Source organism: Prinia subflava, chromosome 4, assembly GCF_021018805.1.
Source record: "Prinia subflava isolate CZ2003 ecotype Zambia chromosome 4, Cam_Psub_1.2, whole genome shotgun sequence".
NCBI classification, from domain to species: Eukaryota; Metazoa; Chordata; class Aves; order Passeriformes; family Cisticolidae; genus Prinia; species Prinia subflava.
In genome coordinates this window covers 26175355-26304526 of record NC_086250.1, presented here as the reverse complement: position 1 = coordinate 26304526, position 129172 = coordinate 26175355, and the positions used below count along the sequence as shown (strand labels likewise).

Genomic DNA, 129172 nt, shown 5'->3' with positions numbered 1-129172 from the left:
TCCATCTTGAGCTGTACATTGGCAAAGTGCTATGCTGAAGGTGATTACTTAGTAAAAGTCAAAACCAGCTTGAGGATTAAAAATTACCCTGTTTTTTCATGGAAGGTAGAATAATTTTCCTTCCTGCCCAGCCTCTTCTGGCACTTATCCACAGCTGGATAAGCTGGAAGTGGTCTTTGCTGCAAGTCTGGGTTCAGCTCAAGGTGCTCTGACCTGCCTCTATCTGACCATTTTGAGACATGATTTTCAGCAGCCTTCTGTATCTTAGACAGAAATGACCAGACACCGACAGCCAAGCACAGATGATGGAACACTTCTCTCTCCTTGGGAGCTGTGGAATTGCAGGCCTTTTGGAGTTATTTCTGAGTGCATTTTGGAAGGAGGGGTAGCAGGTGGAAGTCTGGTCTGGCAGGATTATTAAATTGAGCTGTGAAGTCATGTCTGTGTTGGTCTGATGTCTAGATGCCTATCTGGGAGTATAATTGTCCCTGAAGAGACAGAAGTTGGCCACGGTGTGCAAGTGGCACATCCTAATCTCACCACAGCAGGTTAAGGCATCAATCTCTCTAGCCCAATTACTCTCTAATTACTTATACCATGAGTAAGAACTTCCAGATGTCCTGTTGAGGAAGAGCGAGAAAGAAACTTATGCTCTACACTTACCAATTAGGCTATTGATTTATTCATCATCTGAAATCGTTGCCCTAAATCAGCTTTTGACAACATGAAAGGTGAGAAACCTTCTATGCAAAGCTTCAATCAAAACCAGCACATCTCCACTCAGTGCAATGAACTGATGTTGTCAAAAAAAGTATTTGTTGCCAAAATGCATGGCCCCTTATTCCCAGGAAGAATATAAACGGGCTCTGGCCCAGATCCGCAGCTTGTGCTGCTCAGAACTTCATGCTGTGTCCCTCGTTTGCACTTCTGCAGGAATGATAAGGCTCAAACCATTCAAAGCATTTAAGGTATTAATTACACACAATTAATACAATTTTGATTATGCTTCTTTATAATTTTTGACATAATGTAAACCCAGCAAGTGATAACGTGTACTGGAAAACAAAGCATGTTTCTTAACTGAAACACAAGCAGCTTTGAGGAAATGCATATCACTCTGGTTTCACGTGGCTGCCTTGGTTCTTTCACCAGTAGCATTAATCAAATTGTCTTTAAAATGTCATCATGACCAATACAGGAAAGCTGGATCCTCCCATGTGGATGCTTCCATTTTTGGAACCAGCAGCAGATCTGTAAATCACAGCAAGTGAACCTGGAGAACAGGACTAAATGTTTTTCTGGATTTTTCACCAAATTAGCTCCATTGGTTTGTGCTATGTAACAGAGACAAAACTGCAGGTATTTGCTTTTTCTCATTGCTACAATAGGTATGTAAATGTATTCCAAATTCAATGAGTGTATTTCATTGTCTTCTTATAACACTTTGCTGCATCTCCACTGGGCCTTATGTGGTGTCTCATCTCCCTGCTGTTGTGACTCTGTTTTTGTAAAATCTACTGACATCAGTGAGATTCAGTGTTTAATAGAGGGGTAAGATTCACATCTCTCCAGCACCCTCATATTAAAAAGGCCATGGATCTGACCAAACAAACTCCAGACTGCCCTATGGGTTCCAAACGGCTCCTTCCTTGTGATTGTAATGGGCTCATTTCCACTATGGGACAGCTCTGTGAGGTGTTACTGGAAGTCTGTAGGGGAAGGACATTCCCTTCCTGTTATTTTTCATGGGGATGGGCCCCTGCATTGGGAGACAGTGGGATGGATTTTGTCCTGTAAATGAAACAAATATATATTGAGCCCTGAACTTGGAGAGATGCTGCCCATCTCTCTGAACTAAGTTGTGAAAATAGACTTTGAGGGATTATCCTGCTTGTAGGCAAATGTGGGGATGGGTAAAAGCAACTGTGAGGGAGGAGAGCACTGGAGGCCTGGTGAGCTTTGTTCAGTGGTGATGCAAGACCCTTTTCATTTTGCTTTGGCAGCCTGGGAGCTCTCCAACTTCCAGTAATTCCTCTTTTGAGCATGAAGTTTCAGACTCTGTGGGGTTCTGCTGTACCTACACCAGCTGAGCTGAGGTTGGAGATGAAGAAAAGTTCATGCTCAATTTTACTCCTGTGTAGTGCCAGGACTGGCCACTATTCTCTGCTGCTTACACAGGAATCAGTTTGGAAACATTGCCAGAAAATGGCTCGCTGTTGGTAAAAATAAACAAAGAAAATCATTTCAAAACAAAATGATGATTTGTTAGGAAATCAGGGATGTAGGATCATGCCCTGTATGTATATATACATGTATGCATGTGGAAGGTGTTTGCACTCCATGCAATGACCACAATCTAGAGAGATTGGGGCCTCAGAAAGATTAAGGAGCTACTAGTTGCAATAAAGTAGATGGGAAAAAATGCAGGATCCCATAAATATTCCTGTAGAAAGGAAGACTGCTGCAGGAGCTGAACCTCTGTTAGGTAATGGTTAAACCATTTGAGAGAAAGAGCTTAAAAACACAAAACTGCAGGCAAAGCTTTTCATCTTCTTAAGTTCACAAGCCAACCAACACTAAGACATGTGATGTGATATCATCAAGTGATATGAGGGTCTAGGTTCCATTTACTCCTCTGTTCACAGAGCTACCTGTTAAATTTCCTTTACATCATAGTTATTGTTAGGAACAACATGTCAAAATTAATCACTGACTCCTAATTAGACAGTCTGATTTTTCTCACAATGCAGTACTTCAAATAGAAATGCACTTCTTTTATTTTTGGAAGATTTTGATTGCAGCAACTGCTTCCTATACAGCATCACCTTTGTGATCACCTTTAGAAGCCTGTTGCATTTTGGTGTAAAGAAAGCTCATTACTGATGGTGTTTCATATTTTTGAACATCAGCTAGCACGTGTGGATACACCCTAATCTCTTCTACTTGCTGTGCTTTTCCACACACTGTTGTTTTGAATTGCTGGGCGTAATATAGCTAATTACCTGACTACCACCATTATTGGCTTTTAAGCACCACACAGCCACTCAATCACAGCCAGCCCCTCACCTTGCTGTGAAGGGGAGAAGTGGAAAAAAAAAGAAAAGTAAAACTCGTGGGTTGGGATAAGAGCAGTTTAGTAAGTGAAACAAAATCAAATCTAATATTTATAAAAATGACAATAGTAATATTTTTAATTAAAGGAGGTGGCAGGAACCCAAAACAAACAAGCAATGCACAATACAATTGCTCACCACCCACTGACTGATGCCCAGCTCACACCCGAGCAGCGATTAGCACCTCCTGGCCAACTCCTCTCAGTTTATATACTGGAAATGATGTTCTATGGTATGGAATATACCTTTGGCTAGTTCAGATCAGCTGTCCTGGCCATGCTCCCTCCCAGTTTCTTGTGCATCTGCTCACTGGCATAGCATGGGAAATTGAAAATTTTTGGCTTAGGGTAAGCACAACTTAACAACAATAAAAACATCACTGTGTTATCAACACTCATCTCATACTACATGCAAAATGCAGCACTGTACCAGCTACTAAAAAGAAAATTAACTATCCCAGTCAAAACCAGAGCAGATATCTTAAAGAAATCTCCCACAGTCTTGTTTAGTGATTTTCATAACTTTCTCTTTAGCTGTTTTTTTGTCAGCCCTTTTCCTGTTAATAGCGTTTGGACATGACAGAATTATCCTGACAGGGTATTCAGAAGAGCATCATCATCATCAGTATTCCTTCTGAAATTTTGATGAGTTTCTTAGAAATAGTCACCTGGCACATGTATTTTGAGCATAAGAATTTTCTTTTACAGAAATGTCCCATAACTGTTACCTCTTATTTCCAATAATATTACTAGGGTACACTTCCAAGCATCCTTTTAGAAACCTTTTCTCCAGCAGTCATTTTATAGAAGTGGCTCTTGCACAGACTGTGTTCTGTTTGTGGGCCATAACGAGGATGCAATGATACTTGCAAGTGTGTTATGTCTTAAAAAAACACCCTAAACATAACAAGTTAAATATTTCAAGAAGCACGGTTCCCTAATTACCCATCTGTAGCATTTCCAATCTTCATCCTATCCAAATCCTATATTTGAAGAGGTCTTTGCTTCAGACCCTAATCATCAGGAAGTCTTTCAGGGTAACAATTTGTTTGGTTGAAGTGCTTGTCCTCTCATGCTTAGTGTGTCTGAGACACAAGGACAGAAAGGCTTCCAAAGAAAGAGATCAACAAGGAGAAAAGAGCCAAAGAGTCATGAAAGTCGTGGTTTATGTTGACATTTTGAATGACACCTTCTTAGTTGTTTGTTTTTCCTATTTTTGCATTCCACTGAAATTCAAATGAATGCAGTTTGCAAGAAAAATAATTTAAATGTGAGTACTTAATGGTCTTGAGAAAGAAACTTCAGATTGTGTAACCCACTAATACCAACACACCTTTTAAAATCAATAGTGAGTGCTCCAGGACTGAAGGAAGTACTTAAGATAGCCTTGACTACTGAGCATTTAAATCTGAATAATTTTGTCTATAATGCATTTGCTGGAGAATTTTCCTCTTCTGTCTAAAAGAACAAATTTCAAAAATTATTTATGGACTGTCCATATGGTGAGATGTAGCATACGTAACTACTTGCTCAAGAGAACAAAAGTATGGGAATTAAATTGTGGCACAGATTTTACTTCTTTAACTCAAATGGATAAATAAGTTACATGTTTGAACTTTATTCCCATGGCTTTGGGATCTTTTGTTTATTTAAGGTGTCCAATTCGGCATCAACAGAATTACAATTCAACTAGTTTGCTTACTTACAGTTAATGTATGAGAAAGGGCTGTCAAATGTTCACTAGAATGATGAACATAAAATTGATTTTTTTCTGAGCAAATGTTTCTGAATTTCTGTATTTTGTTTCTGTTGTTTCCCTTTTTTTCACTACCTGGTATCCAAACTATCTTGGTTCACATCTTCTGGTTGGTGTTATTTTGCTATTTGTTTGCTTTAGGTGTACTGTGTAGGTACTTTGGTTATGCAGCTTGGCTCCTTACTGAAGGAGAGAGACAGGCTCTTCAGAAAGAAACTATTGCTTTGATATGCTCCCTGGAGGAGCCCATCTCTTTGCATTTTCTACAGAGGAAGCCTCTGGAAATACGCCTGCTAACTCTGCTGCTTCAAAATGCTCTGAAAAATTGTTGCCTGCCACTGCCCCAGTGACCTAACTAGCTTTTTCATTATTTTGATTTATTTTTTCATTCATAATCCAGAGTGTCTATCATCAGTTCTGACAACTTCCTTATTATCTGCCTCCCATTGTTCTTTGTAATTACTACTGCTAAATCCCCTATGCTCCCTCAATCCTTTCATCTCCACCCCCACCTCTTCCCATTAAGAAACCTTCTCCTCCCTCTCACACTTCTGCAAGAATCCCCTTCTTTTTGGACCCACAGTCCCATAAGGCATTTTCCCCAAAAATTGCTGTTTCCTATCCACTTCGTTCTTCCAATTTTTGAATGTCTCTAGGAACTGACTGCCTTTGCCTCTCTTTTAAACCCCTTTTTGATCATCTTCAGTTCTTCTTCTACTCTCTATCAAGGCTGCCCATGCTGAGATCACAGATGCTTACATTGCTTGGCAATGTTTGAAGGCGGTTATGCTCTATGTGTTTAATTGGTTTGTTTGTCAGACATCCTCAAAGCAACATCCATCACCAAAAGTAGATAAGGAAGGAAGTTTTTCCCTCAGATCCAACCATCTGCATCTGTTGACTTTGGCTTGGTTTATTTCTTCTGTTTTCCTCTATAACGTGAGATTTGTTGCACCTATTTCTGAAGCTATCTGGACATTCCAAATAGCAAATCCCTGGTTTTTCTGGAGAGTGGAAACACTGCCAGCATCCTTGGTCTCTCCCAACATGCTGCTGGGACACACTGTAGGTTTTTTTTGTCTCTTGTACTGCTGTCTTATGGCTGTTGCAGGATGCTAAGGTGGGTGGGGGGCAGTGGACATGTGTCATGTGGATGTTCATGACCAAACTCCATGGCAGGGGGACTTTATTAATCCAGGCACACTAAGACTTTTAAAAATATTGTCTGTTGCTTTAGTGTATTGCTATCCAGTGTTAGCACGTGCTCAAATAGACTACTGAGTGGTGTTTGATGAAAATGAGGATTTGGGGCTAAGGCAATGGGGAAGAAATAAAAACTTTAACATGCTTTTTTAAATAGGCAAAAAAAAAGTATTGACCCAGCATCATAAAGCCTCCACAGCTTCTGCACAGTCAGGTTAATACCACGTGATAGTGTTAGCAGTTTGCAAACGGTGAATAATGTGATGCACAAGGAAGCACAGCAGTAAAGGGCAGTCGAGGAGAAGCACTTTGGCTGCAGCTGGATTTAAGGGACTCTATCTCTTGGTCCAGCAGATGCTCTGTATCGGTACAGTACCATTAGCTGATCATCTTTTTAAAGGGGCTCATTTCATCTCACATCAAAAGAGGTGCTGGTGGGCACTCTGCAGGTGATCTTCCACTGGCTATGAACACCTGGTGAAATATAGGCCTCTGTGCATCCAGTAGCTACAGTCAGAGAGGTGAACTGCTCTCCTGTGACAAGTGCTTGCCCAGTTCAAGCAACCAGGACTTCAGCTGCTTCAGAGACTTTTGGGTTTTCTCTCTTATTTGGAGGTTGAGGCTCATTTCTTTTTCCTTTATTACTGAAGTGTCAGCCTCCACCTAGGTATCTATTATATAGGAATCTATTACTTCAGTATGTTTATCAGTTCTTTCAATAGTTCCTATTTGATCTGATCATAAATTAAGACCCACTAATTGCTATTAAAAGCAGTAGCAGTGTCCAAAAATTTGCTTAAATTTATGGTAAGAAGGGACAGCCCTTTTTTTTTTCTTAGTGTTAGCAACATCTCTACAGTTACAGCATCAATAAAATTTTTTGGTGGTTTTTTGGTTGGTTGGTAGGTTGGTTGGTATGGTTTGATTTTTTGGTATTTCATTAGGGGTTTTTTATATAGACCAATATTGGAAATTTCTCATGAATATCTATAAATTAGCAGCTGGTACCAGCAGCTTATGACACACTGGAAGTGCCAAGAAGGGCTGTTTTGTCTCTTGATGTTGTGTAAGTTCTTCCACTTTTCTAAGGTACCCACAAATATTTCATTCAACAGTACACATCAAAATTAGACTGTTTCCTAGCAGTCTCAGCTTAAGGGTATGTATGTTTAAATGTTTTTTCCTTCCAGTACACTGCAGAGCTGAGCTTATTAGAAACCTTAAGAGTTTCAGCTTTTGTACACTATGTCTCCTGGATCTGTGCGATCAGGAATGGATAACTGAAGTACTGACTCTATTGGAGAGCAAAGTGAGAGCTGCATGAATACTATGACAGTTCAAGCTTCAAATAAGAAAAAACAAAATAAAAGCAGCAAATTAATTAGCCAAAACATTGTCTACATACCAAACTTTTGTTCCATGAATGAGATGGATGCAGAGATATAGAACAGTACCACTTACTTTGTTCATTACCTTCTATTCCAAGCCAGGGACATACCATTCCTTTCAGTGAGCCTGGCCTTATTTTCCCCTGAATGGCATGCTGTAAACAGACTGTTAGTAGTCCCAGACACACGACACACAGCCTGAAATCCAGATGGCTTCGGTCAAATCAAAATGCCCTTCATTTTAATGGTGAATGTGAAATGCGGGAGAGCATTCACATCTCTTTTGGGGAACAAGACTCCATCCTGCCTTTTAATTTTTCTTTCCATATGCTATGATTCCTCTATGAATCCTCCTCCTGCTGCTTCTATTTCTGTTGCTTTCAACAAGGCTGTAGCCAGTTCTGCTGCTGCTGCTGCTGTGGCAGTGCAGTGGATGAGGAACAACAGCAGTAGCCACCACTTCACACCTCTCCTGTCCTGGGGCTATCTGTATACATGTGGTCTGTGCAGAAATCAGGCCCTTTTTCTTTCTAACAAATAAATTCTAAAACTTGCTTCATCACCCCCAAAAAAACACAAAAAACAAAAACAACCCCCAAACAACAAACAGAAGACCAAAGCCTAAAAAAAACCCCAGATGTGGGTTCCTACTGGGCAAAAAGGTGGTTTGAATCAAAATTGTACAAGGGATTGTGTTAATGATTTATTGGTGTGCACAGTCCCTGTGCTCTGGCTCTGTTTACTTCAAGAGATGGAGCTAGTGCAGCCCATCTATTTCAGCTCTGCAGCAGGACCCTGACTTGAAATAGATGAGTCACTGGCGTAGGTGTGTCAAGGGTTGAACCAGGTTGTCAGTGCCCCTTTTTTTGAGAAAAGTCCCTAAATTCAGGATATTTCAGACAGAAAATCTGGGATCTATATTCCAGATTTCAACTGGTTTCAGACTCCTTTGTTCCAGCTCTCTTTGAACAGCAAACCTAAGGATAGATGAAATTCTCCCCATGACTCAGCTAGCATTGACCTGGAGTTGCATTATTTGCAGAATCTCTATGCTTCAGGCATATTAGAAAAAATGTGGCCAAACAGTTCCACCAGATTGCAGAACAGGATTCCAGTATCTTGTCTGCTTTGATTTTGAAGTGCTCTCAACAACATCCTACATAATCTTGTGGGGTTTTCTTCCACAAGGTAAGGCAAAATGCCAGCTAGAAGCTGAGGAGGAAACTGGCAGTGAAAATATGCCATTGTGTTGCAAAGGGCTCATTTACTTTGCAGAAAAACTTTAAAAATATAGATCTGTATGCTTCAGTTGAAAGAATACAGCAAACTGCATGATACCCTTGTATAACCTCCTTTCAGCTCATGCCAGCTTCCCCCTACAGGGGGATTTTAAAGAGCTCCTGTGATGCAGTAGGTTTACAACCACATCCACCCCAGACCCTGCACCCCACTTGTGTTGTGACTCAAGACAGGCAAAGAGAAAGGCTTCTGGGTTCACAACCAGCTCAGATAACTCTTTAGTGACTTTAATACTGATTGAGCAACCTAGCTTTGGACAGCCAAGATTGGAAGTTGTTTGGTCTAATTCACAGTTGTTTCTGTTCATCCATCAGCCAGTTATATTTCATTTTGAAAGGGAAAATCCTCTCACAATATAATTACCTAGGCAAACTCCACCATGCATCTATGAATATGGTAGGAAAATGAAAATTTGATCTTACACCTGTGCACCTATGCAACCTACAACATCCTCTAGTTAAAAATAGGCTGAGCTGGCTGCTCATTGTCTTGTGTCAGGTAACATGTCCTTTAAGTCAGAAACTCAGTGTCATATGGGCTTCAGGAGTATGTACTGTGCTTGTGATTAATGCACATAAATATGACAGAAGTAGGGCAACACTAACCGCTTGGGTAAGGTGTATTTATGTAGTTATTGAGCCATGTCATGTGTGAGGCATCTACAGGGGCACTTGTAGATATGTATAAATGTAGATATATATGTAGATGTATATATGTAGATATAATGGGGCCATCCAGACTTTCAGAGACTACTAATTCTAGGATTAATTCTATTCTAACACAGATGTTTTGAGTATAAGAATGTGCCTAGATCTTCAGTGAATATAAAAGGAGCCTGAGCTTGATGTTTAAAGGCAGACACACGCATTGTAAACATGTAGGTTATCTGAGATGAATTCTACCCTGTGAGACCGTTTTGGGTTAAATATTGAGATATTTCACCCCAATTACTATTATTAGGCTAAACTACACATTACCAGAAGGTAAGCCTGCTTTGCTTCTACATAAAGTGGCTCTGACTCTTGCTGAATCCAGCAAGTAGATTTTGAACTTCGGGACTAAAAAGCTCAGAAATGGAGGAGACTCAGGAATCTTAGGCCTGTTTCAGAAGGGCGGATGGATTAAAGTCAGGGACTGGTGTCTATAGCCCACACCGGGTGTCTGAAGAAGTCAGATCTGCATTGGTGACTACTTTGGTAGAAATGCAGGCACTATTTTACAAAGGTTTCCTCTGTGTGCCTCTACAAGTATTACTACCAATAAGCCATTGCTCTTCAGAAGGCCTTCTTCTTTTAATTTTTAATTATGCCTTTAGCATAGATTTCTGAAGGAGAAATGCTGACAGGGACCATCAGATAATCACAAGGTCCTAGAGGTGGGGCCTGCCCAGAGATGGAAAAACCACATCTCTTTCTGGAAAAGCAAAAGAATAAGGCCTGAGGCTTGAGGCATTGTAGTCAGAGAGGAGTGTATGTAGTAAACATATTGTTAACATAGCTGCAGCTCATACACAAGTGGGGAAGGGCTCTTCTGGGTCACTGAACCTTGCCATCTGAGGCACTAGACCTACTGTCCTGGCCATACTGGTATTGATTCCTGGGCTACTAGCCTGAGGCTCATTCAGATGTACCTCCAAGAGCAGTATTCAGTGCTGGCTGAAATGCAGTCCATGAGTAGCTCCTGCAACCAGAAACTCTCAGGAACATCAGCAACTGCAGGTCTACGCTGTCTCAATCTTCTGAGAAATTTCCAGTTTACAAACAAAAAAAAAGCATTTTTAGCCTTTTAAAAACTTCCTCTAATGTCTTGTATTTTTGCTGATGATGACTTCTGCAACAGGCAGAGCACACCTGAGCTCTTCTCCCCATTACTTTACATGTTAGATTTTGCTCATTTCCTTGGATGATTTTGTAGTGCACAAAGTTCTATAGCTCTGCTATAGATGCTATTCATAATGAAAAAAAAAGATCTTTTTTGTACACTATTATTCAATATGTAGGAGACACAGATACTAATCACTTCTAGAGGGTCATTTGTGCTCTTAAACAGTTGCATATTGGTGCCTAAGCTCTTGTTGATCTAGACCTCTCAACAGGCATTCAGCTGCACTTTCTGTGGAGATACTTGGCCTTGAAATCATTCAAGCCAACCATTTTTCAAATGCCTAACTAGGGATTCCCTTCCCACCTAACGCAAACGCCAGAAGTCCTTTCTATTCCTACAGCAGGAGAGCAAGGTTTAAAGCTAACAGCTGTCTCAGTAGCTCTGCTCCACAGGTGCTGAAGCAAGCACGTTCCCCTACCTGTCCAGATGACTATCAACTAATGGCTTACCGCCTGGTCTGCCTGTGGGCAGCCTTTCTGGATGCACCTGGCAGTGTTTAACCTGTTGGGTCTGTTCGAAGTTGTGGGTCCCTACGTGCTCCTAATCGTGAACTTCAGCCGTGCTCAAATCTACCTTTATGTCCCGCCATCTGAAAAACCTGCAAGCCTGGTTTCTGAAAGTGGCCTTGAGCTGCCTGTAGCAGGCAGGACAGGCAGCCTCGGCAGCCGAATTCTCAAGCTGTGCAAGACGCAACCTCGGACGGTGGCGTGGTTCTGAGCTGTTTGTTCCACACCAAAGCTCCTTCCAGCCTCAAGTTCATCTCCCACCTCACTCACACGTCCTTCCTTCTCGTCCCGCAACGGCAGCCGCAGGCAGAAAGCTCCCGCAAGCCGTGGGATTGCTGGGGACGACCAGTCCGGAAACATTTGCTCTTGTGCGAGGACTTGGTTTGCACGTACTTTGTCTGCGATGAATGTTTTTGCGTAAGTTGTTGAGGTCCGAACAAAAATCACTACTAAGATCAGGGAGCTGGGCAGAGGCCGTTTCGGGACGAGCCATCAATGCCGCGCTGTGGGCTCCGCGCCGCCACATCATTCTTTCGCCACAGCATGGTCTTCCCTGGGCACCGCCGCAGCCTCCCCCGGTACCGAGGGGGCCCGGCCGCCCTACACCAGAGCGCACAGAAAACAGCGAAGCGGAGCTGCTCTGCCCAAAGCTCTCAGCGAACCGCCGCTGGCGGCCGAGGTGAGATGGGCCGGGCGCTCCCCCCGCTCCGGGCGCAGCTGCCGCCCAGCGCCGCCCGCCCCTTCCGCCGGCGGTCCCGCCCCGCTCCCGGCAGACCGTGCCCGGCATGGCGGCGCCCGCCGTATAGGGCCACACGTGCGGGACTCGCTGTGGGGCCCAGCCGCCGCCACCATGAAGAGCAAGCCCTCGGCCCACAAGTCGGGGAACACGCACCGGGTGAGCGCCCGCCCGGGCGCGGCTGCTGGCCGCGGGAAGGGAGCTGAGGCTTCCGCTGTCGGTGTTAGTTCAGTGGTCGTGCCCGCCTGCCGAAGCGGCACCGCGGCCGGAGACGTGAGGGCGGGCGGCGTGGCAGGATCTGCTCAGGGTCCCGGCCGAGCTGGCGGGGCCGGAGGGCGGCTGTGCCCCGGAGCCGGCACTCCGTCAGCCGGGTCACCGTCCTTGGCAGGCAGCAGCGCACCGCCGCCCTCGTGTAGGAAGCGGACATAATTCAATGGAATTAGCCGGAGCGTTGTTTCAGGAAGGCTGAGAACGGGGCAGTTTGCCGAAATCTGGGTAGATTTCTCTGCGTCGCTTTCATCGTGTTGCGCAGACGTGTGGGCTAGGCGCCTCGGTTTTGCAGGTTGAGGGGGATCAGTCAGAGGGTGAATCCTGCTCCTGGATGTTTTGCCTTGATCTTCTTGTACGGCTGATGTTGGGCAGTATTATCTGGCAGCCTGTCTTTAGAAGTGGGGTTTCAGTTTGCAGTGTGTGCGCGCTATCGAGAGAGCTTTAGAGGGGCTGTGCTCAGAATTGAGCAAGAAATATGTCCTTTTTTTTTCAGTTTCTTACCTTTTCAGAGCGCCTCAGCAACATTAATATTGATATTATTCATCGGATTGACAGAACTGGAAGCTATGCTGAGGTGAGAGCAGCAATTATGATTATTTTCTGAAATCACATCATAAGTAGATACACTGCATGAAGGAGTCACTTAAGAAATTTATTTAGAAGGAAATTGGAAGAAGATCTTGCAAGAACTGCTTTTCCTGGAGCCTTTCATGCTTTGTTCCCTTTTACTTTTTTGCCTAGTTTGCAGTATTGCCATAGAGGCATTTTGACAGTACCACCCTCATGTCTTCCATGTGGCTGCTGGGTCTGTTTCTGAATATGAAAGATGCTGCTGTGTCATTTAGCAGTCCTAAGACCAGACTAAGAAAGACTTGCAGGCGCTGAGTAGTTTCAATAGAATCAGAAATTTGAAAATCATAAATTGGAAGAGACCTCTAAGATTCTAGAGTCCAACTGTTAACCTAACACAGTAAAGTTCATTGTTAAACCATGTCCCTAAGTGCCACATCTACACATCTTGTAAATGTTTCTAGGGATGGTTACTCAGCCACTTCTCTGGGCAGCCTCTTCTAATGCCTGACCACTCTCAGTAAAGAAATTTTCCTTAATATCTAGTCTAAACCTCCTCTAGCACAACTTCGGGCCATTTCCTCTTGTTCTCTTACCTGGGAGAAGAGATTGACACCCACATATTGGCACCATGTGTGTAAAGCATGTGCCTTTATGGATCACAGGGACCATTTCTATGTGTCATATACATCATCATTATGATTACTGCGCTTTGCAGGTTATTTGCACCTGGCCTACTGGACTTTTCTAAACTTCCCACTCGATAGCTGTGAGGATGACAAAAGAAATCTCAGGGCATTGTGCTGGGTGAACTCTGGCTCAGCATCTTAGATTGTCAAGGCCAGTCAAAAGAGGTATAAAAAGCAATTAAGTAATTAAGTAAACAAGACATGTTACCAGAAAATATTTTCAAATATGTTTTGAATTTTGAAAGAAAGACTTATTTTCAGGGAAACTCCATAGCACCTGTTGAAATTAGTCACTGAGATTTCTTAGAATATTCTTGAAATGTTTAAGGTAGTTGATGGTTGTCTTTATTGGAACCTCTGATCTTTACAAGACACATTCATTAGGGTTGGTAGCTATTCTTCATCTTTGTTTTGGCAGGAGGTCGAAACCTACTTTTTCGAAGGACTGCGGAAATGGAAGGAACTGAACCTCACTCAGCATTTTGGTACGTCATTTATATTCATGTTTTCTGCTTTCCTTAGACTGCTGAAATATTTTTTTTCTTCATCCAGAGCCCAATGGGAAATTATTGACTGGTTTTTGGACTGGGCTCTAGAGCACTGTTATTCTAACACCCTAAACATATATGTTCACCAGGGACTGGTAGAAAACTGGTAGTTTTCAGGACTTCTCTTCTGTCATTTGAACAGTGCAATTCTACAATGAAGTGGCCAACAAATGCCAGTCCTTCAACCAGCTGGTTTATTACCAAAGTGCTGTTGTGCAGAGCTTGAAGACACATTTGCAAGTCCAAGGCAGTCTTGCTTACCAACCCCTATTAAAGTAAGTATATGATCACAAAAAGTAGTTGTAAGCTTCGATGGTATTACAAGTAAACCTGAGTCCTGTTGTAAGTGTTCTTTATCTTTACTGTGACTGAAGAAAATAAGCAATGAGGTGTCTAAAGTGGTCATATTACCCTGGTAGAACTTCGTGACTCTTAAGTCTTCAAAAAAATATAGTTGAGACAAGGCAAACAAATTAGCTGGAGTGCTTACTGAATGTCACACAGTATATTAATGTGCTTTGTTTGATGTTAATCATTTGTTGTTTACTGCTTGATTTTTTGAAAATCTTAAGATTCTTGCCATCCAAAGCTGCCTAATAGGTGATACTTTTTTAAAAGCGAGAAGTAAAAGTGATGCTGCCTTTCTTTCCAAAGAGATTGTGCTGGATTATGCAATGTTTGGCTGGATTTTTGTTGATTTGTTTTTGAAATGCTCTAACACTGGTGTATTTTCTGAAACACAGTCTAGTGGTGCAGCTGGCTCGAGATCTTCAGGCTGACTTCTATCCTCACTTTCATGACTTTTTCCTGGCCATCACTAAGTTATTGGATACGCAGGACACAGAGCTGCTAGAATGGGCTTTTACCTCTCTTTCCTATCTCTACAAGTATTTGTGGAGATTGATGGTAAAGGACATACACAACATATACAGGTAAAAACCATATTTAATGTCTGTCTTGATCAACAGTTGCAAAATGCTGTAGAAATGTAAATGAATACATGGTTTAATGCTTCAGTCAGCTTTTCTCAGAGAGAAATTTGCCAAGCTCCAGGGAGTTACCAAATGAAGGGACTTCTGGGCCTGGGGAGTTGCTGAGTTGCAGGTGCTTGAAGGCTGATTTCATATGTGCTTGCTGTGTTTTTAAACCTTTCCCAGGTGTCTGCTTTTGGCAGCTCCTGTAGACTGACTGAGCATGTGGCCTGACCCAGTGTGACCACTTGTTCAATCTTAATTGCTGATGTAGCTGGGCTCTTTCTTTTGACATAGACAGTAGTTCCATGTTTCTTCTTCCTAATTTCAGTTTGGAACAGATGGAGCAAAAAACTGGTTACAGATTTCCTCCCCAGCCCCGGCTAAGCTGTCAAACATATTGAAAAATGATCTGCTCAATTTGAGAGAATCTGAGGCACCACTGCCTCTGCAATGAATCTGTGATGAGCCACCTGCCACAGTTACTGATACTAGCAAACTGCAAATATTTATCAGCCTTGCAAGCTGAGTATTTCAAAACCTTTAAGTGTACAGGAGAGCCTGTTGGTTCAACTGAAATACAAATCTGCCATATAAATCAACTTTCATTTTACTTATTGCTGCTAAACATATATGTTGAAAATCTTGATGCTGCAGTGTATCTGTGTGGATCTGCAGATTTGAAAGGTATTTCTGGTTGTGATTTAATTTGCCTGTCACTGTCATTTGACCTTCTTTGCAAAATTATTGTTCTTTATTCAGGGACATTGGAAAAGAATCTAGATGAGGGAAGGTATTGGCCATCTCTAGAAGGACAGGTTCTTAGTATTTGTAAAAAGTAACATAAACTGGAAACAATTTTTTAACCAGCTGATGTCAATTCTTGCATTGCTCCTAAGACAATGGATTATTTTGTGTCTTTGTAGCCTGTACAGCCCACTGCTGGCTCACCACAAACTCCACATCAGAAACTTTGCTGCTGAAAGTTTTGTCTTTCTCATGAGAAAGGTGAGTGGGATGTTTGTACTTTGGTGCTATCTTCATTTTGAGGTGATTTTTATATTCAATGTGCAATATTAGGTTTTCTCCAGAGAAGGGTTAACAAAGCCTGAACTGGCATACAGCATGTCCTGAGTTGTCATTTTTTTGTCATTTTGTTGGGATTTTTTTTGTCATCCTGAGAATGTCATGCATTCTATGTCAGTAGTGTCAAATAGAGGCTTTAACACTCTCTGTTTAGAGACATTAAACTAAATTTGTGTGGTTGCTTTATCTAAAATGACTAGAAATAGTAATCCTGCAGAAGGGAAGTTTGAATTTGTATATGCATATTTGCCCACTGGCTTTTTCACGAATACTTAAATGCCTTTGTAGAACTGAAATTCTTGTGACGTTTTTGTGCTCCTGAAGATCACTGTATGTTACATTCCCAGACAGATCAGCCAAGATCAGACAGCAGCCTTTCACGGAGCAAGGAAAGGAAGTGGTTGTTGGGTTTTCTTTAGTCAAAACATACAAAAGCCAAGATTCTTTAGACTGGTTAGCAAGTTTGAGTATCCTGATTTTTGTCCTAAGTTGAGAGGCCTTGATACAGCATGCTCATTTGATTGTTTGTTTTTGGAAATTTCTGAACTTTAATTCAAATCCTCAGAAACTGAGGTGTTTAAAATATTGGACCAGAAGACCCTGCAGTATTCTCAAGTGTGGTTCTAATTTCAGATGACTAGGTTCTGTGTTCAGCTGATCCACATCTCTTTCTCGTCAGGACAGGGACTTCTTTTGTTTCAGTTGTGACCAGTTTAACAGTGCACTTATGCACGTGTTTAAAATCATGAGAAGAATCAAACCCATATATATCAGCTGCAGTGTGTACATTCTGGGAATGTAGGAGCTGTAGTGACTAAGTAGCTGATCAAATTTCTTCTTTGAATTTCCTTGTGTGGTCACAGAAGTAATGAGTTTGAGGCAGGACTAGGAGAACAACATGGTGCTGTGGAGCCTTTTGATTGCCTCTATCCATCTGGCAGCTATGAAGAGAGGATAACGTTTGTTTTCTCCTTATGTTTTGTAGGTTCCTGATAAAAATGATCTCTTTAATTTAATGCTCCATGACCTGGGAGAGCACCCCGAAAAGGTGGAAGGTGTGGGACAGCTGCTTTTTGAGATGTGCAAGGGTGTTCGGAACATGTTCCACTCTTGTGCAGAGATGGTAAAGACAAGATTGCTGCTTTAACTGTTACTGTAACAGGCCTTAGGCAGTGCTCACTGAAACCATCGAGTGTTTCCTCATTCACCTCAGTGGATCCTTGGTGATAAGAATATTGGTGATTACTTAGTAGGATCTGAAAGCCTTTTAAGAATATTCTTTGAGACAGGAAGTTTGTTTTAAATAATTCCTTTGCAATATTACTGTATGCTGAAATTATACTTCTTAATGATATTTCAGATGTTAGAAGATAACCTTTTTTTTCCCCCCCGTAGTCATTCTAGAAAGAATTTAAATCACTGGAGTATTTTAACAATACATTGCGCTAATTAGTTTTAGGATTGTTAGATTTATTTTCTAAGTGTAAGAATGTGATATGCTCTTTTCCTGTGCAGGCTATGAAGTTAATTCTGTTGAAGCTTGGGCCTATGACTGAAGAAGAAATTGAACTACCATGGCTGGCTGTTGGAGAAGCCTTCAAGCAAATGATCAGATCAGCTGCAGTGCATATCCATAAGGAGCATTTTGACATAGTCTTCAAGTGCCTGGAGGTACACTTATTATTTTTCTTCTTACTGTTATTTTTTTATTCATGAATGACTGAGAAAAATTCTGCACTTACTGAAGAAAGTATTGGTGTTTTATTGGACCAGAACTGGGTTTTTTTCCTGCTTTGGGAACATAAAATACAGAGTCATGGGAAAAGTTCCACCTTTCTTTTCTAAGTTCAGAGTTATCCTGGTGGCTGTTTTGTGAGTGAGAAAGGAGCTACTGTCAGTGAGACTCAGAACTCAATCCTATGGCTGGGCAAGGATGGTTTGTACAGTCTGCCATTTCACACACTGCAGAACCCTTGCTGGAATGTAGTGCTTGTTTTATGTTGCTGAACTATTGGTGGTTCAAAACCACTTTATACCAGTAAAAGGATAGCTTTTTGCCCTGCAGATCTTTTTAAAGCAAAGAGTTGGGTTAAACCTGAAAATCCAAGTTTGAACCTTGCAGCCAAGTACTGAAAATCAGAATGTTTTCCATCTGGATGTTCCTGTGTTGCTGCTTGGGAGTTACAGTCTGGTTTGAAGGAGGACAGCTGAGTGCTGTGGGCTGAGCTGTGATGGATTAGGGTGATGTAGAACAACCTCCAGTGGCACAGCCTGGCAGTGTGTTTTACTTACCTGACCAATATTTAAAAATTTGCAAACATCTGGTATAGGGGGATTTGCTAAGGGGGATTGAAGCCTCTTGCAGCTGACAACAGACTGTCCTCAGGGGGATGAAATGGGAAACTCCATGAAATGGTTCGCATGAGCTTTTTTGGGGTAGTCCTTCCAATATGGGTAAATAATTCCTCTTGGTTCCTTCTTAAGACTGTTTTCCTGTAACTAACCAGTTTCCTAGGAAATCACATCCTGTTCCTCTGGCTTCACTCAATATGATAAGCAATTTTTACCTGACTGTCATTAGCTACAGATTTGTTTATCACTGAATGTTGTGTATCCCTGAGGTTTCTTTCACTCAGCATCTACAGTTGTTATGAAATCTTGGAAATTTGTGACACATTTACTTTTATTTTTAGTGGGGCTTTTTCTTTTACCCTGGAAACTGGTAGATGCATGGGGATATCTTGCTCAGAGGGAAATACTCATGTAGTCTATGATAGCTGTCTAAATTGGGTTCAATTTGTTGGATCAAGGATAGGCATTTATATCTTCTGAACAGAAAGAGACGCTAATGTCAAATGTACATTATATGAGAAATCTTTCAGCATCCACATTAGCAAAATGACACATAAAGTGTGAAAGTACCTAAATTCTGATAACTCCAGCGAAAGCTGGTTGCTTCCAAGCCACTGTGAGTGTGGAGCCCAATATTTCTCTTTTTTATTTTGTAAGTCAAGTGTCGGCCTCTCTGAAGACCCTAATTTTAGGAGTTCCTTGTGTTTCTGTACAAGGAATCTGGGATGTGTTTTTACCTAGGGGAAATTTCACAGTGTTACTGCACAGTTTAATTTGTGGAATATGTATGAGAGAGCCAACAATAGTTTGTTGGGCAGGTGATTCTTTAGAAGGTCCTTCAAATAGCAGTAAATGAAACAGAGTCTGTTCATTTATCTGAAGCATTTCATTTCCCTATTTTATTTAAACAGGAGTCACTCTTAGATTTGCAGAGGAAAATAACTAAGGTCAACTGCTCTTTGGCTTCAGAGCAGACGGAAAGGATTCTACAAGCTTATCTGATCTTAGTGGAACATGCAAATGGATCTAAAATCTCACTGCCTGAAGATGTCTGTCAGGTAGGTCAGACTGTCACTTAGATGTGTCGGAGAAGGATTGCTTGAATATGGAAGAGGTGTGGTCAGCTGAAGCGTTTGTACACATTTCTGATGCATCATTGGCCTTAGGATTTGAGTTGAATGAACAGAGATATGTATTTTGAGTACTGCTACCTCTCTGATCCTGTGAGATTTTACCTCTGTATCATAATGCTAGTGTAGCCCAATTTTAAGTGATCAATGAATGGGGAAAATGGGCTACTGCTTCCAAACTCTGTTCCTGCCACTGTGGAGGAGACCCCCCCATATCAGTGGTATAGAGCAATTCTGCTGGATTCACATACATTTTGACCCCACTGGGATAGATTTAGGGCCTTCAAACTTCAGTGGGACTATTAGGATTCACTTCTGTGGGCTGAAGCTTAGAACTCTGCACCCTCCTGGTCCAAGGACTGTCCAGGCCATTCAGATGATAAGCATTATCTTCATGGACAAGTATGAATTCTCTCTTTTTCATTTCAGGTTTTAATAAAAATGTTACAAACACCATATCTCTCAACATCTTGCTGTAATATGCTGCTAAAGACCATTTCTGCATTCCTGCTGGCTGAAAATGTTTTGTTGCCAGATTCTTTGACCAAGGAAGCTATTCAGAAGGTAACAAGGATTGCTGCCTGTGCCAAAAATCCCAGACTTCGAATTCCCTAGAGCAGGGTGATTTCTGGACATTCTATTTCAGTCTAGGAAATACGCTATAAGGTTCCCTTTAGCCTTTTTGCACAGATAATGAAGAAGCTGCCCAATGCCTTAAATAAAGTCTGATGGTGTCTTGGGATTACCTGACCATCTTGCTGATACAGGTACAGGTATCAGCAAGATGGTCAGGTACAGGCTGTCAGTATAGCAATGCCACCATGGCAGACATCATTGCAATGAAATCCAGGCTCTGATTCAAGTACCTACAGCCTCTTTTGAGAAAGAAAGGAGAACAGTGAAGGAATATGTCCTGCCTATGGTGATAAAGCAGATAATTGAGTCAAACTTAGTGAAAAAGATACATTTTTCATTAAGTTTCCACGCATTTAATGAGTATGCCTTAACCTTGTGAACAAGGTTCACACAAGTGCAGTTTTGATTTAGAAAGTACATGGGTAAGCATATTTCAGTACTACCTTTGTTCCTGGTGTATTGACATGATTAGCTGCATACATTCTTATCAAATGTAGTGTTGCAAAGATTAACAGGAGATTATACTATGGAATCTGATTCTTTAGTTTTCTTGTTACAGTACATCATAATTTTGCAATTAACAATGTGGACCATAGTTTTAGTGTGTGTATGTGAAAAAATATTTGAGAGGCCATGTGATTTACAATGGGAAAGCAAGTCTTGCAATTGTTTAAAAAAGATCAAATTTCATCTGGTTTTCAGTGTTGACTTGTGCTGAAGTAAGATTAGTTCTGCCTGTGGCATGAGGCCAGTTTTGCTCAGGAGACTTCTTCAAATATTTGAGGTTATGTGTGTGGGCTTGTGTTAAACTGGAGGAGGCTTAAAGCTCTCCTTGTGTTCTGAAGGGTCTGGGAAAGAGATCTGGGTGTGTATTTTATCTTGGCATTGAGGAGTACTGATCCTGGGTATCTCAAAGGATTATTCCTGTTTTGAATCCTTCAAAAGCACAGAAGTTTGCTCTGCCCAAGAGGTAGTAAAGTTTCTGCAACCTGCTACACAGAAAAAATGCTGAGTTGAAATATGTTTTGGACCTAAGCTTTTTCCTAACAGTTAGTGTGTCTGTGCTGCAGTCCTAGAGCTTTCAAGTTATATTTTCCATAACACACTGAAGAGATAGCTCAATTGTCTTTGCACAGAGACAGTAGCATCCAGCAGTGTTTGTCAAATGGGTTGTGTTAGTAGGGTTTGTTAAAAAGGACTGTGCATTTCTGTACCTGAATTGTCACTTGGAAACAATGTTACTCTGTGCTGGAATTAGCAAGAGAGCCAGAGTATCTAAGAGTTCAAAGCATCCTTGATTTGTGTACCAGAAAAAATGTCCCTTGGGTAGTGAAGAGCTGACTATGAAATGTCTCTCTGCAATCTTTCACTTACATCTTGCAGGTATTTGCAAGTGGATTTGAATGGCATTTTCTTTTGGACTTCTCTGAAGCAATGTTCACAATGAAGCAATTTGAGAGGGTAGGTGGAAGTTATTGTGCATTATGTTTATTTTTGTTGCTAAAGGGAACAAATGGAGAATCCACAGTATATTTACTTGCCTTGTATGCTGAAGGATTGTTGTGTACTGACATGATGTTTATTTAAACTTCTGGCATGATCTGATAAGAAGGAAAGAGGTTACTTTTGCCTTTGTATTAAAGTTATGTAAGGGTTCTCAGGGTTGGAGAAGGTGGTGTAGGTATCTGTTCACAAAAAGAAGCTTGTCTGTGGGGACTTAAGAGGCTGAGTGTGTTATGGATGGGAGGAAGAGAAGGAGTTCTGGAGAAACTAAGTGGAAATTAAGAATAAGCCCTATAACTGGTTATCTGGGAGCAGTCAAATTAATTAAAGAGAGTGGGACGTGAAAGCCAAGTCAAGGATCTGGAATGTCCTGATAAAACTAGATTTGGTTCAAAATGACTTTTTGCATTAAAATACTGTCCCTGCTGGGATAGGAAAATGTCTGTGTGCTGGTGTCTAGGAGCACCAGAGCTGATAAGTCCGATGCTTTGGTGGCTTATTTGTGAGAATTTGGATTTCCCTGTGATTGATGTTGTGGGTCTTTTTTGTGGATTTGATGTTGATTAAACAGCAATCTTCTTTTCTTGCTAATCTTTTCTTTTTTTGTTTTGTCTCTTCAGCATTTTCTCCCATGCTTTCTAGAATACATTGAACATTGCTTCTCTGGCACAGATGCCATCACAAAGGATGAGGCCGTGGCAATTCTGGCTAAACTTATTTTGGTGAAAGCAGAGCCTCCTACCATTGGTTCAATGGCATTTGAAAAGTATCCTCTTGTTTTCACTGAAGTATCTGTCAGGTGAGACTTCTCAAGCTTAGTTAGTACTAGATGTGTTTGTGTGGCTCTAGGCCTGAGGGCAGTGCAGAGCACATAAAAGTTGCCTTCCAGTATTTGCAGGAGCTGCGTAAATGGCAGCATTGCTGGCAGATTTGCAAACCAAGTGATACAGTAGGCTATCACTTTCCTTTTTGAAATTACATGAGAAGAGATGTCGCTTTGTAAAGGTGGTCACTGATACAAACAGCATTGCATGTATGACAAGGATCTGTTACACCATCCTGCAAACTGCATCTCTTGGCAGTTAATCTTTGTAGTGAGTGCAGCAGTTCAGCTTGTCGTCATTACTAACCTCCTGCCTGTGCTCCAGCTTTTTTCCCTGTGTGCATATATCTTGTCCAGGAGCTTTCTTGGCAGCAGCACTAAAGTCTTGCCATAAAGCACAGCTGGATATCAAAGGACATGTAATTAATGCAGAAGCAGCACTGTGCTGGCACAGCTTGACTGCTTTTAGTTGCAAACCTAGCTTGATTGCAGTGAAGTAGTTGCTTTCCCCAGAGCCTCTTTGGAGGAATTAGGGCTAACCACTGAAGAATGACCATTGCTAATCTAATAATAGCAATTTTTCTAGTAGTTCTAACTCAGCCAATTCAAAACTTTTTGTTGCCATGAGTTTTTCCCGGTTTTGCTGAGCGCTCATATTAAAGGAGAAGTTTGTACCTTCTCACGCTCTTTTAATGTAAACATCAGCTATGTTCTATAAACATAGCCATTGTTTTTACATTCCCTGCCGGGACAAACAAGACTGTGTGACAGTCCCCTTCACCAATGTGATGTGGAGGTGGGAATTCCTTCCTCCAATCCACAGGCCTCATAGTAAAAGTATAAGAGTAGGTTTTTGTAAATAAACCGGGTCTTCTGGCCTGCTGCTGTTGTTGCACCCAGATCTGTGTCCCCAGCCTGTTTTTCCTGGTTAGGCCTCCACGGTGATAACTTTTGACTTTGTATTGCCTTTTATATAAGGTTTTATTTTTCCTTAAAGCAGTCTACTCCGTATGGCTTTTTCCTGTTTTTATTTAGTGGTAGTGGAAGCATTGAGGTTTTGGGAACAGAAGGTTCAGTAAAAACAAATTTGGTTTTCTGCCTTTGTTTTCTCTGTTTCTTGATCTCTCTATTTTTTCAGTGGTTTGGAGTACAAATCTGCAAGGACCTTGGTCCTCCTTGGAGGTTTTTTTGTGCTCTTGCAATGTCAGTGGTATAAATTATGGCCAGGAGACATCTCAAGAGTTGCATAGCCTGTCTCCTACCTAGTTTTTAAATACTCCAATTCTAGAGATTTCTGAACTGCCTCTGGAAGTCTGTGCCAGTACTTTGATATCTTTATACGTACACAGGTGGTTTTTTATTTATTTGGGCTTTTTGGCTTTTGGTTGGGGTTTTTGTGTGTTGTTGTTGGTTTTTATTGGGGGGGTTCGTTGTTTTGTTTGTTTGTTTGTTTTTGTTTTGTTTTTGTTTGTTGGTTTGGGTTTTTTTGTGGTTTTTTGTTGTTGATGTTGGGTTCTGTGGCGTTTTTTCCCCAGCCCTCAGTGTATAACTAAAACCTACTTTACGGCAGTTTAAATCCCTTGCTGCTTATCTGCTGGAAACATAAAGAGCAGAATATTTCTTACTCTTCGCATCAAGCTTTTACAAATTGTAGGCTTTCATCATCAGACATGTCTGTCGTCTTCTTTCTCTGGATCAACAATCCTAGTTCTTTGAAGTTTACCTCATAAATGTTCTTTCTTAAGCCTCTAATGATTCTTACTGTTGGCTTTTTGTGAGCTTCTTGAAGGATGAAGCCTATGCAGCCTTTTGACTGTGATCTTGCAAGCACTGGGTAGAATGGAAATACTGCTGTGCATGGAGTGTGAAGGACTCTTGTTGATATGTTCCAGTATGGTGTCAGCCCTTTCTGCCTGCAAGTAGGCTTGTTGATTTGGAGTCACCTTGTGATTCCACTTAACTCCCAAAACTTCTACCTCACTGATTGTTTTCTGTCATCCATCTGTGTCAATATTATCATGGTTTATTAACAGCCCTCATAGATATGACTCTCAGGTATTCCTAGAGTCTATATATCCCAGTTGTGAGGGTGTCCAACTGAGAACCAGTTTCTTTTCTTCTAGAAATATTATTTGAACTTGAAATAAAGTGCTGACATTTCTTGTGGGCCATGTTTGTGCCTTTCAGCATGACTAGATGATTTGTGCAGTAGAGGACATTGAGAAGAAAAAATTCCTTGTGTTGTGCAAGTCCTTTTTGCTAGTAGTAGACAACATAATTTTGAATATCATAGGAGCAAAAGGAACAATCTCTGATATGCAGTGGTGGATTACTAAAAAGTTTGGGGTTTTTTTTAGCTCTAATACAAGGCAACAAACAAGTAAAAGACAAGGAGAAAAGGCAGAAGTTCCAGTGCTGGATCATGTACTGTCTTTAATGCATTTACCAGAGAAGGAAGACATCACTGACCTTTCACAGTCTTGGGTTGCCTTGGTTGTACTGCCACATATTAGGTAAGGGATATTCTAAGGTACTATTGTCATGTATTTCAGTAATATTATCTGCTTTCTTACTGCCTATTAGCTCTCTTTCTGTAAGAAATCGCTTTACTAAGGAAAAGACAATAGTTGCTAGTGCTAGGCTCAGGAAACGGGGGTTAGAAGACAAAAACAAGTGCAGCAGGGAAATACCATGAGTCAACAGTAAAGACTGGAATAGAATATCAGCTTCTTGATTGCCTACTCACTAAATTTAGTGCTTTAGTATATAGAGATGTTCTTGACACATTTCAGTTTCTGTCTTGCAACAGAAACTATCCTCTCTCAACACTATTTTTTCAGTAATTATTGAAGGTCTAGTTAGAAAGAAGATGCAGTGAATGCTACAACTTAAACTGTGAAGTCAAAATAGCAAAAATGTTTTGGTTCTGGTTTCAAACTTGGAATAAGCTACCTGTAATTTAATAGAGATAAATGTGATAGAAAGCTTTTATATGTAGGTGTCAGTGTAACAGAAATAAAAGTCTTCCCATTTATTTTGAACAGACCAATGAACAAAGACTACATTCTGCCTCATATGACAAGTTTTATAGACTCACTCTTCACAGCCATTGAAAAGGGAAGCCTATGCAAAGGTCAGTTACTTCCAGTTTATTTGTTTTTTGTTGATATTAAAAAAATAAAATCATTTTTTTTCTGGTTGCATAAAATATGAATAGTGGTAGCATTGTATCCAAAATTACTTACTAGCTTGACTCAAACTAGAAGAGCGAAACTTGGGTGGAAACAACCTCAAAGAAACAATTATGCATTTGTTTTTCATAATAATGATGGAGTGACAGATGTCCTACATAATGGAAGACAGAGGTAGTTGGGAAGGAAAAGAAGAAAGTGAGAAAAAAAGAGGAAGGAAATCTATCTAAATCAAATCCAGGCTGAAGCTATCGAGTGAAGGAGAGACTATTGACTCATAAGCTCATTCAAACCTATAGTGCAAAGTTTAGGACATTACCATCTGTGAGTTAATAGCTACACATCAGTAACAGCTATAATCTCAATCTAGCACACTCCAATTAAATGTCATTATCTCAAACTCTTTGAGCTCTGTGTTGGGTGCCAAAAAAATGGTTGTGGTTTAACCCCAGCTGGCAACTAAGCCCCACAGAGCTGCTCTCCTGCTCATACTTGCCCAGTGGTGTGGGGCAGAGAATCAGAAGAGTGAAAGTGGGAAAGTTTGTGGACTGAGGTGAAGGCAGGTTAATAGATAAAGCAAAAGCCACACACCGAAGTGAAGCAAAACAAGGAATTCATTTACCACTTCCCGTGAGTGGGGAGGAAACCACCAGGAAAGCAGGGCTCTGCCATGCATAATGGTGACTGGGGAAGACAAACACCATCACTCTGAACATTCCCCACTTTAACTGGTGAACATGACCACATGGTCTGAAATATCCCTTTGGTCAGTTTGGGTTCATTGTCCTGGATGTGTTCCCTCCCAACTCCTTGTGCACCCACAGCCCACTCACTAGTGGGCTGGTGTGAAAAGCAGAAAAGGCCTTGATGCTTTGTGGGCACTGTACACTGATAACAAAAACATCACTGTGTTGTCAACACTATTTTCAGCACAAATTCAAGCCAGAGCCTCATACCAGCTATTATGCAGAAACTCAGCTCTATCTCAGCCTGTTATTCAGTACAATTTATGTCATGCTCAGGTACCACACTACCCAATACAACCTCATGATCTACTCCTTCCCCTCCCATCCTTTGATATGTCATTCCCTTAGTCTGTGGACCACACCTGTAAAATGTTCACAGAATATCTGTTGCTGGCCATGCGGCACAAACCGGACCAGCCAGGGTGGCAATTGAAATAGGGATGGCAATGATCGAGTGAGCCTGGAAAATAACTTTAATAATAGTTTGAGCCAACAAAAGAACATAAGCCAAACACAGTATGGGGCAACCTCAAAAGACCCCACAATGGGGCAAGCATAACAATATATAAACTCTATCCTAGATAGCAAACCAATGAACAATTACATTACCTTATTTGTAAAATGTTAACCATTCATATACAAGAACTCAGTACATAACCTTGGTGCAACTTCATTATGGTGCAACATAAAAATACCCATAGTCCCATTCTTCTCGCCATAACCTAAAAAGGTGTTTCCCTTCCTAGCATCTTGTTTCCCATGGCCTCAGATTGATGCCGACTTCACTGTCAACTAGGGCCAACTCACTGTCAGTCCCCGCCAGTCCAACCTCCGCAAATATTCACCGAGTTTCATTTAGTCCATGAGTCTGAGCTCCAACTGTTACAATGGTCACTCAAGACAGGAGAATTGGTGTCTTGTCATATTAGAGTCTGGTCATGTTAATTCAGTGCTGGACTTGCACTGCTTCTTGTAAAGCTTGTCCTCCACTGGTTTGGGTGGTTCCTGCTATAGTAATTCCTAAAACATGCAACTGAAATGGGTTACAATTTAAAGTTATATCTTTTACACCCTTGTCTCCACCCCAGTTCCTTTGGGTCAGGCCCCACGGTTTAACATTGTAATGAATTTAACATTGCTCTTTCTCCTGCTTGGGTTTGGACTTACGTACAGTCTTGTTAGGGGAGTACTTGCTCCAAGTGGAGTCTTACCTATGAGTGCCAGTTTCTCCTGGGGTATACCTGCTGGAGTGTAGACCTACATCACCACAGGTGCTTTGGGGTGCTCCTGTTCCAGGGCAGCCTTACCCATGGGCCACAGTGCCTTCAGAGATGTACCTGCTCCAAATGTGGCCACACCCTGAGGTGCTCCAGCATGTCCTCATGCATAACAGGTGATGCTTCACAGTGTAGCTGCTGCAGCATGGACTTGCCCACAGGCACAGATGCTTCAAGTGTACTTTCTCCATCATGGACTTACCCTTGGGTCACAATTCCTTCAGTCCTGCTGGAGCATAGACATAACTAAAGCCACAGTTGCTTTGAGATGTACCTGCTTTGTCATGGACTTAACCACAGCCACAGATGCTTTGGAGTGATCTGCTCCTGTGACAAGGACAAGTCCACAGGTCACAATCCAGTTGACTCAAGTTCACTCCGGAGTTCCAGCCTGGCTGGTACAGTAGGACAAAAAGAGCAGCACTGTCCTTGCCACCTGCCCACCTGGGTGCATTGCCATGGCTGTTATCAAAATGTTCCCAGGTACAGCAGAGAGGGGTGATAAGCAGTACTGCACGACAGCTGTGAAAGCAAATAGCAGTCATTAATGATCAGTGACTGCTAATACACAGTAAGACAAGCAAGCCCTATGGCAGGGACAGAAACTTCCCAACTATTAGCTTAACAGCAATAACAGCTATCAATCCGGGTTCAATCCAGCACGTTGCAATCAAATCCATCATTATCTCTAACCTTGCAATCCATATGTTGGGTGTCATGGACTGTTGTATCTTAACCTCAGCCAGCAACTAAGCCCCTCACAGCTGCTTGCTTACTCAGCAGGGATGAGGGGAGAGCATCAGAACGGTAAAAGGGAGAAAACTCATGGGTTGAGATAGTTTAACAGGTAAAGCAAAAGCTATGCATGCAAGTGAAGCAAAAGAAGGAATTAATTCACCACTTCCCAAGGGCAGGCACATGTTCAGCTATCCCCACGAAAGCAGGGCTCCATCACTCGTAACAGTTACTTGGGAAGACAAATGCCATGCCTTCTTTTCCCTCCTGTTTTAAATGCTCAGCATGGTGCCATATAATAGGAGATATCTCTTTGGTCAATGGAGTCAGCTGTCCCAGCTGTGTTCCACTGGTTTTGGCTGGGGTAGAGTTGGTTTCATCACGGTGGATGGTAGGGGGCTGTGTTCTGGATTTGTGCTGAATACAGGGTTGATAATACAGAGATATTTTTGTTACTGCTGAGGCCACTGCTGCTGCCGAGGCCTTTTCTGCTTTTCGTGCTGCCACACTGTCAGGGAGGCTAAGGGTATGTGGCAGGCTGGGAGGAGGCACAGTCAGTAACCTTCTGTTACCAACACTTTCCAGCACAAATCCAAAACAGAGCTCCATACTACTATGAAGAAAATTCTCTCTATCCCAGCCAAAATCAGCACACCATCTCTGACCCAAATGACACTACCAATTCTAAATGCTGCATCTTTTCTCCAGGAATAGATGGTTGCTGATTGTCTTCCCTCTCTGGCCAGAAAAAAAAAAATTAACTGAGCCTGCATAGAGCAGGACAGTTGTTTCTCAGAGAGCTAGAAAATATTTGGCCTTGTGACAAACTATAAACAAGTTTTAGAATGCCCCAGGCTGAGTGTTTATTGTTCCTTTGTTTGTAAGAGCTGTCTGTAATTTTTCATTTTCCATACTTTTGTTAATACTGCTAAACATATCCACCAATCAGCTTTGTTTTTGCTTCTTTAAAGAAGCTTTGTCAAGCATGGCCCTTTTTGATTTAGGTCTTCCTTTTATCATATTTGCGGGTTTTTCATGCTGTCATGATTGTTTTATTGGTAATGTACTTAGCCTAAGAAAGGAATATCTAAAATTTCTTTTCTTGGGTCTCATCTTTACTGGTAGTAGTATCAGCACTGCTCAGGATCTGTGTGCATGCCAGAGGCACATTGCTACTTCTTCCTTTGTTGGTAAGGGAAAAGAAAATAAAGGCATCCTCAGTCCTATACTCATGCCTCCTATTGTCCCATATTACAATTGCTTGCTTGGTTTTCTTCACCCTTCTCCCAAACTAGGGTTCCTGGATGCTTTTTTTCATCCCCTGGCATTCTTTCTACCTCTGTGATTCCTGCAATTCCTCCACCTTCTACTAGGACTCCAGTGTCCTCTCACTGCCTGTGCAAGGCTCCCAGCCCTGTGCTCCATTTGATTTTCCTGGCCCAGCCCTGAGGCTAAGTGCAAGTTCCAGAACTGGATGTTTTTGGTGTTCTGGTTGCTGTGGAGTGCAAGGAAACGGGCTTGAAAACTGAGTCAGAGCAACAGCAAGTTATTGCTGGCAGCTTTTCAGGGCCAGTATGGAGGTGCTTCACTTAGTGATCACACATGTGTGTCTGTACTGGTGTAGAGGTGGAAGCTGCTATCTTTGTCCAGCATTGGCACACTGCTACCAAAGGGCATGCAGATTGCAGTTTGGGAACTGTCCTTACACTATAGATGCAGAAAGTTTCCTCCTGGCATCACTGGATGTTTCTTCTCTCTTTGAGGAGCTCGTTATGGAGGTTAATGATTAGTAGGATCTGGCACATACCTGGGGAATTAAGCAACTTAGAATAGAGGAATGTTTTCAGAGGAATAAATAGGATATGAATGCTCACTTCCCTTTCTTTTCCTTTGGCAGCATGTAGGACAGTTATATCTTTTAAAAACTTCCTCTAATTTGCCTGGTTTAGGAACAGTATTTCTTCAGCCTGGGAAGAGACAAAGGAGGGGATTTTTTTTTATTATTTTTAAGCAACGTTTTAAGCTAACTTAGGAGTGTGAGGGAAAAGGAATTGCCCTTTCTTACCTGGCAGGGCATTGGCTATCATGTACTTCTGGGAAACCCTCCATCCCTAAAGGAGTCTGAGAGGTTTAGGAAGGAGACAAAATTCAGCAAACCCACTTGCCGTTTACTAATACATACTCAGCCTTTGGGTGCATGGGATAGCTTTGAAGATCTTATGCAGCAGTGCATTGCCAAAGTTCCAGAGTTTATAGGCACCTATGTGTTGGTAGCATCAGTATGTATTTTTGCCTTGTTTTTTCTACATTCATATCAATTTGGCAGCATTTCTTCCTTTTTAGCAGAGTGCTGTCTGCAACTCCTGCCACAGTGCTTAGCTCCAGATCCCTGATTTCTGCACATGTGGATGTGATGGAAACATGCAAACTGGGAGCTGTCACAGCTTTCAGTGCTGGCTTGCTGGAGGAGGCACTTACTTTCATAGCCAGGGAAGCACTTCTTTTATATGATACAATTATGTGTTAAGGTTAGAAAATACACATGCCAGTTCAGGGATCCATATGCTACCTTATTTCTTTGACTCCAGCGTTTTCAGGATGGGCAAGCACCAAACAAGCACAAGTCACTGAGAACTGAGTGAATTTACAAGATGTTCTTGTTCTTTCTTTGCTCCAGGAAACCTATTTGTGGCCTGCCAAGCTGTAAGTACTCTACTTAGTTTGGTAGAGTCTACTGAAGTACTGCATTTGTTACCTGTGGAGCGTGTCAAGAGCTTGGTGACGTAAGTAAACTCTGCCTGTTTTGTGGTACTTCATGGTTTTCCTTGGTAGGGCAAAAATTTGACTTTGCCTTTATGTAGGAGCTGGTTAAATTCTTTTTTGTGTGCTGCCCATTCTGTTATGCTGGTACATTGCTTCAGTAATGTGGTTATGTAATGGAGCAAAGTTGTAGGCACTTCTTTTTGAAGAACCAGGTAGATGTAGTTCATGTTCAATGACATTTTTTTGCAAACTGATGTTTTCTTAGCTGCAGGCTGGTGTGTCAAATTGGTTCTAGTTTTACATTGCTACAGTGGTTCTGGTTTTACTTTGGAATGCTACACTTAGCAATTCTGTGTTATGTTATCATGATAAGAGAGACACGAACAGCACTTTCTGAGCTGCATTAAAAGCCTGAGTTTGCTTCTGGTGTTGGGATTCCACTATGTCCTTACATGTCCATGTTTGTTCTTGCTCCACAACGGAAGGAGATTTTGTATACTCCATTTGATTTATTTTGACTCTATTTAACTTATAATTAGCAAAAAAAAGTGTCTGGTTGGAAGGATTTAGGAAGACCATTAATCTCTCTCTAGCATCTCTAAGTCTTTAGTGGCTTGAGCTTCAAAACATGCTGTTCATTTAGGAAGTTGTGGTGTTCATGTCTGAGGCACAGCGGAGATAAAACAACTTGCCCAGATCAGGCAGGAGTTACTGGCAGCAAGCTTTAGCCTAGTACTTTCGTGCCAGCTCTGGGCAGGAGATGTGAAACCTGCGTGGAGCAAGGGATGTAAGGTAGCAGAAGGAAGTTTCTCTGTGAGCAGACAGGATTCCTGGGGTCTCACGTAAAGCCTAGATTATTTCTCTTCTATTGATCACTGACTGAGCACCTGGGCAGGAGCAGAAGCCCCCATGTGAGGTATGCAGGTTTATTTTCTGCAGCTTTGTGTCCAGCATGCAAGTCTCAGTTTGACAAGCCTGATTAACACAAAGGAGGAATCTCATGCCCCTTGGGCTGTCATGGGTTTTGCAGCTGCAAGTCATTGTGCTGGTGAAATCTGACTTTGCTGGCCTGCTGGTGCAAGCAGAGTCTGAAATCGAGGAATTTTCCCTTCATGCAGTTTATCACTAGTGCCTTATTTTTAAATACCAGTATTGTTGCAGTGCTTTCTGTATGCTAATAAAATCATCCATTGTTTTAGCACATTCCCTTCAGACCCCTCTGCGTTGCTGTTGGCTGATCTCTATTACACAAGGCTGGCATTATGTGGCTGCCAGGAACCCCTTTCCCAAAGCAACCTAATGGACTTGTTTGAGAAGCTGCATCCTAATATTTCCACTGGTGTTTCCAAGGTAATCTGCTGTTTTGAGCACATGCAAAGTAATTTGTATTTTAAGAATAAAACATAAGTAAATTTAGTTAAATTATAAAGTCTGAAAGGAGAAGCATGAGACTGTGTAAAGCTGTTACTTCCATAGTATCTGCTTAGACCTGGGTCAATGGGGCATGAGTTAACAGAGGTAACTGTTAGCCTTGTCAGCCTTGCCTCTTCCCTAGAGTTAAATCAGGGCAGGAATGTAATGCGTTCACTTTAAAGCCTTCTAGACTACAGGACTTCATCTGTTTCTCAGTTCCAAGATGAACCTTGTGAAATCAGCATGCTCTACCAGACATTAACCTCTCTGTAGGTGTGTATGTGTCAGTTTATATTGCCTGACATATGCTTCTGCTTGGAATAGGTCCGGCTATTGACTGTTCGAATTCTAAACCATTTTGATAATCCACCTTCTGCACAGGTTGAGGTAAGACTAAAAGGTTTCATTTAACATTTCAAAGCTATCTGTGTTTCTTGTTTTGTGTGAAAGGTTGTTCACTTTGCAGAAACAAAATGTATCTGGTAGAGATGGTCTCCTCTGCTTTTGTGCGTTCACATTCCAGTTTTATTTCTTTGTCCCCACATCCTGGTGTTTTCAGATGTGTGCCTAAATGGTAGAAACCAGAGCAAATCTTTTGACTTTGTCCTTTTGTCCAGAATGGCTGTGAGTCTGTATAGTCTTTTTGAAGTACTTTTCAACGAGATAAAGATAGTCTAACAGAATTCATGTCACTTGTTTGTTCAGGGTGATGGCACAGAGGAATTCCAGCCAGTATTTGCCATATTGCTCCAAGCAGAACTTGTGCCAGCAACAGTGAATGATTACAGAGAGAAACTTCTCCATTTGAGGAAACTAAGATGCGACATAGTGCAGCCTGCAATACCAAGTGGATCTTTGCAGGAGGTAAGGATTTATTGTCAAAAAGCAGTTGTCACATTCCTTCATTCCAAGAGAATGTTCTTATTCCATCACATGGATTGTAGAGTTTTTAATGAGAGTGCATCAAAATATCAATTAACTCCCAGATTAGGTTTTAGGAAACTTACTTGTTAGTACGGATCATAGCTCCTGTTGTCCTGAGGAGTACTGTGTTTAGTTGAACAAGTGATATCTAGGTAAATGGCCCACAGTCAGGTTAATCTGGGTTTGATGTCATGGAAAGGAAGGCAAATGATTCTAGGCAGAAGCGAGTTTTGAGCAAATTTAAACTCATGACCTTGCTATGTCCTCAATGTGGTTGAACATTGGTAGGATTCCCACAGGTCACTGGTGACCTCACTTCTGGATCTTGCTTCAGCAGGAAAATCTTTTATGCCTGTGACTGTTGAATCTCCTCTGCTGCTGGGCTAAAGGAGGCCTCACATCCATGAGGAAGGATTTTAGGTCACTCCTCCATGCAGCTCAGCAAGGACCCAGTCTAGAGGACATGCTGTTAGGCCTAGTGTAGTGAATACTCCTCTGGGCAAACTTCCATCTTTCTGAGGTCCCTCATTTTGCTGTGGCAGCACTGAAGTTGGAGAGAGAGACAGTCAAGATCATCTGTCCTGAACTGGTTTTTTCATACTCATGTTATTTTGGTGTAGTTATGAGGTCTCAATGTAGCTTACAGTTACAGTTACAGGTTCTAGATTATCACATGAAGCTATGAGACAAGGAATGATTATGTGTGTGACTTCCTTCATTGTAGCACTCCTGAGAACTTCTTTGAAAGTTTCTGCTTTAGAAGTTTCCACTTTGAGGGGATGAAAGGTTAGAGGAGCTTGGTTGATCTTTACTGTTTTTTGCATCTCAACAAGGTGTTGTATGTCATTCTAGGTGCCTCTTCGGTATTTACTGGGAATGCTTTATATTAACTTCAGCCCTCTCTGGGATCCTGTAATTGAACTTATAACGTGAGTATATGCAGTTGGGTGTTGCAATCTGTAGTTGTCTCACGGGACATTCCTTTTATTCTTCTGTGAACAGAAGCTGAGGGAAAAAGTGTCCAATTTAGAGAGATTTGTGCATGAGAACCTTCATGTGAGATCTTCTGAAATTAATTTGATCTCTCAAATCTCAACCTGTGTAGACTCTTCAACTTACTTCCTGATTTTTCTTACTTTAAAGGGAACTTGCAACAATAACAGTCAAATACCATCAGTTTTTAGTCAGAGGTAGCAGGTTCTGATTTATGTTTCACAAATGTTTAAAGGAACAAGAAATCTCTCTCAGTTTCCTCATCTACCAACTTTTCTGTCCTTACTGGAAAACCTCTAAATCCTACTAAAGAGTAGGGAAGTCTGACCATGGTGAAAAAATTAATGGCTGGTTCCAGCATGACTTTATCCCTTTTTTTTCTCCTCGCTCTGTTGTACAATTAAAAAAGATGGGATTTTCCTCTTTAAACCAGTGAATTAATTTTAAAAAAATTAAACCAACTCTTCAAAAGATACGTCCATTGTAATTCTTCCTTTGACTCTATATGACTTGCTGTACAGAAGTCAGTAGAAAGCTTGAGAACATTTTTACTCAATTTGAGTTCATTTGAAGTCATGGGATACAACCAGATTCTTTTAATAACAGTTGACATTTGGTGATCCATGAGAAAAGGCAAGGAAGTGCTACAGCTGCATTGTGCGGATGTCTTATCTCCCAATGGCCACATTAAAGCAGTGATCAAAGCCTTCAATTGTAGTAGTTGTTAACTAGCTGAGTGACGCTTGCCTCTTCTTATCTTCCTTCTAATTTCATGCTGTATTCTTCATTGTTAGTTCTTATGCAAAGGAAATGGAGAATAAACAGTTCTGGAAGGTCCTGTATGAACATTTGGAGAGGGCTGCTACCTATGCTGGTAAGTCACCTTTCCTAAGCGTGGTTATCATAGTAACCCAGCCAGTAGTGAATTATGTGGCTGTTTTTCATGTGCCCCAAATTCATGTGATGGGGGAATTCAGAACCAGTACCATGTCATGTCCAGGGCAGGAGTGGAGAAGCTTGGGAGGAAGCTGTGTCTCCTGTCCTAAACACCAAGCAGTAGATGGAAAAGGCCCCCTTTGTTTCAGGAGGGAGTTGCAGGTTGTGGGAAACCATGCAGCAGTTTCATCTTTGCCTAAGGCTGGCACTGCTCAGACTGGTCAGGAACAGTGACAAAACCTGTGTAATGATGCAGACCATCTTTCTGCTCTGTAGAATTTCTGCAGACACTTCTTGTGTGTGCTCTTGAGGTTTACCCTTGGGCGTATGCATTCTAGTATTTCAATACAGAGTCAGAAGTATGCAGCCATTTGTGAACTTCCCTGTTATTCAAGGGAACTGAGCCCAATTAAAAAGTGCCAGCATTGCAAGGCATTTTAGAATGCTTCCTAAGCAATGTGTGTCTTACAGGTCAGTGTTAAATATAGTTGCGTCTAAACAGGTACACGTCACCAAATGTATTACTTCTGTAATGGGGGATGGATTCCTTGCTACTGGTGATTATGAAGTAACCTTAAAAGATTTTCTTATCTCCTCTGTAGAAATGGAGCTACAAAATGAAATAGATGAACAGGAGGAGAGCTTTGCTGAAACAGAAAGTGAGAAGATGCCAGAAGGAGGGGTGGGGACTGTCTTTCTGGAGCAGCTGAGGAGTAGAACAGATTGCAGTGAACGGCTGGATCACACTAATTACCGTTTTCTGCTGTGGAAAGCACTGGATAAGTTTCCAGACAGAGTGGAGCCTCGATCAAGGGAACTTTCTCCACTTCTTTTGAGATTCATTCGGTAAGTAAGATTTATTTTTCAGTTGAGTGGACACATGGCTTTCAATGTGTTGCTGAGCTTTAAGATTGGCTATCCCATTACAGACTTTATTTCTTGAATGCTTGGCTGATGACATGTCTGTTTCCAGTTTAGATACCTTTTAATTGGAATGTGGATTCTGTTAGAAATGAAGCAGGCTGAAATGAAACTTCCAGTAGATCTCTGCTGCTCAGTCTGTCATTCATTGACTTGCCATTGTCACAGTCTCACTACTCAGTTATCGAGCGATTTCAGTGGAAATAAAGTTTCTCTTTAATGAAAACATGCTTTAATTTGAAATCAGAGGATATCAAAGTGTTTTCCCCCGGGATGGGGAAAATACTGATTTTGTTAGAGACTGATTCAAATTTCTGCCCCTGGAGGGAAAGCAGTGGTGTGCTTGCATATGTGTGCACATATCAGACAGTATGATGGACAGTAAGACATTATAATAAGAATGGTGAGGTTTTTAGTTGTTGTTGTTGCCCTGAAACCTTGAAAAATGTTATGATTCTTAATTCCTTCCTCCTTTTTTATAAACACAGAAATGAGTACTATCCAGCAGATTCCTTAGTGGCTCCATCTCAGGATCTCAGAAGGAAAATTAGTGGTACCATAGCAGCAAAACAAATGCCTGCTGAAGAAGTGAATGATGTTGCTATGGAGGGGGAGGAGGAGGAGGAGGAGGAAGAAGCAGAAAAGGAAGAAGGAGAACCAGTTAGTGTAGGAGTACCGAAAAAGAAATCAAGAAGAGCTGCTGCTAAGTAAGTATTTTTAGTTTCCCCTTTCACTAGTGCTTTCGTGGAAAGGCAGATTCAGCAGCTCACATTGAGATACAAGCTGTGTTTTTGTATATATTATTTTTTCTTCTTTTGCTTGTGCTTCATCATTTCTTAGTGGATTACAAATCAGAAATTCTGCCTGTACAGTACTAAAAATCCAAATACATTCCTCAGGTTTTATCATTATCTTGTAGCAGCAGGTATGCTGACCAGTCTGTGGTGTGTTTTACTTTAAGCAAAAAATCTGTAGTATTTTGAAGCTATTCTGAAGTTTTCAGAGACTCTTGTGCCTATATTCCCTGCTTCTCTGTGTATATCTGTTAGTCATTGAAAATTGTGGGCATTGCCAAACACTTCGAAAAATTAGGCTATTCGTTTAGGTATTCTAATACTGGGATCTTGCCTTTTCCTGCCCATTATAAATCTTGTCTTCTTAGGGACAAATGTTTTCATTTGGTAGGCTGAATATGCATGTCATTTTTGCAGTGCTGAGTACATGGAGAAAGTTGCTTTTTGTATGAATTCGCCCCAGTGATGACCTCCGTCAAATATCCCTTACAACTACAGCCCAAAGATTTATATTCTGACACTTCTTTTGCAAAAGATGGCCCTTGTAATGACAGAGAACTTCAAAATGTCACCTTATATGTTGGAACAAGCCAAGTATTTCATATGTGACCTAAAGTGTAATTTCATTCCAGGTGTCCTGTGGGTGTTTCATTTTTTTCCCAGATTCTGGCTTGTATCTGCAAGTTATCAACAATTAAAGCACAGTGACAGTCCAAGATATTTTGTTATTTTCCCAGCCTCCATCTCAAAACATCCACGTACTGAAGTGGAAACGTTAGCTTCCCATAGCTGTAACAAAGGCATAAAAGATTTACCAGGGGTGTGTTAATGAGTTGTGGAGTGACCTCTCTTCCCGGGTCAGGTCTGTGCCAGGGAGGATCCCCTGGCAGCGCTGCACCCTGTGTCCCAGGAAGCCTGGCTGAAACAGGGAGGGTGCACACCTGCCCCAGGCTCCCTGTGGGTTCCTGGAACACATCCTACTCATCTCTTGTCTGTGCCCAGCCACAGAGGAGGGTGGGCCAGCTCAAGTGTCTGGAGAGTTCAGTGTAAATTAGCAGGGGGAGCAGCTGAATCAGGACAGCATCTATCAGTGCCACAGCACACATGGTAGAGAAGATGTCACACCTTCCTTATCTTTGTCTTCTCTGTCCCTTTCCATGAAGAGGAGGTGGGGCAGATGTGAGGTGACCCTGCCAGTGCTAGAGGAACTGACTCCCATCTGTCCTTGCAGCCCAGTGTTAAGTCCAGTACAGGCTGGCTGAAAGCAGCCCATCACATTGGTAGGATCAACATGGGTACCAGTTATGGACAAGTGAATAAACAAGGAGATAAGTACAGAATTTTGGTGTTTTAGGCTGGGCTGGCGGAGAGAAGTAAGCTGCATCCTGATGGTACCCCTTTCTCATGAAAAAACTGAGCTCACCCAGTGCTGCTGAAGTAAAGGCATTCTGTGTGCAGTGAAATGACAGCTGGAAGGAGCTGCTTAGGGAACAGAACACCTCTTGCTATGTCTGAAATAGTGCTGAAGACTTGGGATCCTCTTGTGTTGTTTTTCGTTTTCTTTCTTATTAATGAATTTTAATTAAAGCTACCTGTTTGTCTCCTGGATATTTTAAAAAATAATTGTGTTGTTTTGCAGGCAACTAATAGCCCACTTAGAAGTTTTCTCAAAATTCTCAAATCCTCGTGCATTGTATCTGGAGCAGAAGCTGAATGCCTTGTATACCCAGGTGACGCTATTTGCTTACTTCTAGGATTGCTACTCATAAATTAACTCTTTCTTATTTGAGTGCAGTGTCTAATACTGAGGAAACCTGTCATTTTCTGAACTCAGCTGTGATAGCTGAAAAAGGAGCTGTCCTCGAGAGGACTTCCTAACAGGCGTCACTTAAAATGAGCCTCTTAGGCGAAGACCTGCTAAAGATACCTGGCTTAGTTTACTTGGAATGGCAGTCACAAACTTGCAAACAGCAGACAAGTAGTAGTCTTTGGCAAGGTGGAAGAGTGGCTGCAGAGGATATCTGTTTTACTTACACTTCCTGTAGGATCTGGAAGAAGATTTAGAATCCAAAGCCTGGGGAAGATCTAAGGAGATTTGTGTTTGTCCTATAATGTTTTGTGTTCTAAGAGTATGGCCAGTATGTACAAGAGATCATCAAGCATCATAAAAGGAATTTCTTCTTGCAGAATATTCAGTTTGTTTGATTCTTTTCTTAGGGATTTCCCTGAAAGAACTGTTGAAAGTATGACTTCAAAGAGGGATTCTAAGTCTTTATTTTACAGTCCTTAAAACAGTTTTATTTTTTAATTTTACAGGGTTGTGTTGGTTCCCAGTTTGTGGATTTGTTCAGGCCATTGGGGTTTGCTCTCTTTGTTCCCAATTTGTGTTTTCTGAGGCTGTACGTCTTGAAAGCTCCATTCCTTAGTCCCTTGACTAATTTGAGAATCTCTAGTAGACATCCGCTCTGTTTGTCCATCTCAAAGTACTGCTTAGAAAAACAGTTGATCCATGTGTTTGTTTGCCTATGTTCTTAGCAAAATATAGGACAGTTGTGTAAAGGTCAAATTAGTCTGGGAAGCCCGGCACAAGAAGAAAGATTACTTCATCACTTACTGTTTGCATTTCTGTGTCTTAGTATATGCATTGTCACAGTTGGTGTGTCCATCTGGCATAGGGACGTTATGGCAAAGCAGTCTTTGATGACACATGCCTGTACTGTTTGGTATGAGACTGAAGAACTGATAAAGAATGCTGCCTGGGGAAATGATCTGTATTTCTCAACTTCTTTTCCCTGCCCTAATGAATCTCAGAATCACAGAAAATGCTGAGTTGGAAGGGACCCATCAGGATCATTGAGTCCAGTTCCTGGCCTTGCACAGGACACCCCAAGAATCAAACTGTATGCCTGAGTGCATTGTGCAAACACTTCTTTAACTCCAGTAGTCTTGGTGCTGTGACCACTACTTGTTGTTTAGTGCCTAGGTTAGGAAGAGCCATCTTCAAGAGAGAGCAAAGTTTAGAGAGACTTTGCATACCAAGTCTTCCGAGTAGTTTGTGTGTGTCACAAGAAAGAAGTACAGGTACTTTGGGTACTCTGCTTTTTAATCCAGTCTTCTTAGATACACAGCTGATAACTGGTTTTGATGATAAATGCAAACTCATAGTGGTCCAAAAGACAGCTATGAAAAAAGAAATATTTTAACTGTCCTACATAGATAGGAAGAAAAAGTATATATGAACTATCAGCAACTATTTTATGAGTGGTAGTTGTGCATGTACGTCTTGACTTTATACTAGCAACACATACATTCTGCTTCTGTTTGAATAAATTAGTCCAAAACCTGCTTGAGCTTGTAGCCTTTGGGTTTGACTATTTTCAGTAAGCACTTTTGCCTCCTAGATAGGGACTCATTTTCTTTCTTTTGTTATGTGCAGTTACTCTCTCATCAAGACCAGAATGTACAGAGAATAGCTCTTGACTGTATAATGACGTACAAGCATCCTCATCTACTGCCATACAGGTAAAAGATTTTATATTTTAGCATTAGTGAATGAGCCTGCTGTCATATCAGAAGCCCGCCTTGGGGTCAGTTTTATTTGGAGTCCTGTATTTGTTGAAGACATATATGTAAAGTTTAATTTTAACCAACTCTATGTATCATATCTAAGAGAGGAAATCAGATGTTGAGGTTGATCAGTGTCTCTTTTTTGTTTAGAGAAAAACAGCAGCACTTCATTCTGTCCCAGAATAGTGTCAGTAGTGTTAGTTCCATGATTTTCAAAGATGTCTTTTATACTGATGATTTATGACCACCCAAAGAAAGTGATAGTATAAAACTAGTTTGTGGTTAAATAATTTCTTTTGAATATGTTCAGGACTTACTTGTCTACATAATTAGCTTGAACTTGCTGGCTTTTAAAACATTTTTTTTATAAAAGAGTGAGAAAATAGTACTTTAATATTTTGTATACAGCAAGGGATAGCTAGGTAGGTAATTAGATATAGATGCATCTGTGTGTCTATCTGTCTGTTTTTATAACCCTACCTGCCCTCAAATAATGTTTATTACTCTCAGGGAGAACTTGCAAAGGCTACTGGAGGACAAGAGCTTTAAAGAAGAGATAGTCCATTTCAGTATTTCTGAGGAGACCACAGTAGTGAAAACAGAGCACCGACCAGATCTCATCCCTGTTCTTATGAGGTGTGTTCTGAATTGTGAGTTCAAAAGCTTCATGGCCAAGTACCATGAACAGAGAGGTGTAATGCTGCTTCTCATTTTGAGCAGTTGAGCTAAACCCATGGTTAATGGTATAGTTTGATGAGTTAGTTTGTGATATTCTGTATGGTTTCCTTATTAACACTTTTGTGTAATGTGTTATGGAAACTGTTTTCTTTTAAAAACATTTTGATAATACTGCTTCTATTAAAGGATTACAGACCTGTAAGGACGTTTCAGTTTACTTAGTATTGGCAGCTCTTTGCAGTGATGCGAACTGTCCTGAAAGGTAACCAGTTTTACGCCTGAAGTTTCCAGCAGAGCTTCCATGGCAGTAGCAGAAGCTGGTCTTTCACTAAGATGTTTTTGGACAATATGTGTTCAGTGGAGCCCTGAAGGGAGAACTTTCACTAGGAATATTTTTAAACTGAGTTGCTCCTGCAGAATAAGAGGCTGGAAAACAGGTGGCTTGCTGAAAGCTAATGCAACCTCTTTTTGGTTCTTGAAGAATTCTCTATGGCAGAATGAGAAACAAAACAGGGAGCAAAACACAGGGCAAGTCTTCAGCAAGCACTCGCATGTCAATTGTTCTGCGATTTCTGGCTGGCTCACTGCCAGAAGAGATACGGATGTTCTTGGATCTACTCTTTGAAGCTGTGAAGCAGTTCAGTAACGGTAGGTAGGCTGTAGAAACAGAGGTATGGTATTTCCTGACCTGTAGAGATGTGGGAGGGTAAATATGCTTAGTACTGTTATGTGCTTCAGTTTGCCTCTTAACCATGCCTTGGAAGGATGACAGTAAACCCTTGGTAAGGCCTAGTTTCCCCTGAATTTCTCCTTGCAAAGCACGATTGCTCTGTTTTACATGTCTAAGGTCAGAAAAACTGAACAACTTGCCACAGCTGCAGCAGGCCAGGAGTGGGTAGTGGCTGGCATCATAGGCTAGCCTGAGTATCATGGCAGTAAAGAGAGCTTGTAAGGTGCTCTGATTCTGTAGCAGTGGGAGACAGCTGAGTGTCAGAGAGATAGAGACGCAGAGCTCTTCTTATTTAAAAACTGACTATAAGGATCTGTAATTTAGGGTCAAATTCCACTGTTTTTCACTGAAAAGTTATTCTTGGTAGTGAGTGTCTTCATGATGCCTCCCTAGATAATTTGCTATCCTTTGTCTGTCACAGGGCCTTGCCAGACTGCAGTCCTTCAAAGTATGTCAGAGCTGGATTTAGCTAAAGTCCTGCCTCTTGGGCGTCAGCATAGCCTCTTCAATGGCCTTGAAGTTGTGTTGAAAAACATGGGACATCTGATCCAGCATTACCTGCCTGAAATTCTACAGATTCTGCTCTGCATGACTGCTGTGGTATCCTGCATCCTCCAGCAAAGAGAGAAGGTACAGCATATGCCAACAATATACAAACATGTAAATTAAGTTTCTTTCTCTGCTCCTCCTTTGTGCTTACACATATAAGCAGAGCTTTACTGATTCAGGTAAAGATAAGTTGAATGCCATTGTGGAGTGAAGCTTAGCAGTTAGAAGTCTCTCAAAATAGAGGCCAGTGATGCTTGTCTGAAGGTGGCTCAAGCAGTGCAGGCAGAGTTAATGTATTTAGAAAACTCATTTGAGCTGTGTTTTTGTTTGAGTTACTGAAGAGATAGTTGGAGGTGATCTCTGTGCATTGTTCCTACCTGTTTTGTGGCGAGATAGGCATGAGAGAGAGGTAAATGTTCTGTTGTAAACATGTAGCAAGATTTTATAGTTAGATGTTGAAATTTGCCTTAATGATGGAGCTTCTTGGCTGCAAGGATAAAACATTTGAGCAGGGGAGGGAGAGGTTTAAAGTTCCTTGCCTGAAGACATTAGACCAAACCTCATCCATGAGGTGTTTTGTTGCAGTGCTAGACCTCAGGGGAGCTCAGCACTGTGGGTGATCACAGTGATTGTCTACCTGGGTGTCTCCTGTCATGGGACACAGGAGGGACATGGCTACCAGCCATGCTTCCTGCACACTTAGAAGCACCTTCAGCTCTGTATCAGGAGTAGCCATACTAATCCAGTGTTACCATTTGGGTCTTAGCCACATATCTGCAGAGCACTGCAAATGTTTTTTCCCTTGCTGAGCAATGGCTGTACATGCAGAAGGGATCAGGTGAGGAAAACATCCTGTTAAAGATTGGTTGCACCTAAAAGTGGGGCATGTTGGCTTATTGCTGCCCTGTACACGGTGGGGGCAGCACAGACATCCCTGAGCTGTAGTCCAGCAACATGGGGTCTGTTGCCAGCTGCTCAGAAACTGTAACACTGAGCCAGGCTTTTCTGTCTTCCTAGTGCAGAACCTGCTCATGTATTAGGTGGGAAGCAGGCAAATGGCACAGTCGTCATCATCATCTCTGTGGTATTGAAAGGAATTATGAGATGATGGACTGAGCAAGTGGGAATGAATGTTTTGTCACCATGAGCATGTTCTTGCCAAGACCCACCTATGAGCATTTGAGGTTAGAACTTTGAAAAAAATCCATCAAAACAAAGTAAGTCCTTGCAACATGTAGTATCCAAGGTTTCATAGTTGCCTGTGGGCAGCACAGAACCTTGTAACTGTCTTAATTTATGAAGAAGATGAGCAAATTTGAGGACAACAACATCCCGCAGTCTGACTTCAGCAGTGCATTTCATATGCATACATGTCTTCAATGAGGACAGGAGAGGGGAGTTCTAAAAGCTGCTTCATTAACTGCAAGGAGAGCCACATTTTGCCAGTTGCTACAGTAATCCTGTCATGGTTGTGTAATGTCAGGAGTGACAGTCTGTTGTTTGTCTGAACTTAATTTAGCACTTCATTAGCCCAGGGACTGTTAAAAGCTCAAGGGAGAGTGTGAGAAATCTGTTTATCTTGACTAATAATTAGAAGACATTCTTGGAGTTTGAGAGTAATTTATTGCAGAGTGATACTGCCTGGAAAGTTAAACATAAACTTTGAAGACTTTAATACAAGTTATTAATTTACCATTTCCTACTGATTGTGTTCACTATTGAGTTTTTTTGTCCTCTCAAAGGCTTGATCTCAGAGAACTCTTATGGTGATTGAACAGTGGGAAACACAAAATTACTTTACTTGGAGGTCACCATTAGCAATAGTATCCTGGTTTGTGCTTTCTGTGGGCTTTCAAACAGTTCATTTGCCACCTGGAAGCTAATTGCACTCCATTAGTACACATTCAGCATAGCTTGGGAGATCCTGTTACAAGAGCTTGGTTGGTTCCTTTTCCACCATCTCCTCTTCATCTTTTTTACCTGTGATTTTGAATTCTTTGTGGTGGATCATGATATGAACTGGAGACCCAAAAGAGCTCCAGTATCAGACAGTGGCTTTTATTCTGATGTGACACTGTTTTTTCTGAGACTGAAGTTCATTACCTCTGTACTGTGGAGCTACTTCATGTGCTTGTGCTGTGAGCTGCATTGCACAGTATGGAAATAATTTAGGTTACTCAGGTCGAGGCTCCTCTCAGGGAGTAGAGTCAGAATGCAGCAGTGCATGAATTTCCTTATTGAAATGTTTTTCCCAAGCAAAGCTATGGAACATAGCCACTAAATGGGTACAGGAAGCACCTTCCTGTAACCAAATTCTATAGCCCCACCCTACTCTGCTGGAAGACATAATTCACATTCTTCCCTTCTCTGTTCCTCCCTCCTCTTCATCTTCATCTGTTGATTTTTTTTTCCCAGATGATCTCAGTGTGCAACTTCACTTGGGAGAGCTGATTTGGTCCTTTCAAGTGTAAAACAGAATTAGTTAAGTGTCAAAGTTGGAAATCTAATTAATTGTGGTGTAGCTTTCTGCATTGTGTCCAAAAGGGGCAGATGCTGCTGAGTTAAACCTATCAGCATGGATATTTTATGAGCTGAAGGAGTCCTGTGTAACTGACTCAATGCAGGAACAGGCAGGCCCCTTGTAGAAAACTTTAGGTCAATTCTGAGGTGTTGATTGCTACCTTGAGCAAGTTACAAGAGAAAACCGAAGTTTCTGCAAAGGATGTAACTGGATGCGGTCAGTCAATTGCTGGATTTAATTTCAGAGCAAGCAGTCAGTAGTTGTTCTGCTAAGGTCTTACTGGGGTGGATTTTTTGTTGTGAGTTTTTTTTTTTACAGGTCCAACCTAGGTTGATTAATCCACTGAAGAATTTGAGACGTCTTGGTCTCAAGCTTGTGGCAGAGTTTTTTTCTGATTATGAGACCTACAGCTTTAGTGTGGAAGAGATAGATGCAGTTTTCCATGCTGTGGTGTGGCCTCAGGTAAGTATTTCTTGTTTTTTCAAATAACTTGTTTGAAACATTTACGGTGCAGAAAGCTTCAGCTGTACTGGAGTCCATCATGTCAGCTATGTCCATTGGTAGTTTGGATGTGGCCTTGGACAGATTCTGGCATCCCAGTCTGTATGTGCAAGGCCAGTTTCTTGGCTCATATCTGATTAGTACTGGAATAATCAAGTCACAGAATAAAGTACAAGTTAATTCATCTGAATAAAATGCATGCCCTTTCTTTGTTTTTTAACCACAGAAGCAGACTTCTTCCTTAGATGCTTCAGGGAAGCTAAATAATATGAGTCATGTCTAAGTGTACTTTACTACTTTTCTGTATGACACTTTTTGGGTAGGGGACTGCAGAAACAAATGCTGCTGCAGGAAAGGAAGGACCGAGCAGGGTCTGTCAGTGGGCTATGTGGGTCTCGTGCCTGCTTGCTAAGAGTTCCATGTGAACACAGTGACAAAGCATAGGCTTGTGGCTTTTATCAGAGAAATTCAGATCACCTCTGAGCTTGGAAAATGCACTGCTGTGAGATGGAGAGAGAACACAGAATTTAAAATTAAATTGTGCTGTCTTTGTTAGTGCAGTGGCTCTGGAGTTGTCAGGGAGTGCCTGTACCAGCTGCTGGGTTGTCTCGGCTCTAAAAGCAGTTGTGTCCATGAGAAGGTTAACTGAGTAAGAGGGGCTGACTTCAAGACTGCTCTTCCACAACAGCTTTTGAGGTATCCAAATGTCCAACTTCTGAGCAGAAAAAAAGCCTGTTAAAGAGCGCTGGTACAGTCTGTGAAAACACAGAGCTTCTCTAGATGCTGTGTTTGTTTACTCCTACACTGTTTCTCTGCTCTACCAGTAAGAATAGTGTAGTATAAGTAGTATGGTTATGTGGACAAACATTAGTTAAAATAGTACCAGGCAGTGCATATAGCTCTGTATTGCTGGGCTGAGCAACAGGGAAGTACATGTTCCTGGTTTGTCCATGGAATCTTCTTACAGCCAGGGTGCTACATGGTAAAAGCAGTGAATATTTATTGTCATTCCAGAGCAGTTCAGGCTTTAAGTCAGCAAAGCACTTCAGACTTTCAGGGAGCACGGTGTTTGCAAATTCAGAGTAGCTCTGAACAAGATGTACTATTGCTACTAAATAGTTAGAATGCCTCTCGTCCTTACATATGTCAGGAAGATAGACGGTTTTGAAGCCTGGATAATAGTTCGATCCAGAAGCTCCCTCTGGAGTCTTTTCTGGTGAACTTCATGAAGGTTTGGTTTTGGCAAAAGAATAGTTTTGACTTGTGTGCTTTCCATTTTTGAAGCTATAGAACAAGTGCAAGTGCAAAAACTTGTGGAGAGGGCAAATTGTTTTAAGCCTGTCAAACCTGCAGTTGGAGTTTGCTGTTGTTCACAGCCCAGGATTTTGCTGCAGAGACTTGTTAGCCTGCACAGCAGCATTCCTGCAGGATTGGATTAATGATTTACTCTCCATTGTATATCATTCAGGAAACGTCTGTTTTATGCAGGGCAATAATATTACCAGCCTTTGGGACAGGAGAAGAAGATTCCTAAGATTCCTATGATGGTCAGACCTGCCTTCTTTTCTGTTATGCTCAGGTCTTGGGCAAACTGAGCTAGTCCAAACCCCACATGCACCATTCTGCCTGCTGCCCCTGAATGCACTGCAGCCTGCTCCGCCTGTGTGTTCACTAGTGGTGCCCTGCCAACCACCCGTCCAGCAGTGGTCGTGGTGGAAACCCACCTGTGTGACTTGGGTGGAGCCTGTTGGGTTATGGAGTGGCAGAGAGGAGGGTGCACTGCATCACCTTAGCCACTCTCCAGTCATGGAGGAGCAGCAGCTCTTCTGTGTGGCCCAGGCTGGGCACCTCTGAGGTGGGGTTGTTTTGGACACAGAGCCCTGTTAGGAGGTCCCATTCATGGGATGCAGTACAATGTTCCAGCCTCTCCAGTGAGGCCATGAAGATACGTGAAGATACAGGTGCTGTAGTCAGGGTGTAGGAAGTGTGAGAGGAGTGAGTTTTGGGTCCTGTGCTTGAGATTTCATAGGTGTGTCTTAGAGAGGTTGCTAAGTCTGTGTGGCAAGTGGGAGGCGCCATGGGAATCTAATTTCAAGGGGAGGGCAAAAATGGTAGCTGGAATACTGTATAACCAGGAGTGAGATGATCTAAGGAGTCATTTGACAAATATTGAGGAAGTTGGGAAATCACTTGATAAAAGGTTGAAATTACTTAATAAAAAAGGTAAACTATAGAATGTGAGGTCTTCATTAGAGATGAGGTTTTTAAATGGCTTTACTTATTTATGTTGCGTTGGTGTCTGTTTTTTCTCTCCTTTAGGTCTGCAGGTTGGCTTCAGAGAGTCAGTATTCTCCAACTTTTCTGCTCAAACTCATTCACACCTGGAGTAAGAACCCCAGGTAAGTGTTCTTCTGGCAAAGAAGCCAAAGTACTTCTGAATACATAAAACACAAAAAATAGCACACTAACAGGCTGCAAATAATTGTGTCCAGAACCAAATTTTCTTTTTCCGTTAGACTCTCATTCTTTTGATAGCAGTCAAAGCAACTGGGAAGCTTTCCAGTTTATGCACAAACTCCCTTTTTAATAGGCTGCTTTTCCATGTATTAATAACTAAGCACATATGCAGCCCAAACCTAACTCACAGGTGAGGAGGAGGTCTGACTTCTTAAGATATGTCTGTCTTGACTGATGACTTCTTAGTCTTGCGAGGTTGAAAGTCAGTTTTACAATATATAATTTCATTCATGTTTTTGTGAGTCTCCTTTTCTTTATATGTTATGAAAGAGTATGGGCAAGTTCAGCGTAGAGTCTGTGAGTGAGAGTCTTTTACTGAAGGTTGTAAAAGAGCTTTATTTGGTTCAGACACTGTAAGAACTTCCAGCTCAACTGTTTGGAGTAGGTTTTGCCTCGTCCACAGACTCACTGTTTTTCCTTTGCTGAAGTATCTGGTTCTTTTGAGACATCTCATTGGTAGGCATGAAGACATTATAAACAACCTTCTGTTAAAAATGGTGTTGAATGACTAGGTTAGGAGCAGACTAAGAGGAGACTCAGGCTGTGGAGAAAGGATTAGAAAAGGGACTTGATAACCTCTCAACTTGCATTCACTGTATTTGTCCTTACACTGTTCTGGTTTTTGTGCACCTTTTTCTTGGTTGAAGTGGAAGACAGTCATTATTTTTTGTGTGACTTCTCGCACAAAAGAATTGTAAGCTGAAAATTGAAATTGAAATTGAAAAATTGAAAATCTGAATCTGATTTTCAGTGAATCTTTTTATAACCTTTCTCTCAGGTATTTCCCTTTGCTGGCCAAGCAGCAGCCAGATCATCCAGAGAATGATATATTGACAAATGTGTTTGCTGTGCTGTCAGCCAAGAATCTGTCTGAGGCCACATCCAGCCTTGTGATGGACATCGCTGATAGCCTTCTCAACAGCCCAGATTTTGAACCCACGGAGCAGGTTTCCAGTTTGAGCGTGACTGGCTGTGTTGTCACAGCCACTGGAGACATGACAGAAGGTATGCCTGCCTGAGAGTTCTGAGAGACCTGTTGGGTGGTTTAGATGGAGGTGTTAGATTGTGGTGAAGTTGTCCACACTGGCTAAGAATACTGGGGAAGAGGACCTCCCGGCAGAGATGGAAACATCAATGTACAAATTTGTCTTGTTCTGCTCAGGACTGTAAAGTCCTGCTTGCTTGATGACTGATGAGATCGACATTTGAGTGTCAGGGTCCTGAGTGTGGAAGGATTCCTTATGAAGAGAGAAATGCTGGCCTGTTCTGTGAAGCTTTGACTGATACAAGTTCAAGAACTACATTGCTGACTTGGCTCTGCGCCTAACACGACGTTTTATATAAAGGCCCCCTTCCTGTGTGCACATGATCCTGTGTCACTTTGATGTTTTGTCTGTGCTCCCTGATATGAAAGACCTGGCATCTCTGAGAGTTAGTAGACAGAACAGTAGTGTGCTGTGTTTGATGCTGTGGAGACATCTTTAACCTGCAACACTCACGAAAACCTCATCTACAAATGCTCCAGTCATTTTAGGAGATGTTACTACTTTTGAAGAGTGTCCTTGGTACCTTCCAATAAGCCAACACTTAAAAGGGCTGTTACTGAAATCTGTGAGGAAAATGGTGTGTGCTTTCTTTGATCCCATCTCAGACATGTTAGACTTGGTCTCAGCAAGTGCTGTTGCTTCTTTTCAGCCACCAGCTGCCCTGCATGTTCATAGCTCCCATTTACTTATTCTTCCACTAATGAAGCCTCTTTTATCCTAATTTCTTATTTGTATAGGGTTAGATCTCCCTCATATTTCTTGCAACAGAGTTTCTTGGGTGTTGCTAACTGTTGTATCTCTTACAGAACCCCTCAGCCTAGGTTGCCGGTTGGTCCTGCCTCACGTTCCTGCCATACTTCAGTACTTCAGCAAAACAATGTTAAATGTGGAGAAGGTGAAAAAGAAGAAGTACAGAGCTCAAGTCAGCAAAGAGCTGAGTATACTTTCCAAGTAAGTGATTCTTAGAGCCTGAAACAGTTAACAAGCTGGAAGGAGAGAAAAAGAAAGAGGCTTATTATAATAGTTTCCACAATAAAAAACACCATGCCTCAAACTTTTTAAATTTACAACAGTTGTAAATACCTAGATCTGTCATTGACCTTGCAAGTTGCTGAGGTGATAAGTTTTCAGAAGTTGACTCTAGGTGGTTTTGTTGCTGGTACTCAAACCTAATGTCTCTTGAGGGTAGAAAAAGGTGCAGAAATGCCTGCAGTCATGTGAAACTGAATGTTTAGGGTGGGACTGTGAATTTGGTAGGTATGCTCTATAAGCGTGGATAGGCTCACAAAGCCTTGTGAAATGACACTATTGCTAACAGACTTCTTTGCTCTGTACTGGTGATTGAAATGATATAAAAGAGTAAATTACCTTGTCCAATTTTGCAGGATCAGCAAATTTATACAAGAAAAGAGCCAGAATTCAGTGCTTGTGAGCCTTCTCCTCCCTTTCCTTTATCAGAGTAATATGGAGCAGGTAGGTAAAAATTACTTCCTCCCCCCTACTGGACTTATGTTTTTCTTTTAATAAAGTATATTTGTTTGTTTAAGATACAGTTAAAAGTCTTGTTGATTGCATGCCATTTCTCATTATTAGCATGCAGTCAAGTCTTCACGTGTTTGCAGTCTACTCAGAACGTGGTGCCCACTGTGTGTTGATGTGCACTGCTCACCCAGAGGTGCCAGTGTCCAGACTGATTCTGTTCCCCCTTTTCATGGGGAAGTTCTGCAGAAGTTATAATGGAGTCTTTACTTTCTTTGTCACTGTTGTCAATCCACCAAATTCCTTGCAGTGTTTGAAATAATTGCTCTTCTTCACTGTGGATTTTGTGCACCCCAAAGCCAGAGCCGCAGCATCTGGACAGCAATGTGAATACATATGGTTGAGTATGTAGTACATGTGGTGTACTGGGCAGTGCTGCGTTAGTCTGCTGCAGGATGAAGGGCAAAGACAAATGGTATACAGTACTATTGTGGGGTTTTAAATCTGTAAATCATTAGGTGACCACATGTAATTTCTGTTGAGAGAGATCATACAAGAGCTTTTTTACTGTGCAGTGACCGGGCACTGGAACACATTGCCCAGAGAGTCTGTGGAGTCTCCCTCACTGGAGATACTCAAGAACTGTCTGGATGCAATCCTGTGCCATGTGCTCTGGGATGACCCTGCCTGAGCAGGGATGTTGGACCAAATTTACCCCTGCGTGGTCCTTTCCAACCTGACCTATTCTGTGATTCCGTGAAGTGAATGGTGCTGTTAATGTTCATCTCATACATTCAAGAGGGACTACTTTTTAAAGCTCTATTAGTTCTCCTGACCTTTGAGTTGTGGGGAAAGACACATAAAAGAAGTTGTTATTGTGCTGACAGTCATGCCTTAACACTGTATTGTTTCTAATTGAAAGGTTGCAAGTACTTCTGAGAAATTTGATGATTACATTGTGTCCTTCTAATTCTTTGATGTTGTTCAGTATCTCTAATCTGAATAAAGGACAGCAGTGTTACTTTGTGTCTTGAAATATATCCCAAGGAAATGAAATAGTCTTGTGAGGTTTCAATACTTACTGAGAGTTATGTGTCTCTTTCAGGGTACACAAATTGACATTCTGGAGACAGTGCAGAACTTGCTGAGGCATTGCTCAAACCCTACAAGCTTTCTCAAACCACTGGCAAAGCTTTTTTCTGTCATCCAGAACAAGCTGTCTCGAAATAAGTTGTGCTTGGTATTTCAGGTATTGCATTTCTACATCTTTCTATGCTTTTTAAAAAATTTTTTCTAAGAGATCAAGAACAAAGTAATAACATTCTTTATCTTTGTACATGACTTTAAAAACCTTTTCAATATAGTTCTTGTGTGAAGTGAAAATAACAGAATTCTATATGATAGAAATTAATGAGCTGCACAAAGATTTGTAAGTTTTGGCTTACAGCCTGGTTGATGTGAGCCTCACCAAGGATCTTTAGTATAAGAGAAGCCAAGTAAAGCACTTTATCTGCAACAAATCCTGCATGTTGGTAAAATAAGAATGGATTTCAGTATCCTGAAGATGATTTTTATTTGTATTCTTCTCTCACAGTTTATAGTAGGCTGTTCTGTATTACTTTGAAGTGTTTCTCAACTTCTTAGCAGTAAAACACATGAAACATTCAGTGCAGATATTTAGAAACTTAGGAACTTAAAACACATATCCTCCAACTTACATAAGAAAGGCTCTTATGGAGGTTCTAACAGGAGAAAGACTAATGCTGCTGCTTTATTTATTTTTTGTCTCAAATGGTAGGTCTTGAGTTACCCAAATTTTTTACAACTATAAGAGTTAACTGGGTTTTTTGTTTCTTTTTAGACTTTATCTGACTTGGACTCTAAGTTGAAGTATATTACTGATGTTATTAAGGTATGCACAGTTTCTTTGCTCCCTTTTTCCCCCCAATAGGTATGATCACGTTTGTCATTTTCCATTAACCAATTGTTGCTCTGTCTTAGGTGAATGCCTTTGATCAGCGACATCTGGATGATATCGACTTCGATGTACGTCTGTCAGCATTTCAGTCAATCACAGGCCACATCAAGGAAATGGAAACAGTGGATACTGACTTCCTCATCCCTGTTATGCACAACTGCTTCTATACAATCCAGGTTGGCTGAATATTCCTTCTCTTGCTATATACTCCATGCATCCCTGATGAATCTAGCTTTCAACTTACTTCCATTGGCTAGTTTTTTGTACCACGTAACATTCAGAAGGTGTCTTTAGGTATTCATACAAATGAATATGTAGTTTGAAGTTTTGTCTGTTTACCTTTTCATCTGTGTGTCCCAAAAGGAAAATACAGTGCAGCACAACTTTCTGTCAGTGAGCTCTGAACTGGATAAAAGGCACATTACAGGCTCAAAAGGTTGATTTTCTGTTTGTTGTAGCATGTTCTGGTTGTGTGCGCCTGCTGGTAAATGTAAAAGGTTTTTGCCTGATGGGTGAGGTGGCCACTAATTTGGGACTAGAACTTCTATAGGAAAGCTCTTAAGAGTTTCTGGGTCTGTACAGGACTCGTATTGTGTCCAGTGGTACTGTTCTGTGCAGGCTTTGGGGAACAAAAAGGTCTCATAGGCAGACTCATGTGGTGCCATTTCTTCATCCACTCAGCTCGGGGATATGGCTCTCAGTGACAACGCAAGCCTTTGCTTGACCACTTTCATCCACCGACTGGCAGAAATCAGCCACACAGAAGATGAGTACAAGGAGCTAATCCATCACACTCTCCTGGAGTCTGTGAGAAGGGGCCTGAAGAGTAAGACTGAGGTAAGGCAGTGGTATCTGATCACACATTTCCTGCTATCTTCAGGGTAATGAGGCATTTTTTGGGTGAGTTCTCAAAGTTCCCTACTGGGATAAGACATGCAGGCACCCACTATAAACCTACCCTTAATTTAAAACCTTATAAAACTCTAAAAAATTATAGAAAATAATTGCGTTTCTCTACTGCTGTTCAGCTTTTCTTAGTTGTCATTTGTTCCTTGGAGGTGAGGCTTTAATTTATGTGCAGTCCATTATAGGTGCATTTGTTGTTACCAAGAATTAGGACGTTTGACTGAAACACTTCTAAATGACAGCACTGCTGTTCTCAAGAGTGTGTAGCAGCCTATCCAAGGGATACTTAACATTCACTACTTGCTATCTGTAGAGCATCCAGCAGGACTACACATCACTGCTTTCCTGCCTCATTCAGACGTTCCCAACAAATCCCGAATTCCAGGATTTGGTCCAGCTGACCAACCGCCATGATCCTGACATGGACTTCTTTGAGAACATGAAACACATGCAGGTAAAAGACAGCAGGCATTTCGTAGTGCCTCTTTCCCTTTGCCAAGCAAAAGCATCTTGTTGTGAGGGTATGTTTTGCAAAGCATCTGTGTGTCGTCTGCAGAGAAATTGAACCTGTGTCATTAGATACTGTTACAAAAAAGCTGCATGTGGACATGATCAGGAGTGACTGAGAATCAAAGTCATGTTTCTGTCCAGAAATGTCTTGGGTTTATGATACCCACAGTCAGCAGTATCCTGAAGATCCATCTGACATAGGCACGGAATGGGTCTCTGTTTTTTCTGGCCTACTGGCCTGCTGCTCTCAGTCTGGAGGCTCTGCAGCCCCTTCGCGTTCACAAACTTTTACAATATAAATTTTACACAAAGCCTGGTCTCCTGGTTTTTCTTGCAGTATGAAAATACATTTCTTCTGCTTTCAGAGATGTAATCTGAGAGAGTCTTTGCTGTATTTGTAGTTATATGCAAAGTTGTAAGTCTTTAACTTGTAATTTTCTCTGGTCTTTGCATCTCATTGCAGCAACTGCTGTTTGCAGTTGCCTCCCCTGTAACACCTGAAGATAGCACAGTCATACGACTCTGAATCCACAGTGCCATTGACTTGGAGTATCTATTGAGGCAAAAGGCTAGTGAAAGCCCAGAGATCTGAGGAAAAAGGCATGCCTTGGAAATTACTGATATATGTTTATGCCATTACCTAAAGCTGGGACATTTTCAGAACTGCTAGATGTAGGTGCTCTATTGTGCTAGCTGTGACTCAAGCACCATCTCATTCACTGTCTCCCATATCTGACTCAGATCCACAGGAGGGCTCGAGCTCTGAGGAAACTGGCAAAGCAGCTCACTGAAGAAAAGCTTGTACTGTCTTCCAAATCCCTCCAGAACTACATCATGCCTTATGCTACAACTGCCATTTTCAGTGAAAAAATGCTTAAGGTAGGCTCTTTTAATTGAAGGCATCTACTTGAATATTTTCACCTTTCTTGTATGACATTTGCCTTAAAAACCTAACCTTTTTAGATGGCTGATATGTTTGTGAAATGAGTGTCTTCATTGTAGACAAAAGTGCTGTTCTGGTTTTTGTGGCAGAAAGAGCGTTTGGAAAGTGCAGATGCAGTCTGGGCCTGATCTTATATCTGCTAAACTTACCCTGCTTCTCAAAGGTTGATCTCTTAACTGTTTGGGTTAGGGTTTTTTGTTTGTTTTAGTTTTTTACTTGGTGTTTTATCTGTCTTTATGTTTTGTAATCAGCTTCTTATTTTTTCCCTTCCGTCTTCCTGTTTAGTTGTGAGATTAGTTACTCTTTGGCAGTAGTCTGTGAGAATATAGTCTGTGCCTAGTAACAGAGATGGGAATAAATACAGTTTGCCCTGGATTTAGAGGGAAACTGCAGGAATTGGCTGAAAACATCTGCAATCAATAGCAGCTTTGTAATTAAAATCTGAAGGGTGACTTTTTGTTCATCACTTTCAGTGAAATTACTTGTAATGTCCATGTGGATAGACTTTACACCTGTGGCTTTGAAAAGCAAGGTTTCACACTTCTGTAGTTCCCTGCATACTACCAGGAGAACGGCAGACCTGCTTCTGTCAAGCCAAGTAAATGTCAAATTTGCTTACTGTCAGAAATAGTCTTCTGAAGCTGAAACAATTAGAGCTCAGGCACAGGACCCAGCCCCTGCAGCAGTGCAGGCTGTGCCCCTCAGTAGAGTGACTGAGTAGCTCTTCAACCAGAGGGCACTAAATTAGTTGATTGAAACTTTGGTGAAGAAACAGACATATTTTATTTCACATCTGAGACGGGTTTATAGTTGATCAGCATAGCCCAGCAATGTGCCTTGTGTTTGTGGCTGGATGCCTTGACTGGTTCGTGTTCTTAGTTTTTAACACAAGTGAGCCCATAGGTTTAAGTATGTGAGAAAAGTTAAATGTGTGCAGAAAAATTTGGAGGGAGTGGATCTGGAGATCTGCTTGATAGACTGATTAAATTTTTTTTTTCTAATTTAGTGTTCAGGAGGAGATTAATAATGCTAAATCCCAAGCATTCCCACCAGATAGTTGTTACTTCTGTCTCTTGTTGCTTTGAGTAAAGGATGCTTTAGACACGTGACCATTGTGAATGCTAACAGCAACTGAATTTCTCTTTTGAGCAGCACGAAAATATGGTAACAGCCTCAGTTGAAGTTGTTGGAGCTGTCTGCCGACATCTTTCATGGTCAGCATATTTGTACCACTTAAAGCACTTCATCCATGTCTTGCAAACAGGACAGATCGGTACAAAGCTGGGAGTCAGGTGGGTACCATGAGCAATGCTGCTCTGGGCTTCTCCAAAGACTGCTTAGGCACAATTCACTGTTTTTAGGAGCATCGCTTGGATTTTAACCTTTTCCCTGAGACGAGACATTGCTGAATTTGAGGTGGACTTAAGCAAGTGAAGGTGGGCATGGCTTGCTGCCTGCAACTATGAAGTTTTAACAGGTCATTACTTTCTTACACCATGTCTCACTGAATGCATGGCAGCGGTTTTGTCAGGCTGTCCTTGCTCCTGTACCACTCTCTGTGAGGTTTCACAGTGAGCTAGGTCACAGAATGCATGTAGCTGAGAAGTAACCAGATCTTATTTTCTGGGATTTTCCAAGATAAACCTCCTTACAGTGCAATGTCACTACATCTGATGTTTTCCAAAAAGTGCTTGTAGTATTTTTCTGTTGTGTTTGTATAAGCATCCTCTTCTTTTTGTGCAGAGGGTTGATCTTTCTTCATGTTTTCCTTCTGCAGCTTGTTAGAGACAGTGCTGGAAGCCTTTCACTTCGATCATAAAACACTTGAAAAGCAGCTTATGACCATTGACAACCAGGGTGAGCTTTTTGTGTCTGCTGTAAAAACCTCAAACTGCTCATACAGAGCTAATCAAAGTTTTATGTCTTACTCTTGACATCAGCTACTCCTGTCTTTTTAAAATGGGCATACTAGAAGCTAGCGTTGACTTGTCTCCTCAGGAGCAGTGCAGATTTTCCTCCTGTGTGTTGACAAAGTCAGGAGAGGTGTAGGGAATTATCTTCACCTTACCACTCCATTCCAGGCATCTGTAAGCCAGAACAGCCGAGAACCTCTGTGGTTCTCAAGGTCTGCCCCAGACACGTGGCTGCTGACACACCTGAGTTTTTTATCTTTGATGTTGGCTGCTCTCATGGTTATCTGCAGCCAAGATGTCCTCACCTTTTTTCCCTCGCCATTTCACGGGACGAAGTCGTATCTTCAGCTTCTTCACTATTGTGGTTACCTGTGTTTGGACCTTTGAGTGAAAGAGGAAGATATCTCACAGCTGTCCTTGTTGGTACCTCTTGCCTTGTGAAATACTCAGTTCTAAGTGAATGGCAGTTCAAGCACATTGACCTTTGCTAAGCTGACTATGGGGTACAGACACAGAGTAATGTAGTTTTTGCTTTAAACCTGGCTCTGAGGGGTGGTTATCAGAAACCAGCAAGCCAAAGCTTCTTTACCCAGTAGAAGAAGCCTGATGCTTATTTCTGATCTGCTGTCACTGGTGATAGGTTGGAGCTTTATCTAGAACCAGACTGTCTACAAGAGTCTTAATTAAGGGAACAAGTTTTGTGTTCTCCTGTATTTACCTGTACTTTTGGCAATTACTTGATAGAAGCTGCTGCCATGGACCTTGAGCCTGTGGTGGAGACTGAAGAAGCCATGGAGTTGGAGCAGAGTGAAGGGGAAGAGGAGGAAGTTGAAGAAAAGAACGGGAAAAATCTCTCTGAGAAGGCAGTAGAACCTGAGCAAGCAGCTGAACCATCTGAAAATGCTGAACAAGTGCCCAAACCTGTTTCATTCTTACCGCGAAATAAAGAGGAGCTTCAGTGTCTGATCAAACACATTCAAGAAACAGTTACAGTCAACATCTTGCCCAAATTGCACAGGTGTATTGTTGCAAAGGTGAGAAGTTGACATTTGCAAGGCCTTTGTAGGCTGCTACATCAAGGATTGGGATACTACTGCAGAGCCAGTGAAAATGTAACACATAAAAAAAAAATAGATGCACTAGAGACAGACCATCTGAAAGCACAAAAAAGGCTTCATGCCCTTTGCTGAGTCATGGAGATTACTGACAGACCTTCTGGTCAGTGTTGATGTGGTCCACACTGTAGCAGTCTTAACTTCCCTGCTGAGAATTGCCTCAAACTACACAAGGAAAATGATTAATTTTGCCCAACCTCTTGAAGAGTTCTCAGCCACTTACTAGCACCAGCCTAGTTTCTGTGTTGAAAACACAGGGATTTGTCTCAACTGTCCTTTAGCTGTCTGGGTTTTTCCTGCAGTCACCAGAGGATAGCAACCTGCTGTACTGGCCTCTTCTAGTGTTTGCTGAGAAGAAGCAGGATTTGTTTCTGTATATTGAAAGTGCATTGTGTCTTGCTCTCTTAAAAAGGTTAAAAGAGACGAGGAGCACAAGCTTGTGAAATCCAATGTTGTGAATGATGATGAGGTAGTTCGTGTTCCATTAGCTTTTGCAATGGTCAGAATGATGCAGTGTCTTCCCCAGGAAGTGATGGAAGCTAACCTACCAAGGTAAATCCCAGAGGGGCTCCTTAAATCCCAGGGGGGCTGTTCACTGTGCAGGCACCTTTCTCAAGCTGTGGTTACATACACAGCTGAAGTTAAGAAGGGACATCCTAACAGATCTTAAATGCTTCATTTGGAAATTCCTAGTGACATGCACCTCTGCACCTCAGTATTTGACTTCTGTAAATCCTTACTTAAGAGCAGAGCTGTGGATCAAGGTGCAGAGGCAGGGCTGGTTGTGCTGGGGAAAGAATAATGTACAGAAAGAAAGGCTAATCAGTAAAACGTCCTGAGGAACAGTAGGTGTGTGTAGCCTATGAAACCTCTCAGTGAGGCTGCCTGTGAGCACAGCTTTGGTTGTCAAACAGACCTAAAAAGCAGCCTCCTTGGCAATGTAATCAGTTCTGTTCTGCTTGGAGATGAACAAAGCTGTCTCTCTTTGTTTCCAGCATCCTACTGAAAGTCTGCACATTTCTGAGAAACAGATTTCAGGAAATACGGGACATTGCCCGTAACACCCTCATTAAAATCACAGAAGTATTGGGAGTGCACTACCTTCTGTATATCTTAAAGGAGATGCAGTCTGCGCTCATCCATGGGTACCAGGTAACGCTGAAATTCTTCCTCTTATGCGCTCGGTAGGCTTTTTTTTAATGTATTGGGAGGAGACTCCAAAGGGAAGTTGCTATCGAAATTGTTTTCACTAGTAGAATAGCTTGGTATAATGCAAGTAAATACGGTTGCTAATGCCTACATCAGTCTTTGTTATGCCATGCCAAGTGTCAAACAAGGGTCTGTACCCTCAAGGAACTGAGAGTCTAAGCCATTTTCCTAGTGAAGAGTTGAGGTGTGAAGGGGAAGGATGAATTCCTGGTTCCAGTAAGATTAGAGGAAATCTTTCAGTAAGGTCATGAGAGCTAGGCAGTATCTGAGGGGAGTTGCCACGGAGACTGCACAGACAGAATGTGGTGGTGCTAATTGAAGGCTTGCTTCCTAGATCCAGATCAAGGCTATTGATTCGTCTTTCCTCTTTCCATGTTTTGAGTTAAAAATCCATTTTTCAGGTGAATCATTTTTCATGTGGATTATCACAGTGGAGTAGCATGAGCTTTTAGCTGCTGTACCAGTGAAAGCACCAATTAGAGCAGCCTCAATATTATCAGTAAGAGCACTGGGGAGAGAGTAGATTTCAGCCCTCTTGTCAGTACATGATGGGACAGGGAGCCTTTTCCTGTTGCCACTACATGGATTCTCATCCTCCCAGTGTTGGTTTTTTTTTTCCTATAATGAGAGCTCAAGTGCAGTGTGTGACTTATGATGTCTCTGGTGTGGGAGTGTCCCCATCCAGTATGATTAAAGAGGTCAGTGCAGAAGTTTGGAAGCATGAATCTGTTCTCTTTTTCTCTAGCTCCATGTGCTGACTTTCACTGTGAACCTGTTACTGAAGGGCCTTGCTACTAGGCTCAGTGCTGGTGATTTGGACCCCTGCATAGATATCCTGATTGAGGTAAAAGCTATTCAAGACTGAAAGAGAAAGCATCATGAAGTGTTTGGACATATTCTGGGAGGGGAAGGGTTTGTGTAGGTTGTCTCTGACTTGGTGGCAAACCAGGCTGTTGTGTGTATACTGTCAAGGAAGGAGGCATCAGTAGACCCCCTTGTAGAGAGGAATCAAGAGAAGTCAGGTGTCTCTGGGGCTGTATCCTCAGCCCTGCATCCTGAGAGGGAGTGGATTCAAGATTGAGACACCTAATTGTGTTTTCCTGTATTCTAAATGGCTGAGCAAGTCAGCAGACATCTACTCAGTGCAGTCCGCAGAGCCCAGGAACTCAGCTGGCCACAGAGATGGGGTACATTGGGATGTACTGATCTCACTGCAGTCCCATTCCTTGTGTCACAACACAACAGAGGGGTGTGAGAACACTGTTCTCATCTGGTGTGCTTAAACTAGGATGTTCTGTGTTGACAAAGAAAAGATAGACATGATTTATAGGCAGCCTGGAGAACTGTTTTTTCTGTGAGTGGGGAAAAATAGTGTTGTTCTGTTGCTACCAGAGGAACCTGCTTTTTTCTCTCGCTCATTTCTCTTGCCTGTTTTCCAAAGATTTTCAACCAAGAGTTGTTTGGGAATGTTGCTGAAGAGAAAGAAGTGAAGGGAATTGTCTCGAAGATCATGGAAGCGCGCAAAAACAAGAGTTACGATTCCTATGAAATTCTTGGAAAGTTCATAGGAAGGGGCCAGGTGACAAAACTTATTCTGCCACTGAAAGAGGTAAGAAAAGTCAGCCAGAGTCTCTCTTACTGACTTGGAGCACTCTCGATTCTGTAAGGTGATTCTACAGCCTCTGGGTGGCTACTTCGAAATCACCTGTGGAATCTTGCTTTGGCTTCCCATTTTCCTCTGGGAAAGCAATGTGCGACCAGCTCATAAAGTGAGCCTTTAGTGTTGATGTCCAGGGCAGGGAGTGGCATTCTGGGAAGCTTTTAACTGCTGCTGGAGTGGAAACATCCCACTCTGAGTTCTCCATGCACTCTCCCTCTGCCCATTCTTGTTTGCTCTGGAGCTTAGAAATTCTGCAAGGCTGCTCTGTGGTTTAATCTCTTGTGCATGAAAGAAATATCAACAAAATGTATCCAGGGTCTATCCATGTGCAATAATTGCCTTTTCAAAGATGCAGATTTTTAGTAGGGTGCAAGCTCACACAGGAGTGGAACCCTGGTTTGCTCATTAGCTCTTGTGTCCTGGTGGCAACAGGTGAATTGGCTGGAGGCTGACAAGAAGCTGGAGAGGGAAGGGAGGGATGTTGGTGCAGAGCTGAGGCAATGGGATGTTGCTCACATAAGGAGCTGGAGACTATGACAACATGATGAGAGAAAAATTGCTCTAGTTTTTCCCATGATTACTGAATACAGATAACAGATAATTGCCATCAGACTGTCCTCTTAAATTCTCATGGTTTTACCTTTGCAGACTCTGGAGAGCACTACAAGCTTGAAGATAGTCCGGAAGGTGCATGAAGCACTGAATCACATCATGGCAGGGCTGATCTTCAACTCAGACATGAAAGCAGAATCCCTCCTCCTCCTCAGTCATGGTCTCATCAGTGAAAATTTGCCTCTGCTCACAGAGAAGGCCAAGTGAGTTCCAGGATGTTGTTCAGATGGTCTGGTATTGGTTTGCTTGCAGAAATGGCAGTTGTCAAATCCAACTGATCAAATACACGAGAGTTTCCTTGCTTTCATTCCCCTTTTGTTTTCAGTGTTGCTGAATCATTTGGGCAGTCAGAAGGCAAGGAGTAAGCTTAGTAATGGGAGTTAGCATTTGTTGAACTCATGGGAGTCTGTATTCTTGCAAATGGTCAGGACCTTCAGCAAGGCTTTTCCACTGTCTGATGAGTTGATAACATGCATTTGGATGTTAGGATGAAGGGACAAGGCACAGTGTTTAGAAGCAGGCTGCAAACATTTCCATGGGGCCAGGAACAAGGAAGAACATGGGCTTTCACTTTATCGCTTTGCTGCTGGGGCAGAAGATGAGGAGAAGCATCAGTTTTTCTGTCTGTCTGATGGTGTCACTGCTCAGAGCTGGGTTTGAGTGTCTTGCATTTGCTATTACGTAGGCTGGCTTTCCCTAAGATCTGACAGCTGTTTGCAGACTTCATAGAGCAGTGTTTGTAAGCCATCAGTAACTGAAATAACTATCAGTAAAGAAGAGCAGTGGGCAGTGGGAGGAAGTGTATTTGTCTGAAGGAACTTCCAAAGTTGATCTGTCCACTAAGAAAAAAAGTGAGGATGTTATACAAACGATTGTGTGTTAACTCCTGAATAGTGGCATTGTTCTCAAGTCTGAGCCCTATCTGTCATGGTGCTTTTAAATTGTTTTTTTTTTTAATTGTTGTCCATCTGTGACCTGCTTTTGCTTGCTGTGTGGGAAGCAGCTGAGCACAGTCCAGCTCTTTTTACTCCCAACAGCAGGATTGTTGTGGAGAGGGTTCATATCTGAATATTTTCCTTTGCTATACATACACTACTTTTCAGGAAAAAAGCTACCCCTCCTCCAGATCCTCGGCTGCAACCAGAGAGCTGCCTGCTGCTCCAGCCCACTCCCACAAGAGGAGGGCAGAAAGCACGTGTCAGCAGCAGGACTAACACGTATATCCTGGTTGAATCAGGACTTCGGGTAAGATCTCCTCAGATAAAAAACTTTGCATTCAAAATTTTGTTAAGAGTATGCAAAGTATTCTGCATATATTGTTTTAATAGTGCAGCCATTAGCCTTCACTTTATATATTGCAACTGCAGTGGGGCCTCTTAGAGAGCTATAAAAAGTGCTTAGCCTGTTGAAATATTTGAGTGGGATATGGCATAAATTCTGCTATAGCCTGAAACAGTGGTGGGACCCTACTTGACTCTGTGTTCTATCTGAATGTGAGATGTATGTCCTGATTTTTCTATGACAGCTACTGCACATGAGCCTGAAGAGATCCAAAGTAAATTCTTCTGAGGAACATGCTTTGGAAATGTTAGACCCTTTTGTTCAGCTGCTTATAGACTGCCTGAAATCTATGGATGTCAAGGTACAGTTCTGAGCTGAAGTCTGTCTGTTCTGTCTGCTGTACTAAAAAGAGTCCTGCCCACAAATGTCATTTTGCAGTTGACTTGCAAGAGAAGAGAAAGCCTGCTTTTTCAAACCTGCTTTAACAGGTGTGCAGATTAAATTGTTTGAGGATGTGTAATCCCAAGGGAAGCTTGTGGCTGATGGAGGACTGAATGCTCTACTCCGTGTTGCAGGTTTAACTGTGGGCAAGTTCTCCTAGAGAATGTTCATACAAGGAATTTACAGGCTGTCTGTGAGGATGTTCATGAGATCCTGTAGCTTCTGGGAGCTGTGTTGTCTCAACTGTGGTTTCTTTTGATCCAACTCCGAAATCTTTATTCCTGGCACTGTGGGCAGCCACTTTTTAGGACAGCTTTTGGTTTGAGTGAACCTGGAGAATCTGTTAACTTTGAGTTTCCCAAGAGTGGAAGGTATACCTCATATCCTGTTCATGTACTTGGAGTGGGGCTTTCCATGTCTTGAGGGTAGCTCTGCTTCAGAAAGCATTCTTGCCATCTACTAAAACAATGCAATGTTAATATCTTTACCCAGTAAAATCAAAATTACAGAATATTGGAGTCGCAGATAGTGCTTTTAGAATTGAGAAACCCTTTGTGTTACCTATGAATGGTTTCAGAGAGGTTTGGTTTGTTAGCTAATTGCCTTTTACCACAGTTGTAGATAGCCTGACCATGTCCGTAAAAGAGTGAGAAGATTTCTTTTAGTGTCACTGTACCCACGTGCTGTCTTTTGGCTCTTTCTTCCAGGTGATAACTGGTGCTCTGCAGTCCTTGGTATGGATTTTAAAGTTCCCTTTGCCTTCTGTCAGTACGAATATGGAGTCACTGATCAAGCAGCTCTTCCTCTTGCTGAAAGAGTTTGCCAAGACAGGAATAGCCAAAGGCCAGAATTTCCACCTGGTTGTGAGCTGTTTCAAAGTAAGTCAGACGCAGCTCTGCTCATTTCTGCTTTAGGATTAACTTTCTAGAATGAGACTCTTCCAGCTACAGATCCCTCCTGCAGCTGTCCCTGGAGAGGTGGTCTGGAGATCACAAGCTAGTGAGGAATATGTGGCCTTGCTGATTCTTTCCCAAGTACAGATTTAAAGATAGTTGCTCCCTAACAGCTTGGATCTGAATATATGTCTTTGTAGAAACATGTTTGCCTTCTCTCTTCATTGTAGTAGTATGTTGTAGAAGTGAGACATGGGAAGGGGGCAATTCACTAGTTTACTTTTGTCTCAGAATTGCCATCTGAAAGCAAAATGTGATGAGAATAGTGTTGGCCACATGTTCTAGAGCAGCAGTTTTTCTTTTCAAGCTGAAGTGGTATAAATCAAGTTAGACTTTGGCGTGGACCATTATTTTGTGGCACTGCATGTGTATTGACAATGTGCAATTTGATTTTGTAGTGCGTAACAATACTCGTGAAGAATGCGAAGAGTCAGATAACAAGCAAACAGCTCCAAGTGTTGCTTGGCTTTGCTGAAGAAGACATTTATGATTCATCACGCCAAGCCACTGCCTTTGGCCTTCTCAAGGTATTTTTGTGCAGCAGTCAAGGGTGTTCTGTGAGCCACTGGAACAGCAGTGATTCTGTGTCCTGGTAAAAGGCTGTACATTCTCACATCAGGAACAGGCTACAGAATGCTGTTAAAGCTCTCTGTAATAAGAGAGGAAAAATCAACAAAGCTTTATTGTTTGACTTGTTTAAAATTGTTTGGAAGGCTGTTTTATAGACAGTGCATATGAGGATGTATTTAGATCTGAGTATGTTTTTGTTAAAGAATCAACTTCTCTGAATAGGTATTCTGTGTTGCCCAAAAGAAACAGATATGGATATGTAAGCCTTTTTTTTTTTTTTCTTAGAGTTACTCTGTCTGTGTGTGAAAAAATCAGTGTTAAGGTATTACCAGTGTAGTCCGGGTTGCAGTACTGCGTCTCACACTGGAAGCAAAAGGATGTGACTCCAGCTGTGCTTTCACATTTTCAGGCTATTTTGTCCAGGAAGCTGATTGTCCCTGAAATTGATGATGTGCTGCAGAAGGTTGCCCAGCTGGCCATCACGGGTCAGAGTGAGCCAGTGCGAGTCCAGTGCAGGCAGGTTGGTGGAGTGAAGAGTCTCTCACTTTATTTACAGCTGTATAACAGGCTAGAGGGCTTAGTGTGGCCATCCTAGCTCTCACAGACATGTGCCTTGGCCCTGCTGAACCCTGAACTCCATTTCCCCTTCTTTACTGATCTTTATTCCTCTTGTTCTCTGGCTTCAGTTCTTGAGACTGGTGCATAGCAGAATCCCAGACTCCTTGCCTATAGTGAGACTGTGATTTGCCTTCACAGAACTGTGAAATTGTTTAGGTTGGAAAGTTCCTTTAAAGTCATTGAGTCTAACCCTTAACCCAGCACTTCCCCATCCACACTAAGCCCTGTCCCTGAGTGGTGCATCTATACTTCTTTTAAATATCCCCAGCCTGTTTTAAATAGTCCACCACTTCCAAGGGCAGCCAGTTCCAGTTCCAGCTTGACCACCCTTTCAGTGCCAGGTTTTTTCCTAATATCCAATCTAAACATCCCGTGGCACAACTTGAGGCCTTTTCCTCTTGTCCTGTCACTTGTCATGTAGGAAAAAGAGACCAACCCCCACCTGGCTACAGCCTCTTTTCAGGCAGATGTACAGAGTGATAAGGTCTGCCCGGAGCCTCCTCCTCTCCAGGCTAAACAACCCCAGCTCTCTCAGCTACTCTTCATAAGACTTGTGCTCCAGCCCCTTCTTTGCTGCTCAGCACCTCAGTGTCTTTTTTGCTGTGAGAAGCCCAAAACTGGACACAGTACTTGAGGTGCAACCTCACCAGTGCCAAGTGCAGGAGAACTGCTTAGCAGCAGTGACATGACCCCTCATCTGGAGGCTTTTAAATCTATGTAACTAAGCTTTGCTCTTTTTTAAACCCCAGGATAAGCAAATTTGCTACAAATCCATGATTGCTTCCCTCTACTTCCTGCTTTTTTCCAAGGTAAATCCAACCAAAAGACAGAACCAGTTACTTTGTCTCAAGCATTGGGATAAAGCTGCAGTAGGAGCACGAAATGCAGTTTTCATAGTTACAGGATGGATTTTGAAGGATGCAGAATCTCTTCATAGATGCCTGTGCAAATCACAGTAGCACTTTAAAAACTGATCCTGTGCCAGGCACAGAGCTTGGCAGCAGTTGTTAACCATTTGTGTAATAGGAATGGGATGAAAGGGATTATTCTCATAAGCTTGCTGCTCCATCACTAAATTTTCTTCATAACCTTTTTACAAGCTTACCTGAGTGTTTATTTTAACTCTTCTCTGTATTGTTGTTTTTTCTTTCCAGATTTACTTAAAATACATTCTGGATTATCCCCTTGGTGACAAACTGAAACCCAATCTGGATTTTATGCTCGCACAGCTGGAGTGAGTTTATATTCCTGACATCTCTGTGAGAACAGAACTTTGTTTTTAAATATTACTCTAGTGTGCCAAAAAGCTCTTTTAAATGAGCAGAAGGCATGGCTGAAGTCTTCGTTTTCCCACTTCTGTAACACTTCCCTTTTCCCAAGACAGGCTTTTTGAGGAAGCAAATCCTTTATTCTTATCCCTGTTTCACAGCTGATTCCATTCTTTGTCTGTTTGTAAACAAAGGGTCTGTTATTTGCTTAGTGGTTAACCATCTCCACTAGTTGTGAATCATCATAAAGTCACCCTCGTACACAGGTGAAGTGAAAAATGCAGGGGAAATAAGGGAAGGTGCATTTATAGGGGACTGCTGTCCCATGGGAGTGTCTCAAGTGCAATTGCAGGCACAGTTGAAACAACTGTACCAATTCCACAGGAGTGTTGTGCCTCCAACCTCCTCCTGAGCTTCACCCTCCCTTGCTCAAGGTGACAGCAGTTTACCAGGTTCCCAGCATGGTGTGGCTGTGCTGACTCAGGTGGGCTGGAACCCTTCATGGCTTGTTTATGTCTCTGTGCTCATTCTCTGACAGACAGAGCTGATGGGCCTGCTGCTTCTCATGTCCACAGTATCAGGGCAGGTCTGTTAGCTGTTGTAGAAAGATCCCTATCAGTGTGTGGTTCTGGAATTGGTTGTTCTTGTAAATTGCTGGGAACTTCATAGGAGGATTAACTCATCCCTAGCAGTTAATCCTTTATTTCATCACAGGTACGAGTATGAAACTGGGAGGGAATCTGCACTGGAGATGATTGCCTACCTCCTCGACATGTTCCCACAGGTAACGAGCACCCCCTGGTGTTCCAAGAATCAAGCAGTTACTGTGGTTTGCAGTAACAGCATTTTCTGAGCAGTTTGGAGGCACTTGCTAGTTCCTATTATCTCTTATGATGAGCAGAACATACACTTATCTGCAAAGAACCTGGCTTTGTTTCAAAAGAGAAATGACACGCTGGAAAGTCTGGAGTACTTCTTTGCCCAATGTACTCTGTTTGCAAATAAAATAAAGCTGTGTCAGCTGGAGTTTGGATAAACTCAGTTGTGATTTATGCCAGGAAGAAACACAACCAGTTCAGGAAATGGGGTAGGAATAGAAGTCTAGAGTTTTTTCACTGTAAGGGTTTTTCAGTATTCACAGGAGATTGTTGACTGAACTGGTGTGTTGACTGTACCTGATGATTTAATATTTCAGATTGGTTCCTGGGAACTTTTAATGTGGAAAAGAGCTGCAATCTCTGAGAGAAGGGCATTTGGGTGATTACTGCTATGCTGAGGACTTAAGCCTATTTCAGTGAGAGTCGGGCGTGAAAATGCCCTTAAAGGTTTCACACTCACTTTGCTGACCCAGGGATATGGTAGGAACTCAGAGCCAGAGCAGGGCTCGGGCTGCTGTACAATCCCTGTATGCTCCAACAACAAGGTCATCCCATTTTATCAGTTCAGCTGCCTTGACATGAAGCCCACTCAGGGCTAACACTGCTCCTGAATATAGTGCAGAAAATACACCTCTTTTTCTATTGAAATGCTGGAAGCTCCTTGGGTATTTGGGGTTGATAATGGTTGTTTCTTTCTAGGATCTCCTGCACAAATACTGTGGGCTGTTCTTTCTTTCTCTTTGTATGATGATGATAAATGATGACTCAGCCAAATGCAAAAAGATGGCAGCTTTGACGTGTAAATCTCTTCTCCGTAAGATCAGCAATGAAAAACAAGACCTGATGTTTTCACTGGTCACAGAGTGGTTTCACAGCAAAAAGGTACTCTTTGATCTTTCCACTGACCAGGTCTGACCTCTGTTGGAGGGCTAAGACTAAGGCAAGTGAGAGATTGCTAGTACCAGAGGTGGTGGGTTGGTGGATTAGTTGTTCCTGACTTAGAGAGCAAGAAATGGTACAGCTTCATAAAGCTGCACAAATATAGGGACCTACCTGCTGATGTTGTAGGTCAGCCCACAGACTCTACTCAGCTGCATTTTGTGGCTTTCTAACAGTTCCACTTTTGGCTCAGGTATTTCACAGTGTAGTCTTTGCTCCAGTTAGAGGTTCGAGCAAATTCCTTAAAGCTCTTCTGATCATTTTGTGCTGACTTTATCTCAGACATGCTTCATTCTGTTGCTGGCAACCGGGAGGTAGCACCTGGTCTTCCAGATCTACTGTTTTGATCTGAGTGCTTGAGTGATAAGCTGTCGTCTAGCTGAACCCAGGTTCTGTCCCTATACACTAGTAGAGTTAGCATTCTTCAACACTTCATCGTTTCCATCCTAATATGTTCAGTTTTGGTTTGTAACTGTAAGCTGTTTGATTGTGAAGAGTTGCGAAGTAGCTCCCACATCTCTGCAGTTGGGAACTGGGCTGGAAAAGGCCTTCTGGCATTCAGTTTTAGGGTGCATTCCCAGGGATAACTTGTGCTGCTAGGCACTTTTATACCTCGCTGGCAGCATCTCCTTTTTCAGTATACTCTGAAAACCAGATTCTCTTAATAGCAGCTATTGCTACAGGCAGAAGGTAAGGATTGCTACCAGCTCCGGCACTGCAGGGTTTGATTCTGAGAGTTAACAAGGGCATTATTTTTGTGTGTCAGAGCTCACACAGGAGGTTGGCTGCCCAGGCATGTGGTTTGTTTGTTGAAGTGAATGGAGTCATGTTTGAACGGCGGCTTGCAGCAGTCCTCACTTTCATTGAAAAAGAAATCAACCCAAGTAAATTTGAAAATGTAAGTAATTTTTCTCCATGCATGAAGCTTAAGGAAAGAGAATTTAGAAAATGGAAAAAGGGAAGAAGTGTAACAGTTGAACTTAACTATTCAGGACTGAGGAAAGACACAAAACAAACATGTTTGTTCTGAAGAGGACCTCGCTGACCTGGAACCATATTTTTTTTGTCTGTAAGCCCAAAATTGATGTCATATGTCACAGCACAAGGGGAAAAGAAACTTTGCAAAGCCACCTGGCCTGAGCCTGCAGGCATACAGTGTAAACAGCAGATACATTGCTCCTTGCAATGTGGGAAATGTGTCTGCTAGCCACAGAGATTTGTGCAAGCGTTGCATGTCAGGAGTGTATGGCTTGTGACTGTCCGCTGATGTTATCTACAGCTTTAACTTTCAAAGGGGTTCCCTTCCTGCACTTCAGACCATGGTTTTGTTGTATGGAAAATCTTTTTAGTGCACATGATTAACTCAGAATAACAAGACTGCCTCAGATTTTGTTTGGCATGTGATAATCCCAAAGGGATTCCAATCACTGTGCCTGGGAAGTGGCCATGAATGTTACTAATGTTCAGCATGCTGCCCTTGCACAAGAGAGAAAAGAACCTGAGATGAAAATAAAATACCTGCAGTGAGGAGAAATTTGGTGTATTCACACCCAGTGCTGTGACATGTACTGACAACTTACATCAAGACAGCTGGTGGTTGCAGGCCAGGTGGGGCCCACAGGCAGCACACTCAGTGTTGTCATAACAACTTGGGGCTTCCCAGGTGATACAGGCAAACCTGCACTCAGCTGGGCTCTAATGATGAGAATCAAATCCACATAAATACATGCACAGACGTAATGTGTGTAATTGCTTGCATTTAGAAACCCAGCAGTTTGTTACAGTAATGTCTGTATGAAAAACAAGAAGAATGATTCTGATACAATCTCCTGCAGAGATTGTCTCCAGGGGAACTGCTGCAGTGGAGATGCTTCTGTTCTGTTTATATTGGGAATTGGGTACAAGTCAGTCTTCTGGTTTTTTGAACAGTTGATCTGAAATTTATGTAGCGAGGATTAATCAGCACTGTCCTCTTGTTCTAATAAGTATCTTTCTTGACTTCCTGATTTTATCAGATAACTGAAGAGGAAGAGGAGAAGGCTGCAGATAGGCTGCTATTCAGCTTTCTTGTGCTGGTAAAAAAGCTAATCACAGAGTGCAACTTGATTCAATTAACCAAGAACAATGATGTTGTGAGCAGTATCTGGAGTAAGTATCATTAAGGAATTATTACAGCTGTGTTACAAGAAAGATTCTTTGTGTGCCTTGTAGTTTTTTACACGCTAATATAAATGACTGAACTTTATTATACAAGGTTTTCATTCTGCAAAATGATAACACACACCAGTTCCTGGGCAATGAAAGAGAAGTTGCTAATGGAAAAGGTTACATGGTTGATGAAAACAACACACCCTCTGTCTTAGCAGCTGGGGAGTACTTTCTATTACCCCCAGAGTAAATAGTTGGAAATTATTGCATGTTTCACCATAATTACATCTCTTGGATGAAAACATTGAGCTCTCCTGAGAAGATGAGATAGCCTTGATCATACATACCAGACAGGAAATGATGACACATGGTACTAGTGCTCTGAATACTGTGTGTCTGTCAGGATGTGAAGACCTGGAGGTTACTTGATTCAAGCAATTTCCCTGTGTTTGAGATTATATGATATCAGGCTGGTTTATTGGCATTTTGTTGTCCTTATTTTAACTGCTTCATTTGCTGCAGTCAGAAGACCTGGTGTGGCTGGTTAGTGACTTCAAAGAGTCCAGCCTGCCAGGTGCCTTGATGAGATAGCAGATAACCATTGTTATCCTGGATTTTGGTGATGGGCAGCTTGGACAGAGGTGAGACGGGAGGGCAGCTCTATTTCTTCTCTGAAGCATCCTTGGCCTCTCTCCAGGGGTTTGGTTTGACCATCAGCAGCAGGCCAGCTGACACAGTTCTCACAACAGCCAGTCCCCAGACATCACGAGCAGATGAGCTGTGGCACCAAGTCCCTGAGGGGACCATAGTTGTTGCAGAAACATGACTTGCCTGATGACTGTGGGGACATTTGGCTACCTGTAGGTTTTTGCTGCTCTTCGCTTTTGCTGGATTGAGTTGCTAGAAAGTCGTTTATTATGTTCTGAGCAGATGAGCACAGTTCATTTCATTCACCTTTTTATTGCAGTATATGCTGTGGCAATTGTTGGGAGTGTTTATTGCTGGTTCTATTTCTGTTCTCAGTGGACCATCTCCTTTGCTGAAAGAGGTTTGTTTTTTTCCCAGATCATGTCCAGTCTCACCTGTGGTATCCTCATAGCTGGGTCTGGCTGACAGCCACTGAGATATTTGGCTTGTTGTTTGCATCTTATAAGCCAGAAGATCTTGTCAACAAATGGAAGGAAAGAAGGTCAGGGAAGAGAAAAAAGACACCAGCAGAGCTGTCAGCCTCCATAGTCTTCTTGATTGCTGAACTGGACAAAAAGGTAATGATGTCTGTATCACTCCTTCATTCTGCTCATGCCCATTCTCTGACTGACATAAAAATAGCTCATAGTTTGGCACACACATGTCTCTTTTAGTCACTTGTCTGCTGTCTAATCCTTCTCACTTAAAGCATTTGAGGAAGTCTCTGCAGCTGAAAGGGGGCTTTTCTGGGGTCTTATTATCAGAAGCACAAAAATACCCTTCTAGATTGTAAGATGCAGGCAGAAATTGTGTTGAGCTGATCCTTTGGTCTCCCTTGGGAACTGCCTTTGGTGACTGCAAAATACTGCTTTGAGTCTGCTACCAGCTCCCTTCAGTGGAGTTATTCCTTTCTCCTTTTTCTTTTCCCCAGATGAAGGAACTCGCATTTGCATTCTGCCATCAGCTGCAGTCCAAGTTCCTGGACATATCTCTGAGTGAGCAGGTAAGGGCAGGAGCCTGTCTGGGACTGCACAAGGGCACAGAGCAGGCCCTGGCACTTGAGGGATACTACGCCCCAGTCAGGACAGAACTGCTGTTGTCTGGTGATGGTGACTCAGGGCAGATGAGATGGTCTGGCAGGGGGCTCAGGTGGTTCAGGGTTAGCTGCTCTGCTCAGGCCATCTGAGTAGCTGTGAGCCTTTGGGGGCCCAGGAAGTCCCCACTGCGGTGTCACAGTGCCTACTCAGGAGTGGCAGGGACAGAACAGGGGAGCACTATGCAGGGCAGGACTGGGGGCTCTGCCATTACAGACTCCTGAGTTGCCAAGTTCCTCTGGTGGACCAGTTCTTGGCTCTTAACATGCCCTGGTGCTTACAGAGGTAACCCACGGTGACTGACTCCTCTGTTTCCACACTTCAGGTTATAAAGAATTTACTTTTTGTGGCCAAAGTCGTTTACTTGCTAGCCCCTGCCTCAGAAGAAGGTAAAGAGACAGATGGAGAACTTAAATGTGAAGTGGAAGAGCAGGAGGTCTCAGAGGATGAGAAAGATACTTCTGCTCAAGGAGAGGAAGAAGGAGACGACATACAAGAGAAAGGCCAGCCAGCCACACTGCTGTGGTTAATGAAGAAGCTCTCTGTCATGGCCAAGAGAGAAGCAGCATATTCCCCTAAGGTTCCTTTAAAGGTAAGGACAGTGTTAGTCTCACTGCTTTTGATTAGGTTTGCACTTCTGCAGGATAGTGTTGCTCTGCCTCTTTGCTTTCAGGGGACAAGATGCAGAGGATGCTGTGAGCTGGCACTGAAGTGAGGATTAGTAGATACTGAAGAAACAAGCCTTTCACTTTGGGGTTCTCAGGAAAGGCTTGTGCCAGTCTGGTTCTTGCTGATGCTTCCAGCCTCCTGGGGGCTGGTGGAAGAGTGGTAAACCCCAAGGCACCAAGCTGAAGGGGACAGCAGTGCCCAAGAGTGCTAGGCTCATGCAGTATGGAGTAACTTGCTAGAAGGGGAGGGGATGTGTGGGAGAGCATCATGAAAAGCACTGTAATTCCCCATGGTGCAGTCAGATTGAACTTTCGTGTCTTCAGCTGCCTCAGTTGAAGACAGTGAGAACAAGCCTGTTGTTCAGGTGTCAGCTGCCAACCCAGTCCCAGCTTATACAACAGGGGTTTTGTCTCTAAAGGCTGTACTTGGATGCAGTAAGACCTTGAAACAGCAGTGAGTTTGTGACTCAGGTGTCTAAAACAACACCTGCTGTGTTGAACAGTGATGCATGGCCCTCTGGTAGCAGTTCAGTTAGGAAGTTTCCTTCCAGCTTTCCTTACTTCATGTCCCACGCACTTTTTTTCAGAGAAGCTGCATCTTTAAGTTCCTGGGAGCAATCTCAGTGGATCTGGGGCAAGACAGGATCAAGCCCTACCTTCTAACAATTCTCACCCCTCTGTACAGGGAGCTGAACAGCAACTATGCAGAGCAAGGTAAGGGATTTCCCTCACAAAGAGGAATGTGCATCACAGCTATGCCCCAGTACAAACACTACCTGCCATTCCTTTTATCTGTTGAGGCATTGATAGTATAATCAGTGAATTTCACCTGCTTGCTGTCTAACCAAAATACCAGGAAGAGAGGAGAGTGTATGTCAGCTGAAATAGAAACCTGCATATTCAAAGACTGGAATGAAGTTAGGCATGCTCCTGTGTCCAAGGGGGTAAAGCTTGAGCATGTGGTGTAGTGGGAAAGTGTAGTATTCAAGGGTGGGCGCATGGTGGCAAGACTTACAGAGTCTTGGCTGAGAGGATCTTGGAAGGACTGTTTGAGAGACCAAGGGAAGTATCTGCCCTCAGTTTTCCCTTAGCACCTCTTTGTAGCATTTTTTCACCCCCAGTATCTTTTTTTTTCCCCCAGTGATTGTAGTTAATGTATTGCCATTAACTAGTGATCCCAACACTTAAGCCACACCTTATTTTGCTTACTAAGGATGCTGACTGACAAGGCTGGAATCATCTTCATTTCTAACAAAGCCTATTTCACTAGAAGCCTAGTGGCTGTGTATAGAAAGCCACTTGTAATTACCTTTGGGGTGACTTTACCCTTCTAAAAAATTTCTGCCTCTCAGAGGCATCTTTTTTGTCTGCTGGTTGAAGTGCCACACTCTGGGAAAGCTGGTGAAGCACCAGCAGATTTCACAGGCGCCAGTTCGGGCAAGGTTTATCAGTGAAGCCATCCTTTATTAAAGAAAGAGGAATCCATACTGTGCTCTTGGGTTTCATTCCATACACTGAAAAGATTAAGTAAGTCCCATTTTGTTTTAATAGATCCAACGCTAAAGAGCCTTTCCCAAGAAATCATAGAACTTCTCAAGAAGTTAGTGGGGCTGGAGGCCTTTTCGCTGGCCTTTTCTTCTGTGCAGAAACAGGCCAACCAGAAAAGAGCAATGAGGAAAAAGCAGAGGGCTTTGCAGGTAAGAGTCCACTTTGTATTGAGAGAAAAAGAAATAGCGCTTCTCTAAAGGCTTGAGAGCTGCCCAGAAGGGGAGTTTGCAGAAGAACTTTATCCTTAATTAGGACAATTTCATCAGTTCTTTTACAAAACTTTGAAAAAGCTGTGTATGATGAGCCTCTTGTGCAGGCTCTGGCTGACAGGGACATTTTCCTGCTTACCTGAAGGGCAAAGCAGCCTGAATACCCTCCGTTTTGAGGAACCCAACAACACCCACGTGGTGTCTTGGCAGCCACCAGTTTCTTAGGAAGTTCATGGTGTTTACAGGGACTGCTGTTAGTTGTCAATGAACTAACAATGTACTGTTTTTTCTTAGACTGTAGCAAATCCTGACATTGCTGCAAGGAGGAAGCTGAAGAGACACAAGAATAAAGCAGAAACCAGGAAGAGAAAAATAGAATCCCTGCGCCCTATGTACAAGGCCAAACGACATCGAAGTCATGCACTGAAAGATCTGGCAATGGTGGAATGAAAAGGCTTTTCCTTCCTGGAGGATTAATTTATGAAAAATAATATCAAGCTAAAGAACTAATTACTGTTCTAAAAAGTACTTGCATATTTCAATTGTATTTATTAGTATTTTTTAACTGAGGATCTTAAATAAAAACTTCTAGATATTTCCAAACTTGTACATTTACCAGAGCATGTACAGCTGAATGGGCAAGAACTATGATTTTTATATTAAATTTTACTTCATTTTTGAGAAATGGGTTCTGTGATGACTGCATTCCTGCCTGTGAACACACTGGTCCTGGAGAGAAAAGTCTGCCTCCTGACTTTGATTTGGCCTTCAGTGTCTGCAGCTATACTGAGCTACTTACCTGTCACTTCTGGCTAAGGTAAGAGTGCAGGAACAACAGCTCATGAAGGTGGAAGTTAAATTCAAGTTACTGCCCTGGCACATCAGTGTGTGCTGAAGACCCTGGTTTTCCTTTCAGACACCCACTGAATGCCATGTTGGCAGCCACAGGTGCACTGCTTTGTGCTCTCTTGCTGTACTTCCCTGTAACAGCGTATCTGCACTGAAGGGTTACCAAGTGGAACAATATCAGCTTAAGGGAACCTCTGCAGGTGTTCAGCTGTGTGGCTGCTGGAACTGGCAGCACTTGGACTTGTTTCTGTAAAGCAAGCAGCAAGCAAGCAGCCTCTAGTAAGCAACACACCCCTGGGTATAGCTGACAGTTCCAGATTTTATTAGTGTTCTATCTACACCAATATGCTGGCCACAAAAACCACCAAAGGAAGGGGGGATGACATAAAAACCACCAACTTTCTCAGCCAGTAAGACTTTCATACAAATTAACATAAGCACATTCTTAAGAAAGAAATGGAGTATCATAATGTACACATTCACTTATTTCAGTTTTACAGCTGAAGAGAGGCATCCACATTACAGAAGTCAAATTCAAGTCTGTCCTATTTACAAGTATCTGTGGCCTGAAAATACTTAACTGCAGAAGGAAGGATGCTGGCTATAGCTGACATTTCCTTGCACTGGTCAGTTTTGTATCACTGCCTGCTCTTCAAGGCCTCCACCAACCTACAAAAAAGATTAAATAAGTTCACTGAAAAGTCATTTCCATTCTGCTGAAATACTTCCAGCAGAAAACCAGTCATTCTTCTAACATGGACTCTTTTTATGTCAGGCTATCCACAACTCTAGTCTTATAAAAATCCCCCGCAAATGTGTAAAATTAAGTATATGAGTGAAGCATAACTAGACGCGTACTCACCATTCCATTGCTTCATCAAGCCCTGTGCCTTTAGTTGCAGAGGTTTTGAATATCTGCCATTTTCGGTCCTTCAAAGCTGGTAAGCCAAGGGCATTTGCCATTTCTGTGGGAGTCATGGCCTGTTCCATGTCCTGTTTATTTGCAAACACCACCAAAATGGCTTTCTTCAGCTCTTCTTCCTAAAAAAAGGGGAAATTGTGGAAGTTGTTACAGAGACTTCTACAGAATTTAAGGAGAGAAAACCTATATAACAAAAACTTCAGCAGCCCTCAATTATTTTGTTTGCTGATTTCTGTTCTGTAGAAAATTCTTCAGTGAAAGAATAGTGTTTATTTTCAATTCCATTATGATACCCTATAGGAGCAGTTTCAAAACATGGCCAGTCCAAGTTATAAAACCAGCTGGTAGTTGGATTTAGGCACATTAAATGAACTTGCAGGTATTTTGGGTGACAAGGCAAGAGAGAAAAAGGAAGTGTTGCTCAACTCATCTTAGTTATATTAATTACCTTGTTCTACATTTCTTCTTCAGCTTCAAAACATAGCAGGATACTAATTACTGTCAATCCTTCAGGGCTTGATTTTGCCACACTGCAGTACTGAGCAGCTGGCAGGCAGGTAAATTTTCATATGAGAGCAAGGCTACATGAAATTAGCTGTCCAGATAATGCTGCACAAAGCCATGAAACAACTGCAGAGTATTCAGTCCTTTTTCAGTCGAAAGTGCTGCCTGGGCTATGCTGAGGGCTGAAGTTTCACAAGTGAAGTTCAGCTTCACTTGGTTCACTGAATCAAATTTCATATTTACTCCAAAAAACAGTTTTAATTTCTCAATGTTTTACTGATAACGACTGTTATCCTTGTTTTCTCACCTCTAACATAGCAACGAGCTCTGATTTTGAAGTGCCAATTCTGTCTCGATCACAGCTGTCCACTACATAAATGACAGCATCTGTGTTAGAATAGTAACACCGCCAGTAGGGCCTGCAGAGGAGAGAGAAGTTCCAGTCATGTCATTTGCACGTCAGCAGTTCTTTTTAGCTAGATAATAAAAACAGATCACCCAGAGGAAGTAAAACTGTCTCTGGGGTGAAAGGCCCCAGGAGGCAAGTAGAAAATTTCTTCAACAGGCTACAAAAATGAACAGATGGTACAAATACTCTCCAAGGCAGAAGAAAAAAATACCCCGAAACAACAACAAACCTAACAAAAAAGAAAGAACCCCCAACTCAACAACAAAGCAAATAAAGAAGCAACATGAACAGCGGAAAAGAGCAGAAATCCTGGGGACAGATTTGTTTGGGAATCAGACTGTCCCTCAGTTATGGACCTGATGTCCATAACTGAGGGACGGGAAAGCAAAGAAAGTTTAGACATAACCATCCTCATTACAGTCACCAAATAAGGATCACCAGAGAAATCTTGAATGACTAATTAATACAGGCAAGTAATTAACAAGGATCAAAACGAACCACCTTTTCAGAATTATTGTACTGAAACTAAAAGGGAAGGAACCTTTATCTCACTAACTGTACCTTCCTTACTAGCTAACTATGCTGCACCTTGCTACTGAGCACTGAAAAAGGAATCATGAGAGGATCATACAGGGGTATGTTAATAACTCATTACAAAACTTGGGAACCTTGCTAAAAAATTACTGTCGATACTTAAATCCAATTTCATTATTCTTAATAATGCAAAGCTGGGAAGTATCTTTTTGGGTTTTATCAGCCCCTCCACTCTTTCTCAGACTGCTACTCAATTGCCTACTACACTAATAAATTTGTTTTTCAAAGCAAAACCGGAAACAAATGAAAATACCAGCTTGTTTTTTTCCAATCTGTAGTGGATCACAGGTTTTACAAACCGAATTCCATCAGATGAAAATGCTCTCCTGAGAATGGACTCTTTTTAAAATTTAAACAATTTTCATTAGTGCATGCTATGCGCATTCCAAGAACTTGACACTTTTTAAAGAAAGTAAATTGACTTTAAGAAATCAATTACCTTATGCTTGTCTGTCCTCCTAAGTCCCAGACTTGAAATTTCAGATTCTTGTAGGTGACCGTCTCCACATTGAAGCCAATGGCTGAAACAAAGTTAAAACTATTTCACTTGGTGAAATGGTTGGTGATTTTCCTGTTTTTCTAAAGAATATCACAGCACTCAGTTTCTATTTTCAGACCTGAAAATGCTCAGTAGCTGCATAATGAAGTTCATGCCCTTTGAAAAGCTACCCCAACAAACATGACTCAAAATAATGCAGAAATATTTCTTTTGAACTAATCAAACCACATTGTACACATATTGTAGAGTTTGGTAACAAATGCTAAGGTTGTTAAAGATCAATAGTAGTGGGTCTGAAATCACCAAAAGAAACAGAGCAAGGGTTAAAGAACTGCCCTGCTGTGATAACCAAGTACACAACTGACAGCAACTCTTGCACTAAGGAATGTGTCCTTCTGTCCACACATGGGCTGCACTCTTAAGAGAGCCACAGCAGAACCGGCTTCTCAGGAGAGGACTGATACCGATGTCTGGAAGATGGCAACAAGGCTGCAGTGACATGTATGTCATTCCTTTTCCTGCCAGCCCAGAGAAACACAGCCCAGCGAAGTGAACAGGGGGCACAGGCTGCTTAAAACTTATGGAGGCTGAAATAAGCAAAACCCTCGGGCAAAAAGATTATGGCCCAGCAAAGCTGGCTTCCAAAAGGTAATAGAGGCCCGAGCAAAGCCAGATTCCAGTGGAACACAACAGACATGACAGGGACATAAAAGAAGTCAAGCATCCCTTGTCCTTCATGTTACACAGAGCAATCATGGCCAGAACACCTGGGCACACACACTGGGTGGGTGTGGCTGCACGAATGCCAAGGCAAATGGTAAAATCAGTTGCATTTTTTTAAATAAGCATCATGTTCTCTCTTGAAACACCACACTGAGTTTTGTTACATTTTCTACAGAATGTAAAGTTAAATCACCTGATTTCTCCGTGTTAAACAAAAATATTTATATAACCCTTGTGAAAAAAGAAAAGGTACACCATCCTATGTACAGCAACCATGACCTCTGGAATTCACGTAATAGCTGTATTTGGAAACAACAGAATTATACAGTCCACAGTTACCATCTATTGAATGTTGACCTATCACGAATAGCCTCCAAAATCATGTTAATAATCTCGAGGTCAAATGGGTCAAATGCTTTTTGCATTTTGAAGGGCAGCATAAAATATTCTTTTGTAATACTTTTATCCAAGAAAAGTTCTTAGATACAACAGTGCAAGGCTCCCACAGTATAAGCTCCTTTTGTTTGTGAAGGAAGCACGTAGTAAGTTTAGCTGGCAAAGTTCAGCTGCAGCTACAGGCAAATACTCTCCCGATGGGCAGATCACTTACTTGGAATGGTGGTAACAACTTCTCCAACTTGTAACCTGTAGAGAATGGTTGTTTTTCCTGCTCCATCCAGCCCCAGGATGAGAATCCTCATCTCTCGAGTTCCAAACAAACTGGAAAAGATGGTGGAGAAGAAGCCCCCTACAAAAGCAGGAGAGAAAGACATTTCAGTGTCAGCCAGCTCTATGATACGCAAAAGCAGACGGACTGACCTCAGTTCCTACTGGCCTACAAGATGTGTCTTTCCTCCAGTGAAAAAAGACAAGTCCAGGCTATTTCCAAGATGGCCATGTGCCCAACAACATTATGTCCTCCTGGTTTGTTGCCATTTTATGATTTTATGATAGCTCACTCCAGCAAATCACATTGCAGCAGCATCAAGCTTTCTCACTGCAATTACAATTTTATTTTTTCCTTTTCTCTCATTTGCCAAAATCTGAGTCATCTTCTTTTTAGCTTGTATCAGACTCTACCTTTTCAGTGCCAGAGACTATACAGGGACCAACAGAAGCCTGAAAGAAATCAGCATCAGATGTTTATGGTCTTCCACAGGACCACCCACTTCTTTTTTTCTTAAAATTAGGTATAAATCACTAGATACATGTAAAATCAGTTCATTACAAACAGCAAAGCCGTACCAAATCAAGTACACTAATGCTACAGAGAAGTCTAGGAGCTGATTTTAAATGTCCTTCTCATTCTTTTTTTAAAAACTGGCTTGCCCTAGCATGTCGTTTATTCTCTAAATGCATGCAAGAGTACTTGTGGCCAGGCTAATATCCGATTTATGCCTACTAGATTTTTAATCATAGAAAGAATACTAGTTTTCTAAACCAGTAACAATTACATATTACCAAAAATTTTTATAATGAATATATCTAATGTTAAATCATAACTTTGTAAATACATTTAAAGCCTGCAAAAGGTAATGAAATATCCAACAAGCCAGAATCATTGACAACACTGATAAATACATCACAGACAAATTAAGGAAGATTTGTAACCAAAATCTTACTGAAAGATGTTTTGATAAAAATGTTTTCCTATGTTTGCCTGTCTAGGCATCTGCCTTTCCAGGGAAAGGAAAGAGCAACAAGCTTATACTTCAGAAGGAACTCAGATCGAACACAGGTAGCAACATGTTATCATTTCATCCAAGCCCCTCCCATCACAGAAGCCATACAAGCTACAGACCTGGAAAACAAGGGGAAGGTATACAGCTGCCAGTGTGCATAATGCTGTGCATGGCACCTCTTATTGCCAGACAGGCAAATGACCTTAAGAGAAATGAGCTGGAAAGAGGTATTTCAATAGAAACATCAAAGTAGAAGGTTACCACTAGTTGCATGGAGGCCTAAGATTTTAAAATTCTTTCAGTCAGTAACTTTGCTTGCCGCCAGACACCTCTCACTCCCACTTTTTATATCCTAGGGTGCATGCTTTTCCTACACGAAAACACTGCTCCAATACCATCTGCAATAGGACAGGTTCACCTCAATCACTCAACCCTCAGATTCAGGGCCTCTCTTTAAGATTCCCTCTACTTTATTTACTAGTCTGCAAGACCTCCTCTCCTTATGTGCAGCCCATTACAGACTCGATTCAGAGTTTCATTTTGCCAGGTGTCAGGCGTACACAAGCCTGAGGATGTTACCGAACACACCCTCCCCTACCGCCGCTCAGACCATTCGCCATCGCAGGGCAGCTCCATCGCGGCCTCGGGCGCTCCAGCGGCTGCTGCCCGGGAAGCGGCCCGCGGCCAGGGCCTGGCCTGAGGGCAGGTGGGCATCGCCCAGGCGCGGCCCTCAGCCTCGGCCTCCCACCGCCGGCGGGCAGGAGACCGTCCCTCCCCGCAGGAGGCTCAACACCGACCCGCCCGCCCTCGTCTCCGCGGCCGCGGGGAAGGGTCGTGATGGACGGGTCCCCTCGGGCGGCCGCTTCTCGCCCGCTCCTCACCCATGTCGAGCTGCTCCGCCGGCGCTCCGGCCCGCCCCGCTCCGCTGCCCCCGCCGCGCTGGCCCTGCCGCCGCCCGGCTCCACGTCGAACGCAGCGCCGAGTAAACAAAGCGCTCGGCGGCCGCACCTGCCGCCGTTTCGACACACGGGGCCCGGCAGCGCCCCCGGCACGGAGAGAGCGGTCTGAGAGCGGGACCCTCCCCGCGCCCTCCCTGGAGCCCCCCGGGCGGGAAGCAGAGCGGGGGGAAAGGTTCGGAGAACAAAAACCGCGGCGCCGGGGCCAGCGCGTGGCGAATCGGCGGCGGCGGGAGCGCGCGGCGGGCGGGGCCCGGCGGTGTCGGCGGCCCGGGGCCTCCCCGCAGGCACCGGGAGCCCGGCAGCGGACCGAGCCCGCTGGCCACGCACCGGACAGCGCGGAAACACGGCTGCTTTCCAGAGTGCCGGGGGTTCCTCGAAGCCAGAACACTCCTGGGATTAGGGCCTGGCTTTCTCCGAGTAGTGGAGAAACAAGAACCCCGGCGGAAGTCAAGAGTCAAAGTCCAGCTGTGTAAAACATTGGGACCAAGCTGCTCCTACAGATTAGCTGGCAGGCCTCACCTGACAGCAGCACTGTCATCATCATCCCTGCATAAAAATGATGTCATCCGTGTAATTAGGGTGTGCAGAGAAGTAAATTAAAAAACCATAAAAATGCAAACTATTATGTAACAAAAACTTAGAGGAAACAACGTACAAGGCACACATGAGCTGGGGCATGAGCTCAGACTGAGCTAAAGAAGTGCAACAGTTCTCATGTCAATGATCAATGATCATGCTTTTTTTAATAGCTTTTTTTACAGAAGATACAATTATCATATATAAATGTCTAATAGGAGGACACCGTAACTACAGAACCAACCTACCATTCATGATTACTGGCTTCCTCCTCATGCACTTTATTCTGTCCTTGTAATTGTGTTGCAGGAAGAAAAGCACAGAAACCTTTACTCCTCCAGGTATAAGAACCAAACTTACAGCAATTACCTTCCATGACTTTTATCACTTTTCTCATTTAAACTTGTTCAAAGAGAAGCAGCTTGTATTTCTTTCAGATGATAAAAAGACAGGATGAGGGGGACAGAAATTAGCAGTTCACAGTGCAAATGAATATAAAATCCACACCACAGTAGTCAGTCTGCAAGTGATGAAATGTGAACTCTATGGTTTCATTAAATCTGTGTGTGAAACAGGAACAACACAGACAAAGATGTTTTAGTTTTCTCTGAAAGCATCAACAAATGTTGTATCATCACAACTGCAGAACTTCCCCAGTTTCCTTGAGGTCCTCCATTAGAATTCTTTCTTTCTTGAAATTTGACATTATTCATAACTCAGTTGAAAACAATTCTTTATTTTTTATGTCAAGTTGGGAGCAGTAGGAAAGAATACACAAAACATCCACAGGGATAAAAAAAAGTAACAAAATAATTTTGATAGTATTTAGAAAATGTTTGATCTATAAAATGCAATGATCCAGAAGGCCTGCCCTAGTACACTGCTTCCCTGGGCAAGCAGCATGTACCAAGTGTCTTTTAGGTCCTTGCTATCCTTAGGAGACCACGGATACGTCTGACGAGAGCTTGAATAAAGGTGTACCGTGAGCGCACCTTGGAATATAAACCTTCGATGTCCAGGAGCTTCTTCTGCAGAGATTCACCAAAGCTGTTTGTGGCTTCAACCTGAAGCTGAGAAACAGAGATGTGATGCAGTCATCAATACAAAATCTTTTCTTCCTGAAAGCTTATCATCCATTACCTGTCAACCCCTTCACGAGGAGTTATTCTCTGACCTGCTTTCCAAAGAATGGATTTTTCTGATTTCTCTAATAAGTACTACTTATTCTGTTTTAGGAATTATTGGTTAATATTCAGTTTCTTCACTCAGAGTCATACAAACACATCTTCCAATTAAAATTTTCCTAGTCCTTTAAGGACTCTTTAGAGAGTCCATGTGCACCAACAACATTTTCATTAATGCACAGGTAAAGAGTCACTGAATTAACTACATTTTAAGTATTTTACCAAGATGATACTATACACTTTATTTTTGAACAAGAAAAATAAATGACAGATGGCTCATCACAAAACACACAGCAAATTTTCTTACAATTCGAGATCTTACAAAGGTACTTGAGACTGTAGTTGTGAAGAATATGTATTTTTCTGCAGTCATAGAAATATCAGTGGGATTTACTAATAAATCTTTTTTTTTCCTGCCAGCTCTGTGTAAGTGGAAATTACTTCTATTCTACCATTCATGTTTTATAGTCCCCTCAGTTCCTGTTACCTTTTGATCTCATTTCTCTATAACCTAGTTAAAGCTGACCTGTTGGATCATAGAAAATTGAGAAACCTGCCCTCATACTGCAGGTCTTTCAAGGATATCTGGTGTTTTTGGAAAGCTGTTATTAAAAACACCATTTGACTGGCTGGTAAGAGAGAAAGAATTACTCTATTTTGTAAGTATTTTGTAAGCTCAGTTTTTACTTAACTCTTCACATTGAGATTCAAAGATCTTTTGCACAGCAGCAAAAGTGCCACCTCTTTCACAGTGTTTTCCAAAACAATTCTGTAATGCTTCACTAATCCTAAATTAAGTTCCACGCTGTTGGTGTTACTGCAGTTGTTCAGAAATGGGAAAACAACGGTCAGACTGCTCCCAATAGCTGCATAGTAGCCAGGAACATTCTGTACCCTGCAGCAGACTGTCACACCTCACCTGTTCTATATCGTGCTGGCTCACTCGGTTCAGTCCACTACTGAAATCCAGGCTTGGCTCTGAACGAAAGGAATCTGGCAATAGAAAACAAAACGTTAAAATTATGTTTGCTGCTCCACAATATCTCTGTATCAAGTCATATAACAAATTTTAAACAGTGTTACAGTTTGATCCAAAAGTAAACTTACACATTAGAAATTACAATAATTTGTTGACTTAAATGATTTATAGAAAATACATAAAGAGTGAGTCATAAATAATTTGGATCACACAACATGTCACTTTAAGCAAAAGACTTCCACAAATCCACTCTCCCTGATTTCCTTCCATTTCTTTCTTCTTTTAAAAGACAAAATTCAATGAACTTAAAATCCTCTGGTGAATCAATTGTGGCTATAATTATAAAAATACTTTTAAAACCACCAATATTAATTTTATTTCCTATTTTCATATTAGATTATGTTGAAATATTTTCCTGTAAACTATTTTGGATCAGTCCTCTGATTTTATTAACTCAACTTCAGTTAGTTTGAAGAGCAGAAATAAAAAAAATAGTTACTTTTACTTTTCTTTGGAGGTCATGAGTAATATACAAAACCCAGAAGTCTATGAATAAACAATATCAGTATTGCCAGTTCTCCAGTGGAATATCCAAAGGTGTGTCAAATCCAAACAAAATCTCTTTTATTAAATATAAAAGGCAAGATATTCATAGAAGAAAATCAGTTGTAAAACTAACCATCAGAAGTTATTCAAAGGCATTTTGATGTTTGAGAAATTTTACCTTGCAGCCTTCCTTTCTTAAATGACATCCTAGAAGACAGCAGTGGGTCTTGAGAGTCAGTGGGTGTGCAGTGCAGTAGGTAGTGTTCCAGATGGCGCCAAAGAATGAAGAGACATATTTCTATGATATCTGCAGACACATCTCAGTGAAGGACTCCAATCTGGTTGTCTTTGGATTGTACATTTGCTGTATGAGCATATTTACTCACTTGAAAACAGCTTAAGATGTCAGCTCAACCACCCGTCACCCCCTCCCAGGCCACAGCCCAGTGATGGATCACTCACACTCACCGTCCTCATCACCCTGCAGAGCCTCAATCCAGCCCTCAGGAGGAGAGCAGAGTACGGAGTGCTCATGTGGTTTGTAAAGGTACCTCAGCTGCACACAGCAAATTAAAGCTGATAAATTATTATCAGCTGATAAATTATTTATTAAAATAAAGCCAGGGATGGCAGTAACATCTCAGGTGAAAACAGCCAAGTGTGCAAGAGCACATCTTTCCCAAGCGAGGTTGCAAAGGAAAATTATGATCTGTTGAAGACAATTCTTTTGTGCATGACTGGTTATTTCCATAGAATTACTGGTGTTTATGAGATTTAGGTTTATGCAAGACTGGTTGTAAGACTAGAAACTCCTATTATGACAGGCACATCAAAATTATTTTTCAAAGTATTTCTTCCACCACACTTGGACATGTGTGAATGTTTATGGGGTCTGGACACTAAAAACGAAGAGCTGGGCTGTAACAATTCCTTTAGTAGCATGTTGCAGAAAGTCCTAGCTGGGTTTCAAAATGGGAATTACTAACTTGAAAATCCTTACATTCTGGCAATAGCAGAGCAATACCCTCATAAGTTAATTGTCAGTATTTCAAATTTACTTTTGGCAAAACATTTTTGTTCAAACTGGTCAGAAATCCAGGTAAAAAATCCCTGTTCCTATCTCTCTGCTCTTCTTGATCATCACCTTGAGGGTCATTTCAAGTTCAGAAGGATACAGGAACAGAGGGAGAGCAACTTGGCTCGATTATTTATTAGTTTCACCAGGCGCCGCCTTGCCAATATGTATTTTTGGGAAGTGGAAATCTTGTCAACCCCAGCTGGCATAACTGACTGACACAACTGTGATGGGAAGAGAAAAAACAGAAAGACTGTAACAAATCATAGAACATCAAGAGAAATAAACAAATAAGATTACTTATTAATATCTAGAACGTTCTTGTAAGCTACTATATCTTTAAAACCTGGATCTCTATTTTGAATTTGCATAACCTTGCTGACCAAAAAATGGAAAAATGAAACCCATCTCCAAGCAACTATAATAAAAACCACAACTTTTACAAAGTTCAGCCAAATATTTTCCCTAAAGTTTTAGATCACTCATTCTATCGACCCCCTTCACCAACAGCAGAAAAGAATATGCACAAGAAGTGGAACTACTTGCTTATCAAAGATGCTTTGGAGCCTTTGTTATAGCAGTGTCCAAGTTACTACAATACAGAAACTACAAAGTCGGAAGAACAGTTACCTCTTTTATTTCATCTGGTGGCAATTGCTCCACATTTTGCAGTTTGTTAACACTCTGACGGTGGCTGTCATAGTAACTGAAGAAATCACTGGTGCTCTGTTTCAGCAGGTAAACAATAATGCCCAGACCAGGCAAGTGCCAATACGGGACCACTGGTGCTTGTGCATCTAGACAAGATATTGAAAATAAGAAAACAAAATTAAAAACCCCAAGAAATCAATCAGCTATGCTCTCTGTCAATAATCTAGTAAAAGACAGGAAAGCACTGGCAAGCATAGTTTGCACTTGTGTCAGAAGCAACATATTGTAAGTCTAGGCAAAAAGGCAGTCAGCCTAGTGCAATACTGAGTAACACTTGTGAAATGTAACTAGATTAGAAGACTTACTATTTACATATTTTAGCCATTCAGCTGCAGAATCACACAGTATAAACTCTTGCCATGTGTTGTAATAGAGTTCCAAGCAGCATCAAAATGCATCTTACATGTCATAAATGAGGTCCTAGTTTAAAATAATGTAATCCAGCACAGATGGGGAAAAAAAAAGAAATCTTGACCTTCCCCTGTCTTGTGCTATTTATTTACATACACATATTTGTTTACTGACATATATTTCTGAGGCTGTGAATGAAAAAACAATTCATTTGTTTTAACTAGGATTAGTTTCCTGATTTGGCCTAGCACAAGGTTGAACAAGCATGGATCCTCAAAAAGGAGAGTGAGCAGCTACAGCACTGGCATAAGTGACTTAAAGAGTATGTGAAACTACAGCCTCTGGTTCATTATTTTCTGGTAGCCCAAATGTCACACTGCTCAGGCTCATTAAACAGCAAGTCAAACACCTCACCCTGCCGAGGCCCATCTCGGTTGGTTGACTCTGACAGGCTGGGAGTAAACAGACAAACAGTGTGCTGGAAACTGGGGGCGCTTTGCAACATCAGTGATTCACAGTATTCCATCACATTTGCACAGATCTGCCAACAAAGGAAAAAAAAAAGACAGCATGTCAATTACAGTATCTACAGACTTTGAAGCATTAAATTTTACATGGACAAATGTCAGTGAACAACATGCTTTACTCCTCTCTTCTCAGCAGAACGTGATGATTCTGTTTTCTCATCAGTTACAGAGTCTCTTCTACTGCAAGTCTAGGACTTGCAGCTTTGCCTCTTTTCCAAACCTGTTAGCTGAAATGTCTAGATAATTTTAAGTCCCCTTTGGCTCCAAGTTAGTGTTAACCATTGCCCTCTATACAGAGCTTTAGTTTTGAAAATTTCAATTTAAGCCTTCAAAATTTACAGAGTTTGTATGCAACACAATAAAGACTTCTAATACAAGTGTAAGTAAATACATTTTCAAGAGTTACTTTAAATAAAATGTGGACTGCTATACCACACTAAAACCAGTGTAGAGCATTACCACTATCATATGAAATTGTGATAACTAAACAAATCTGCAGAGCAGGTAAAATGTTGAGACTGAAGGTTCTAGCATCTTGTGTCCTTACCTGTTGCATGGCCAACTCAATTTCATCCCTCTTGTTCACTCTGTCTCCTGCTGCATTATCATCTTGCAGCTTGAACTGACGTAGCCTGTCTGATCCTCCAAACCGACTCAGAAGTCCTAAGCATTGGCGCTGCCGTAAGAAATGAACATTTAAATTACCATCTCAACAAATGAAATACATGATTCTTTCCACTTCAGTGATATGTGTCCTTTAAAACACAGGATTAAGAAAGCAATGCAGATAAAACTTTTAGCATTTTGTAAACAAAATTTAAGTTTTTAGTGTTTTAACTTACCTTGATTTAATTTAAAAATTAATGGCAGCCTAAAACACTGCCAATGAGAAATGAGTACAATTCACAAGTACCTAACTTTTCTTGTTCTATTATAGAGACTACTATAGAGAATACTATCAATGATAGTTTAGGTTTCCCATTCCCACACCTAACACCTTTGCCTATATAGACAAACAAAATCTGAAGGCAAGTCCGATAAAAGTAGAGTACAAAAACTAATTCAGTAACAAATAAATGAACCGCTAGCATGTCTGATACACCAAATTGTTGAACTGGAGATATGCTTGTGGCCGAAGTGGTAACAGACTGTTTCTGCATTACTTCACATGCTTTGGTCTTGGTTTCAAATTTTTCTCTTCATAAAAGTCCTAAGCCAGGAAGAGAAACAAAGTCCCTGATGCAACCCTGATGTTGCCAGACGTTCTCTCTTCTACTGCACAGGGAAATGTGGGGAGACACCAAAAAACAGACCACCAAGACCCCATCCCACTCCCACAAAAAACCCTCAAACTACCACACATTCTTCTTGATGCTGGAAAACATCTCTTTCCCAACTGCTACTATTCAAAGGAAGAAACACATCTAGATAACCCATTCTAAAAGGACATGGGTTAAACATATGACTTTATTACCTGAAATCGCCCTATGTGTCCTTGTAGCTCCATCTGCGTCCCTTCATTAACATCCATGTCCAGCTCATTTAACACTCCTAATAAAATACACAGCCATTAAATAACTGGTTTTGGGGAGTTTTTAAAAGAGATTTATGCAGTATATACATTTAAATATAAGCATTGATCAGAAATATTTCAGCCAAACATTCAACTTTTTTTGTATTTTGCATATTTTTTGAGCAAAACATTCAGATATGAATGCAACTACCAGGAGATGCATGAGAGCATGGAGCTTATTGTTCTGGTAAGTAATCAAATGGGGGCAAGGAGAAAGGGAGGCTGGCATGGAAATTACACCTGTCATGCAAAGCTCTGTATACTCTAAGCAAAGAAGCACCCGGGCTTAACCTACAGCTCTGCACTCCTTTCTACGGTAGTCAGACATCTCTCCTGAACAAAGAAAACCATTAAATCAAAATAGAAAAGTTATTTTGAATGGGTAAGCATGCAGAAGAAACCACTATATCCATTACAATTATTGTTAGCTCTTTGTGAAGGTAAGTCACCCAAGAGAAATGGCAGTATGCTGATTTGCAGTGCTTCCCCCTGGGAAACTTTATATTTTAAATAAATAAAACCAGAGAAGACGTTAAACAAAAGGGTATGAAAACAATTTTATATCTTAATTTCCTCAGTTACAGACCATATTAAATAAAAATTGTTTTTTGAAGATACCACAGATACTTTGAGCAGTTCTATTTGCAGGTCACCTCCAAGACAAAAAGTACTTAGCGTGAGGTAGCATGATGAAAGAAAATGGAAAGTCAAATACATGTGGGTAAGAGAACTGTGTCTCCTGCAAATCCACCATATTTACATCAAGAAAAATTATTTACCATGTCTTTACTTTTCTCAGAGCCTACAGGTAAAAAAAAAAATCTATACTGTCATGGATATCCTCTTCTGTCTTACTGTTTCTTTACAGAAAACAAAGCCTGAGATTCATGCAGATGGGGTTGAGACTTCAAAACAGCAATTCCTACCAGGCAAGGCTGCCTTGCTGATTATTCCTGTCAGGGAGGCCAGCTCCTGGAGAGATCCAACACTTACATCTTGACACCTCAGGATTGCCTGAATAGTATCTGAATGGGAAATTAGGAACTGCAAAACCTGCACCACAAGAAACAAAGAGAAAATATGAATGACTCAAAATTTAATGGCGAGCAGAGAGGAAGCAATGCTTCTGAAAAATTTTAAAAGACCTTGTGTACCAGTGAGGATGGGATTTTTAAAAAAACCTGCCAACTTACTATCAGAGCAAAGGCACATATAATTTCTTTGAATGACCAATAGTAGTGATACTCAAGCATGTTTTGGAACTTACCTGTCCTGCTGCTTGCAAGTGTTGTGCCATGCTGGATGTGAGGATCACTTGGCACAGCTGAAGAGCTGGAAGAAGAATCTGGCGATAACGTTCCACTGGAGCAGGAATGAAGACTGGGGGATCTCTCATTGCATACATTCTGAGGAAGTTTAAAAAGGGAGGAAAAAAAAAGATAAAGAGCTCAAGAAGAGTTAAGTCCACTAGTGAGGCAGAGCCTCAGCCTATAGTCACTCAAGAACCTAAAAACACTCACATTTCAATAGGAGGTCTAGACCTGAACTGAGTTTATATTGGAAAAGCAACACATTTATGATACACAGCTGCTGCCAGACATTTTCTTCAAGCAGGGAAAAAGACTTCTTTGTATTATGCTACACTAAACCAGATAACTTTGTTGCAGAAATACAATACCTGCTTACTGATATACAAAACTAGGTATTCTCAAATATTTTAGGAAGAGTTGTGCTTAATTCTAAAGCAACTGTTAAATACAGTCCTCCACAAATGTCCTGTAAGTTTTATACAGTCCTATTATGTCCAGTTGGAACTTTCAATAGTATTCCTTGTCTAAGTCATAAATTTTTCCGAAGTGTTTGAACTCCCAGTGTTGTCACTGAGAACTGCAAGTTTAAAACAGGGACCACGGCTTGAAATCAACCCAGGTAATTTCCCCTAAATATGGAATTTCCTTCTCTGAGATCTTCTCTCAATCACCTCACAATGATTAACGTGGCAACACATCAAGAAACTTGCCAAGCAATATGTAACTGTGATTTTTTTTTTTAACACATCATAAAATATTCCTGAAATAGCATTTAATTAATTGCTCTCTCAGTGCTTTATGGTGGAGGACAAACTCTGCACTTCACCAACTGCAAAGCCCCCAAAATAAGTTTACAATGTAAGCTGGTTTTCAAACCTTACAGTATAAATTATTTAATAATAATACATAAATCATTTTTATCCAAGATATCAAATAAATTTTTATGTAGTCTAAGTAATTAGCATGCAAGTACAACCTCACACCCACATCTGAAATTTTGCTGTCAATGAAAGGTAGCTTTAAACTGAACTGATAGGTTTAAGAAACACACACACAAAGAATAAACCCACAAAACATTACCCAAAAATCATAGGCTATAAAAAGATGTGATATGCTTCCAGGAAGGCTGTATTATGGCTTCACCATCAGCCAGGGAAGTAACACTTACCCCTGATGGTCTGTTTCAGGTCGCATGTCATACACTTGGCACTGTGCCAGCCGCACAATCACACCAGACCGCAACAGCTCTAATGCGCCTTGCTGACTTTTGGCTACTCGAGTGAGGAATGCCTGCACAGGAGTAGAGAAGGTTAACTTCTGAAGATGCACAATGAGACTTATAATGTCTACTTTCTCACTGATTTTAGCATCATTTCAAATATACTATTTTAGTAAAATATCCTTAAGGAATACCTTCAGTGCAGGTAGCTCGATGTGCAGCTAGAGATTGAGCTCTGGGTGGCAGAAGCCCCAGGCAAGAACGTGCAAACTGCCCACCCTTTGCAAAACAAAGGGCACGAGGGACATAGGGCACCAGCCTGAGGACTGGACACTCAAGAAACACAGCAGGAGAAGAGGACTTAGCTGGAAGACCTCAGACAGACTCACACAGACTGCTGAGGGTATAAAAACCCAGGGGTTCCTTTGTTCAGGGTCCCTCCTCCAAGGCACCAACTCAAGCTCTTATTCTGTTGTTGCACCATGATTAAATCTTTTTAAGGATCCAGATGTCTGAGACCGCCCTGGGCATCCTGGGGTCAAACCAGTAAGGAAACCTGGTCTGAGTGTGTGAGTGTGGTGAGGGTAGGAAGCCAAATGGGGCACCCATCGGTCACTGAAGCCGCTCACTGCAGAGGGGCCTTCGGTCCCAGCAGCTGAAAGCTCTGGTGGTGCAAGTATGACTGCCAGAGTGCTCTTGAATGGTCAGACAGGAAAGCTTCCTTAACAATATCTCTGAGTACAATCAATGCCAAGTGTAGACAAACAACTTCTACTAAAAAGAGAAATTTAAAAATAAACAGCGTAACACAAAATCATTTCTAAAGTACTATTACCATTTTGGACTCATAGGTGTACAGCGCCTTAAGCAAAGGGGGCTGAGGTGTGAGCAAGCTCTGAAGGGCCAGATCATCATCTGCCAGGCTATCCACAAGCACCTTCAGGTAGCCACTATTCGAGAGATACAACAGCCACTGCTGCTGCTTGTCTACTGAAACAATGTGATCAAGTAAAGCCAATGCCAGCATCTGGGATGAGGGAAGAAAAACAAACAAAAACAGAATTCAACCCATAAGATCAATGAGATCTTTAAGAAATACCTAGAAATGTGAAATGCTAAGCAGCTTCTTCTGACAGCTTCTTATAAGCGGAAAGCATTTCTTCACTACAATTGCAATAATTTATGTGAAAAATATTTAAAGATTTCTTGACACTAATATAGTATGAGCCAGTTACCTTTCTCTACTATTCTTTTAAAAAAACATTAGATATTGTTGACCAATAACTAAGGCAAAATATTCTAATGAAGTATTGCCTCAAGCACAATTACTATTTAAAAATAGTTTGCCTTCTGACTAAATTCTCAGCTACTGGCTACTACCAGAAATTACTTTGTCATGAAGTCACATCTTCCCAAGGTAAGTCCATGATTTTAAAATATTGAAAGATAACTGTCACAGAGGTCTCTACTTACATCTTTTGCAGCAGAGCTTTCTACCCTTATTTTTAAACAATAGGACACATAGCCTTGTTGAGAAAAAAATTAATATGCATGTATGGCTCTACTTTCAGCAACTTGAAGGATGAGTGGGAGGACAGAAACATGAAACAGATCCAGCATCTACAGATATGTTCTAGTTCTATCTCATGAAATGTCCCATCTCTGCACAGATGATGTTCTTTAAAACAAAGAGAACAGTAATTTTAAAAGAATAGATTCAGTTACCCGGCCTATCTCATGGCCATCACAAGCATCACGACAGACCACCTCCATCAGAGCTGCCCCATAACTCTCAATAGTTGCCATGTTTTCCCGTTGCAATTTACTAAACACATCTTCAGGAGCTGTCAAATGTTCCCACATAGTTTTTTTAGCTGTAAAAAGCAATAATGAAACAAAAAAGATAGTCAGGATTAGCTTAGCTACAGCTGATGCTACATCCTTCAGGGCATTCCCTCTACACTGTGCAACAGAAATGCTCCAAACAATGGTCAAGGGTTTTTAAATGAACTGCAAATGTTCTACAAATCCACCCTTCCCTGAATATCACACAGACCAGCCAGAGCAAAAGTGTGGGCCTGTAGACATACATCACAGTATGTAAACAGTCCGCTTAAAATAATTCAAATGTTCAGTACTTGTTACACAAATAAACTAATAGGCCCAAAACAGGAAGTGTTCAAGGCCAGGTTGGATAAGGCTTTGAGCAACCTGGTCTGGTGTATCTGCCTGTGTCAGGGGGTTAGAATGAGATAATTTTAAAGGTTCCTTCCAACCCAAACCATCTTAGGATTCGATGAGCTTACACAGGGACCAAAGCATTCAGTCTGAGCTGAGTTAACAAGGTGACTTAAATGAGAGAGAATGAAACCCAAGTCAGTCACATACTTCAAAGGGGTTGTAACAAATTCATAAGTTGTCTTTTTTCTTTTACTACTGTAACTCAAAACACAGGCTAAGTAAAAGTCTGAATGCAGGTACTAGCCCCAAGATTTTTTCTCACTCCTTGTCTGAGCTGTAAATAATTATTAGAAACACTAACAATTCAAGTATTTTAGCCATTCACAGAGAGAATGTGATATTTACCACAAGCACTCTCTGATAAATAGCAACTCTGGTTGGCTTATTTTTTGTGCATTTTTTGGGGAGGGGATGGTGGTGGAGTGTGTATGTGAGGCTTTTGTGTTTGTTTCCCACCTAGAGGGATCTTCAGACAAAGGAAGAGAAAGGGTATGAAATAATCCTTGGGGTTTGTTTTGAGGTTTTTAGTGTGGTTGGTGTTTTCCCTTTTTTTTTTTTTTTTAGGATCACTATGGTATGAGTGTACATAAAGATGTGAAGGCATAAGCAATTTATTTCAGAGGCTCTTGGAAATGTTTTCCATCTATTTCCAAAGACAACTCAGCATGTAGAAACTGCACCCTCCAGGGTTTAATAACAACTTATTTTTTTCTCTTTTCCAAATACAGTTAGACCATACCTGTTTCTAAAGTGTCTGGTTCATCTGGTCTCTGGGCAATCTGCAAATAATAAAGCAGTGATCCATAAAGGTGCGTCCTCACCCTCTGGAAGCCACCACCTGTTAACAGGAAACATTCACAATTAAAACCAAACAAATGTCAATTTCAAACCAAACAAATGTCAATTTCATAACACCATCTTACACTGGCACTTAATTTTTCTAGGGCAGTGCAGGCAGAAATAAATAAAACAACTAGATACCTTAAGGTGAAGTTCTGCTGTTTGCATAAAAGTGTATTTTATGAATAAATTCAGTAAGTTTACGCTGTTCCAAAAGAATGACAACATGAAGTTCTCTTTACAGTAATTTACATATCCCTCTTCTGTTTGTTGTTCAGATTTTTTTTTAAAAGTGTTTGCTAATTTTTTTTTTGTTATTAAGATCACTTATATTTATACTGATCATGTAAGGTCCACCTAACTGACTATAACAAAAATCTTCACTGCAGTATCTGAAAGCAGCTCAGCCCATCTCATTACTGTTGGCAGTTGGAATTCACTTACACACTGCAAAAGTCAACACACCTGTTTTCAAAATGAAATCTAGCAGCTTTTTTAAGATGATATGGAGGGAGGAGTCACCAATGGAAGCAAAACCCATGGATATGCTCTCAGACCCAGGTGATGAGGTAAAAGAACCATCCAGCATCAAGACATATTGTGACTGTCCTGCCAGAGGGAGTGCAAGTGGCTGTTTCTGCTCTGTTTTCACAGACTGGCTCAGGTGGGCAGTCAGGGTGAACACAGCCCCTGCCACCACTGGCATCAACTCCTGAGCTGCATCATCATCAAGGATCTTAATACAGAAGTAGAACGAAGAAAAAAAAAAAAAGGAAAAAAATGTTACAAGTCTGATTTCATGAGTTATTAGTTAATTTAGTCTCTCACAACTATTTAAATATGCATAAGGATTTCATTAACATGACAGTTATTTAAAACACATCAAAACCAGTAACATCAGAAAGTTCTTTAGAAACCTGAGTTTAACATATTTTAATTGAGAAGATCATTAGCATTCTGGGTCTTTTTTACATAAATCACAGGCAGGCTGATAACCAAATCTGGATGGCACAAAAGGAAGAAATGTGTTGACATTTGAGATGCTTTATTAGTAAAATATCGAAACCTAAGCCAGGGAAAGAACAACTGCTCCTTTCTTTGCTATACAGCTATTTTATTGCCATTAAAAATGTGAAGGTATTACTTAAAAGACCCAAAGAGTTGAGCATCACAGAAGCATTAAGACAATGTGGAAAAACACTAACACGAAGTTTGTTCACTCTATTATTTAGAAGATAAATCTGGTATCTTTATCACTAATACTGAAGGAACTTTCCTTTTAAGCAATATAGTAATTTTGAACAGTAGTTCAATTATTTTCAATAGGCAGTAACAATTTTTTTTCTTAACTGCACGGAAGTCTTCACCAAGGCGTTACAAAAAATTAAGAGTCTGGAATTTCCTCTTTGTAAAGATTTTAGGAAAGAAATTTCTTCAGCTAGTGAAGGTGTTCCTTGTTTCCTGTTTTTTTAATTTAGTTCAAATAAAAAATAAAACCAGCACTCCACTAAAAATAGGTAACTTTTAGGTAACTCCTACAGAAAAAAATAATGGAAGTAACAAAAACAAAATGCAAAAAGGTTACTTTTTTCCTTGCAAAGATACAACATTTAATATGTATCTCTCAAAACAAAACTCTTAATCAGAACTACAAACCACATAACTCTCGCAATAAGGTAAAAAAATAATAATGCTCCAGCAGACTAAAAAATACAACGAACCTTCATAAATCTTGCCTTTTAGAATGGATGGGTCAGTAGTAACTGCCGAGTCTGTCTCAAAAATTATTACTATAACTCAGCAGTGAAACACCTAGACTTTTAAGACAAACTATCACTCTTCCAAAAGCCCTTCTAATTGTAAAGTCTTTAGTTTTTTTACTATGAAGCTTCATTCAACTCTTTAAATTTTCAAAAGCAGCAGCAGTAGGATTTGCAGTGAGTCCTCTAAACGCAATAAATTAGCAAACGCAGCAGTTTGCCTTCAGTAAATTCTTCTTTGTTTCCCATCAAAGCAAGCTGTTTCTTTTTCATACACCTTTTCCAGACTACCATCATGCTGCATGATACTGAAATGCCTCTGAAATCTGTCAATATATGGTTCACAGTTCAACGGTAGCTATGCAAAAATACAGAGTATCCCCTCTGTCCAAAGCAGATTCAACATCAGCATAGCAGCAATCAAAAAACTAAAAAGAATTCTAAAGGCAGAAAAAAGTCTTTTTGGATTACAATCAAAATTGCAGCACTTTCACATAAAAAGATGCAGGAAAAAAGCTCAAAGAAGGAGCTGATTTCCAGCAGAACACTACCTTGTCATGCACATCCTGCAACAGATCCCGGATAATCAGCTGCCTGTCCTCAGCCTGTATGAGATCCTGGGGGCAGGCAGTGAGTATGATTTCCACCAGCTGTCTCCATGACTCCAGAGCATGCCTCTTGGCATGGAGGCATTGCAGCAGCTTGTTCCGCTCCACTATGTACTGCAGGATAGTGTTGATCTCCTGAAAACCCACCACAACGAAACTCAGTTACAATGTACTAAAAGAAATTCATGGCAAAGACAGACTTCAAGATGACAATTTTATCTATTACTAGTAGTCTTCAGAATAAATGTTAAGTCTTGAGCTTTCTACAAACAAGCTGCTATTACTAGTTTAATGAGGCTCCATTTCTGCATTCCATTTCTGAGCTGTTTTGCAGAGGACAGACATCATGAATGTTTCAGTCTCACAGGAAAAAAAACTGACCATGAAAATTCTTTTCTAGCACTTTAAAATCGAAACAAAAACAACTATAAAAAAAACTATTTGTGCCTTTTTTTCCCATTTAGTCTGAGTAATTTCTCCTTCATCCTTTGCATCCATTTAACCGATTTCAAATTAGTTTAAAAGATAGCAAGAAATTCAGAAAATAACTAATCTCCAAGTTCACTGACTGTATTTGTGTAGAAAAAAGGAGAAATAAATCAGCATCCCCTATGAGAGAAAGGCAAAATTATCTTAGCTAAGATTAATACACTGTACTTCTCAACAGCCAATCTTGACATCAGTATGTAACTGCTTTCTGTATGGTGGGATGGGAGTTGCAATTGTTATCACTAATGGGGAGGGAAGAGGTTAAAGAAAAAAATAAAACAGACTCCAGGACTGCAGTTTAGAGAACAGTATGGTAAGAAGTACCTTAGCTTATCAATTTGGGGGTTTCTGTCTTCAGGGATTACTAACTCAGTTAGGGCTCATATCCACAATCTTTTATAGTAAAGCTTAATTCTTGACAGTATATTAAATTCACTAAGAGCAATAACAAGCAGTAGTTAACTTTTTCTGTACTTACCTCCATAAGTAAAGGTCTCTGGCCTATTGCTGCCATTCCTTGAAGGGCATTGACTTCTGCAACCAAAACTCTGTGAACGTACTGAAATTAAAAGTGAAACTTTAATGATGACACGGTTTAACCTGGCAGGTAGATAAACACCACACAGCAATTCACTCCCTGGCCCAGTGGGGTAGGGAAGAGAATTGGAGGACAAATAAAATAAAATTTGTGGGTTGAGTTAAAGACAGTTTAGTAAGACAGAAAAGGAAAGCAGGAGGGAATAATAAAACATTTAGAATAATACAAACCAGGAATGCACAAATGCAATTACTCACTACCTGCCAACCGCTGCCCAGACAGTTCTTGAGCAGCAGCCTACAGCCAGCTTTACCCTTAGTTTACACACTGAGCATGATATCATATAGTATGGAACTTCAGCAAGTTTTGGGTCAGCTGCCCCGGCTGTGTCTCCTCCCAGCTTCCTGTGCCCACAGCCCACTCACTGGTGGGTGGTTTGAGAAGCTGAAAAGTCCTTCACTAAGTAAATATTGCTTAGGAACAACTAAAGGATCAAAGTGTTAGGAACATTACTCAAATCTTAAATCCAAAACACAATACTATACCAGCTACTATGAAGAAAATTAATAATGTTTGAGCCAAAACTAGCACAAGTGACAAAGGAGATGTATTTGTACCTACTAAAAGAATCTAGAAGATGGCTGCATAGTGACAAATGCAGTAGATGGAAAGGGATTTGAACAAGTTTTACTCACTTTTTAGGGTCACAAATTTTTCAGGATGATTTATAATAATTGTCAAGTACTCATCACAATGTGACATAATCTTAAGTAAAGCCTCCAAGAACTATTGCAGTACACAACAAAGTTCCACATGTAATTGTGTACACATACATAGTGCTAGGTAGTTGCGTACTGGCAACCAAAGAAATATGTATCTGAAACATACACCTTTTATGTAAAAGCAAGTTTCAAAATATTATTAACACACTGATTTTTTTAATTATTATTAAGATATAAAATACCACATGCAACTTGAAAACAAAGACCAGTGCTAACCTTGACATTGCAGACCACTTGTCCACGTGCATTCTTGTGCTCACAGTTAGCAATGACTTGCTCAATTTGAGCCCAGTCAAAAAAATCCAGTTGTAAAGGCTCTGGAATGTCCTGACTGAAGTCAATTGAATCCAGGATACTTAAGATTTTTCTGCGTACTGGAAATGCAAATTAATTAAAATTGTATTCAGAGGTATCAAAGGGAAACCATAAAATTAACAAAAAGAGCTTAATTTATCTTTGTAAATCTAAATCTTTATCTTAACGTGTAAAGTTTCAAATGAAAGCATTAAATGTCCAGAAAGTGTTATCAATCTATATAACAGGTCAAAAAACATCTTCTAAGGCCTTAAATTCTTAAGATGTCTCTTATATTGTATAGTTCTCCCGTTGTACATGCATGTTATCCAATATTTACAAATACAAGACTAATTTTTTCTCCTAAATGAAACCAGGCTGGTTTTCAATTATAATCGTTGCATTCTTTTGTTGAGAAACCATAAGGAATCTGAATTTATTTATGTGAGACTTAATTTCTTTGCCATGAAAATACAAATATGTTCACGTTTAGCAGCAGGCTCACTGTTTCTACAGTTAGCAATAAATTTGATAGACTGCCACTCTCCCATTTCATCCTTGAACATACACAGATACACACTCTTCAAAGTGCCTTTCCAGTTCAGTGTTTTTCACTCACTCCAACCATCTATATCAAGGTTCTTTATTTTTTTCCCCACACTAAATAAAATTCTTTCATGTACTGCTGCTGTTTAGAACACCTATTACTTTCTTTTCCAAAGTGTCCCTTCTGGCGGTGGCTCTCCTGCCTGTTCAGGAGCAGATACACTTTACTGATAAATAATCCACAGTCATAGCGGTTACCTTTGGAAGCAGTGTCAAAGTGGAGAAATCCACTGACTGATCGACTTTCATCTTCCATCCCTCCTTCACCATCAGCTGAAGGTAATAAAACATAATAAATTACAAAAAACAAATTGAAGCAAAAAATATGACCTACTTCATTAATAGTGAAAGATAAGCACAGTGATAAACCAATAAACTTTTCACATCCAAGTCTTCTAATACAATATAGCCTTGAACTGTAATCAAATGAAAACAATACTTATCTGACAAAAGCTACTCAATTGTTATATACACATCAGAAAATACCAGAAATGCCTAAATAGACGTCCCACTCTGCAGTATGAATAATGCAGTTGGATGGAAATCATAAAACGAGTAGCATATCTGAACAGTTTCCCATACTCAGATCCCCACAAGGATAAAGAGAGTGTTCAGTCTGGTAAAAGTAAGGGAAAACACCATATTGCAGGTAGCCTGTTAAAATATCTTCCATTTATTCTACTTCCTTCATGTAAAGAGTTTTATTGCCAACTGGTTTTATTTCCCTTGATTTACTTCTACCCTGTTCTAAAACTCTGAAATCTTGCCTTTTTATTTAACATTGCATTTTACACCACACTGGAGTATAATATCACATTTGTGATGTTATAACGTTAAAAGCAAAACTGACCTGTAGCTACCATCTTCTGCGAGAGAGGGTAGAGAGCTTGTGACAGACATTAAGACTGAGCAAGTTTGTCTAAAACTGTTTACCATGGAAGACCCTCCACCTTCTCTATATTGTAACAATTCTGAACAGCAGCTCAAAATAAATTAATCTACAATTTATTAATATTAACCCTCCTACCTCATAAACTGTCTTTAACTTTTCTATCAGCAGTGAACAAAACGATGCCCTGATTTCTTTCATTTTGGAGTCTATAACCACCATCATCTTTCTTCCCGTATCTCCAGTGGCAATTCCATACCTGATACCACAAATGAACTGTCACAAGCTTGTGAAGAAAAGAACTCAGATGAAGTCTCTCATTCTCCATTTATTGCAGCCTATTTACCTCACCACCAGCTCCTCTTACCCAGGTATGGTTTCACAGGCATGTCATCGAGCAGCAGATGCAGCAGTCTTTGTGTGTGGGAGCGCTGGCGGTTCAGTGATGTCACTCGCATCTCTATAGCTGCAGTCTTCATTAGCCAAGACATTTGGTTAAGGGTTGAAATCTCATGTTCTGGATGGGGATAAGGCAACAATTATAAAACTGAGCACAAATAATATTACTTACTTCAAGGAAAACATTTTTCACTTGAGAAAGCTTTTAGAGGATGTCATTAGGTATTATTTGCTTACCAATTGTTTACGAGACAAAAAGACACATATCTGACAAAAGCCAATAAAAGAACATTGGTTATTTTGAAAACAAATCATACACAACAAAACTGTGTACAACCTGTTAGAACAGTTATTGTGAAGAACGCAGTGCTTCATGAGCCAATAGGTCAGTTACAATTTCAGTGAAAATAACCAGACATTTACCCAAGTGAACTGTAGCTTTAATCAAAATTGGTGAGACTGGAACACAGGTCTTCTACAATCTTCCTATTTTTATCTAATTTAGATTCCTAAGTTATATAAGAAACATCCAAAGCACTTAATATATGCTGGATAATGTACTGGAATGCTAAGTTTACTGTCACAGAACAAAAGACTAATGGTCAAGCATCTGATAAAGTACATTTATTCAGTTTAAGACACCTGAGAAATATTGATTTGAAATATAAAACGTACCTACTAACTTAGAAGTACTTTATTCAAAGAAAGGGGCAACACAGGTGGTTAAAATCATCAGCCTCATATTTCCTTGGTTCTTTATAACACTCTTACTTTTCAATATTTTTTATTTTAGCATGATCTAACAAAATTACAATGATAATTACAATAGAGATTGGGATGTGATTCTTGGAGACTTGGTGCATTCCAAAGCTACAAAAGTTCAGCACCAGTAATCTGAACTTCTCAAGTAGGGAGAGTTCAATTTTTGCAGAATTAAATGATTAGCAGAGTCTGCAATCAATTCAGTTTAATAATGCTACCTATGTTTCTTCTTTAACCCTAGGCAGTCAAAAGATGCATTGAATTTTAAGCATGTGCAATCTTCTCATGCATAAAAATTACCTTTGATAGAAAATGGCAAGTACTGAAGCTGAGTGAATAAGAAATCCTGACTGGTCCTCAGATATCTCATTGTTGGGCCTGAAGTGTCAGAGCATGCACACAACTGATAGATCACCTGACAATCAAAAAACAGTAGATATGTATGGCATTTATTTGAAAAACAACCCGACCACCAAATCAAAAGATGCACAATACTGTTCAACTGCTCAAATATTACCAGTATTTACAGTAAGTTTTCCATCAATTTTCTTCAAAGTTGAACATATTATTTGTAACAGATATTACATTATGATATAAAAGGACTATCAGCATGTGGATGACTACAATGGGTATTTGTTCACAGCATGACAGTAGATAAGCCTCTTTGTTCAACACACTTAAAAATGAGTCTCTTTCTGTCTGCATGTCCACCAAGACAGGAAATGTAATAAATTTTCCCTGCTTCCACAGAATTGCCTTTTGCTTTTAATAATATTTAAAATCCTTTCTAGAGCCCACACATTTTCAACATCATACAAGTATGTAATTATATGTTTCTATGATCTAAGTGCAAGCACCAGCTACCTCACACATCTAACTCAGCTGTCTCCCTCAGCTGACCCTCTCAGCCACACATACGTACATTCTCTCATGGCTACAGAATAAAGCAGAGAATTTCACTGGCTTAGTTGGAATTTCATGTTATTTGCTGTCATTTTACACTTCCAAAATTAAAAAAAAAAAAAAAAATTAAAAGGTGGCATATGTTGCAATGGACTTGAAGTCTGATCAAAAATATTTTGGTTTAGTTTTATAAGTATGTCCTAATTTCAGGTTTCTGACATAATGCAGATTCTTTAACTTCTGTGATGTTACAAGATATTTTTTTAAACAGAAGGTAAAATAGAAAGAGTTCAATGTATATAAAACCCTGACATATTCATTTTAAAAATGAAACTGTTATCAGAGTCATCAACCATCTGTGTTCACCAGCCAAGAAGTAGCTAATTTTATTTAGCCTGCTTTCAGTATATGCCAACAGAAAAGATGCAGAATACCTGGTAACAGAGTTCTGCAAGATGGGGAGATTCCCGAACTGCTGTAGGTCCATTCCTTGTTTCAGTACCCTTCTCCAGTATGTTCAAAATAGCATGAAGGCAAGTCCGTGGGCAACCCAAGACACCTGAAAAGAGAAAATAACTTGACATTCTTGATCTTACTTTCTTCTATAGCCAATATAGGTCAAGTACACAGAAATACAGAACCTAAATTGTTCAGATACCCTGTGCTACACTACACTGCTCCACAGAGCTGCAGCAAAATCATCTGGCAAAGTTTTATCACTATTATTTAAAATCAAAGAAGGAATCACGTTTCAGAAAAAATCTAATGAAAATATTTATAGTTAGTCTGTAGGATTTTGAGATGCTAGTAAATCAATTTGAATTCTTGCTTTTACACTTTTAAAGGAAAAGCCATTTGACAATTTCAAAGAACATCTTTAAAAATTCCTGTCTTATTTTACAAATACAGGTATTATATGACTAATTGTCCTAAAGGCACCTGACACTGCAATCAAGGGGAGGGAATAGGGAATATTCCCTATGGGAATATGAAGGGAATATGAAGTCAAAATTCTTTTTGCATTCTTCCTTTAGCCAATTAATTCTTTAATCAACACAGAAAGAGGTCCTGAAGCACTAAAAACATCAATAACCAGAGTTCTTATAGGGGAAACAATCTTCTCTGTTGGAACATGTATAATTTATGCTTTATCAGGAGATTATTATCTTGAGGTAAATGTCTTACGGTCATTATTTCTTCCCATTATTAACAAGATAATTGAAAGACGTGGGCAAGATCTCTCACACCTTTGAGACATATTTCCTCATAACTGACCTAACATATGACACCCTGTAAAATTGTGTGGGTGCAGATCAGTTACCTGTGTTGTGTAGCTACTGAATTTCACAATATCTGAAGAAATAAAATTCAGGTCCTATCTACTTTTCATATAGAATATGAAGAACTAAAAACTGCTGGGCCATAGCATCCAATACAAACCCAAAATTAATAAAAAATATTGTTCTCAAAAAACTAAAATCAAATTACTGAATGTTTGTTCAAACTTGTTTATATAAAAGATCCTTTAAAATAGTATAGAAATAACTTTGTATTTCAGACTGGGACACCATGACATCTCAACACCAAACTACTGCTAGCTATGATATCAGACCATTGTTCATGGCTTTAGACAGTTGGGTCTTGGAAACTTCCAAACATGAAGACTTCATGACCTCTGTAGCCAACCTGCTTCACTGTCTTCTGGTGAAAAAATTTCTCCTATACCCAAACTGAGCCTCTTTTGTTTCATTTTATGTCCACTGCCTCTCATCTTCCTGCCACACTCCTCTGAAAAGTCTGGTTTTATCCTGTCATTTATGTCTTTGCAGGTGTTCGAAGATTTCTATTAGGTCCCCTCAAAGCCCTTCTCTCTTCCAGACTTCCCTCAGATTCTTACAGGCTGAGTAATCCAGCTCCCTGACTATCTCTGCTGGACTTGCTCAGTCTCTTTTTGTAAAATAAAAATTAGAAACTAAGGAGGCAAACAAGACACATAGTAACACACTATTATTCTTACCAATTCAACTTTAAAGCAGCAGAAGTGATATTTCTAAAGTTTGCATTGTCATCTATATATAAATTATATATATTATACAAATGTTATTACATATAAATATAATATTAATTTATATATTATATAAATATTAATATATTTATATATTCCTAGCACTAGAATGAAACTCCACATGTTCTAAAAGGTTTTCTTCCACAACATTAAAAAACAAAATTGGTTTTCTTTCCTAGAAATAATTTTAAACAGGAGTTTGAGGAAGGGCAGAACAGTAGCCAAGAAGTAGAACTAGTTCAAAGTGACAGTCCCTTTTGTAGGTTCACATGTTGTCATATGTAGGTACTACTTGGATCAGCAAATCAACTTCTTTGTACTAGCGACACAACTGTGCTATATTAAATATCACATCTGACTTATCATTTTCCCCTACAATTCTAATTTCATGTTTGTTCCAAAATCCAACTTAGACAAAGAATCACATCCTAAAGTTCTTTAAATACTGCATTTGAGTATTAATACATCTTTTCATGTAGCTTTTGAGGACTTGAACAAGGTGTGTTGTTTTATTCTTAAACTGAAAAGGGATTGGTTTTCCCCAAGAATTTCCCAATAAACATTCCCAGTGTTGATAACATAACTGATTAAATGGCAGATCAAGCTCTCCTCTTCATACCTGGATCTTGCAAATTTGTGGTACTGACAGGTTTCTTTAGTTCAAATCCCAAGAGATACAGAGCTAGGCTGGGAGGACTGCACTCAAGAGAGGTGATAAGGAGATTCAGAATATGGATCCTTGTTTCATGATGTATTTGTGCCCGCTTCTTTTCCAGGTCCAGCTCTTGATTAGAAAGACAAAAGAAAAAGGAGAAAAAGCAGATATGGTGACTAATGAAGTAAAAAACCTATCTAATAGAATAATCTTCAGTGCCTTCAAGTTAAATACAAGAATGCTGAGGGATCAACTTATACTACTGCAAAGAGATACAAGAACAAAATTCCAAACTACTGTTAATGCAGCTGTAAATAATATATCCAAAGCAATGTTAAATACTTGTCTTCTGAAAACAGACTGAGTTTGGAGTTGGCTCATCATACTGTGAACATACTTTAACAAAACATTGGTGCTTTTCCTTCTGTTAAAGGTTCAATTCCACAGAAGACAGAGGAAGATTGTTTCCTGACTTAAAAGCACTTTTTACACCTGTTTCATTAATTTCATTCCATGCAAAAGACAACTGTTTAAGCCATTTTAAGAAGCCTTTTACATACCCTCATCTGGATTAATTAATTCTTCTGCATCTTCATTGTCTAAACATTCCACAAATCCAGCCATCAGCTTCTGGCTAACACTCTGTGTTCAACAATGGAAGGATGGAAATGAAGATAATTTTAAGAGTACTAAACCAAATACTTTCATAATTCCCTTCATGTAAGTTGACAGAACTTCTAGACAAAAATTACACAACCTACTTAATAAGCAAGAGTTTGGACTCACAGCTGTTCTAAGAACAGGTTAGCAATTAGCCATTGAACAGAAAAAAAAATCTACTGTTGTTACACACGCTAAATTATTCTCACAAATTGAAGACTATAAAGTCACAGAAAGATCTTCCTATCTCAAAGAATATTGCCCTTTTTCTTCTTGAAAATAGGCACGATTTTGGTTTTTTTAATTAATGAAGTAATTGTTTTTCCAATGCCACAGTAAAAGACACATTTATGTGAGTACATAAAAAACAAAATACAGTTTTAATGTAGTTGACCTAGAAACCTATCCTTTAAAGGAACATTATGAAGCCACAGTATTTCTCCATCAGTTTCTCTTTCCACATTCAAAGAAACAGATACTTACCTCATCATGTGTGAAATCACCAACTAGTTTTATCTGGATGTTGGAATTATCAGAAATACAGCACAAAATCTTGGCACTTTCAAAAGCTAGTTCAGGATTGCTGTTTCCATGGTAAAGATACCTTCAGAGACACAAGATTATGGCAATGAAATTGTTGAGAATTTAACTTTTTCAAGATGGTAATGCATGGATAAGAAATTAAACAATATTTAGAACTAAAACATTTACAAATCAAATTACATAAGATAATATTAAAGCTTCAAACAGAATTTCACTCTATAGGAAACACTGAATGCTCGTCCAATGGGAGAGCTGAGTATGTTGAGTAGGGATAATAATCTTTCCTGGAATTTTTATCATGCGTTTTATCCAAAATCTACATTAAACACTGCTGTTTAAGTTAAAACAACTCTTGCAGGCATTTAATACAGTGAATAATGGACAATACTGTAAAACATGGCCAACAACGAAATTCATTTATCTTTCCCACACTGTGACAAACCAGAGTCTGGGGCAAAATGAAATTATATGCACAGGAATCATTGAACATAAGGCAGACAGGAAGAAATCATGAGAGGGGGAAAATTCAGAGAGAAAAACTATAAATACAGATCCCAATTTTTACTCTAGACAATATCAGATTATACCACCTGTGAAGACATCTCCCCTCACCAAAAAACCTGTGAGATGCTCTTTGTAAACAGAAGCATTGGCTAGTGAAACCAATGAAAGGATCCAGGATCCAAACACTTCTGTGCCTCCAAAACTCCTCCCTTCTCAGTACTTTGTACATACCTAGCGATATTCACCACATGATCTGCCTTTTTAGTGCGAGGATTGATTCCTTGAAGCAGCTGCTCCAGTGGTGTGACAATAAGGGAAAGGTGGCTCTCCCGCAACAGATCCATAAAAATATTCTCCTTCTGGAGGGTTAAGTTTAGAAGTGCAAGGCAATATTGTACAGCTTTCTCTAAATGCTTCTTCCCTGCAGTGCACAAAGAACATGAGAAATACAAAGGAGCAGCTAAATAGACTACATTCATAAATGTCATTTATCAAGCCTTGCACCAAGAAAAAAAACCTGTCAATTTCCCACAAAATATGATTTTTATATGCAAGAGATACAACATCAATTTACAGAGATGCAATGTTAGCTTTGAATCCTACTTACTATACATTTAACTTCACGTGAAAATTGAGTTCTAGGCACATACCAGGAAATGGAGCATAAGTATCAAGCTGTTTAACCCCTTCTTCTAGCAAACTAAGGCAGAGTTCCAGCATTGGGGACTCATTCAACAGATGATACATCAAATTGAATCCAGGTGGTTTATATGCTATTATTTCTTCTCCTAAAGACAGAAGGAGTAAAAATATGTAACTTCTGATAAAATCCCCTTCTATTACTCAAGTCAGCATAAACTACAAAACATAACAGCCCCCATGATTCTAAGCAACATCCTCTGTACAAAGTCTTCAGAGATTTTCTTTACATAGAAGCCATTGAGGAAATTTTAAAAGTTTGGGAAGATCTGTAGAGGCAATTACCATTACTTTCAGTATCTAGTAGCACAATTGCAAATTTAATCACAAGCAGATTTGACCAAAAAAAACCTGGTAAAAGTTTACATCTCCCCTCCCCCAAACCTGCATGAAGATGCTGAATGAGGGGAAAAAGCATTTCTAGAAGTCAAAGAGAATGTCCACTGAACCCCTGATCCTCACAGTGTAGGGATAAACTCCCACAACTGTTGTAACAATGTATACAAAAATGAAACTAGCCTAAAATTCAAAGACCTTCATGATATGAAAGAAAAGGAGAAGACTAATACTTCTAATTTATCTAGGCTCTTCATAAACTGTGGTAGATAAAAGCACGAAAACAGTAAGAATCTTTTTTAACACGCAAGTGAGAACAAGGGTACAGTTTCTTTTGGCACCAGCTTCAAAAATGCCTTCTTCCATTCATTCTGTGTGTGCCACTCCACCACATACTAACAGACAAGCCATGCCACTGTGGAGCCACACACTGAATCTGTTCGAAAAACACATCTGCTCAAAACGAGATTAACCCACTTCTCCAACATCTCATGGAACCCACACATAATCATACAAGTTGAAGGATTAGCTGAGAACAGGAAGAAGCTAACAAATTCTCTGAGCTAGTTATGCTGCCAAGTAGTCTTTGTCAAAGTGTGAAGGCACAGAGGCCTTCCAACTCTAAAGCTGTTTTCAATTAAAAAGTGGTTCTCACAGCAGTGCTACAAGAAAATCCACAGGCATCTCTATGAAATTCATGATAAGAAACTTTGTTTCAAGAAAAAAACAATTTGGGCCCAAATAAGCCTTAGGTTTTCTATAATGAGGCAACTGTAATCTACTTTGGCCTTTTACAAAATAGTTGTTCAGAATTAAATTACTTAAGTCACAATTCCACAATTTCAGTAATTCATATATCAATAATATTGATAGTAAAGGTTATCTCAAATAGAATGATGCCTTTAAATTAACCCTACAAACAGTGGTGATTTAGATATAGATAAAAGAAGTTCAGAGGAACAAGTCAAAACCAAGGTGCTGTTCAAGTATCAAATGTTGCTCTTCAACAAAATCAAAAATGAAACAGACAGAAGTTATCCTCCTAGCAGAGACAGGGAAGTAGAAAATAGTGTACATGAAGACCTACTGAGTCACCAATGCAGATCTCGATACTACACGCAAAATTTTTTAACATCTTCCTATTTTAAAGTCTTAGTCTAGCTTTCCACCAGCTTATTTGCAATATTAAACAAGATCCCAAGATAGAGGCAACAGAATAAAACAAGCTACAGTTCTGTTTGTCAGTGAACAAATAAACAAGTTAACCTTGTAACTCCACATATTGGTCCACAAAGTCTTCAAGCTGAGGTTCGTAGTCCCGCAATAATTTGTAAAACACTTCCAGAACTACCTCAGCTACTTCCCACTGCAGATAATGAGAAAACAAATCATACACAGTTAAAGACTGATACTGAAGCAATAAGGCCAAGATGACAAAGAACACAACACACAGTGCAGTGATGTACTGGATCAGAATCATGGCTAGTACTTAAAAATTAGATAGTCATGCCAACAACACTATACTTTGTCATGTCAAAACATTTGAAGGCCCAAGCTTTCTTTCTGAAGTGAAAGGGAACACTGAAACAGATTTATTACCTGTTTTAAACTCTATTATACATATTAGGATATTGTAACTGCAAGGAATAAATAGTTTTTATTAGGTATCCAGCTAAGAATAGATCAAAAATAGCCAACTTCCAGGATATAGCTTAGCATGTGCTTTCATCCAGAAGTATTGTAAAAATAAAAAAGCCAGGTTCCTTGGTTCAGCAAGTCAGAAGTATTTTCTGAGGAAAAACAGAAAAGAATAAATCTGACTTGTGGATTGGAGCATCTTATGTTCTGAAGTCATTAGCCATGTAGTAGACTTGCAGAGTCCTGTACAGCAAGTTGAAATTTAGGAATACAAACTTCTTTTCTTAAAAGTACTTTATACAGGCTCCTTAGAAGTATATGACTACCCATGAGTTGAAATATCACCTGTTTACAGAATCAAAACACCTTCAAGTGCTCTAGGTTACTTTTGCTGCATCAAACTTGCACAGCTTTCTCAAACAGATCTAAGCCACGTCAACAACTATATCCTAAGAAAAACAGTATTTTCAAATGAAAATTACTTTTTCAGCAGCTCTCCGGTAAGCCCTGGTGCGAAATCGGAGAAACACAGAATCCCTGAGGAACTGGAGATAGGGATCAAAGCCTGGAGGGCGGAGACCTGCTCCCAAGTTAGCTGGGAATGAACTCTCCACTAGTGTGCTGATGAGTCGACAGAAGGCACGAGTTAAAGGATATTCCTCACATCGGGACTCAATCTCATTCAATTCAACCTTCCCACGAGGACAGCAAAAAGAGAAGGAGACAAATCACAGATTTTGGGGAAGGAAGAAACATGTTAGAAATAATATAATAGCATCATCTGTGGATTACTTCACAGTGAATCAGCTTAGCAGCATTTCTGTCTACAGTACAACACAACCAGCAAAAGCAGCAAAGCATCAGTGCTGTTATTTCAGTTCAGCAACTCATTGCTTTCTGAGCTACTAGAAGATATGCCTCAACATTTACCTATTTTGCTTTTATTTACCACTGTTGTTAGAAGCAGAGTTAGCTGTACCAAGATGTAACAAAAGTGAGTCCAACTTAGGAAAATCTTAGCAAGAAGTGCTCATGAGGAATTTGAGGGTTTAGATGCTGCTCTGTAACTAGTATGAAGCCAAACTAGATGCAAAAACAAATAAAATTTTCCAGAAATTACAAGCAGGCTTGAAAGTAATTTCAAAGCAGTGAAACAACAGCTTCTATTAGAAGTTTCTCATAGACACAGCAGAAGAGGCAGCCTCTCCAAGTGCTTTCCAAATGCATATACAGATGATCAGAGAGGCTGCCTAGATACAGAGACTCTCTTACCTCAATACCAATTGCTTGTCTCTGGCCTGGACTTCTCACAGTTTGTAATATCTTCAAAACAGAAAGAGAAATGAAAACAGACCAACACATTTCACATAATCGAAGTGCTTCTTCATCATTTTTATCAGGAGTAAAAATAAAGATACTCATCACATTTTAGATCTAACAAGAGGTTTTCTAAATCCTTTTAAAGGATAAAAAGCCAAGATTTTTCTGTCTGAGAGGCTGGATTATGTTTGACTCTTGTATGTTTCCAGCTTTACATTCTCCAAGATCCGCATCACATTTTCACATTAATGATTTTTATCTTATATTGGGTAGGGGAAAGACATTTCCTTCATTATCTTTTCCTATAGTGTATTTTAAGAAATATCATGAATTAGGAAGCAACAATGATGTCATTATTATCAGGGTCTCTTATTAGCAACTAAAAATAAGGCAGCAATTACAGTTCAAACAGGACTGTTAGGAAACCTGTATTGATGTAAAATAAGCAGAGCCAATGACATCTCTGAGGAGATACTATAATTTTCAAAATTGTTCCAAAGCATTAACTATGTGAAAAAAATTGTATTCAACGATGGCAAAAAGAAAATTTAGGAGGAAATGCAATACTATTTTGAATATACCACTGGCAGTTTCAACAAACTAGGATGCTACAGTTCCAAGCATTTGAAAATCCTAAGATACCTGTGTATATTCCAGAGACTGCCAAAGTGAAGCAGCTATTTCAGGAGATCTTCCAAAAGCAGTAAGGGTTTCTAATAGCTCGGCTTTCAAAATAGGAGGAATGCTGCACTGCAGGAGTCCCAGGATGACCACTACTGGTGTCCACTGAGGGTGCTCACAAAGAGCCAAGCGAGCATTCTCACTCTACAGAGTACAACAGAAAACAGAACTGCAGATTATTACTTTGAAGGTTTTTCATGTTTGACAATCACTAATTCACAGTTCAGTACCAAAGACTCTGTTTTGTACTTGAAGATACGCAAAACAACAAAAGAATAGTAGACAATTCCAAAGCAAACCATTTTAGTTAAACAAAAACCCGGGCATAAAGACTTACAAGTACTAAAATTGTGCCTATCCACACAGAAAAATTATTTGGAGAATACAAGTTTCTTATAACAACCCACTTTTTTTTAGTAGACACTCATTCATGGAATTAGTCTTTAAGTACTTACACTGTAGCAACTTCTTCAAGCAGGGGTAGAGGGACTTTTATTAGTATTTCTATTACATACATTCCATATATTCCTATCTCAATATATTTCTATGAACCCACACTGCATTTGGACGTGTGCTAAGAACTGGTATCAATTTGTTCTAGTCTGAGAACAGGATCGTCACTCACATAAGCTCACTAGAGGCTCTGAGATGAACCACTGGACAGGAACAAGCCTCTAGCCTCATCAAACGGCAATTCCCTGCATCCTCAGAACAAATTTATCTTCATCCCAGATTATGATTTGATGATACTATGAAATATTAATTTTAAGAGCTCCCTTTTTTCCATGCATATCTAATACTGAATTACACCTCAAACAGGATCACCCCATTGTCATTACCACCAAAGATGATTTTTAAAAAACATATTCAGTTTCATTCTGTCTTGTATTTGTGTCAGCAAAACCAAGGCTATCCCACTATATCACAGAACTTTTAGGCTGCAAAGTCTGATGGGTACTTAAGAGCAGAATTCTAAACAAATCAGATTATACAGACAATTCATAATACAAAACTATGCACTGCAATTTCATTCTCCTGGAATTCTCTTACAGTCAACTAATTCAAAACATTTTACACCCTTGGTTTAGGGACATTTTAAATCATAACCCTGGAGGCAAGTTTCACAGCTGATCACTTTCCTTGTCAAATTTCTACCACTTCCTTTTGAAGTCAACTATAACTTTTGCTTTTTCAAGCTCATAAATAAAGGCAAAGAACTTTCCTGCTTCGTAGTGATTTATTGTGATTATACCTCACTTCTGAAAGGCATCTCCATTACTACCACCAGAGTGAAGGAGGCAAGACAATACCAACAAGAAATATCAACACAGGAAACTCTTTCTGCTTCACCTACACCTTCGGTTTTTGGTCATTATAGTTATTCCTGATGTGTCCCATACTTTTGGAGTTCACTAATAAAATGACAACTGCTAGATAAATTTTCCTTACATACTTTTTTGGTCAAGGAGAACTTCAGAGCTGAATGATGATGATTTGCAAGGAAAAAGAAGTATTAACAAAGAAAACCAAATAAAAGGTTACTTACCCAATTGACTATAACAGTGGTCAGCTGTAAAAATGCAATTAATCCATCCTGTTCTTTCTGTGTGATGCCTCGTAGAGGCAGGTGACGGTACTGGACACTGTCTGCACTTGGCAAGTCTTTCCTTAAATGCTCATGATAAAGCATCAAAGAGTGGAAGAAATGCTCCCAGGAGACAGGACTGCCACCTGCTCCTTGGATGTTTTCCGCTAGAAAAATGACAAACAGGTGACAAGATTTTCTTTCTACTCTTTCACAGTGTGAAAAGTAGGGTAGCTAAAACTAAAAGGAAAACTTTCTTATCAAAAGGAAAAGGTAAAGTTATTGTATCCAAAATTAATCGTTTAGGTTTGGGGATTTTTGCTTGTTTATGGTTTTTTTGAGACAGAAAGTTGCTAATAAGAAGAACTAGTATAAATAAGTTTTCTGTTTTATGAATTGGAATCTTTGCAGCATTATTTGTATCTTCGAAGTAGGGGTTTTAATAATTTGACCAATGAATTTGCAAAATGAATGCAAAACACAGGACTCACCAGCGTCTCTTGAGAAAGTGCTAATACATTTCATGTATCAAAAAAATCTAAATGAACAAAGTGCTTCTAAACAAAGCTCACAAAAGCTACATTGTATATTTTGTAAATACAGCTAAGTTGAAAGGAATTACTCATTTTTTGTTTTACAATAAGCAACACTGACATTCTACATTTCTTATGGTGTTAAGACACCAGGGCTTTTTTTAAAAAAAAGTATTATTTCACTAGATGAATTACTTGCTAAGATGTTCAGACATCTACTTATCTGTCAGGTTGTTTTTCAGATTAGTTTCCAGTAAAGCCTTCCAACTTCATCCTTGTACTAATAATTAAATGTTAAAAGTATGAGGCCACAATTCATCTCAAGTAAGTCTTCACACTTATCAAAGGAAATGGGAGTTGAGAAAGAGCTGAAGTGTCACTTCTCTTACCATGACTACTGCCATTGACTTTTAGCAAACTAAAGCAGTAATGAGCACACTGAGGTCCACTAGCCAGTCCCCGCAGCATTTTCAAGTATGGGATGTAAATTGTAGAAGGAAGTAGATCTCCCATTTGCCTAACAAACTTTGACAAGACAACCTAGAACAAATAAAGATCAGTGTTGAAAAAAAAAAGGTAAATCTGAGTATTACAGGAAAACATTAGGCAGTAAAAGTCAGAAAACAAATCCTAATGTAATCAGGGTGGGGTAGACAAATTCCTTTGTAGACTGGCCTATTCAATGAGACATGTTAGAAAGAGAAACTAAACAAAATAACTCATGTGACTGCAAAATATACCAACTGCCCAATTCTGTATTTCTAGTGGTAAAATTTACTTCAGCTCCCAAAAGTTCCACAGGAGTATTATCAGCATATTTCATAGTGCAAGTGAAGAATTGAATGTGGGTGTCACATACCTGAACAGTGACTCACACACATAGTGGTTCCTTTCAGGGTCATATCAGGCTGTTTGCAGATTGCACCTGGCCCTAATTTAAGTTGCCGATATTCTGGGTGGGTCTTGAGACATGTCTGATTTGTCTCGTACAAGGTTTTGCCTAGCACTGCATAGTACTTCAAGAAGCATTGAGAGGTGACAGAACCTCAGGCATCTAGAGTTTTTGGAATGTCTGCATTATCTGCTTAGATTGTTTCTTCATTCTAATTTTAAGCTCTGTCTCTTATGGACTATAATTTTTGATTTCAAATAATTAAAAAAATCTTAGGACATTTTATCCCTAAAATACTATCAACTGCAGTTAATAAAGGGTTTTTTAATTATTGTTAAGGAATCTAACTTCTTAGTTACATGAAAAAGGCATATAGAAGTCATCAGACAAAAAACACAAGAACTATCAGAATCTATTGAACAACTGTAAGAAATCAAACCTAAACAACACTTTCATAGAAGTTTGTTAGTACTCTTTCTTGCTAAGTTTATTGACAACCATGAATGGCTGGCAGTAGCACATTTTAGGGCAAGCAACCACAACCATGCCATGCAGAGAGCAGGACACATGTAAATCAGTCATTGAAAAAAAAGGTAAAGGTCTTCTTAGAGTCTATCTATAATAAGGACACCAAAAAATTGTTGCTTGAGGGTTTTTTGTTACTTTGGTTTCAAGTTACTAGTAATTACTCAAGAAAATCTAGCTAACCTGGCGCTGAGGGGGTCGCTGGTGAGCTACTCCAAGGTAGGAGCCCATGATGGTGGATGTCTGCAGGGGCTCCGATGGACACCAGTACTCATGGGCAAGCTCCAGATTAAAGGGGTCTTTCCTATACAGCTCAGCGATCTGTCAGAAAAAGGAAGATGCTAGAAAAGTATCAACTCCAGGAAGAAAAAACAATTACTTCAAGAATAAGCACTGCTTCTAGATTAGCTAAACACATCTGAGAGAAAAAGCATCACATGGCTGGTGTTCTAGTTCTTAAAACTTTCTGAAAATTACAGCTTCTAAATAACATTATTGGAACCACAACACCAGTGAAATTCAAAATGCACACATCAGTGAAAATTCAATAATTTTCTATCTGATTATTATGGAATAGATCACTGCTATAAAAAACCAGTGTCATTTCTCCTTAAACAACCATATGCTTACATTAAAATATACTAATTTTACAAGTTAGCCGGTATCATAACCAGAAATCTTACCTGCTATCTGAACATACAAATTTCTCAGAGCAAATTTTTATTTCTAGTTCTTCATTTAAGTTTACTGTATCTATCTGAGCTGCTTAAGAAAGCATTTCACCACAAATTTTCCTGCTAATGTCTATAACCTAAAGGACCATCTTTGGAAAAGATGAGTAACACAAGTTTTGAAATTTCCAGAAAATATAAAACACCTCAGTTCAATATGCCAATCTGTTTTTCAACATGGATTTTTCTGAAAGTGCAGTTAATTAACCTTAATAGCTAATATTTAAACAAATATAATTATTTTTATTTCCATTTTTGTTTTATTTTATTAAAAATATGACAGGAAATCTTTCTTTTAAATGTACACTTAAGGTCAAAACTCTACTGAAAGAAGTGAATTTGTATTCCATCAGCCTTGATGGAATCTTACCGAGCCTACTCTACAACAAATATAAAACAGTTTTCCAAAACTCTCATTACAAATATATCAACACATAAGAATTATTTAAACATTTCAATTATTTATCAGAGTAATTGTCAACAGTGGGGTAACATAAGAAACAATGCAGTATTTGCTTACTAAAAATAGATAAAAAACATGACATTAACGTCAGAAACCAAGGCAATAAATTAATTCCGTTATATGAAAAATTATAGAAAAGTGTCTGTACTTAAGGAAAAAAAAAATTCATCCCAAAAGGAAAGGATCCAGCACCATATGGTATCATTCAGATACAGGTTTTCAGATAACAAATGAAAGTCACAATCATTATTCGTCACAGTAATTTACAAGAAAATAAGGCTTACTAGAAGCATTAAATGCTCCAGATCTCTCCGAAGGGAAATAGGTGGATCATTACCCATCTGAATACTCATGTGGATCATGCGAGCATCTTCATCAGCACGATTTCTCAGCTGTTTCACCTACAGGATCATAGTAGTGGAAAAAGAAACAGTGGTCTGTATTTAGTTAAGAATGAAGTAAAACAGAAATAAAGGAATTGTCTGTATGGCCTATTAAAACTAAGTCCTCTCTCCCCCACAAGAGCTTGCACTCAAAGTCAATCGCTTACTGCCAAAGCCATGCAAAGTAAGTACATAGCAAAAGCCCTGAACTTATATCATGAGAGTTCTTCCTAACTGCCTGCACCAGATACTTTGGTTTGGCTCAAAAAGGTGGATGCTTTTCCTCTTTTTAATTTAAAAGCTAGACACCTTCGTTTCAAAGAATGTTACACCATAATTCACAAGGAGTGAAAAGAAACATGTAACGCAAATGCAAACATGAATGTAAAATATGGATTCCTGTATATAGATCTCTGGGGTACACCTTTCTTCACTTTCAAGACTACATCTACTTGCAGCTACTTTATGACTTGAAAGTTCTGAACTGATGCAACTTTGGAGTTACTCTGTCTCAGCCAGAAGTATTATCACATGTCAATAAATACCACAGGATAAACGAGAGAGGCACAAGAAGAACAGCAGCCATTTTTTTAAAAAAAAGTAGCCATTTAATCAGCATCCTAAACTTCTTTGTGTTGAAAAAGCTAATTACTAAACAAAAAACAGCTGACATTTAATTTTAAATTCAAAAAGCTTTTGACATGTGACCCCAACAGTGTCTTATAGAAAGCAAACAGACATGAGATTAAAAGCCTTGTTAAATATTAAGGAGACACTGAAGAACAAAAAACAGAAGTAAACAACCAATTCAACACATAAAGAAATAAAACATGTTGACACTCAGTAGAGACTAGTTCGTGGTCTATAACATATTTCAATGGGCAAAACTCAATGAGCAGCAAAATAACTGGGAAAAAATAGTTTTAAAACAATAATAACAAGAAAAAATTATTAAAAACTAGAAGTAACTGTGGAAAGGGTCAAAGCAAACTAGCTAAATCAGCATACTAACTGAACAAAAAAAACCCCCACAACTGAATGTTGATAAGTTAAATAATGAATTATTTGAGGTCCTAAAGCAAATTATCAAGTCCTGAACAAATATAATGCAATCAACCAAAAGATTTATCTAAATCATCACTGGCAAGCAGCATATATGCTAAAACTATGCAGAAGAATTAAGTAAATGCTGACTTAGAGATTTAAGTAAAACTGAACAAAGGTTATACAGATACACAAAGCAAAACAAAGATCCTGCAAAACAGACACTTCTTTTTACCTAAAATTTGAGATTTAGTATAAATAGTTGAGGACATAAGCCAACCGTTACCTATCAGCAGTTAAGAGAGAAAGTTGCCTTGTAGGCTATACCTCAATTGCATACTAAAGATTTCCTGTGAAATAACTGGTACTGGCTTATGTCAAAGTAGAATAAAAACCAATGGTCTGATTTGGTCTTATATCCTGTATTACAAAATCCTGCTTGTAATGAACACCTCTCCATCTTCAGGCACTAGCTATAAGCAACTGGAAGTCTAAGCCAAAGGAAAAAAACAAAAACAAAACAAACCCTACCAACCTGAAAAGGATTTCAATATCCATTTAAATTTTGATAATATAAAACAAACACTACTACCACCATAAAAGCTTGTTTTGCAAATCTCACCACACTGAAGTGTTTTTAAAAACACATTTTGTAGGATATGGGGTTATAATTGTTAAAGTTATTAAAGCTGATGTTTACCAGAAACATTCTGTAGGATTTCCCTGTAGGAAGGCACAGCTGCAGGCTGGACAGTTGGAGCTCAGTTGGAGGGTGAGAGATAATTATGGCTCATGGACAGCACACTGCAGCTGAGCCAGCCAATGGGTGCTCTCCTTCTGTTACGTTTGGGTTTTGTCTGGTTGACATTAAGGTATAAAAGGGGGCTAACCTCTACAATAAAGTGATTACCTTTGCATGCACAAGGGGGTGTACGCCTTTGTTCCCCATTGCTACAACATTCTACTTCAGTGTGGAAAACAAACATTATGGCTTGTATGAAGTGAACAAGCTTTCTGAAGCACACGACCTCAAGCTGAGCATTATGTCTGAATCTCTTTGCTACCTCGTCCACCTAATAGAAACATAGAAGAGATGCCCACATTTTTCAAAAAGTGCTATTCACACAAACAACTTACTTTCATTGGCATGAGTGCAAGGAAGTCTGTGACAAGATTATGGATTTTGCGAATGTAAAATTCCTCCTGGTAGAAATTCTCAGATGCCACAACAGATTCAGTCAGGAATAGGAAAACATAATCAGCAATCGCTAGCTCTGCCATTGCCTCATCTGCCTCAGTGAATTCTGCTAGAGCTGGGCAACAAAATCACAAGAGGGGAAGAAGTAAATAACAAATATATTTCAGGATACACAGCTGACATGTAATTGTCCATGCTTCTATCAAGTCTGTTTTTAATACTGTACAGGAGAATTATACTGAAAAAAATAGAAATTAATGGCAGATGATGACCTCAACTTTCTGTTTCAATAAATGTTACAGTACATATCTATTTACCCCAAAAAATCTAAGGCAGTCAACCAAAAATCACAAATCAACCTTAATCAAACATTAATTATAATGTTTGAATTTTCTTTATGAGATATTTTGGACTATTCTCGATTTTGACATAGAAAGCTAGAACATTTGTAAGGTTTGGAGACGAAAAAGAAAATTATTAACAGATTCATCATCTCAACATACTGAGGTCTAACATCTACAGATGTAAAAAAACAATCAAGAATCTCTTCTGTATTCAAGCATTGAAATTATATTAAAGCTGAAAACAAAATCCTTGAATTTTCCAGTACATTAAAATTTCTTTCACTTCAATTTACTAGACACTATTACTGTCTAGTAAATAATTACTTCTACATCTGTGTACATTTCAGAGCAATTCAATTCACTACAACCAAATTCACACAGAAAAGGTTTCAAGGAAGTGTTAATAGTAATTTTATCACAAAGGTAAATAACAACACTTCAGAAAGGTAATAAATCCTTTGACTTTCACCACTTGCAAGCTCCGAATACTAACGTACAGCAACTGAACTTTAGAGTAATTTACCTGTCACATCAGAGAATTGGGATATTCCTCGCAATGTCAGTGCCCAGGCTAATCTAACAGTAGCTTGCAGGCCTGGTAATTTCCAGGGCTGAGACTCCTGAAGCCGAGTGTGGATCGTTGCTATGTACTGTCTTTCTGCTAGCAGAGGGAGCCGGTGCATCAGGTCTTCAACAACAAAAACACAAAACCAATAGTCAGTAAACAAATGTGAAAAAGCATATGCATATCCTGCCAATTTGTTCCTGATCAATAACAGAATTGCTTAAGTGACAATTTATCCATCTGTACAAGGTAACCTCTGGGAAAGCTGCCAGCATTACCTTCACGATCCTCTGCCCCTTGTTCCAGAAAGCTGACATCAAAGCAGTAAAGGAGAGCCATGAGAAGAGACAAGTTCACGCCATCCAACGAGCCATCGGCTTCCACTGTCACCTTTTCCAGGTAACTTATGAGGATTAGAGTGTCATCCTTATTCAGGGGCGACTGACAGGTCCAGACAAAGAGACTTTCAGCTAAGGACTGTCGGCATTCTTTAATGAGATCAGAAACCTTTACAAGACAAAGAAACAAACAGAAAACCAATCCAGTGAATACACCTATTCTGGTAACATGTTCAACTTGTCCTTCTCAGTCAGTCATGATGACTGGCTTGAACTAAAATCACTCTAAGACAGCAGCTACAGAAAATGTTCAGTTTATTTGCTAAACAACAAAATAACACTTCTGCTTGTTAATTGCATTTACATTCCCGTGTATTCATGAGAGACGTGAGTAGATACTTAGGAGTATGACTACACACAAACCAGCATCCCTGTCAAGGACAGGAGACATCAATCTACATAGAATTTATGCAGCTGCAAATGTATCACACAGAAGTCACATTCCCTGTCTCTAATTACACAACTGCACTGGCAGTTACCCCAGATACAATCAGCCTTCTCCTTGCCCCAAAAAATGAATCTCAAAGTGAAACTAAGGTAAATTAAGGTAATTTAAGATAAATGAGGAAGATATGCTTTCCACAGTTTCTAGATTCATTGCAAAATTGTAAGACTAGTTCTTTATTCAGTGGAAAATAAACTGATTTATTATTACAAAGAATGATTTTTAGGCAGATCACCCATTAGAAAGGAGTTCAAAAATTGAACAATAATGTTTAAAATCTTCCTGCTAGAAAAATTATGCTGCAGTTAATCACAGTGTCAATTAAGTTCAAGAATTACAAAGATGACAATGTATTTTCAAGCAATTTTCACTTGACTGTTAGAAATGCTTCTGTTCATATTAACACAATTAGATTATTATGAGAATTATTCACCTGACTCAACTTGGTTTCAATCTGTTTTAATAATGTGTGAATTAGTTCACTTTTCTTATGTCAATAGTGAGGATAATGGTAGTGCTGATAATTTAAAATACAGACTTCAGAATTAAAAAAAAGAAGATATTTACACACAGTGTAAATATTAGGCTTAGATTTTTACTGATAAAATTCTTCACTAAAAATAAGGCATGTCCTAGCATCTGGGAGCAACAGCAAAACGGAAATGTAGGAAGCAATGGGAGTCCCACACTGATATTGCACAAGCTGTGGAGCAGTAACAGTAATCTCAGACAGTAGCAAACTTTGTGAAAACGTAAAGCACTCTTAGCAGTCTAACTCCATTCTAATGTGTTCAGTAACACAGAAGAATATCCACGCTTGGTGAATTTTACCTCTTTGCGATGTTTCTCACTGCCCAATCCTCGCTCTCTCTGGAGTTTATCAAACTCATTGTTCAAATCAATCTGAGACAGAAGTGTAAGGATCTTCTGGGTCAAACCCTGCTCCATTAAGTCATTTGTAAAGCGTGTTGTCATAGAAATTAACTCTTGACTATAACAGAAAGAATATAAATTAAACAATTAATCATAGTTTTCCAGTCACAAACATGTCTAAAATAATGAATCCCATTAAATGTATTTGATGACAAAAAAACCCATACTAATAAATTATATACAGAGAGCAACTAAATGTGCATCCCTAATCAGTAAGTATTACCCTCTCAAAACATTATGCTGAATCGATACAGAGTCTTTAGGTAGCTGAAGGTTCAAGAAAATGGAATATGAGAATACAACAGGGATCAGCTAGTTAAGATTTCTATTAAAAGAAAAAGTATTATATACAAGATGCACATAACTCACAACCTCACAGGCTTTTTCTTACTAGTAAATGCAACTAGAATGCACTCAGAATTTATATCTACACTAGAACACATTTTTTCATCTTTCTCTAGCCAACTTGGAAGCAAGTAGTGTGCACTACTTTCTTTTTCAAGGCAAAAAATATTAGCATATAATGTTCACCAGTAGTCAGTACATTCCTTTTCAGGAGAACAGTTTCCTTTTACAGTACACAGAAAGTCAGAACACAGCAGGGTTCTCAAATACTGAGCAATCACCACTAGTTAGAGCAACAGTGACTGGGAGAGTGTCCGGAGTAAAATACTGCCAAAAGATGAAGTAGCATGAAAGAACTGAAAGTAAAATATATGTCCCTATAATCCAACAAAAATATGTGCAAAAAATGATTATGCTTAAGAAACAAACATGAAAGCAGCTGCACCAGGTTATGAGAAAAAAGCCAATTTGAGACTATACATACTCCCTTTAGTCTAATTAGTTCTAAAAGCAGTCAAAACAAAGAGCTTTGATCAGCTTATCGCCCTGATACAGACCTGAGTTCCAGTGTCCATGTCTTGCCTTGGCGTGACTGGATGAGGGCTCGCAGTGAATTGGCAATGCATCTTTTTCCATCCCAGTACAACAGAACCGCCACTAGACCTCTTGTAAGGCCAGGAAAATGAGGCTGCTGGTGTTCTCCTAGTGAATGAAAATGCACAGAAATAGCCAAAAAAAGCTGAACACAACACCTTGATAACAGCTCTATATCTTTGCATTTCTAATTGAAATACAAATATCGCATTCAAAGTAACTGTGGCTGTACACTACCGCTTTGATTTGTTTCAGACACTTAAAAGAAATCCCAGCTATTTTGAGTGCTCTTGGTAAAATTAATATTCAACTATGAAAATACACAAAAGGTTTTTTATGTGCTAGTCCATAAATATCCTAGTCCAAATGGTATTTGCCACTGATATGTACCCATCTTAATAACCAATTCAAGATGATAATCATTGAAATATCTTTTATTCAAAATTAAATTTTCTATCTGAAATTATATTGAACATTCAAGCTCAAAATAGAAAGTGAGAATGAATTGAAGATGGCTTTCCAATGGTGACAAATTTGCAATCTACTTCCTTAAGAAAGTTTTCAAGTTAATGAACAGTAGCTAGTAATAACAACTAACAATTTTAACTTAATGGTTCTAAAATCAATCTTCTACAACAAAGAATGAGTCACTCTCCAGAATACTTATCTTGTTCATCCGTTATTAGATTACAGAGTCATACAGCAATGTACAACTAACACATAATTTGAAGAATCAGTACAGTATTACACTGCTTAATGAAAAAATTCTCAATCATGTTTTAATTATGTTTAAATCAAATGATACAGAAAATACATTATAAAACCTCCTCAGAATATTCCTCCCTTTGCAACAGCTGAGACTACAAACATTAGGGTTCAGAACACTGCTATCATATGACATTACAGTGAGAATTTCTTTTTAAGAACATTCTGTGTTAGGAAGCTAAGGCTTTCACTCCATCATGCATTCACCTTAAATGTACACTTAAATAAGAAGGCCCTGTTTAAGCTGTATTTCTCCAAATCTTAAATATTTTCCCTTCTCACCAGCTAGAAGGAGCTCAACAGCTGCCAGCTCTCCAATATCAAAGAGGTCACTGAGGATAAAGGCTTCTCTGATGAGCTGCTCTGGCAAAAGCCTAGTTCCCTGCTGACCCTGGATAGCAACTCCTTCTGTGCTTGCTTTCTGAATTTTCTCATGCTGCTGAACATTTTTTGGCTGCAAGAGAAACAAGCATCGGAAGTTATTTAAAATGGCAAGATCAAATACTGAATAAAGCTCTACACATTAATCCTTCCTCACAAATACAGTTCTGTCAGGTTAGGCTGTCATCATAAAAACAAAGGCAGTGTTTTTAAATAGTGATAGTAAAGGCATCCTAAAAATGCTTGGACAGCAATGGTCTCTTTGTGGGAACGTAAAAAAATAATCTTATACAATCAGTGCTGAAATTTAGTTTACTCAAAATACTAGTGGTTGAAAGTAAACTTTGACAACATTCTCAACAGGAATTGGTATCAACTCGGTGAAAAACATTTGGGTTGTTCATCAGAACTGTTGTGTTACTCCTAACTATTCTCTACATCATTCTTTTTCCATTAAACTGAGGTGCGAAAATATACTGATGAAACTCTATACCTGACTGTTAATTTTTCTGACCTATCAGTTTAAACAAGCCATCTACTACTGGAGAAATAACACCACTGAAAAAAGATATATTTCTTGTTACTACCTTATGATACACCAGCCAAAAATGGGGAGTTTTTTTCACATTATGTGACATTCCACATAAGACACATTCTGTATTTTTTAATTTCATGTGTTCACCTGTTTTGCATGTTTGTTACTCTGGCTGAAACAGGAGCAAAACCAGACAAAATAGCTTTGTGCTTCGTTTCAGACACACAAGAGTAACAAAAAAAGTTAACACATGACCGATGGATCATCAAATACATTTACTATAACTTTCAAAATAGCACTCAAATCTAAGTACACCATAGATAAAAATATCCTGTAGAAGATACAAAGTAATATGTATGTATTATTTTTTCCCACTTAATACTATTTGCATTCTTACAGCAGAACAAGACTGTATAACACATCCATGTTATGTACTGTAAAAATTTCACATGAAAAGAATGGTCAGGGTCTACAGTGGCATGTAAGACAATATAAGAGAGCATTAGTCCAGTACCGGATTTCTGAAGAGAGAAATGAAGTCAGATTTGTGCTTCTTTAAAACTTGATCTAGACGATGAACAGCTTCAGGTTGCCTTTTCCAAATGGCATTCATTACAGTCTGCCATATGTCCTTATATGGACCCCACAAGCTTGCAGCTAAAAGAGGAGATAAACCAATGTATTTGAAATAGAGAAAGGCAAAACCAAATTATTTATATATTGTTTTCAGTAAGTAAATTCTTTTTTAGTTTACTGTTACTCATGGCATGTCAGTATACTTCTACATTTGTGAAGAAAAGTATACTTTCCTTTCCTAAGGCACAAAAAACCCACAAAAAAACCCAACAATGGTCTGATATAAAATTTAATTGCATTTAGGGAAGTAAAGAACCAAAAAAGATGATGTACACACCTAAATTCTAGTGCTGAAAGTCATCTTACAAGAATACTTACAATACAGGTATTAGGTTGGAAAAGACCTTTAAGGTCATTGAGTTTAAGCCTTAATCTGGCACTGCAAGGTCCTCCACTAAACCATGTGCCCAGGTGTCACATGTACATGTCTTTTAAGTCCCTCCAGGACTGTGACTACCACTTCTGCAGAACACACTGGAAAAGAACTACCTTCACTATCAGCTAAACAACCCATCAAATCAAAATATACAATACTCTTGCCTTACAGCAGATGGCTAAAGAAAAATGGTTTCAATCATTTCCAAAGATTACTACTTAAGTAAGCAAGTTGGGAACACCAAAAAGCAGTTTAAGCAAAAGCAAGCTATTTAAATCACCCTTATTGCTCCTAATTGTCAGAGATGAACCAGTGTGTTAGATTACTAAACTAGTAATCTGGAAGGGATGTAAAATCCTGCCTCACTAATCAGAGAGAAACATTCTCTGTTGAGAGAGCACAAACTCCTTTGATTACTCACATTAAAACTGATATCCCTCCCAACAATCAAAACGCAAATCTCCTAAGCTTCACAGTACTTCTAGAAGGTCAGATCAAAGACTGCCATACTTAAATGGTAAAGTCTGTACACTTAAATGGTGAAGCCATTCATGCTGAGTAGCTCCATGCCAATTTACAAATAATTGAGACAACACATTTAACAGTGCCAGTACGGCTGTGTCTCGGCTGTGTCTCGGCAACCTGTAAAAAAGGGACAAATTTGCCTTTTCTGAGCATCAGTGTTTTAACTCGTACAATGTTACCCCTTCATAGAAATAGCTTCTACTGGATGCATAATTTCACACTCAGCTGTAACAGGCCATCCCACATAACTTCCAAGTTCAGAGATTTATTTCCACTTGAAACTGTCTTTTCACTCTTACTACATTACCAAGTCCAACAAACACCAGCAGCAAACCCCAGTGCCTGCCAAAAGCTGTTCAACTACTTCTCTGGCCCGTTTGTTTGCTCTTGTCCCTGCCACCTAATTGCTTCGCACAGCCCAAACACACGTACAGTAGGGAATTAGAACAAATTAAGGATCTAACTCCTCTAACCAAAATCTAATCCAAAAAGGAGTTTATTTTTAGCAGGACTACATGTATAACACAGTTTGCTCTGTAATGGCACAAAGATTGCAGAGAAAGGAACAGGCACTTGGGATAAGAAGAGGTTGAACTTTAGCAACCATGCTGACTTTTTCCCACTTAAGCTGTTCAATTATTATTAGTTTTACAAAGACTGACCATCCCATCAGGGACAGCAAGGAAGGACAGGCTGAGTTGCTTCTCTTGGCAACAGTAGCAGCTGACACTTACATGCCTGAACCTTCTGCCAAGTGACAGACTCAACTATGATATGCCTCTTCCCACAAACAATATACTATAACCTAAGGCAAAATCTGCATTAGCTCTAGTGCAACATCTCCTTTTATTTTTTCTCATATTTCCTGTAGAAAACTCCTTCTTCCCCTAGTTTTTTTTAATTAAAAGGCTGTAGACTCTTTTGCCATGTAATTCATAAAATAGTCTTATTTGAACTACTTCAATTTTCACTTCAACTAAGCAATAGTTTTTTTATGAAGAGTCTTTGCTTTATTACTGCTTTTCTGTGAGGCTACAGGGATGCAATCCATTCTGTGAGATCAAAAAATCTTCTCTGTAAAATTTGTTCCTTGATTGCCACAGGAATGGAGGTTTCAGTTCTATTAGCTAGAATTAATAATGATTATTAACTGTCACTATTGATATACAAAACCTTATTTACAGACCACTTGACCTATATTCCAGTGACAACTGTTTTTCACAAGGTCCTCATTCTCCTTCTGTTAACCTAATGAAGCTCAACAAGAGTAAATGCGACATCTTACACCCAGCACAGAATCACTGCACGGGCTGGAGACCAAGGGAGCTGCTGGAGAACAGCTTTGCAGACAAACACCCGAGTGTCCCGGCACACAGGAAGCTCAACACCAGTCAGCAGCACACACTCCTGGCAAAGGCTGCTCACAGGCTCCAGGCTGTACGAACAGCTGTAGCCTGCAGATGCACGTAAGCGATTATTTAGGCATCTCAGAGTCCTTTACTCCCATACTGTGTATAGTTTTGGGCTCCTCAGAGATAGACACTGAAATAGTGAGCCACAGAATAGGATGGACGAGAGGCTGAAAGAACTGACCTGGTTCAGTCTTACAAAAGGAAGGCTAAAGAGGAATAGGGCCCTTGTTTTCTCTATTGAATGCCACTATACATAGAAAGCAGGGCAAAATTCTGCATATGTTTCTCTTTTGCGTCCTACACAACACAGCATTAGGAGATAAGTGTAATAGCGAAGTGATACACAACCACGTGTACACCGAGTTACCACAGTCCTCTCTAAACAAGGAGGCCTTGGCTGCCTGACGCGACTCCCCGCCAGGACCAGCCAGGCACGGCGGCAGCTCCGACCGCGGAGCTCCCTCGCCAGGCAGCTCTGCGCGGCCCGAGCCCGGCACCGCCGCACGGGAGCCCAGCCCCTGCCCGCACACCGCGTCCCGCACCGGGCGCCCCGCAGCCCGCCCGGGCCTCGCCGCCTCGCCACGCCCGGCCTGCCCAGGGCGGCCGCCCCCGGTTCCGCGGGCGCGGAGGAGAGGCACAGGGCTGGCGGCGGCCGGGGAGCAGGACGACCGCGGGGAGAGACGGAGGAGAAGCCACAGCCCCAGGCTCAGATTGTTCTTACCCGAATTTACCGCCAACGGAGCCGCCATCTTGGCGAGAGGGAGGCGCGTCGCGGCGCCGGCGCCCGAGAAAGGCCCGGCCAACCCAGCCCGCCGGGCCGCGGGGCAGCGCCGGCAGGGCAGGGCCGGGCAGGGCCGGGCCGGGCCGGGCCGGGCTGGGCGCCCCTCGGCCCTGCCCCTGCTGCCGCGGGACAGCGCACCGCGGGACAGGCACGGAGCGGCCTCGTCCGCGCCGGCGGCTCCGGCGGGAGCGGGGCAGGCCTGCGCCCGGGCTGATGGGAGCTGTAGTTGCAGGTTAATGGTTCGTCGTGCCAGTCGGCTTCGTACTCCCTCGAGGCGGCTGCGGGAAGGGGAGAGCGCCGGGCTTCTGCAGTCCTGCCTTCGCTCCTCTGATGTAAATAACACATCGATCCCGTGCTGTTCAGTTTTCCTTTTCCTTTCCGTGCCAGGCTCAAGTGAGTCTTTCCTTCCAAGCCCTGTCCTATAAGCCGTTTCCACGGAATATGTCTAGATCCCTGAATTCAGCCGATGCACTAGGAGATACATTTAT

The 129172-nt window shown here is 40.4% G+C and overlaps 3 protein-coding genes across 3 annotated transcripts; 1 reads left to right on the top strand and 2 right to left on the bottom strand.

Moving 5' to 3' along the window:
* The first annotated feature begins 11891 nt into the window (after positions 1 to 11891).
* On the top strand, positions 11892 to 75576 carry UTP20 (UTP20 small subunit processome component). Its single transcript, XM_063396203.1, has 62 exons — positions 11892 to 12043; positions 12648 to 12728; positions 13832 to 13898; positions 14104 to 14236; positions 14705 to 14893; positions 15859 to 15940; positions 17004 to 17141; positions 17534 to 17689; positions 19282 to 19428; positions 19930 to 20064; positions 21520 to 21597; positions 22260 to 22438; positions 24820 to 24975; positions 25507 to 25595; positions 31089 to 31194; positions 32374 to 32524; positions 32912 to 32974; positions 33293 to 33451; positions 34364 to 34440; positions 35299 to 35378; positions 36043 to 36286; positions 36850 to 37068; positions 38795 to 38885; positions 40592 to 40677; positions 41233 to 41358; positions 41882 to 42048; positions 42552 to 42760; positions 45519 to 45662; positions 48021 to 48100; positions 48997 to 49223; positions 50071 to 50215; positions 50650 to 50737; positions 51849 to 51992; positions 52605 to 52655; positions 52745 to 52897; positions 53403 to 53558; positions 53941 to 54081; positions 54879 to 55016; positions 56233 to 56372; positions 56858 to 56937; positions 57738 to 58027; positions 58521 to 58660; positions 59104 to 59260; positions 60063 to 60161; positions 60759 to 60926; positions 61626 to 61792; positions 62693 to 62834; positions 63115 to 63231; positions 64019 to 64189; positions 64663 to 64791; positions 65244 to 65354; positions 66607 to 66686; positions 67435 to 67504; positions 68298 to 68480; positions 69304 to 69435; positions 70553 to 70685; positions 71751 to 71950; positions 72304 to 72375; positions 72792 to 73058; positions 73722 to 73848; positions 74686 to 74831; positions 75186 to 75576. Exons 1-62 carry the CDS (start codon positions 11999 to 12001, stop codon positions 75339 to 75341), a joined length of 8397 nt encoding a protein of 2798 aa, XP_063252273.1. The 5' UTR covers positions 11892 to 11998; the 3' UTR covers positions 75342 to 75576.
* A 463-nt stretch (positions 75577 to 76039) lies between these two features.
* ARL1 (ADP ribosylation factor like GTPase 1) lies at positions 76040 to 82235 on the bottom strand. Its single transcript, XM_063396229.1, has 6 exons — positions 81955 to 82235; positions 80002 to 80139; positions 78609 to 78690; positions 77474 to 77585; positions 76603 to 76781; positions 76040 to 76409 (listed from the first exon to the last, which is right to left on the bottom strand). The coding sequence occupies exons 1-6, from the start codon at positions 81956 to 81958 to the stop codon at positions 76379 to 76381; spliced, it is 546 nt and encodes a 181-aa protein (XP_063252299.1). The 5' UTR covers positions 81959 to 82235; the 3' UTR covers positions 76040 to 76378.
* Positions 82236 to 83324: 1089 nt separating this feature from the next.
* Positions 83325 to 128781, bottom strand: NUP205 (nucleoporin 205). The gene is made up of 43 exons (XM_063396204.1): positions 128625 to 128781; positions 125469 to 125611; positions 124321 to 124492; positions 123237 to 123381; positions 122233 to 122392; positions 120837 to 121065; positions 120517 to 120681; positions 119589 to 119764; positions 117309 to 117425; positions 116014 to 116151; positions 114803 to 114953; positions 113842 to 114047; positions 112257 to 112439; positions 111567 to 111617; positions 110777 to 110986; positions 109923 to 110022; positions 108272 to 108409; positions 107853 to 108042; positions 107058 to 107178; positions 106475 to 106556; positions 105879 to 106043; positions 103629 to 103753; positions 102592 to 102706; positions 101498 to 101647; positions 100440 to 100514; positions 99558 to 99715; positions 98500 to 98580; positions 97476 to 97667; positions 95630 to 95900; positions 95064 to 95162; positions 93809 to 93957; positions 92919 to 93110; positions 92033 to 92154; positions 90822 to 90960; positions 90481 to 90607; positions 89456 to 89532; positions 88529 to 88657; positions 87869 to 87995; positions 87023 to 87189; positions 86493 to 86616; positions 85496 to 85624; positions 84712 to 84785; positions 83325 to 83678 (listed from the first exon to the last, which is right to left on the bottom strand). The coding sequence occupies exons 1-43, from the start codon at positions 128650 to 128652 to the stop codon at positions 83526 to 83528; spliced, it is 6045 nt and encodes a 2014-aa protein (XP_063252274.1). The 5' UTR covers positions 128653 to 128781; the 3' UTR covers positions 83325 to 83525.
* Between the last annotated feature and the right edge of the window lie 391 nt (positions 128782 to 129172).

Bases quoted from the DNA above. Each gene is read 5' to 3' on its own strand.
- UTP20 (XM_063396203.1), top strand. From the start codon at position 11,999: ATGAAGAGCAAGCCCTCGGCCCACAAGTCGGGGAACACGCACCGG. The intron at 21,598-22,259 runs GTAGGTGGAAGT...TTGTCTCTTCAG, and splicing joins CAATGAAGCAATTTGAGAGG to CATTTTCTCCCATGCTTTCT. The intron at 35,379-36,042 runs GTAAGTCACCTT...TCTCCTCTGTAG, and splicing joins GAGGGCTGCTACCTATGCTG to AAATGGAGCTACAAAATGAA.
- ARL1 (XM_063396229.1), bottom strand. The intron at 78,691-80,001 runs GTAAGTGATCTG...ACTTTGTTTCAG, and splicing joins AGTTGTTACCACCATTCCAA to CCATTGGCTTCAATGTGGAG. The intron at 76,782-77,473 runs GTGAGAAAACAA...CCCTTTTTTTAG, and splicing joins AGCTCGTTGCTATGTTAGAG to GAAGAAGAGCTGAAGAAAGC.
- NUP205 (XM_063396204.1), bottom strand. From the start codon at position 128,652: ATGGCGGCTCCGTTGGCGGTAAATTCGG. The intron at 93,958-95,063 runs GTATGGTCTAAC...TGCTTTTTACAG, and splicing joins ACCAGACACTTTAGAAACAG to CTAAAAAAACTATGTGGGAA. The intron at 87,996-88,528 runs GTAAGGACACAA...CTTTGTTGGCAG, and splicing joins TTGAGTTGGCCATGCAACAG to ATCTGTGCAAATGTGATGGA.